General features: G+C 42.8%; 6 protein-coding genes and 1 long non-coding RNA gene across 16 annotated transcripts in view; 2 read left to right on the forward strand and 5 right to left on the reverse strand.

Annotated features, from left to right (window-relative positions):
* Positions 1 to 2,839: 2,839 nt before the first annotated feature.
* Positions 2,840 to 13,008, reverse strand: LOC110535939 (TBC1 domain family member 10A). The gene is made up of 9 exons (XM_021621335.2): positions 12,016 to 13,008; positions 10,121 to 10,220; positions 8,692 to 8,799; positions 8,510 to 8,616; positions 8,262 to 8,376; positions 7,961 to 8,026; positions 7,653 to 7,842; positions 6,727 to 6,881; positions 2,840 to 6,130 (listed from the first exon to the last, which is right to left on the reverse strand). Exons 1-9 carry the CDS (start codon positions 12,195 to 12,197, stop codon positions 5,489 to 5,491), a joined length of 1,665 nt encoding a protein of 554 aa, XP_021477010.1. The 5' UTR covers positions 12,198 to 13,008; the 3' UTR covers positions 2,840 to 5,488.
* Positions 13,009 to 13,504: 496 nt separating this feature from the next.
* Positions 13,505 to 27,965, reverse strand: LOC110535938 (splicing factor 3A subunit 1). 2 transcript variants are annotated; one of them, XM_021621333.2, is made up of 16 exons: positions 27,848 to 27,965; positions 27,651 to 27,745; positions 24,470 to 24,579; positions 24,150 to 24,357; positions 23,752 to 24,003; positions 20,789 to 20,863; positions 18,147 to 18,297; positions 17,826 to 18,025; positions 17,557 to 17,671; positions 17,120 to 17,427; positions 16,731 to 16,985; positions 14,825 to 15,032; positions 14,495 to 14,655; positions 14,213 to 14,314; positions 14,013 to 14,084; positions 13,505 to 13,924 (listed from the first exon to the last, which is right to left on the reverse strand). In XM_021621333.2, exons 2-16 carry the CDS (start codon positions 27,696 to 27,698, stop codon positions 13,823 to 13,825), a joined length of 2,367 nt encoding a protein of 788 aa, XP_021477008.2. In that variant the 5' UTR covers positions 27,699 to 27,745; positions 27,848 to 27,965; the 3' UTR covers positions 13,505 to 13,822. The 2 variants fall into 2 exon arrangements, with proteins under 2 accessions (XP_021477008.2, XP_021477007.2); XM_021621332.2 differs by having other exon boundaries at positions 23,752 to 24,009; positions 27,848 to 27,946.
* Positions 27,966 to 28,167: 202 nt separating this feature from the next.
* Positions 28,168 to 36,055, forward strand: LOC110535940. 6 transcript variants are annotated; one of them, XR_002475341.2, is made up of 8 exons: positions 28,168 to 28,304; positions 29,696 to 30,356; positions 30,490 to 30,567; positions 30,683 to 30,852; positions 31,020 to 31,196; positions 31,398 to 31,574; positions 32,756 to 32,834; positions 33,031 to 36,055. It is a non-coding gene; the product is annotated as an uncharacterized LOC110535940 (long non-coding RNA). The 6 variants fall into 6 exon arrangements; XR_002475340.2 differs by lacking the exon at positions 28,168 to 28,304 and adding an exon at positions 29,234 to 29,607; XR_002475342.2 differs by lacking the exon at positions 28,168 to 28,304 and having other exon boundaries at positions 29,623 to 30,356; positions 32,739 to 32,834.
* Positions 36,056 to 37,705: 1,650 nt separating this feature from the next.
* On the reverse strand, positions 37,706 to 44,871 carry LOC110535941 (cationic amino acid transporter 4). Of its 2 annotated transcripts, XM_036935767.1 has the most exons (6): positions 44,191 to 44,871; positions 42,047 to 43,114; positions 41,052 to 41,764; positions 40,234 to 40,342; positions 39,215 to 39,429; positions 37,706 to 39,083 (listed from the first exon to the last, which is right to left on the reverse strand). In XM_036935767.1, the coding sequence occupies exons 2-5, from the start codon at positions 43,026 to 43,028 to the stop codon at positions 39,218 to 39,220; spliced, it is 2,016 nt and encodes a 671-aa protein (XP_036791662.1). In that variant the 5' UTR covers positions 43,029 to 43,114; positions 44,191 to 44,871; the 3' UTR covers positions 37,706 to 39,083; positions 39,215 to 39,217. The 2 variants fall into 2 exon arrangements, with proteins under 2 accessions (XP_036791662.1, XP_021477011.1); XM_021621336.2 differs by having other exon boundaries at positions 38,907 to 39,429; positions 44,191 to 44,869.
* Positions 44,872 to 47,908: 3,037 nt separating this feature from the next.
* On the reverse strand, positions 47,909 to 50,791 carry dgcr6 (DiGeorge syndrome critical region gene 6). Its single transcript, NM_001160553.1, is given in 6 exon segments — positions 47,909 to 48,478; positions 49,247 to 49,387; positions 49,561 to 49,661; positions 49,798 to 49,958; positions 50,324 to 50,436; positions 50,677 to 50,791. Coding segments are annotated over 5 exon segments (594 nt in total). The 5' UTR covers positions 50,434 to 50,436; positions 50,677 to 50,791; the 3' UTR covers positions 47,909 to 48,397.
* A 191-nt stretch (positions 50,792 to 50,982) lies between these two features.
* On the forward strand, positions 50,983 to 113,968 carry LOC110535942 (rasGAP-activating-like protein 1). The gene is made up of 21 exons (XM_021621337.2): positions 50,983 to 51,711; positions 52,142 to 52,198; positions 68,617 to 68,730; positions 69,393 to 69,454; positions 77,070 to 77,199; positions 90,372 to 90,453; positions 90,577 to 90,717; positions 90,903 to 90,994; positions 98,901 to 99,018; positions 101,203 to 101,356; positions 103,961 to 104,025; positions 104,259 to 104,371; positions 105,713 to 105,905; positions 106,067 to 106,204; positions 107,048 to 107,192; positions 108,095 to 108,270; positions 109,329 to 109,466; positions 109,636 to 109,771; positions 109,984 to 110,104; positions 112,272 to 112,339; positions 112,491 to 113,968. Exons 1-21 carry the CDS (start codon positions 51,647 to 51,649, stop codon positions 112,637 to 112,639), a joined length of 2,457 nt encoding a protein of 818 aa, XP_021477012.1. The 5' UTR covers positions 50,983 to 51,646; the 3' UTR covers positions 112,640 to 113,968.
* A 4,839-nt stretch (positions 113,969 to 118,807) lies between these two features.
* Positions 118,808 to 144,179, reverse strand: part of LOC110535943 (E3 ubiquitin-protein ligase DTX1) — a 78,455-nt gene continuing 53,083 nt past the window's right edge. For all 3 annotated transcript variants that reach the window (XM_036935770.1, XM_036935769.1, XM_036935768.1), the window contains exons 4-10: positions 136,852 to 136,913; positions 136,527 to 136,688; positions 124,850 to 124,911; positions 124,559 to 124,717; positions 124,018 to 124,179; positions 121,998 to 122,087; positions 118,808 to 121,801 (exon numbers count right to left, since the gene is read on the reverse strand). In XM_036935770.1, the coding sequence (XP_036791665.1) occupies positions 121,577 to 121,801; positions 121,998 to 122,087; positions 124,018 to 124,179; positions 124,559 to 124,717; positions 124,850 to 124,911; positions 136,527 to 136,688; positions 136,852 to 136,913 (922 nt within the window). In that variant the 3' untranslated portion in view covers positions 118,808 to 121,576. The remainder of the gene's footprint in view (positions 121,802 to 121,997; positions 122,088 to 124,017; positions 124,180 to 124,558; positions 124,718 to 124,849; positions 124,912 to 136,526; positions 136,689 to 136,851; positions 136,914 to 144,179) is intronic.

Raw genomic sequence — 144,179 nt, forward strand, 5'->3', positions numbered from 1 at the left:
GAGGGGTCGTAGTGGAGGGGAGCTGTGTAAGAGGAAATGAAAAGCCTCAACACTGTGACAGCCTTTGCAGGGCACACAGGTGTGTATCATTCAGCCCCCGCACACACCCATCATCTCTTTCTGCTCAGTGTTCCGTGGGCTTAGCACCAAGGTGATTAGCAGACACTTACTACGCTTCACTTGTCTTTCCACCATTCACCCACACTTTATTGTAGCTTACAAGATGAACACCGTCTCTATTGTTCATCAGATAAGAGTCTACTGATTGGCAGGCTGAATTTAGTCCTCGGACTATTCAATCGCTGTATTTTATTTGTTTTTAGCCGCAGGGCGTATGTCAACTGGGGGTAACTGGAGTAAAGACCATGATGACATTAAGTATTTCAGTTCCCTTTAAAACGTGCCCTTGGGCATTCTTGCTTGTTATCATAAGTTACATTTACCACCTTGGAATTAAGTGTATACTTAGACCCCATATGAGGATAATATTAACATGGAAAAATGTAGAACAGCTGGCAAAATTACAGTCCCACATGTTTTCAAAAGCCTCTATATAAGGAGGCTGTATGGTGGCGTACTGGGGCCCGCAGGCTAAACTCAACACTGAAAACATTAACAGACATAATGATAACATGAATAAACGGCAGCCTGTTTGGAATGGTTAGGAATACACGAGCCAAAACATGGGGAATATTTACAAGGACACACGAGACAAGCAAAGTTTGTATGGAGGAAGGGATTTGTAAGTAAGTGCAGTGTTAGCACAGCATATACACAAAGACAAGCATTGCTTTGCACAACTTCCCCGTGCATATATAAATATAGACATTGTGTATTACCAATGTTACACAAGGTTGCTACAGGTAACTACATCTTCATAAGGAAGGGAAAACGTCAAAGTGTAGAGTTTCCCTTTGACAGTTGATGAGAACTCCACATGGAGAAACACTGGGATGATTCAATTATCAGGCCTGCCCCAGACCCCCTTCCTGAGTAGGGCTCCTCGCACAACACCTAATGTTTTCCATAGGTGTGATAAAGGACACTTATTTCACCGTGCCTTGAAAAGCTCCGTAGACAAATTCGTTACCTCTGCCTTTTAATTTGACCTGAGCCAACCTGTCATGTGCCATCAAACATGGGAATCGGATACCTCAGAAATACAGGCGGCTTTTGCTTTGCACTTTGCCGTGCCCCCTATTCCTTAACACAAAGAGCCACGGGAGCATTGAGTTCTAAGTAACCCACATCGCATGAATCAACCACTGTGACAGGGGTCCGTTAGGTCGAAGGATCAGGACCACAAGTCTCTCTTTTACTGCTCCTTCTCCCTATCTCTATTAGCGGAGGACAAGAAGGGAGGGATGGCTTTCTAAAGGCACATATTTCCGTTGAACAGATAAATCAGATCATTTCTGGAGAGTGGAGAAGAGCACAAAAAAGGCCTTCTTGATGTCCCCCTTTGAGATGTAAATGGGACGGTGGCACTGAAAGAAGGGCAGGTGTCCACTGCTGAGAGGGAGTGCGTAACGGTGGGTGCATGGATTCCTAAACCATTAACTGTTGACATACCTCTAGCCAGTTTAGAGACCACGAGAGCAAGAGGCAATACAGAATGTGACTAACAAATCATTGTACTCTTTACCATGGTTTCGCAAAGCCCCATGCAACCAGCTATTATCAAACTTGTGAAATTACGCACAATAAAGTGTATCCAGCATTTTACAGTATTTCAAAATGTTTGGTTCTCTGTACCAAATAAAACAATTCAATATAAGAAATTCAAATTCTGGTAATTGTTTAGTCATTTTTTAATCTTGACTTGCATTTGTTTATTTGACACAAGAAACAATAGAAATGGAAAGACCTAATTATTCATACTGACCTCAAGGGAAGAAATGACTTGTTGTTGCTTGGAGACACAGGTAGTCCACCTATTGTCTGACCAGAAATGGGTTTATTGGGGGCGTAGAGGTAGCAATTTGTGCTGAACAAGGGGAAGAGTTTAGGCATTCACTCCAATTATCTCACACCTCGAGGTGGGAATAAGAGATGTTTGACCATCAAATCAAATGAAGACAAACAAAACCGCGTGTATAATTAGTCAGGGTGGCAGAAGTACCTTGGGATGACCTCACCTCGAGTAGGTTACACATTGCAGAAATTAGGGTAAAAAACATACGTCAAATGTTTCCTTAATTGGTTGAAGTGTTTGAGCGTTCTTGGAAGACAAGTCTACAATGTGTACAAAACATCAGGAACACCGGCTCTTTCCATGACAGACTGACCAGGTGAAAGCTATGATCCCTCATTGTCACTTGTTAAATTCACTTAAATCAGTGTAGATGAAGGGGAGACCAGTTTAAAGAAGGATTTTTAAGCCAAGACAATTGAGACATGGATTGTGTATGCGCTATTCAGAGGGGGAATGGGCAAGACAAAAGATTGAACGGGGTATAGTAGTAGGTGCACCGGTTTGAGTGTGTCAAACTGCAACGTTGCTAGTTCTTACCAGGCATAATAGTTTCCTGTGTGTGTATCAAGAATGGTCCACCACCCAAAGGACATCCAACCAACCTGACAACTGTGGGAAGCATTGGCGTCAACATGGACCAGCATCCCTGTGGAATGCTTGACACCTTGTAGAGTTCATGCCCTGACGAATTGAGGCTGTTCTGGGTGTAGGAATGTGTTTCTGTTTTGTACACTGTGTATACGGTCTTCTACAGCTCTACTGCTCCCTCTGCTGCTATAAAGTAAACTCACCCCACAAACCTCATCAGGCTCACTCACCTATTCACTACTATACTAAATAACCAATTTCCAATTTGCAAAGTCATTAGTTGGTGAAGATCAAAGTGATTTTATTTGTAAAAACAACAATATGTAACCCCTTCTAGGAGAAATACAGAACATAGGATATATTTACTGATGGTTGACATTAATACCAGAGGTCTCTTCAGAAGAACAATTAAAACCAGCATTCTGCTGAGAAGATATTTCTAGGGAAGAAAGCATTGACTTTTGGTGTTTGCTTTTCAAACTGTGAAACTAGTGTCAAAATTGTCTAGCTAAAATGGATAAGTCTACCATGATATGGCAAATGATGGATTTTGATTATTGTTTGTTAAATAAAATATGTAGCATGGAAACAAATGAAAAAATAAATGTTCATTACAAAATAACGCCGTTTTTACAAATTAGTCTTATCTACACATTTGAAGCATCAAGTTCAACTAGAATACCTGCAGAATGGGAAGTATGTAATACAGGCCACTATGCACTTAGGTGGAGAAAGGCTTTGTTATTTGCTCTCCATTCAACTTGTATTGCTTTTTAGTGAGGTCTTAGAGGTGACTTGTATAAGAAAGTTGCAGGATTCAGTGGAAGGATGTGTAATAATACTTGATGTGCATTGAGTCATGCACATCTTAATCCCTAATGAATCATTTCCCATCGTGCTGTAAACAGAATATTTAAACTTGACACCTTCGATTGCAAACCTTAAGCTCCCTCTAAACTGAATTCATCAAAAAGGTTATGGTCACTGTCCAATTTGTTTGTTTCTTCCCCAAAGAAAAGGCAGGATCATAACAGGCCTCGCGACGTTCCCAAATTAATTACACTGATTTAAAAATGGAAAGGCTCCCATGTTATCCCAAAACATGAAGATTCCAAAAATGTCCCAAAAGTAAGGTCTCAATCACCATGTACAGAAACCCTCTTTGCCCGTCTGCATTGAGACAACTAAGTATCTATTAAAAGGAAGTGGATCACTGATGATTCTAATCACATCTTTGCGCCTTCTGGATCGGTCACTCAGTGTTGCAATGAGGTCATTCACGTCTTTCCAATACCACAGAGATACAGTAACTAGCCTGCCAGGTCCAGGACACCTAGCACAGCTGTGGCAAGGAGCAGAGGTCAACACTTCACAGCTAACTGGCATAGCACACACAGCACCCCCACCCCCCCACCCCCAAAGAAGTGTTAAAAATAGAAACATGCATTAATACATACACGATACAGAGAAGACTATGCATGTTAGCCACAAGACTAATTGGCTTTTAAGGAACCCAAGGGTAGGAATGTGTCATATTGTGAGGAATGTCCAGTCCTCTCTCCCTTTCACTTATCTTACACGAGTTAAACGCTACATAGGGACTGGAACAGCCTGGCACAGTGAGGATTTGTCTGGTCTCAGGACATCAGGCCCATTACCACCTGACTAGGAGAATAAACAGTCACAAGTCATGCTGGTCCGGAGGATTTATGCACACGTACGAGGCACACAGCATGTTTTACTTTCCAGTGAAACGTGACAACGAAGTTCCTTTGAAAGTATGGAAAGTACGGAATTGATAGGGAGTGTATGTCCTCGTATTGTAAATTTGAGACAAGATTTGTGCGTTCCTATTTAGGACGGGGAATGTAACAGATGGAAGCACATACCAAGGCTGCTCTCTGGTGGTGAAGAATGGAAGCGCTCTTTGCTTATCACCAAGGCTAACTGGGACTATAAACAATATTTCGCTCTCTTTCTTAAGCATTCCTATTTCTTACACACCACAGGTGACTTGGAGATTTGAATTAATATAAAAAATGTTTAAAAAAACATGCATTTTGCCCAAACAAAGGCAGGTTGAGTAAAACCCTAGAACCTGGTACACTATTGGGTGGTCTTTGACATGTTTAAAAAGGAATGCATCATGTATACAATAACTACACTACCAGTAAATGAGTAACATGTCTCCCTTTCACATCACTAATAGTCAGAGTAAAGAATAATGAAGAGGTAACATATGGATTAAAGTAGTAGAACACTTAGAAGTGACGCATTAGTGAATGCTGCTGACTGTGTGGTCTAGGCAACACGGTGTCTTAAAAGCAAGCAGGGAAGAAAATAAATCTATAGAAAAATATACAATTGTGGCACATGGTTGGGCAGCAGTGCCATTGGCCATGATACACCCAGTTGCAGGTTGATGAAGGAGCTGTGCTAGTGCCTGGTAAACAGACAGGGGGCTTGGTTGGCATGCAGAGGGCCTAAAGTGAGCGAGTGAATGGGAAGATCTCAATGTCATAATCCTTGTGTCCTCGCTCCTCATCTCTTCTCAAAACCCACTGGAGGAGAAAGTCAGAGGGGAGAGTCCTCTGGCTTTCTCATGAAATGGCTTTTGAGAAGGAGACGAGGAGAGAGGACGCAAGTAGTATGCCATTGAGATCGTCCCAATGACAACTGGAACATCCTCCGTAGAGCCATTCTGGAATCTCCCACAAGAGGTCAGGGGGCACATATGCCTGGCCTGGGGCAGAGCAAGGCTTTTTGTGTCTGGGTGACATCAGATTTAGACTCATTGTGGAAGTGAGTCATGTCCAGGATAACACAGGGATTGTTCCAGTTCCTCTTTTACTATTCACTCCTCCACCTTGTACCCATCATGCCCAGTTTCAGACATGCTGTTCCACCCTCAGCCCAAAGCAAAAGCTACAGGTATGTGTCCTGATCTGCCTCTATGCTACTCAGGCTCTGTGTGGACTTCTGGAGGGGCGACACTGTTAGAAGAGACTGGTCGTTAAGCGTTGGTTGGTGTGGCGGTGGAGAGTCTTCAGGTGTGTTTGGGAGGGGTGTGTCATTGACGAGGGGCTGCTGTACTGTTGAGTTTCTGAGAGTAGGCATAGGATCTCTCAGTGGAAGCTGGGGATCTCTCAGTGGAAGCTGGGGATCTCTCAGTGGAAGCTGGGGATCTCTCAGTGGAAGCTGGGGATCTCTCAGTGGAAGCTGGGGATCTCTCTGGGGGTCACCGGCTAAAGGATAAGGGTTGGGGATCTCCATGACAGTAGGGGCTTTCTTCATACTTCCTTTCTTCTTGCTCTTCTCCTCCTTGCTCTTCTCTCCCTTCTTCAGCTGAGGTGTAGGCTGAGGGGGAGGCAGGGGCGACTCTACAATGATGGTGGGGTTCTGACGCAGGTCCTGGCGACTGGGAGGCTCCGAGGCCATAATAGCCCTAGCACCGTGCATTCTGGGAGGGGACTTGCAGTGAAGCTCACCACGGTTCTTCCTCCAGCGCTTCAGCTGAACATGGTGCTCCCTTTCAACGTCCCGCTCTGACACAGGCACCTCCAGAACCTGAGGGAGGAGAAGAGAGGTTACTGCTGGTGGTTGACATTACAGGCACATAGTGTTACTAAATAGAAAATAGTTTTAGTCTGCCTTGTAGGAAATGTCATGCAAAAAGACCAGGGCTAATGGCCAAGAGGAGAGAAGGCTTTTCAGTGGGGATTCATTCCAGTCCTAATCTTAACCTTGTTAGTAAATGTCAAACTGCCTGAGGCTGAAGGAGCTTCTCACAGTGAGAATGGTCAGAGAAGCCATTGTCAAACTGAAGAGACACTCACACGAAGCCAGGGAAAGGGACTAGACACAGACTAGTCAGAACTGTGGTCAATGTGTCTCTCTCTGCATCACTTGAACTTCCACCCTGAACTCTACATTTCCACAGTACTATAGACTTCTGAACAGCCATTGTCCTCTACAGACAAACACAGATGACTATTCTCAATCTGGGTGAAATAGGGGTGTGACCTTTTCTTGGTCCTTTCTACTACCCCAGTCTGCTCAAAGACCATACTTATCCTGCGGTCATGCATCTCTAACTGTGTTTATTATTGGGTAAGTCCTGTGTCTCTCTACAGTCATTGATTCCCTGCTAGTGAAGTCCTTACCTCCCTGACTAGGAAGCCCTCCTGCATGTAGCGTGGCTCTATGGCCCTCAGCAGCTCCATGGTCTCATATTGGCCCTGACACGCCTTCAGCTTCTCACGGGTACCCAGCATGCATTTCAGCAGCACCAGGCCCACCCGGAAGATGATCTTCACACCTGGGGGAGGGGTCAGAGGTCACACGGTCACTAACTGGACATGAGGGATGATCGCAGATGTTAGAATCCACAATTACAAGCATCACAGGAACTTTATTGATTATCTAATTTGGGTGATCAACAAATAGGAAGAGTGGGATAAGTTGAGCCACCCTTGTTTCTGGGGAACCATTCACAAAATGTATAACTTGACCAAATATTTAGGGAGAGGTCATAATTTTATGGCATCTAAAGGAAGAAACCACATGGAAAAAGTGGTAGACAAGTTAGGTCCAAAAAACTGTTTTTTCACCAAATCAAATGTATCTAAACCAAAGTAGATTATTTTAAGACCTTGCTATACATCAGTTGGGCTCTCTAGAAGCTTCCATAGGAGGTCCTAAACCTTGGATGAAAGTGAATCCTTGTAGCCGTTTTGGGTAATATAGTCAAAATGTTAGCCTTGGGGTAGGTTCAGCCAATGGCCATGGGGTAAGTTGAGCCAATTGAAGTGTTCTCTTCCCAGGTGAAATGCAAGGCATTATGGCTGGGATATGAGGTAACAACAGGGCCTGGTCCATGTTAAAAGTTTTCTATAAAGGTGTTAAACGTGTTAAGATGCTTAAAATGATTAAAAGACCAAAAAGCGATTATGATTATGTTGAATTGTGTTTGGGAAATAAAGACTGACATGGCTTTAAAAGGGTAGTGGTAATATTTCATTCAGCACAGAAATGTGTAGACTGCAAGTAGACTGCAAGAGATGTTTGTGTTGAAGTTTCTGCAACAAACCGTCACAGAGGAACATGTCCCAGACGCGGAGCACAGAGGCCCAGGGCAGGGTGCGGGAGAAGGCACACATGAACCACTCTGTCATGTAGAGGATGGGCTCCATCTTGTGTTTCTCCAGGTGGCGGTAGACTAAAGGAGAGACGCGCCGAGTCAAGGCATACAGGATTTCTCCATCTAACTGAATGGCCTCCTGCAGGGACAGATGAGCATGTAGTCTCATACGGACAGGATAACAAAACATCTTGTGTGGTCTAGTTAACTCTATGTGCCTTTTCCTGTAGAGCATTTGTGAAGGGCACATGTCTTACCAGCCCAGCACTGTAGTATCCAGGAAGGTACTTCTCACAAATTTGGACCAGTCCCCAGAACGCATCCTGTGGGAAAACGTAGAGATGGTGGTGTGAGGAAATTGTGAACGGAACCTTCCCTTATAGAGGGAACCAAAACTAAAGCACACACTAGCAGGCAAGCCACAGGTGTAGCATACAAACAATTCCATTGTAAATTGGAAGCTAGTTCAAAGCACTATTCACTGAGCTACACCACAGGTCAGGCAGTCATTTTGAGAGAACCATAGTTCAAACATGAGCACAGAGGCACAGGGTTCACCTCAGCAGGCATGTGCATGAGCAGCACAGCAGCAATGGGGGCCTGGGCTTGACAGTAGCCCTCCTCTGGCCTGTACAGTGTGTAGGCCTTCAGAACACGGAACAGGTCCTGTTGCCTGTGTGGGTAAACAAACATACAAACCCATGAACAAGGCAATGAACACACAAGGACAAAGGTCAAACAAGACTAAAAGTCAAACATCAGTCACTGAGTGAGGGTCAATTATTCCATTGTTTGAGACAACTAACCCGTGGCCCCCCCGTGACACAAACATCTCATGGAAGGGGAACTGTCTGTGCAGGTCTTTCTCAATCACATCCAGCTCCTTCGGGTCTCCAGCCTGACTGTCCAGCTCCTGAAACAACACCAGGGAGTCAACCACACTCCCACACAGTAAAAAACACACAGAGCAAGAGAGAACATAACCAACCTCGAACTTCCCTCGGTTCTGTTCCCTCTTCACTTTTCCCCCTGACAGGTAAAGCCAAGCACGGCCTCGCAGTGAGGGAGGAATCCCTTTCTGACACCGCAGTCTCACCTGTTAAACAGAGACAGAAATGTATTCATCACCAACCAAGGAATGTGCCAGTGAAGATAAAGCTGCATTGCAATAGAGTTGTTATACTACACATTTATACTGTAGGCCAGTATTGTTGACTGAACAGGGTGGACCTCGTATTCAGGGAAAACAGAACAGGCCTTTGGAAATAGATGATCCAAGACAATATTGTACAGGTTCAGTGGAATAATGGCTTATTCACAGTACTACTCAGTCCATTTATTTTTACTGAGATCATAGGCCCCTCCTCCTCCTCCCCCCAGAAGAGTGTGAACATCCATGAGGATGTCATGGAACAACAAAGTAGAGAAGGGGAAACAGACACTATGACCTTCACTGACTGACCTCAATTAACCAGCACAGCAGTCAGAGGCAAAAAATGCCTACTGAATAAGTGTGTGTATATTTAAGTGTGTGCTTCAGTACGTTTCATGTGGTAATGCCCTTAACCATGCCCATACTTGAGATTGCAGTGAGAACAAGCTAGTCGCTGTCAAACCCGAAATCTCACCACCATCTTTGTAACACGGACGTGATGTTAGTACAACCACACCCAGAGTCTTGCTCTGTTACTTAGCCCAACATGGAGTCGGTGAGGGAGATGAAGGATCCTTGCTATCTGGGTTCCTTGGGACATCCATACTATATTAAAGTAAAATGTTTAGCTAAGGTTAGTGTTTATGTTAAGGACCCCCTAAGGATCCTGGGAAAGCACTAACCGGAGACAAAGGGACGGGTTGTGTCACTCCCTGCTGCTGACTCATGGAAAATTAGATGAGGCTGTAGTTGAATAGCTAACGCTAGACACACGGGTAGATCCGGCTAGGCAACTAGAGATGAAAAACTGGCCAAAGGCCAAAGACAAGCACAACTGCCATGAAGAAAACTATCATCAAAAGGTCAGCTTCTTCCAAACATTTTAAGTTTACAGAGGAACAAACAGGTCAATGTCTGAGTGACATACAGGTTAATCACTGGCTTGTCTTTGAATTATTAGGCACCGCAAAATGTTGTTGTCATCCAATACAACCCAAACCCCCAACATGCCTGCCCTGGATAGAGGATGAAGTAACAGTTGGGTTTACACATACAGGGCAGAGTGCCAACAAGATGAAAGCACTAACTAGGCCCCGGTTGGCTAATAACATAATAAGGAGTTGCCACATACTGTGAACAAACTTATTTAGGATCGTTTGAGGAATAATTAAGACCAGATGGTGAGAGACAGTGTCACAACAGTCTAGACATGGCAACAAATGAAGTCAGACCTATGAATTCCAACTCTCAGCAGGTCTCTGACCTTTTTGTGTCTCTTGACCATCCATTTGTCCCAGTTGCTGAGCATGTCCAGCCACTTGACCTCTCGCTGTCTCAAAACCTCTGGAGGGACGTCCTGAGCCCTGGGGGAGAGAGAAGAACCAGAAGGAAAATATTAGAATTTCCAAAACTATATCTTTAAAAAATTATATAATTTCTCAGAAATGTGAGTGTGTATTACAGCTAGTTGTATATAACCTGTGTCTAGAAGAACTATAATGCAAATGTACAGGTTTTGAAGCATTAAAGATAAGAGATTCAAGCAGGGGGAAAGGGAAAAACAGGTATGCTATCAGAGGCATTCGATTTTCCCTCTACGTACTTAAGCAGGGCGGGCCTGGTGCAGAACCAGTCAAGAGATGAGGTAATGCTATAATGTGGTAAGTTTGGCTCTAGCCAATAAACGGAACTGAGAATAGAACACTCACAATGCATGACAAAATATAGGCCTAACGTTTTCTTATAGGTTAGCCTGATGGCGCTCAACTAGTATGTAATCATGAGCACAACCTTGTAATCATGAGATGTTAGAAGTCTTCAAAGAGAGGCCTTTAAATTTGGACAATCCTCTCTCCTAGAAGTCTGCTGTAATTCTGTTCACTCCAATACCCAAAAGTGTGCAAAGGGCTATAAATATGTGTATCTTCCTTTGCAAGTTTGCCTACCACCCTACACAAATGAAAATAAAACCCTTTTGTCTTCCACTTCCTATACAACACTGAGCCAGAATAGGCACTCCAACAACAGGGCACCAGAGCTGTGGCACAAGGCCAGTCAACCTCACAGAAAACAGGAAGCTCCCAAGCAACTAACTAAGCTTGGCACGACTTTCACTCATTCCTCCACTCACAGTGTGCTACTTAGCAGGGCCAAGGGGCATGAGCACAAGAACAGAGCCTTCTCACAATCAGAGAAACTCATTTGTTACCTCTGCTCTGGCAAAACCAGAGAGGAAATGGGAAAAGTGCTCATGCTGCAGATAATGAAATACGTAATATTGTTTAGATATGAAGTTGTTTGGAAGGTGAAGGTAGCAGTAATCCAATGACTGAATCCAGTTGTGCTCCAACTCTATGCATCTTAAGGGAACTATTAACATTAGGAAAAGAGCGGAATCAAAGTCATAAAAAAAGATGTGCTGAACCAAGTGTAGAAGGAAGTACATGTGCTCAAGAAAACAAAACCTGGTGTCCCTCCAATCACAAAGGGGAGCGTTTGCGTCTCCATGCTGCCAGCAGTTATATGCCATCAGTGTCCATAAGGCATTGTCATTCAAAGAGACACAACAAAAGAGATGGGATGAACAGGAAAGGAGATTAAAATGATGAAGCCGGCCAGCGTCGCCCTTCACACCACTTAGGTTATTCTCGGTTTGCCTCCAGAGCATTCTGTTCTTATCTTATACAAGACCAAACATTGGACATATAAACAATCAGGGGCCTCCCCTGACCTTTAGAGCAGAGAAGTGGTTGTCAGGGAGGGCTCTGTTTACAGAGACGTTATGATGTTAGCAAATTTGTTCAGGTCTTAAAATAGTATTGTATTTAAATGACATAGCTAGCTAGTGAAATAAAACACATTTTAGAACAGTGAGTTTCTGCCAAGTCCACCTCAAATAGCCCATTTTTATATCAACTAGGTGACATGATCGGGAGGTTGATACTAGTGCCATGTATTTTTCATGGGTGGGGTTTGAGACGAGACAAACCTTTAAAAACACACATTTGATGTAGTTCAGTTCATGTACATCTGAAAGAACTGGCATTTGGTAAACATTTCACATATTCTCCACCAAAGTTGTGAGAGTTAGCCAACCAACTATAGGAGTGTACAAGCTTACAAATGGGGACACGCGAGCAGAACACCAAGGTTACTTACGATTCTTCTGAATACTGTTGCGCCCCTCCAATAAATCCATATTTATCCGTATGCCTGTCGTTGGTGAAGCCGTTGATCTCGGAGTCTGAGCCAAGGGAGCTCTCGTCGTCCATATGACTGCTGCTAATTGTCCTGATACTTCTAGAGTCGGCCGACTTGCGACCATTCTCTATTTTAGCCATGATAGCTCAAAAATAACCAAAGCGAACGTTATTTCGTTGGCACGGTCACAACCAACAGTATGAAACCAGACGAAAGTTTCCAAACAAACAAAACCATTGCCATGGCATGGAACACGTAGCTAGGCTAGCGTTAGTTAGCTAGTGTTAGCCGCTAGCAAACAGCCTGTCAGGACTAATCGACTTTAAAAAAAAAGTTAGTTAGCTACTGCAACTAGCTACTGCCGTTAACTAGCTAGTTACTTTATCTGGTTATTAACACAAACAAATACTTAACATGATCTCTGAGCGAGCCAAGCCGAGTAAATACCGCAAAATCCCCCGTATGTTGACTTTCCAGCCTTTCAAAGCTGACTAACGCGTTAGCCTAGCTAGCTTGTGATGTGTCAATGATGTATTCGTTCGCTAGTAAGTTAACGCATAAAGACGCATGCTACGTTTAAATAACTTCCATCGACTACATGTTAATCTAACGAGCACAATTCACCACAAATGTGACATTTGTGTTTGTTATGTCGGTAAAGCAAGCTAAACAACGTTTTAGTGTCATTCCTTCCTTCCTGGTCCATGGATTCCGTTTCCTCGCCTGGGGGGGAAGTTCGGCTGTCTCATTTAGTCTGTGTTCAGGGTGTTATTAGTCCAAAACAGTTGCAAAAGGTAGGTCCCTCCTCCCTGCTTCGTTTAAGAAATCCATTAGTCGATTGACGCGTCCCAAAAATCTGCCTTCTCGCGAAAACGTCTGTATTGTTAGAACGGTTTGACCTAAACTATTATGACCACTCTATGGTAAGGGCTCCCCTGTCACGGGACTCGTCTGAAGGTAAGCGGTAACATTATTATTATTTTTTTATCAAGGTAGTTGTGCGCCTACCCCAAAAATGGGGTTACATATGTGTAAAATAAAATATGCTAAAATTATTTCCTGAGCTTTCTTATCTCCTAGATATAGTACTGACACTTCAAAAACGTGTTATTTTTTGACTGTCTTTTTTTTGTCATTTATGGTGTTGTTCAATGCCTTTCTCTGGGCGATAGTAATAAAGGCCAAATTCGATATTTTATCAAATCATATATACATTACACACACCTAAAGAGGTCCTAAAATGCAATAGCAAATAGCTAAACGATCCATAGTATGACCATCTTAAAACAATTCCCCCAACAGCTTAAACTTACATCTATTGCCACATCAGCTGCCTCACTTTTGAACTTCTGCTGACTTTTAATATTTTGACTTAATACCCCACTTGCACAGCATGACAATATGCCCCATTCCATTCAACATACTGAACAAACTAAAATGACAATGGTGGCATTTTATTACTTTATTTGATGATTGACATGGGCTGTAAGCTCTGGACATGGGTAACAAATACACTGACCAAAACAGCAACATGAACAACTATCCCCTTAAACAATACAATTAACCTTTAGAAAATAATCAACGCTTAACATAAGAAACTGTAGCAAGTTATAGTTTTTATTTATGGTTTATTTATGCCTTAAGCATTCTTTAAAATTGCTATGACCAACAAAGGATATAAATCATTTAGAAAGATCTGCTCAGACAAATGTCCCAAACTGGCTGTGTGTATGGCAGAGAGAAACCTGTTGAGGGGATGTACACCTCACTTCTTTCTCCCACCTCTCTCCTTCAGTGCCAGGTGTATGACTGAACCGTTGTTTATGTTGTAGTAGGCCAGCGAGTTGGAATCTTTGATGAAAATTCCCTGTAATGGAAGAAGTAATAGATGTAAATGACTCGATCATGCCAGTTTACATTTACAATTATTCAAAAACAGGGACGACAATGCTTACCTCATACTGCAGCTTTTGCTTTCCGGCTGGCATTCCAGTGGCTTCATGGATTTTCACTTTAATAACAGACACCTGTGGTGAGAGAATGGGAAGATGAACTATTATAAATATTCCAGTAAATTTGACTTGGGGGTGCACTCCTGAGAATATATGAAGTATAGCTAAAAGAGTGTGGAATGGTGGGTGAACTAGTAACATACCTGATCTGTGAGTGGGATAGTGAAATTGAGCGCTTGTCCACTTAGCTTCCATTCAGTCTTGTCCTGCATGTTGGGAACTTGCACTGTGACGGACACTGAACCCTACAAAAAAAATATATACAGTAGAATAACTATATTTGTACAGGAAGCCTTACATGCCAATATACAGAATTACTAACAGCAAGCATAGGATGAATGACAGGGCATATCTAAATCCAGCTGTGGATCATTCACACTACTGCATTTTGCCAGTAGTCCTTGACATCTAATTGGCCAACAAACCTTGTATCTACGGAGGAACTCCTCCTCTGGCATGAGGTTGTCCTCTGTCTTCATCTTCTTGCTGGCAGGCTCATCATTATGGGGTGGAGGTGGCTGGGAAGGTGGCTGCGGGTCAGGGCGGGGGCGGGGGGGTTGCGGGACTGGAGGGGCAGGGACAAATGCTGGACAGGGAAGAATAAAATGAGCTCAATAATATGCTTAAAAAGACAACCTGAATTAAAATAGTAAATAATCATGAAAGTAATTTGTAGCAATGCATTTTTCTGAAGTCATCCATTGGATTTCAAAGTATTTAACACTGTGGGAATAGTGTGGCAATGGTTGTCTTACCAGTTGGGACCACCATGGGTGGTGGTCTGGGGGCCATCATGTGAGGTGGTTGGGGCATGGGCACCACGTTGATGCGGGGAGCATGCATCATGGGGGGCATGGGTGTTAGAACCTGCCCTGGGGCTAGGCGCATCTGCACAGGGGCCATGGGGGGCCGTGGAATCACAGGCACAGCTGACAGGAGAGTGGTGCGTACAGGGGGCAGCATCTACATGATTCACAGTGGAAAATAGTCAACCATATACAGTTGAAGTCGAAAGTTTACATACACCTCAGCAAAATACATTTAAACTCAGTTTCACACAATTCCTGACATTTAATCCTAGTAAAATGTCCCTGTTTTAGGTCAGTTAGGATCACCACTTAATTTTAAGAATGTGAAATGTCAGAATAACAGTAGTGATTTAATTCCGCTTTTATTTCTTTCATCACATTCCCAGTGGGTCAGAAGTTTACATACTCAATTAGTATTTGGTAGCATTGCCTTTAAATTGTTTAACTTGGGTCAAACGTTTCAGGTCGCCTTCCACAAGTCCATTCCTCCTGACAGAGCTGGTGTAACTGAGTCAGGTTTGTAGGCCTCCTTGCTCACACATGCTTTTTCAGTTCTGCCCACAGATTTTCTATAGGATTGAAGTCAGGGCTTTGTGATGGCCACTCCAATACCTCGACTTCGTTGTCCTTAAGCCATTTTGCCACAACTTTGGAAGTATGCTTGGGGACATTGTCCATTTGGAAGACCCATTTGCAACCAAGCTTTAAATTTCTGACTGATGTCTTGAGATGTTGCTTCAATATATCCACATAATTTTCCTTCCCTCATGATGCCATCTATTTTGTGAAGTGCACCAGTCCCTCCTGCACCCCCACAACATGATGCTGCCACCACCGTGCTTCACGGTTGGGATGGTGTTCTTCAGCTTGCAAGCATCCCCCTTTTTCCTCCAAACATAACGATGGCCATTATGACAAACAGTTCTGTTTTTGTTTCATCAGACCAGAGGACATTTCTCCAAAAAGTATGATCTTTGTCCTTATATGCAGTTGCAACCCGTAGTCCGGATTTTTTTAGTGGCAGTTTTGGAGCAGTGGCCTCTTCCTTGCTGAGCGGCCTTTCAGGTTATGTCAATAGAGGAGTCGTTTTACTGTGGATATAGATACTTTTGTACCGGTTTCCTCCAGCATCTTCACAAGGTCCTTTGCTGTTGTTCTGGGATTGATTTGCACTTCTAGCACCAAAGTACGTTCATCTCTAGGAGACAGAATGCGTCTCCTTCCTGAGCGGTATGATGGCTGCGTTGTCCCATGGTGTTTATACTTGCATACTATTGTTTGTACAGTTGAATGTGGTACCTTCAGGCGCTTGGGAATTGTTCCCAAGGATGAACCAGACTGTGGAGGTCTACCATTTTTTTTCTGAGGTCTTGGCTGATTTCTTTTGATTTTCCCATGATGTCAAGCAAAGAGGCACTGAGTTTGAAGGTAGGCCTTGAAATACATCCACAGGTACACCTCCAATTGACTCAGGCTAATTTACATAATTTATCAGAAGCTTCTAAAGCCATGACAATTTTCTGGAATTTTCCAAGCTTTTTAAAGGCACAGTCAACTTAGTGTATGTAAACTTCTGACCCACTGGAATTGTGATAGTGAATTATAAGTGAAATAATCTGTCTGCAAACAATTGTTGGAAAAATGTACTTGTCATGCACAAAGTAGATGTCCTAAACGACTTGCCAAAACTATAGCTGGTTAACAAGAAACAAGAAATTTGTGGAGTGTTTGAAAAACGAGTTTTAATGACTCCAACCTAAGTGTATGTAAACTTCCGACTTCAACTGTATATTGACATAACAACCTGACAGAAAGTGTTTTAGCACTTCTATTGAACAAGAAAGCAACTTACGGAAGGAGGGGCCCGTGCCATCGTGTTCATTGGAGGGCTGGGTTTGGGCAGAAGGGGGGCAGAGGAGATGAGGGGTGATTGATGATGATGATGGTAAAGCTCAGGCTTGCTTGGCCCAATCTTCTCTTTGCTTTCATCCTCCTGCACCAGTCCCTTGGCCTTGTGAATGGCCTCAATCTGCTCTTGTAGGGTGATGTTGGCCTGTGCTGCCTGCTGAGTACGCGCCATGCTGCCAGAGTGCCCATCCCAGGTCACCTAAGGAGGGAAGGTGCATTAAGACTTTGACCCCATAATGACAACGAAAATAAATAAGATTGAACCTAAACAGCAATTATACACTAATCACTCATAAACCACATGGCTATTTCCCTCTCTTCACTTGCACGCACCTTCTCCTCAGGCTTCTGGATCTCCTCTTCTCCAATCTTCTTACCGATGGCGGTCTCCTCCACACCAAAGATATCAGTACGCCTCTCAGCCAGCTGTTTTAGGCTGCTCTCAATGTCCATGCCAGGGGCGTAAACCTCATCCTCTATTTGCCTCTCTCTGATGCCGCGGTCCCTCTGCTCCAGCCAGCGGGGATCCAATAGTCCGATGCGCATGTGCTCCTGCATCTTACTGGCTTGGATCCTCTCACCGGTGATGGGAGAGATGAGGAACTCATCCAGAGTCTTGGCTGGAGGCTGGGGCTTGGAGGCTACAGGGCAAGAATACGGGATCAAATGTAAGGGCAAATTAAGAACAGGCATGTATTTTCCAGTCCTTTATGTCATGCATGATAATAAAACATTAGATATTTAGGTCCTGATGATGAAATCCCTCTCACCTTTGGGGTCGTAGTCCTTGCGGATAATGACCTGGTCTGGAGTAGGGGGCAGTGGGGGTGGCATGGGGTTGTCTGGGGGCAATGGTGCCTTGCCATCATCCTCTTCATCAGAACCCTGGGGAGAAGGAATCAAAGACTCTACATTGATTACACCATTTCCTAACAATGGTAATATTACATTCAGATTCAATCAGTAACTCTGAAGAAGTAATACGCTGTTAATGATATCCTGTTGTGTGTGTCTACTAAAACAGGGTGTGTTTACTAACCTCATCCATGTCTTGCAGCTGTGTGTCCTGATCAGGCTGTGTGGGACGCCCATCATCCCGATCCTCCTGCTCAACGTCATCCTCGTCCTCACTTTCAACCTCCATCTCCACCTCCTCACTCTCTCCAAACTTGTCATAACGCTCCTGGGTCAGGATGCGAGCTCCCAGCTCCTCAGGTGTGGTGGGTGGGGGAAAGTGGCCTGTTGGAAGTCACAACACCATCATTACAAAGCGATTGACACAGGGGGTGGATAACATTCTCTCAGGAACAGGAATTATCTATTCAAATAATCTTGTCTGGCTCTCAGTTAATTTCCCTACCTTGCTCATTAGGTTGGAAGTCCACGGTCTCCACCACTACAAAGTCATGCCAGTCAATTTGGGCGTAGGACACACGCTCTTTCTCCCGCTCCTCCTCCTCTTTCTTCCTTTCACGCTCCTGAAATTTCGCCCACTCAACGCGGTACCTCACCTGTTGGTAAAACCAGGAGATAAGCTGTTAAGACAATTAACATTTTTATGAGCCAATTGTGGGTAAACCCTACCAGACAAGGGCAGAAGTGTTATTTTGTAGTTTATTTGAAAATACCAACTTCTCAAATACTCAAGGTAGTCAAATATCGTTTGTATAGAGTTTCAGCTAAAAAGGCAACTATTTTCTTTGATAATCAAATACAGGTCTCAGAAAAACAAATAATATTGAAAAGTATTTTGAATACCTCTCAGAAAACCAAATCATATTTTAAGGTATTTGAATATGCAAGTTATTTGAAAACAAAAAATAAACGTTTTTTTTGGGCATGCTGTATTCATTTTGATAGACTCACGTTTACCGGACTGCCTTACTTTCACCCGAGTGAGACATAAGGTAATACAGCAACACTTGACAGCAAGTTCTTATACATGTGTAGTAACTCTGATTATTACAAAAGCAAAGTTGTGGTTACATAGGACATTGCTTTATAATGGAGTTATTACATGAGTGGAATAAGGAAGTCACTATTCATTGTGTACAGTACGTGTGACAGATCAATTGTTTTTCGTAAGGCTGTTGGTCGACCGAGATTATTTGTCACTGCTCGACTAAAACATACATACATACACCACAAGTTTGGACACACCTACTCATTCAAGGGTTTTTCTTTATTTGTACTATTTTCTAAATAGTTCAGCTTGGGGATTTGAACTTGCAACCTTCCAGTTACTAGTCCAACGCTCTAACCACTAGGCTACCCTGCCGCCACAATAATAGCGAAGACGTCAAAACTATGAAATAACACACATGGAATCATGAAGTAAGCAAAAAAAGTAAATAGTGTTAAATAAAAATATTTTATATTTGTGATTCTTCAAACTAGCCACCCTTTGCCTTGATGACAGCTTTGCACACTCTTGGCATTATCTCAACCAGCTTCACCTGGAATACTTTTCCAACAGTCTTGAAGGAATTCCCACATATGCTGAGCACTTGTTGGCTGCTTTTCCTTCACTCTGCGGTCCAACTCATCCAAAACCAATTGGGTTGAGGTTGGGTGATTGTGGAGGCCGGGTCATCTGATGCAGCACTCCATCACTCTCCTTCTTGGTCAAATAGCTCTTACACAACCTGGAGGTGTGTTGGGTCATTGTCCAGTTGAAAAACAAATGATAGTCCCCCTAAGCGCAAACCAGATGGGATGACGTATTGATGCAGAATGCTGTGGTAGCCATGCTGGATAAGTGTAGCTTGAATTCTAAATAAATCACTGACTGTTTCCAGCAAAGCACCCCCACACCACCTCCTCCATGCTTCACGGTGGGAACCACACATGTGGAGATCATCCATTCACCTACTCTGCGTCTCACGATGACATGGCGATTGGAACCAAAAATCGCAATCTCAGCTCATCACTGCTCTGTGAAGCAAAAGAAGTATGAATGCCTTGACTTCTGCAGAGGCCATTCTTGCCCTGACTTCTGCAGAGGCCATATCACTGTGAATGCTGCATGGCCAATGCAGACATTGGATTGACCATGTGCCCAGATGCACAATGCACTTCTCTCTCCAGAATGTGCTCTCTCCTGCCAATTTGTGAACATTCATTGTTTCATAACTTCATTGTGTGAATTATTTGCGTTTGATTGTTCATGTATATCAATTCCCTATTACATACAGTTGAAGTTTACATACACCATAGCCAAATACATTTAAACCCAGTTTTTCACAATTCCTGAGATTTAATCCTGTAAAAATTCCCGGTCTTAGGTCAGGGATGACCTATTTTAAGAATGTGAAATGTCAGAATAATAGCAGAGTGATTTATTTCAGCTTTTATTTTCTTTCATCCCATTCCGAGTGGGTCAGAAGTTTACATTCACTCAATTAGTATTTGGTAGCATTGCCTTTAAATTGCTTAACTTGGGTCAAACGTTTCAGGTGGCCTTCCACAAGATTCCCACAATAAGTTGGGTGAATTTTGGCCCATTCCTCCTGACAGAGCTGGTGTAACTGAGTTAGGTTTGTAGGCCTCCTAAACAATGAAAAATTGTTTTGTTGACTCCAAACTAAGTGTATGTAAACTTCCGACTTAAACTGTATAATTGGTTAGTTGGTTTGACTTAACGTTCACCTGGGGCAATGGACATTTACAGAATGTTCAGATAGAAACATATTGTTTAGATCAAATGTCAGATATATTGGAATAGTATAGAAGATTGTCTTTTCCATTTCTATGTTCAACATGCAGTTCCATTAATTGAAGGCAGACAATCCAATAGTTTCTGAATATTAGTCACTGCCTGAAATCAGTATTTAAATATTTTGAATAAGTAGTTGCTTTCTCAGATCTGTATTATATTAGTTTAAAAAAGTAATGGCAGTTACTTTCTGAGATCTGAATTCAAATGGTTTATTTTCACAAAGCATAGATAAAAACTATAGTTATCCAAGATCTGAACCCAACAGCAAAGCTTCAGGGGCTTACCTGGTCCAGCACCTCCCTGGGGTTCTCAGCCTCTCTTTTCAGCTTCATGAGCAGTCCCTTGGGAGGGATCAGAATCTAGGAAAAAAAGACCCAAGACAAACACAAGTGAGCATCACAACACAACCAGCCGAAGACATGGTCTACCACTAACAAGTCAAATAATTGAAATATAATATTTCAACAAAACACACTACATGACAAAGTATGTGGACACCTGCTGGTCGAACATCTCATTCCAAAATCATGGGCACTAATATGGAGTTGGTCCCCCTTTTGCTGCTATAACAGCCTCCACTCTTCTGGGAAAGCTTTCCACTAGGGCTGTGGACCAAAAACTTCAAAGACACCCTATCCCCTCAGCCCTCAAATTAAGTAGACACTTCTGATGACGTGTTATGACATCTGACGAGTATACACTTGCAGGGCAAGGGGAGAGGGAGGAAGGAATGCTTTTTAAATGGACCATCCTTAGCCGGAAGTTCAACCCGCGATGATTGTCTTTTCAGCCACCGGTAGCTTGTGGGTGCTTTACATATGCTATAGTCAATTAAGAGTGCATGTCTTCTTATATTAAATATATAATTATTAATATGCGCCTACTGTATGATAGCTAGCAAATTACTTAGCTAACTAATGTTAGCCTGCCTAGCTGGAACTTCTGAAGAAAGATGTTTTATTTCTACAATTTCCAAAAGAACCAAACAAAAACATATTTACGAGACGTTTGTGCCGTCATGTGCATTAGTAGCACAATTTCTAACTTATTTGCATTTGTTTTTACTTACACTTGTATGTTGACTTCTCCATTGATGTTTAAGTTTTCGTGGACATTTCTTAGCATTTTTTAGCGGATGTAAATTGAATTATGGGGAGTTTGAACATAATTGCACACTCGCAAAGCCGACTAAAAACGAGGGCTGAGGAGCTTACGTTGTAAACTTCCCTTGCTTGGCTAATCATTCGGGACCACCCTCCAAGATGGCAACGGGGATTCCCCCAAGGGAATGGACGAGGGTGTGTCTTAAAACCTGTTGAGTGTAGGGGGCAGTATTTTGATGTTTGGATGAGTTTCCAAAACTGTCAAAATATTGTCTGTGAGTATAACAGAACTGATATCGCAGGCGAAAACCTGAGGAAAATCCAACCCGGAAGTGCTGTTTTTCCTGAAATTTCTCTGTTCCATTGCATCGTTCTGCCCCTGAACAGGCAGTTAACCCACTGTTCCTAGGCTGTCATTGAACATAAGAATTAGTTCTTAACTGACTTGCCTAGTTAAATAAAGGTCAAATAAATAAAATAGTTTCAGGCTTTTATTTTGAAAAATGAGAGAGAACGATCACATCACGTCATTGTATGACTGGGTGCCAGCAGCGATTTGCATGCGCAACAGTTTGGAGCAGACATTTTCTCTCTCTCTCCTACTGAAGAAGGTACAGTCCGGTTGAAATATTATCGATTATGTATTGTAAAAACAACCTGAGGATTGATTATAAAAAACGTTTGACATGTTTCTACGAACTTTACAGATACTATTTGGAATTTTCGTCTGCCCGGTCGAACCGCTGGAGCCTGTGGATTTCTGAACAAAACGCGCCAACCAAATGGAGGTATTTTGTGTATATAAATAATCTTTATGGAACAAAAGGAACATTTGTGTAACTGGGAGTCTCGTGAGTGCAAACATCCGAAGATCAAAGGTAAGCGATTCATTTGATTGGTCACGAAAGTCAGAAAAGCAATCTACTTGGCTGCTAGCTGTTTGTAATGTTTTGTCTGCTGAGAGAGATGTTCTTACATAAACGCTTGGTATGCTTTCTGAAATCTGACACGCCAGGTGGATTAACAACAAGCTATGCTGTGTTTTGCTATATTGCACTTGTGATTTCATGAAAATTTTATATTTTTAGTAATTTAATTTTAATTTGGCGCTCTGCAATTCAGCGGATGTTGACGAAAATGATCCCACTAACAGGATGGGTGCATAAGTGCTTGGACCCCAGCCTAAATATTTGAACATTGCTGCGGGGACTTACTTCCATTCAGCCACAAGAGCACTAGTGAGGGCGGCACTGATGTACGCCAATTAGGTCTTGCTCCCAGTCGGCGTTTCAATTAATCACAAAGGTGTTTGATGGGGTTGAGGTCAGGGCTCTGAGCAGGACAGTCAAGTTGTTTGCTTTGTGCACGGACGGGGGCATTGTCATGCTGAAACAGGAAAAGTCCTTCCCCAAACTGTTGCCACAAAGTTGGAAGCACAGAATCGTCTAGAATGTCATTGTATGCTGTACCGTTAAGATTTCCCTTCACTGGAACTAAAGGGCCTAGCCGAATCATGAAAAACAGCCCCAGACCATTATTCATCACTCTAGAGAACGCGTTTCCACTGCTCCAAAGTACACTGGCAGCAAGCGTTACACTCCTCCAGCCGATGCTTGGTATTGTGCATGGCGATCTTAGGCTTGTGTAGGGCTGCTCAGCCATGGAAACCCATTTCATGAAGCTCCCAACGAACAGTTATTGTGCTGACGTTGCTTCCAGAGGCAGTTTGGAACTCAGTAGTGGGTGTTGCAAACGAGGACAGACAACTTTTACATGCTTCAGAAGTCCTGTTCTGTGAGCTTGTATGGCCTACCACTACGCGGCTGAGCCATTGTTGGTCCTCAACGTTTCCATTTCACAATAACAGCACTTACAGTTGAGCGGGGAGCTCTAGAAGGGCAGAAATTTGACGAACTGACTTGTTGGATAGGTGCCACATTAGAAGTCATTGAGCTCTTCAGTAAGGCCATTCTACTGCTATTGTTTGTCTATAGAGATTGCTTGGCTGTGTGCCTGATATTATACACCTGTCAGCAAAGAGTCTGGCTGAAATAGCCAAATCCATTAATTTGAAGGGGTGTCCACATACTTTATATAAAAAGTATGTGCCACAATCAATAATAATAATTAGTAAGAAGTTGTACCTTAGTGTACTGCTCCACCAGCTTGGTGAAGTAGTTGAAGAGGCTGTGTTGAGGTCGCAGGAAGTCAAACTGGTAATTTCGCTGTTCTTTCTGCATGAGCTGTGTGAGGAACTGGCGCCCGTTGCGAGCCACAAACTGGGCGGTCAGCTTGACAACATCCAGGTCGAATGCCGAGATTGAAGGAGGGTCCGCAATGAACTCAAACTCAGGCGGAGGTTCCTTTGGCACCACTGTCTCATGAATCACCTGGGCCTGCACCTACCGGTAAAGGAAACCATAACTTAGAATAGCTCTTTTAAGGCATCAATCACATCTTACACTTTACAGTGAACCATTGACACAATCAGTGATTTATAAATCGATAGACAAGGAACCACTCAATGTCTAGGAAGGCACACCTTTTGAGGAAGCTGCTGCGAGTTCAGCAGGGCCTGCTGCTGCATGACCTTTGGCACGGCCGCAGACGGCTCCTGGCCCTTGCCCTCCTTGAATTCATTGACCTTGTGGCGATAGTAAGCATGGTAGGGGTCATTAGGGTTCAGGAAGTTGAACTTTGGGTTGTTGATCTCATTCTGACGGATCCTTGCTTCGAACTCTGGTCCATTCCTGAGAATGAATGGAAGGAAAATAATGAATGATCATTGCAATATGACATCATATTCAAGACTTCATACAATTTAATAAAAAACATGACTGAGAATGAGACTGAAAAACCAACCTGGCAACAAAGCTGGCAGTCTTATCAACGATGTTTCGGACCTCAGGAGGTGGATAGATGATCCCAACTATGGGTTTCGTTGCTGGGGTTTCCCCTGTAGGCTCATCTGCCTGTTGAAACAATAGAAATTGAAGTCTCATCACGTGGAGGTGTTTGAGGCTACATTAATGACATTTAATTTACCCTACATCCTACCCCTTCTAAGTACTATGGTAGTAGATCTTCTGATGACTGGGTGGATTTTTCATCAATCCAAACCTTTCCGATAGGGCTGGGCGATATATAGAATTAATTAAAAATATATGTTTTTGCACGATATTCCAAATGCCTATATTGCAAGAATCTAGTTTTTAATTTATGTCCGTTTGTCTTTTTGGTATTGTCTCCTTCAGTCTTTCTGTGCACTTTTCCATTTACACCAGAAATCTGTATATAATGACGAGATGTTCATGTTTCTGCCCTAACAATGGGAGTTCTTGTCCTAACGGCGGGAAGGCTCATCCTCTCCGTCTACACACACCAAGTCCATTCCCCCTGCCACTCACAACAACAAAGAGATCACTTCTTCTCTGACAAGCAGTTTCAACTGAATATTAGTATTTGAGGTTTGGTCCAACAGAATGGGTCATTTGGACACAAACACATTGAGACATTATTTTACTGTAATAAACCTAACGATAACCTTTTTATGTCTCAAAACATAATTATATAAGGAATTGGCAACTTGTTCTCATTCTGAGAAATAAGGTATGCCACTTGATTTCAACATCTGAAAAAGTGAACAGGCTAGCATGCTGTTCAAACAGTTGGAGATGGACAGAAGGGTGTGTTCACAACAACTCAACCGTTTTACCTTGTTCGCTAGCAATAGATCCAAGTTGGCTAAACTTGAAATATAACAATTAGCTGGCTACTCACTAGCACGCGGGCTTCTGCTTGAGAGATTGAGACTTGAGCTAATTTGCCTGCTTAGTCATTATTAGTGTAATGTGCTTTATGCATGGTTCTGGTCAAATGTGTAACGAAAAGGGCATTTTCACATTGACTTGAAAACCAGATCAGTGATTATTGCAAAAAGGCAGGTTAAACTATTTTGATAAAATAATACAATTATTAGTGGGTCTTATGGTTGTGGAAGGCTTATATTTAGTTTAGTTATCATTTACAGACAGGACCAGACAGGACCGGAGTCTACGCAGACCGGTGCACGGGAGTCCTCTTACATTTGGAAACTTTACAGTCCTATTGATCAAACCACCATAAAAAGGTAGACTATATTTCCCTATATGCACATTAACAAGATCTTGTTATGCACATTAACAAGATCAACAACTAATGAGCTAAAATCTAGCGAAGGAACATTATATAAACCCTCAAACTTTTTCAGCTAGTTGGCCATCAAATTAGCACTGATAAACGATGGGGGATAGATAGCCTGCTCATCCTTCTGCAGCTTGCCTGACAATGCATGCGTTGTCCCAACCAAGCACCCAAGCTAACTAGCTAATGTTGGCTAGCTTGCTACTTCCAGTCGCAAATGAGAGAACACCTCACTGACCATTTTACTCAACCTAGCAGAGCTGGTTAGGCTGTTTACATGTTATATAGAGCGTGCTTGACTCATATATATATATATATATATATATATATATATATATTTTAAATGTGCCTTCTTTTACTGACACCGGTCATATTCAGCATGTCTTGCGTGTTGTAAATTCAGCAGTTATTCTGCGCTCTGGCACACTCACACAAGAGTGCTCTGAAATGCTAAATAGATAAGTCGTTCAGCATAGCTAGCTAGCAATTCACATTTCTTGCTAGCTAACCAAATGACACCTGAATCTCCAGCTGTAGCCACTGAAAAAACGATACGAGGTGGAAAAGTCACTCACCCACCTACTCCTAAAATGACATGACATCCTCCTAGCAGATAGTTAGTTAGCTATCGTTAGGCTCTGTGCTTTTAGCTTTCTACATAGATACGCTAGCATATTAGCTACATTATGAATGACCTGTGATCATTGCCCTTACTAGTTTGATTGTATTGACATTCCCAGCCTTTGTTACATTCGTCCGTTTTTGTACAAAATATTGAGAAACAGAAACAGTGCATACCGAATGGAGGCAGAAAACAATGTACCAGGTCAGCTGTGATTTACAACCTGATAGCAATATTTTTTGGACTACCAAGAAATGTATTGGCGAACTATATAGATTATGCATTGAACTGCATCCATCTATTCTACCAACAATGCCTTGGTGTACACCATGGACTGTTGGGTCAAATATAACCTATTCTTAAAACCTCTTATCTGTTGGTTTTGTAGCATAAACTGGGAATTTTATAATTTTTACTGATATTACAATTGCCTGTTTATTTCATATCTGCAAAGTAATTAAAACGCACACCAAAATAATGTTTTGACTTATCCTATACTCATAAGCGTGGACAAAGCATACATTTGAGGGGAAAAAAGCACTTGAAAAACCCTACCTCAAACAGACCGTTTAAAACATAGCTTGCTATTTCCTCGGGGGATGAGAGTTGGCCAATAATTAATGTAGAGTTGATGATCTCATATGTATATACTGTACTCGATACCATCTACTGCATCTTGCCTATGCCGTTCTGTACCATCACTCATTTATATATCTTTATGTACATATTCTTTATCGCTTTACACTTGTGTGTGTATAAGGTTGTAGTTTTGGAATTGTTAGGTTAGATTACTCCGTTATTACTGCATTGTCGGAACTAGAAGCACAAGCATTTCGCTACACTCGCATTAACATCTGCTAACCATGTGCATGTGACAAATACATTTGATTTGAATATTTGTAATGATTGCTAAACACCCACCACCCCATTATGCTGTTGGGTTACGCCCACACAGAAAAGTTGCCTTTTAACATACTTAAAAAAATAAACTATTTCCCTCATATTGTAATTTATTATAGGTCATATTTCACAGAAATGTGGAAAAACTGGACAGTTACTTTAAGTTAGGTAGCGCTAGCATTAGTAACTATACAAACAGAAACAGATAGCAACGTTGCTGGACATAGCTAGCTACTCTTTTTAGACAATACGCAACACGGTGGTAATGTTACCCCACATCTTCACAATTACAGGGAGGTAGTAAAAACGTTAAAGGGCGATTGGGGTAGCAAATCTTACCTTGCTGTTGGGCTCAAGCTGAACAAGTTGTACAGGCCCAGGCGGCATGGCTGCGTCAATTATTTGATTGGGTTATCTGTTAAAACGTAAAAAGTCTAACAAAAGCGTTATTTATCTTCACAATTGCACTACTTGTTGTCGTACTGTATGTCTAGAAACCTAATAAATTGCACAAAATATTTACAGATAGGACCTACGAGTGCGTTTTTCTGTCGTTGACCTGCCTGGAATGGAGGTCTTTTACTTCCGGAAACACATCTAAGCATTGTGGGATTTGCAGTTCTTCTAGCAGGTAGCTGTGGAAATTAAGTGACACCATCCAACCGACTAAGCTCTGCTCGCTCACAGCGGTTTCCTGAAGCAGGCACAACAAGTGGCTAGACACAACACATGAGAGAAAGAGTGCAAGCTACTAAATTTTGTCAAGATTACCCATCTTTTAGGACTGCGTGGAAAGTCTCCTGAACCAACTAATAGCTCTTCATGGTGCTATTCTGGATGTTTTCTCTCGGGCTGGCCCAGTTCGTTTCCACTCCTGGAAGTTCTCAGATAAGCTTTCATTCGATCTGGACCTGGTGCCACAATTTGAACATTACGACGTTGTTGATGGGGAGGTGGAATTCAATCAGCATTCACATTGTTTTGCTGAATTTGGTGATTTAAGTGATAATGCCCGAGAAGACGGGGTTTTGAGGATATATTGACACGGGTGTTGTTAGTAGAGGGCCAGCAAACCGTGCCAATATATCCTCCAAACACCGGCTTCGAGGGCATTACCACTTTTATACGGGTTACCAACATATTAAAATAATGAGTTACATATTTTCATTAAAAACGTTATTTAAAAAAAAAAAAATGTATTCATACAATTGCATCCTTACACAAGATATGCTACTACGATATGCTACTCAAACTGGCTGGTCGTTTGTTCAATCGGTTCGTTTGCCAGAGACGCGACCCAGTATTTTTGTTCTGTATCTATGGACGATACCCAGTCGTTCGTTCTAAATGTTCCATTGCCATACTAGCTGGCAACGTTATTATCCTTTGCCTTCTAGCTAGCCAACTACGGCTAATTCACAGTCATGTTAAAAATTGCATTCAGAATAACAGCAAAGTAGCTACATTTGCATTTGTTTACGCTGTTTTGAGGAGACATCCATAACAATGAGCTAATGAGGCGCGATTTCGTCTCATAGAAAATGTGCTTGTCAGGACACCGTTATTTAGAGCAACTGAAGCTGGAAAGACTGCAAACTAGCTGCACTTCGTTTCGTTTGACCTTTTTTCAATTTACATTTCTTTGTATATATATATATATATATCCATAAAAATGAAGCCCGCTGTTTCATGATTTCGACCGGCTGAGAAACGCTGCCTGCCTGCCTGCCTGTCTGTCTGTCTTCTCCCAACTCGTTCATTACTATGGGACGGCTGGAGATCGAATTTGAATATTGAAACAATTTGGCAAATGTCGGCGAGACAGACCGCAAGGTTTATACAAATCATACTGTTGAAAACTAAATGTTAGTCTAAAAGAAATGTGAGATAATGTCTAGATGCTTTTTATAGTGGAGATCAAGTTTATAAATTGCTTGGCTGGGCTGATGAGCCAGTGGATTGTGCAGTCAGATGGAACAGAGTAAATAGGCATTTTTAACTTTATAGATTAGCCAGTGGTAAATTGTGGAATAGACAGCATCTGAAATGCGGATTTAACCAATCTGCATTCAGGATTAGACCCACCCGTAGCTAGAGAATAGTTGGAAATTAACGATACATGACTGTAATCCATTTATTTTTCCTAGATTACTACTCCTGCTGCAAAGTTTCAGTGCATATGCAGAGCAGTTGAAGTTTGGACAGAAAGAAAACATGAAGCAAACAGCTCCATGTGTATCAATTGGCCTTGTAGTTGGACACTATTGGAATAACTTTATCCAGATTGGCAACCAGAGTGAGTTTTTAAAGCACTCCTGGTGTTTAGTTTTTTTTTCTTCCCATAAAATGTATATTTTATGACCATGTTGTTCCCTCTTATTCAGAGCATGAAGCAAGATATTCAAGAATTGATCAAAACTCCAAAGTGTGAGGAAAACACCACTTTCTCTTTAGCATCCTCACTCCTGACCACAAAAAGGGATATTTGTCCACAGTCTCCATCCGTAGTGTCTCAGCACTGTACTTCAAGAACAACAGCAAGCACTCCATTCCTCCACAGATAATAGCAAATGGCGGCCCCTCCTGTCCTACTCGCAGAACAGCAAGCATCATCCCCTCCTGCCTTTCCCCTATATCCACAGACACTCATAATGTAAGTTGCCAGACAGTAGAGTCCTCCCTTGTCCCCTGTGATGCCTGTGCTCAGGTCCAGTCCAGCCTGAGGGAGACTGGTGATGCTCTTGTGGAGCTGTGTCGGAGCGAGGGCCTTCCCACCTCTGCAGCGCCTCCTGGTGGCTGCGGATGACACTATGTAGCAGGGCCGTCTGACTGTAGGAGATGTGTCTCAGTGGTCCACAGAGCAGCACAGGGACATGGGTCAGGTGGGAAAGCATCTGCTGAAGGTGCAGTCCACAGTGCAGGGCTCAGCTGGGGGAGGGAACAGGAGGAACTAAAGCGTGAATGGGCAAAGGATCAAGCAAGCCTCTCCCAGGCATCCAGGAAGGAGACAGAGAGGAGACTGCAGGACGAACATGAGGAGCTGAGGTGAGGTACAGTAGCACTCAGAGGAAACCTCGCTGACAACAATATATTTGAAGGGGGACGAAATATTGTAACATTTCAATAGTAAATATGCTTTCATGTTATTCACAATATACTGTATATCTGTCCATTTTAGGCTCCATGTCCCTGGAGGATAGCAACTCCAAACTGAAGGCAGAGATTAGTTTGCAACAAGAAAGGTTACACAAACTCGGTAAGGACGTACACCCCCACCCCAAGTCTGATGTTTTAGGAGCAGAAGGAGACAGCCAAAGTTATCTAATTGTTGTGAACAGAAAATATGTGGAACCTTGTCCTTTCTTTGTCAGAGTGTGAGAGAGATAAGCTACATCAGGAAGTGAAGGCCTTGCAGGTAGAGGAAGAGGCACGGAATAAACAAGAGGAGAAGACACAAACACTGGAGGCTCAACTGTCCAGTACTCAGCTCTTACTTGACAAAGAGAACTCCAAGTACCAGAATGCATGTCACCAACAGGAGGTCAGTATAACAGCCATGAATGGGGTTGGATACTCATGGGGGCAGATGAGTCTTTAAAACCAGACCTGGGGCAGTACTAGTAAATGTGTTAAAGGCCACATCTAAAAACTCTTGATCCTGTTTTACGTGAGTTGTTACTGCACAGTCTCACTCTGTGTCTTCAACAGTCACTGCAGGCCAAGCAGATGTCTCTATTGGAGAGAGTGGATGCTCTGGACCAGGAGTGTGAGGAGCTTCAAGGACAATTGGGGGAGACTGAGGACACACAGACAGACCTACAGGATAGACTGACACACATCTCAGAGGAGAAGGACCAACTTAAAACCCAGCTCACCCAAGAACAGGTACATTACTACCAGACAGATGTGACTCAACACAATATTAAGCACAATGAAATGTTTCACGTCATAGTTAATTTTATAGTGCTGCTTGCATACGTTGGGCAGAGCCATACTTCAGCATAGCAGATACAGTATATAAATATGATCCTATTTCATTTTCAAAGAACAATAATGTGTATGTAACTAATGGCCTTGCCTCTGCAGTCCCTGAGGCCTTGTGTTCTGAGCTGCAGCAGGAGAAGCAGAGATTGGAGAGTCATGTGAGCAAGCTGAAAGACAGTTTGGATCAGCTGAGAGGAGAGGTGCAGGAGTTAGCACAGAGGGAGAGGCTGCTGGTGTCATTCCCAGAGCTCAACCCACTGCCTCAGGGACCGCCACAGAGTAGGATCACTTCCCTAAATAACTCAGAGCATTTTCTGTATGTTAACCACAATGTTGACATTACTTGTACAACCTGTATTGTTTGTATTGTATTGTTTGTTCATGTGGGTTTACTTACATATGGTTTCAAATATAAATACCAGTATTACAAGCATAGACCGAGTTACAACTCCAGTGCATTTGGAAAGTATTCAGTCCCCTTGACTTTTTCCACATTTTGTTACTTTACAGCCTTATTCTAAAAAGTATTAAACAAAAAAATGTCCTCAGCAATCTACACACAATACCCCATAATGACAAAGCGAAAACAGGTTTTTAGAAATTTTTGCAAATGTATTAAAAATAAGAAACTCGGAATTGAGCTCAGGGGCATCCTGTTTCCATTGATCATCCTTGAGATGTTTTTAAAACTTGAAGTCCACCTGTGGTAAATTCAATTGATTGGACATGATTTGGAAAGGCACACACCTTTCTATATAAGGTCCCACAGTTGACAGTGAATGTCAGAGCAAAAACCAAGCCATAAGGTCGAGGAATTGTCCGTAGAGCTCATAGAAAGGATTGTGTCGAGGCACAGACCTGGGGAAGGCTACTAAAAATATTCTGCAGCATTGAAGCTCCCCCAAAACACACTGGCCTCCATTATTCTTAAATTGTTTTTATCCCTTTCTCTCCCCAATTTCGTGGTATCCAATTTAGTAGTTAGTCTTGTCTCATCGCTGCAACTCCCGTAAGGCCTCGGGAGAGGCGAAGGTCGAGAGCCGTGCGTCCTCCGAGACACAACCCACCCAAACCGCACTGCTTCTTGACACAATCCTGGAATAATACTTCAAAACTGCTGCTGGAGAACTACAGACGTAGGATCTTAATTTGATCACTATTTTGTTGCCGGAAATGCAAACTTGTAGTGTATTCAAGGTTTAACTAGGCTTCTAATGTTTGTAATTTCCCATTTAAAATGTCAGACTTGATTTGCCCTATTGAAAAATGTATAACCCCCTACAAAAAATGTCCATTCATTATAATCCACATAATAATTCACATTTCCTGTTGCAAACTGGCTCAAATTAAGATCCTACATCTGTACTGCATGTTTTATTTATCGACTACACCTGAACAATGATAACGACAGCTGTAAAACACAAAACATATTATCACTTACAGACAACCTCTCTCAGCAGCTTTGGATTCTCCCAGTCTGCCTGACGCTCCCAGAGAGAGACAGCTAAATCCCACCCCCTACGTACAACACAGCCCTCTGTAAGTCAACACCACAGAACATATACATTTATGTATACTGCAGGTAATATAGCAGTCAACTGTTTTGCTTGACCAACCGTTTTTCTTGGGGACTACAAAAAATGGAATCTTACCTTAGCATGTATAGTGTTTTCATAAATGCATCATTTATGAATGTATTTATGACTCATCTTTTCTCTCATTTTGCCCATCCTAGACAGACCTCCAGTGCAGGAGTGTTGAAACATTGATTGCGGAGGAAGGGAGCAGACAAAGGGGATTCCATCCCTGTGGTGATGGGGCCTTGGGATCACATCTCTACCACCTTCTCTACAGCTCTGGTGCACCAGCGGACTCTACGGCTCTCCCCAGACACCAGCCAGAGCCTAAGCAAAGATACGCCAGGCGTCCCAAACATGCTCTGTTGGCAATCTCCAGAGGAAGAAATAAATCCAGCACTGGGTGATCAACCTAATGTTGACCATTTTTGGAGCATAGTAATGCCGAAAGAGGCTGAGGCAGAAAGAGGCTGTTAGAAGTATATGTCAGGCTTCTCCATCAGGAGACTGCAGTAAGGCATTGCATTGTAGCTCATACACAGTTGTTTGTGTATCAGCTGAGGCAGATGCAGAAAAGTTATAGAGTTCAGGATCTTGGCAACATTGAGCTGGCTTGAAGTTGCTATTTAACTGAAAATGAATTTGATTAATTCAAACTGTGGTATCATGTTTTTTCTTTCTTGAACTGTTGTGTTAATCACTTTGCTACTTTGGATTGCAAATGTGCATTTGTTGACTTCATGCATTTAGCAAAACAGTTTTATCTAGTTTAGAATGGTAAAGCAATAAGACTGAGCATAACGAGCCTATCAAAGCACATTCATTATTTAAGCTCATAAAGAATCTGGTCATGCACAAACACACACTAAAAATAAGTGTTACAATGATCAGTCTAGAAAAGGGAGTGGCTAGGTAAAAGACAAGCCATGGTGTGTGTCTGTGTGTTTAGCAAAGGCTCTACTATTGTGTCACCAACACAATGCCACGAATGCAGATGTGTCTAATGATTTACAGAGTACTCTGACGAGGGAGGGGTAAGTTCCTATGGCAACATTGATGATCAGAGCATGACATCTTGTGTGGGTTCCCTCCTGTCCTTACTGTCAGTCCAACCCTTCACCTATTGAGGAGTATACTTGATGGTAGACCAACCAATTCATTGTGAAGTATGCTTCCCATGGCATGTTGGGGTGCAATATTTTTGTCCTTTGTATTTCCTTGCACTAGAAATACCAAATTACTTTTCTGAAGGTGGGTAGTAGTCATGGCGATACCTGTGAAAAGCCCCATAGATCCAGACTGGATACTGACTACACCTGAAACTATGCAATTCAAGCCCATATTATTGTTCATGCCTGTTAAATGTTTCTGCATGAGTTCAGTGGTAGCACAATACTGGGTTTCATTTTCAGGGATATACCTAGATACTGAAGTATTTGCGGAATGCAGATGTACTAAAGAAATCAATAATTTCTTAGCCCACTAACTCACGAATCCTTCTCCTCAGAGACAAACTTGCTTGATCAAGTCTAACCTTGGACCTCAGAGTTCAGTCTTTCAGTTGAGCCAATTATACAGCTGTGTCATCCCTCAAGCATGTAATTGAGATGTGTCCTCCCCCGATAGACAATACATTCATTATCTATCGCATGCTTGTCTCATGATTGACAGACTGATTTAGCCTAATTGTTAAATTGTTGCATGGAGTATAAAAACAAAATATGTCAGACACAGTATTTATCTGAACATGTAAAATGGAGCATTGTATAATCAATTTAGTTATTTTAATAGTATGCTACCCTGTAAAAATAACATTCAGAATGCTGCTTCAAAACATTTATTTGTCACAAAATAACAACTTATTTTAGACTATACAACAAAAAGACATATGGATGTGAAAGTATAGAGTACATAGGTACAGTCAGACCTCATATCGCACTGTGCTTACTGATACACAAAAGACAAAGACCGTAACTCAGAGGTGAGGAAATGTTCAGCTTGCCAAAAGCACCAGTGTCAACACCTGCAACTTGCCCCCACAGGAAAAAGAGAGACACGGTGGAAGAAGGACATACAGTCATTTGCAGTTAGAAACTTAAACAATGTGCAAAGTTGTACAAAAATCCATTGAATATTTTTGGTATCCCCGCATCCAATAACATTAGATTATTTCAAAGGTTATATCTGTTGTTCAAATCAATTGAATGTTATATAGTCATTTACGATATAATATCCTATGAGTAAATACTGAGATTATAACAGGGAAAACTACTTGGATAGAGGAAAAAAAAATACCTGAACAACTGAATTTAGATTTCACGTAAGCTTTGGGAATCATTCCTTATTCATGAAAACATATTTAAGGCCATTGGTTACTTGTGTCATATATTTATATTTATATTATAATAACTAATAAATAGTGATAAATAAGAGACAAAACAACATATTTCTGAGTACAACACTAAGTTGAGCTACAGACACTTCTGAGGCTGGTAGCCAGTAGTCAGGGAATCATGCTCATTCTTCATCATTCTAAGGGCTGTGATATATAGAAACTGCTAATAACATTAAGGCAATGTTTTAGTAACATTATTAAAACACAGATAAAATGGTAGATGTTTTACCACAATCTCCAAACGTGACAACCATGCAAATCTACACCTAATAGGTAACAAAATAACCCCTTGTCAGGACTCGACTGAAAACTTCAGCCATTGGAATGCTATGATTATCACCTTAAGACATTGTTACATCTTAGACACAGACAGGAAAGGGAGTAACTGTTGGTGAGAGTGCTGTCTCTCCGAGACATTCAGTGTAATTCAGCACTGTGTGATCTCACATATGTGTTTTATCATCTAGGTCAAGCTATTAGGCAGCTGCAGGGACCGCTGCAAATCTGTCAGATTACAGAGGCCTCATGAGGATGAGGGATGTCCTATGGCTGGCATAACTCCCAATCTCTGTTTGCCAATATGCTTTTAAGCAGCAGCACCACCACCACCAAATACCCTGTTCTGGTACATCATGCACTGGGTTTGTACTTGCCTTACAAAAAGCATGTATTAAATCATATGCCCATAAAATTGTCAGAGACTCCAGTCACCCAAGTCTTAGACTGTTCCCTCTGCTACCTCACGACAAGCGGTACCAGAACGGCAAGTTTAGGTCCAAAAGGCCCCTTAACAGCTTCTACCCCCAAGCCATAAGACTGCTGAACAATTAATCAAATGGCCACTTAGAGTATTTACTGTGACACATGCCGCCCTCCCCATTGTCACTTTACCCCTGCCTACATGTACAAATTACCTTGACTAACCTGTAACCCCGCACATTGACTTGTACCGGTACCCCCGGTACATAGCCTCTGTATTGTTATTGTTACTTTTTATTTTATTTTTTACTTTAGTATTTTTAGTAAATATTTTGTTTACTCTTTCTTGAACTGCATTGTTGGTTAAGGACTTGTAAGTAAGCATTTCACTGTAACGTCTACACCTGTTGTATTCGGTGCATGTGACAAATAACATTTGATTTTAAATTTTTATTTAATATGTTTATAACTCTCGTTATCCCTCTTGTGTATGAGGAGAAATGAGAATAAAACAATAGCTAAAACAATCCATGTGCTTTTATATCAGCTGGTTGTATAATCTAACCTCATGCTAGCAGAGCGACGGGGAATGGGCCGCTGTCTAGTTATTGTGCATGGGAAAAAACCCTTCTCAGTAGAGATTAAGTTCATTGACAAAATGTGGGACACATAAGAGAGAGTGAGGTCATGGGATAGGAAGGAGTCTGTGGATTAGGTGAGAGGTTGAAAGGTCTTCTCACCCCCTAGTCACCATTAGAAGAATTGTCACTTGACCATCTCAAGTGAAGTCGGGTCACTATAATACGAAGTGAGGTACGAAAATATAGTGTGTGTGTGATATGCTGATTGGCCTAGTCACGGATAGGGGAAAGACACAGATTAATTAAGGAGAGTACCATCTGAGAGATGCCATCATCAGTGAAATGTATCACAGTTCGGAGAATACACAAAATAAATCAATATCTAAAAAAAACCCCAGAAAAGGTACGTTTAAGAAACTTTAGCAATGTTGTTGATTTGCATTTGGCTGAGCAGCCACCAGCGTGAGGGAGCTACAGAGGTGGTCACAGGGGTTGTAAGTAGAGCCACATGACCCACTGACAGAATCTAGTCTCTCCTCAGGCGAGAATAATGCTTGTGTGTGTGTGTGTGTGCGTCCCCACAAGAATAGTAAACAAACAACAATTTGACCAACTGGGGACATTTTGTTCATCCCCACAAGGTCAAATGCTATTTCTAGGGGGTTTAGAGCTAAGGTTAGAATTAGTTTTAGGAGCCAGGGTTAGTTTTAGGGTTAGGTTTTGGGGTTAGGGTGAAGGTTAAGGTTAGGGTAAGAGTTAGGGTTGGATAAAATAGGATTTTGAATGGGACTGAATTGTGTCCCCACAAGGTTAGTTATACAAGACTGTGTGTGTTTGTGTGTGAGAGATAGATCATTTTTCAGCCGATGATTGTCAAGCAAATAACTGCCCGTCTCACAGTAACTGACCATTAATTAACATAAACACATTTAACATCTCCTGGCTTCCACACAAGCCACTGATGCAGACCTTTGGAACAGCTCCATTTTAAAAAGTCTAATAAATCCATGTAATATAGCCTACACCTTCACAATGAATCCATTATTTATTTTAGACAGGTCTAAAGAAGCATGATATTAAGAAAATGTGGTTCAGAAGAACAGAATAGCATACTCTGAGTTGTCCTTATGTTAGGTTCTAACCTGGCTATGCCATATGGCTGGGGGCTACACTAGTTCATTTAGCAGACAAGATTTGCTTAGAATTCCGTGGCATTATTTTATAGTTTGAAGAATACAATTGAACAAAGTTGAATAAAATAGAAAGGATATTTTCTCCAAACTCACACTCGGTTATTCTGCGTTGAGCGGTTAACAAATAAATAGGTACTCCTATATGCTTAATTTAGAGTTATTAATGTAACTTTAGTTGTTCTACAAACGTTGGTCTATCTGTTTTGATTTTTAACACATTGTAAGGCTGCATGATGCGACTAATGATGACTTGAAAAAAGCTTGAAAGGCATGAGATCTGTTTTGTTTTTTGCGTAGGCTGTACACACTACATCAGTCCCTAATTCACAATTTGACAAGCACTTGATAATGCCTCGAATTTCCCGGCGGCATCCCCTTTGTGTGGCCATTAAGCACCCTAAAAATATCAAGCGTGGAATGCTGCACGCTCTGAAGCACCTCTCACTCACATGGCTCTCCAGCAGTGATCTGGTCTTTCTCACAGGCTACAAGTGAAGACAGACACATCGGGGACGCAACTGTGCACGTCCTTATACAATTCCGAGGTGCATATTGAAGATATTGGGAAAACTGTCCATTTACTTTTAAACAGACAAAAATAAGAGTAGGTCACTATCAAAAGTGACTGTAATTGCATTATGCATGTAATGCTTTTATTATAGGTGCATTTTTATGGTGAAAATTATCTTACTCAAACTTGAAACTTACACATTGCTTATGTATGCCCGTTAGGCTCTGCACCCCTTGTAAAGCGGATTAATGTGCTTAATTCTAAGAAGTTATTGGCCACTTTAGTTGTGATACAAAACATATGCGTATGGGCTAGGCTGCATGACGTGTGCGACTAGGATTTGAAAAAGTTAATTACATTTGCATCGATGTCAGACAAAGTGCTGAGTACCAGGCAGTTAGCAAGTTTGGTAGGCTACTAAACCATCAGCAGCATCAGAGCTTGGAGAAGCCTAATTACCGTGACTAAACGGTCACATGGAATTTGACTGTCTTCATGACTGTCTCGTGACCGCCGGTGTGGCAGTAATATGGTCGCCGCAACAGCCCTAATCATGATTCAATGTATGCCATAATCATAAGCACTTTCCATCTTCCAAAAACATTCAATTGTGAGTGCCAAAGGGACGTTAAAGTTGAGAGCAATACTAACAATAAAAAAACACGTGCTGGTTTATTGAAATAAATAATATAGTAAACAATGCTGGATAGCTATAAAAAGGTATGTTCCCATATTAACAGCTATAAATATGTTTCATAATGAGAGTGAGTCCCATCCTGTGATGTGTGTTTACTAATGCAGAGAAACAGAGCCTTGTGGGGTTACACACCAACTGTATGAGGCCAGTCACATGAGGGAGGGGTGAGAAGAGAAGAGAGTGAGGTAATGAAAGCAGTAAAAGTATATGAGCAGGAGCAGATAGACAATAATGGCCCACTTGAATAAGAATGGCTCCCTTCTTACACATCATCTCTTTGCCTGCTGCTCCTCAGCAGACCGGGATGGAGTGGTGTGGAGGGTGCTGGCGTCATGCTGTCCATTCGGCTGCACAGACTGGACTGTCTCTACCAGGCTGCCACTGGGGAGCACCACATACCTGGCTGCCATATCCTTGGGCTGCATCTCCCTCAGGCCCTCCTTACTGTGCCAGATCCCATAGCCAAAATACACAAGCAGACCTGGAGAGGTGCAACACATACTGTTAATTGAATTTGAATATTCTAAAAAGCAAATGGTATTTGTTACAGCATTGGGTAGCACTTTTGAATATTGTTTGACTACATAATCAGAATCACACAGACATGTTGTTATTGTTATCATACTGTATGTGCAACTCTGTTGAGAACATACAGCTATAGCAGGAATATGGCGGTGCTTAACAGTCACCACAGCCTATAGACACATCTTGGCCCATCCCATCTGTGTGTTATGGCCACAACTTTCACCAGGGAAATTATTACTTAGACATGGCTTAGCCCAAGCCTCTGTCATGTCCAATATTCCCTGTGAAGCCAGTTAAATCTCTGTAGGCAGACAGGTGTGTTTAAATGGTTTACATGGTCCAAAAGACCTCTGAGCCCATACAGCCACTCATGTTTCCTTGATGATCCATTTTTATGACAGCAATCTCTATAGCCAATTAACACCTTCTTACTGCAGCAGGTGTTGGCTAGAAAACTCACTGTCTCTTCAGGGGTTTACGCTCAAGAAACCTGCAGATGTTTTAATACAAACTTGTACCATGTACAAAACCCTGTAGGTATAAAACCCTGTTTCGTATCCTGCTATTTATCATCAATCAGTATTCAGTAACCATACTATTTGTTGATCATTTAGGTTAAAAAGGCACAGTATTTCAACCACTGAATGCAACCATTTCAGTTCTGCCTGACATGATGTTTGGCTTACAAGGCCTGTCAGTGCTACATAGCACATGGTCTTTACACAACACATATTTGTGCCATTAGCAGACGTAATCTTACCTGCAGCCACCCATACAGTAAAGCGGATCCAGGTCATGGGGCTGAGCTTCAGCATTAGGAACACATTCATGAGGATGCTTGCAGCGGGAATGAATGGGACCAAGGGTACCTAGAAATATTACAACAGCAAACAACCATACTGACATGCATTCAAATTTGTCAAATAGCCCTCCTCAATTTCATAAGTCTTAGTCACTGACAAAAAGGAAGCTGGAGAGCCAGAAAGACCACTAGTCTTTACTAAAAGATGAATAGAGCTTGGTTAACTTAATTTAATTCAGCAGAATGAATAGGTTGGTGCCAGGGGGAACATGGGTCCTGCTTGAGCTCACAGAAACGTCTGCCTCTCAAATATGAGTCACAGAAACAGCTTTTATTTTATATGAGGAGCAGACCGACCACACAGCAGAGAGTGAGTGTCTTCTGGCTGATAATGTGGCTCCCTGAGTCCCTGTCTACTGGGCTATAGGCAGTCTGGGCTCTAGTCAAACTGAGCAGAGTTTATCACACCTGAAGTGTAGCGACAGCTACAATTAGTCTGTGAGAGACTTAAAACTCATAAAGAGTAGTATCAGTTTATCATAGCTACATAAGAACTTAGGTAAATATAAAAGGCTGTTTGCTCAACTCCCCAGGCAGACAACATTATACAGATAATAACTCTAAGAAGAGGGTTTTGTTCTGCTTCCCTAACTTTATGGGTGGGCCCACACTATTCTATACAAGTGAAAGTCAACAAAGTTGTGAATGGCTTTACATTTAAACTTTGGGCATATGAGCAGACATATAATACAAAAGTGAGAATCTGTTTGGCTCACCTGGAAGGTTTTGGTGTTGACATGAGGTTCATGGGCATATATGATGACCAGGCAGAGAAGGAAGGTTGAGCCAAACACCACTATTAGCAGGGCGATGCTCCACGTAGGCAGCTGAAGCTGGTTACTCCCAAACACAAACACGGCACAAAGGGACACTGAGCTCACCATCACCGCCAGCACAGAAAAGGCCACCACTTCCCCTGGCTCAAAGTCCCCCAGCATCCTGCCCAGGTAAGGCTCCCAGCGGGCCTTCAACACCCCTGGGGCACTCCGTTCCCTGGTCTTCTGCATCTCCACCAGCTGCAGCTTGTCTGAGAAGGACTCATACTCCTTCAGCTCCCCACTGTCCTGAGCTATGATCTGAGACTCTGAGACTTCAGGCGAGGGCTCAGGGTTAGAGTTGGGGGAGGTAGTGGAGTTAGCCTTGGAACTGGTCTTCTCTTTCTCAGGCTGGAAGCGCAGCACGATGACACTGGCTGCCACAAAGGTGTAGGCCAGGAGGGTGCCGATGGACAGGAACTGGACCAGGGCCTCCAGGTCAAAGATGAGGGCCATGACAGCCATGAGGAGGCCAAACACCAAGATGGCATTAACAGGGACCTTGGTGACAGGGTTGACCTTGGCGAAGAAGGAGAAGAAGAGGCCATCTTCCGCCATAGCGTAAACAATCCGAGGGAGAGAGAAGAGGTTGCTGAGTAGCACTGTGTTCATGGCTGGAAAAGGGGATGGAGAGAGAGTCACATTATCAGCCCAAGATACCTACTGTATGAAGTAAAAATACATGTTATACACATTTGCCCTTCAATCATTTATATCATCAACTAACCAAAATAAACTTAATGACATGATACATTGGTGTAGCCTCGTAACTACCAGATTGACTACTGCTGCGCTATCATGAATCCGTGGTAGCAAACCATTAATGTAAGCTTGCGACATCAGGTGGCTTGCTAGGCTAACATTGGTGTGGTTACAGTCTTTCAAGAGACACTTACCACAGATGGACCCTACTGCCACAATGTAGCCAGCCCAGCTGTAGCCTCGGCGGAAGAAGGCGTCAGACAGGGCTGAGTTGGGGTCGAGCGAGTGCCAAGGCACCATGAGAGTGAGGACTGTGGAGACCAGGATATAGGCTGTGGCGGCCATGCCCAGGGAAATGGCTGTGGCCATGGGAATGGCTCGCTGGGGGTTCTTTGCCTCCTCGCTGGAGGCTGCAATCACATCGAAGCCAACAAATGCGTAAAAGCAGGTGGCTGTGCCCGCCATTACCCCATTAACACCAAATGGTGCAAAACCTCCTTCCTTCTGGCTCCAGTTGACTGGGTCGGCTAGCACGAAGCCAAACACCAAGATGAAGAGTATGACAACTAGACTAACGGCTGAGAAGATGTGGTTGAGCCAAGAGGAGACTCGCACTCCGAAGGTTATGAAGATAGTGGCAACAACTAAAATCCCGGCAGCCAGCAGGTCAGGGTAGTGGGCGATATAGGGAACATTCCACTTCATTATGTGGTTCTCTGTGTAGTTCTGGATGGTGTGGTTAAACATGGAGTCCAGGTAACCACTCCACGCCCGCGCCACTGCGGCTCCACCAATCATGTACTCCAACACTACGTTCCACCCAATGAGAAAGGCCCAGATCTCTCCACAAGAAACATAGGTGAACATGTAGGCCGAGCCCGTTCTGGGAACACGAGCTCCGAACTCTGCATAGCAGAGGGCAGCCATCAGGGAGGCGATGCCTGCTATGAGGAAGGAGAGGACCACGGCAGGTCCAGCGGTGTCCTTGGCAACAGTGCCAGTCAGGACATATAGGCCAGAGCCCACCATGCCACCAACACCCAGCAGGGCTAGGTCCACCATGGTCAGGCAACGCTTCATTGACGTCACCATCAAGTCATCATCCAGGGTCTTCAGTCGGTTCAGCCTCTGGCAGAAACGCACTGCAGGGACACAGCCACGCCCACAGGTCGCCATGGTTACAGGATCACACTCAGCAACTGGACAGGGTCTTATCAGTCAAGATGCTCAAACTGGATCCATTCTTCTCCTGTTCGACTAACCTGTGAGACAAAAACACACATGCATACCATCATGCAGGGACAAAGCAGCCATCATTGAATTTGCCCTGAAGCCTGTGACTTCAGAGCAGGTAGACAAAAGCAACTCAACTCATCCATCGATCACCTATCCACACTGCTGCCTGATGTCATATTGCTGATGCTGTGCTTTCCATGTCTGCCCTCATCAAAAGGTGGAAACAACATGTTCAGAATTGCAGACACATTTTTCGTATTTGCCTTATCTTAATAAATGTCTATTGGGTCTACCTGAGTAATGTAAAACCTATAAATAAAGCTATCAAGTATGCAATTTAACTAAATGTGATCGCTCTGTCTAAGAGTGATCAATAACTGTCCATACTAAAGAGTTCAAACATCTGCTCTGGGTGTTTGACACGTCTTCTATTCACTGGCAGTCCAATTGGCCTAATGATGATAGGCCTGTTGGCTATTATATTCAGCTTCCTGTAATGAGACTGACTAGAAGTAGCCTAACCATATTCATACACAGCTGTTTGGTTATGATTTAACGCTGCTGTACCAAAATCAAACATCAATTGACGTTTTATGTGATAGAATACATTTACAAATTGGACCATCGGTAGGCGGCTTTTCTGATGCACCGTTTCCGACAAAACTGCGCGCTGCGAGCATATGGCGAGTTGTGCCTCAATGCTAGAAATACATTACGTAACGCTTTTATTCCCTAGAAATAAACACCAACACAAAGTGAAGCGACCCATACATCTGTCCTCCATAATAACCGGGTGATTCGTGTGAAATAGAATGAATGGCTTTATGTGCGTCGTTTTCACAAAATCCACATTAATAATTTAAAAGAAAATGGAAACTCATGCAAATATTATTCATGACAAACGAAAAGCTATTTCAATAAAGCAATGGCTGACTATTCTATGACATTTTACGTTTTATATTGCTTTATTGTGGCACAAACAAGGTGGTTCAATAGGTAGCCTATGGCAAGAGCCAGGTGAGAAACACCATTGCTGCTATTCTGCATATATAGTGTAATATAAAACGCTCTATTATGGTAACAAATTAATTTATTGGTTTACCTTGAATGCTGAATATTGCTTATCAGTAGCCTATCTCGGGCCCGGTTGATATCCCTTGAAGCTCAACAGAAGGGAGGAAGGTGGAGAACCAGAGGATTGTGAGCTGACCGAGCTCTCTTCTTAAAGGCACAGTACTGGTCTATTGTACATCTGATGACGATAGGATCAGCCATCAGACAAGCGTCGCATACCCCTTCTCAGACATTGCATGCATCATCAGTTCCTTGCCATCGACTGTATCACCGAATGACAGATTGCTATAACATAATATGGTTAGCCGAAACTTAAAATACTTATCCACAAGTTATAAAATCTGGAATAAGTCAGTAATGCCTGGGAAATGTTTAAATGGATAGTTCAAAAAAATTCTAAAATTCCACAATGGTTTCCTTACCTTGTTAAAAGTAACCTGTTGTATGACAACAATCCATGCTTTTGGTTTAGTTTCCCTGTTACTGTTTTCACATGCTAACGTTTTAACATAATGACATAAATCCCATTCAAGTCATGGGACAGATATTAGCATTTTTCATGCACCATCTCCAAATCAACTGAAAGTATCTATAATTGATTGTGAAGCTCTACAAAGTCACTTATAGATGTTTGAACATGATGCTGAAAAATTCTAATATCGGTCCCATGACTTTAGCATGTGGAAACAGTGCCAGGGAAACTCAACCAAAGCTCTGCCTGGTATGGCAACTGCTTGGCCTCCGACCACAAGGCACTATAGAGGGTAGTGCGTATGGCCCAGTACATCACTGGGGTCAAGCTTCCTTCTATCCAGGACCTCTATACCAGGCGGTGTCAGAGGAAGGCCCTAAAAATTGTCAAAGACTCCAGCCACCCTAGTCATAGACTGTTCTCTCTGCTACCGCAAGGCAAGTGGTACCGGAACGCCAAGTCTAGGTCCAGGAGGCTTATAAACAGCTTCTACCCCCAAGCCATAAGACTCCTTCTACCCAGACTATTTGCACCCGCCATTTACACTGCTGCTACTCTATGTTATTATCTATGCATAGTCACTTTAATAACTCTACGTACATGTACATATTACCTAACTGCATTGTTGGTTAAGGGCTTGTAAGTAAGCATTTCACTGTAAGGTGAACCTGTTGTATTTGGCACATTTTTTTAATTTCATTGTCATACAGTGCCTTCAGAAAGTATTCACACCCTTTTACTTTTCCCACATTTTCCACATTGTGTTACAAAGTGGGATTAAAATGTATTTAATAGTCAACTATCTACACAAAATATTCTGTAATGTCAAAGTGAAAGAAAAATTAAAACTTATTTTTAATTAATTAAAAATAACACTAATAGATTTTGATTAGATAAGTATTCAACCCCCTGAGTCAATACATGTTAGAATCACCTTTGGCAGCGATTACTTTCTGGGTCTTTCTGAGTCTTGTACAATATTTGCCCTTATTCTTTTTTAAATTCTTCAAGCTCTGTGAAGTTGGTTGTTGATCATTACTAGACAGCCATAGATTTTCAAACTGATTTAAGTCAAAACTGTAACTAGGCCACTCAGGAAATTCAATGTCATCTTGGTAAGTAACTCCACTGTATATTTGGCTTTGCATATTAGGACTTTGCCTGTGCTTGAATCTATTCCATTTCTTCATCCCAAAAAAATCCCCTAGTCCTTGCCGATGATAAACATACCCATAACATGATGCAACCACCACCATGTTTGAAAATATGAAGATTGGTACTCAGTGATGTGCTGTGTTGGATTTTTCCCAAACACAATTCTTTATATTCAGGACAAAAAGTTAATTTCTTTGACAATTTTTATTGCAGTATTGCCTTATTGCAAACAGGATCCATGCTTTTGAATATTTTAATTCTGTACAAACTTCCTTATTTTCACTCTGTCATTTAGGTTAGTATTGTGGAGTAACTACAATTGTGGAGTAACTACAATCCTCAGTTTTCTCCTACCACAGCCATTTAACTCTGTCACTGGTTTAAAATCACCATTGAGGTGCCTCCTGAGTGGCACAGTGGTCTAAGGCACTGCATCGTGGTGCTTGAGGCGTCACTACAGACCCCAGGCTGTGTCACAACTGGCGTGACCGGGAGTCCCATAGTGCTGCGCACAATTGGCCCAGCGTCGTCCGGGTTAGGGGAGGGTTTGGCCGGGGGGGGGGGCTTTACTTGGCTCATCGTGCTCTAGCGACTCCTTGTGGTGGACCAGGTGCCTGCAGGCTGACTTCAGTTGTCAGTTGAACAGTGTTTCCTCCGACACATTGGTGCGGCTGCCTTCCGGCTTAAGCAGGCGGGTGTTAAGAAGCGCAGTTTGGGGGGTCATGTTTCACATGACTCAACCTTCGCCTCTCCCGAGCCCGTTTGCAGCGATGAAACAAGATCATAATTGGATATCACAAAATTGGGGAGAAAAGGGTGGTAAAAATACAATTGATAAAAACATTTAAATCACCATTGGCCTCATGGTGAAATCCCTGAGCAGTTTCCTTTATCTCCATCAACTGAATTTGGAAGGATGCCTGTATCTTTGTAGTGACTGGGTGTATTGACACACCATCCCAAGTGTAATTATTAACTTTACCATGCTCAAAGAAATATTCAATATCCGTTGTTTGGGATTGGAAAACCTCCCTGGTCTTTGTTGTTGAATCTGACATTTCTACTTTTCATTAATTTGTAAAAACATTTAACTTTGACATTATGGGGTATTGTGTGTAGATGACATTACAAGATACACTGGGTTGTTCTGAACAGAATGAGCCTGTCTATTGTGAAGAAAATTGGCCATGGAACACGCATCTGAATGCACTCATGAATCCATTCCATGCGCATCAAAATGATCTGCTTCTTTGAATTGCCTTGTGAAATCATAACACTAAGATTGGATTTTATAACTTAGTCATGTAGGCAATATAACAAGCTTTCAAATGATTCCCACCTGACTCAGATTGCAATTTATAATGGACTGTTTTTAGAATGTGTAAACCACAAGTTATTGTGTGATGGCTGGGATGCAGGGCTGTGTTCCAAACAAAACAAAACAAAAGTGCTTGCTCTAGTTCCTCAATTGCATCGCTAAGAGATTTTAAAAAAGCACCTTATGGTTGAAGATTATTATTTGAGTCATAAAAGTGCATTGAAATTACTTAGGAACTGTGAACATTTTGGAGATGTGTTGCCACAGTCACGGACCAGTTAGACCCTCACTCTAAACCTTGTCATATGTTGCACCTACCCCACATTTTCAATTAATATTCTTATGTTACTGAATGTATCCAAAGTATTTTAAGATTTCATTATGAACAAATAGAGTGAAAAGCACAGAAAATGTCAAATGCTCATTAAATTAACAGTGCAATGTTTGAATTCAGTTGTGTCAGGTGAACTATTGTGTCCTCACCTTAAGTCTAATAATTTACTCATAATCTCCAAACTCTTCTATTTTAATTGCCACCATGGTTATGCTTTCATATTGCTTCTGTAAGAAACATTTCAATTTAGCTCTATCCATATAGGCCAATTCCCACGAGTTTAAGTCTAAAGCTGTCAGAAGTATTCATCTACCATAGTAACTCATATATGCTACAGTATCAGAATGCAAATTATATTCAAGTCCTCTAAGTATGTATAGTACTAGTCAATTTGAATACCTTTTAACCAATGTAGGTAGACCCTATTGTCACTGACTAGACTAATAAAGAAACAGGAGTCACAATCAAAGTAAATGGACTATTTCATGAACACACATTTTACAGGGGCCAAAATCATGGTAAACATGTAATGTTGATAAACATGAATGAAAAATAATAATGTCATCACAAACATGATAACTTGGATGAATAATACAAATTATTTCCATTTTTTATCTGTGAGTGAGTGGCAACACAAATAGAAACGTATCTACAGCCTTCAGCGATTCTTCAAATTCCTGCACTCTCATCAGGGCCCCATTACCATCCAGAACCAGTGATTTCTACATAGAATCACAAAGCAATACAACTTCTTGGTTTCCATGTGCATTTAGGGGAACACACACAGCACCTGAAGACATGAACCTGAACGTGAATCCTGAGCCCCGCTCAAGTGCTCACTAACAAGAGGACAGGATGCTCTTTGAAGTGTCTATCCACTCTAGGAAATGCTCTTCAGTGTCCAGTGCTTTATTTAACACAATCAGACCCTGTCTGTGTGTGTGTGTGTGTCTGGCTCATGACAGAACTCCTGACTGGGACTCTTTCTGTTGAAGTTTAAGTATCAGTTCAAGCAGGTTAATCTGCATCGTCAGCTCCTGCAATGACAAGAATGGAACATGAAATCTCCCGAGGCATTACAGACCTACTACTCCACTGGACATGCAACTTTTGCCAGGTGTGAGCTGCTAGTGACGCACGCCGATTGCTGTCAATGAAGCCTGCTACACTGGCTACGTGAGCAGTGCAGTCCCGCAAAACCAAGAATGCGTTAAGCTGCGCACGCCCAAAATCATTTTTATGTCTCGGTGTGCATTATGAAGGAAGTTAGAGGTAGTTTTGCGAGTCAATGCTAACTAGCATTAGCGCAATAACTGGAAGTCTACAGGTACAGTAGGAGGTATAAAACGGTTTCATTGCCGCAGTATTCCTTTAAAGTGGCTGGCACTCTGCTTGCACTGACTGCCTCCAGGATATGATTCCAGTGAAGCAGCTAAAAACCCACAATTTGTCTACACCTGCAGCATACAGGTATGTTACAATGGTGGAACGAGAGAGCCTCTACCACCATCTACTGGAAATGTTTTTGCACTGCAATCGGTGTTTCACCCCCTGACCCCAATGGAAGTGTACTTAGCTTTCAACACTTCAAACGGCAGAACAAATAATTTTTTTAGAATTCAAGGCAATACATTTACCTAAATAAATAAACATTATAATGGAGACAAACTAAAATCTACCATATTATTTGATAGAACAGACATCTGGTTATGAGCTTATGTAGAAGCACACAATGACGTTGAACCATTATGTTTCATGCATCTGCCATATGCACAAGAATGTACATTTACAAAGTGTTGATTCACCTGGGGATTGGTGGTTATGTAAAACCCTGGGACTCCAGCCATCTCCAAGGTGTTTTGCTGGTCTATCACCTTTTGGTCCATCTCCACCACAATCTTCTCATCCATCATCCTTTGCTCCTCTCTCACTCGAATCTCCAGAGCCTGATAGAGACAATCATAACAATAATAACTCTGACATGATCAACATAATTTAACTCTGTGGCTGTGATATAGGATGATGGATGTTTCGATAACATGTGGAAAACTAATATAACAGCATATCAACAACAACAAAAAGACTAATAAAATGGCATGTTGCTTTGTCAATTCCATACCTCAGTTTCTCCTTGTTGATTGGTTTTCATAACTGCAAGGTTGTGGGACTTGCAAACCTGTAGGGCTTCTTTATGCTTACGAACCAAATCCTGCTTGAGTGCTGGGCATGAGGAAGAGAATAGAGACATTGTAAGGTCAAAGGACCTCAGATCCCTAGTATAATGGGCACACCAACTTATAAAAAAATAACCATTTGAGTGTAAGACAGAGAACATGTGAAACCTAGAGAGACACACCTCGATGCTCACAGTGTAGCTTTTGTCTCTGGTTGTACAGATTCCTCTCAGTCAGGTGCTGGATGTCCAGGAGTCCCTGTACTATATCATACACTGTTCCATCTATGAGTGCCTGAGCCAGGTCACTCAGTGTGGTGTAGGACAGGCGCTGCTGAAAGGAGCTGGACATGGGGGAGAAATAGTTCAACAGATTTGTTTCTGGAGGTCAAGTCTAGTTTCTGTAACACCTGGGGTGTATTCACTAGGAATCAAACAGACTGAAACAGGGATGGGACTACCTGAAATTCTGACATGCCTCTGACATCCAACAACTGTAGATATCTTATATGCACTCATGGTTATGTAACTCCTAGTTATGTGGAGAACCTCAATTGCTTTAACTTGATTCCTCGCATCCTCACCTTCTCAAATAATCAATTGGAAGGGACCATTCGATGGGGTTTTAGATAGACGCGAGGAAAGAAGATGCGAGGAATAAGGTAAATGCAATTTAAATTATCCCATAGTGCTAGGTTGGGCTGGTTACCTGGGCAAATCTTTGACAAGGGTTTGTAGTTCTGAAAGTAAGTAGTAATGTCTCTCTTGTTGTTTTGTAGAATCATTCTGCTCTTCGTATACCGCAGGATAACTCTCCATTTTCTAAAGTGAAGTCAAAGAACCATATCAATCACCAAAATCCATAATATTTACACCAGAAGGTCGATGTTTTTAGCTATCCCCGAGCTAGCTTTCGAGAAAAATCAAGGGAGCCCAAAGGATTTCCGAGTCATGAATAAGTCAGCAATCCATCATGCTAGCTAGTTAGCATCACTCTGAGCCAAAGCACAGGGTTATTATCATACCCTTTACCGTAAAATCGTAGATGAACCACATACTTACCAAGTTACCCAACTACAGTAATTTATTTTAGAAGTTCATCAAAACGTAGTATACACAATGTATCGTGCATTTCTGCTGTAGCCTAGCAAACAGTCAGGCAAGCGGCTGATGCTCTGTGGGAGGACCCTAACAAAAGGTTTGTTGTCTATAAGATGCCTGCTTGTAAATTAATCTTCTCATATGATTTTTATTTAATTTAATTTTTGTTATCAATCTTAGTATGTATTATATTAGGATAGAAAAGTTCATTTTAAATATGTAACTATAATTTGACACAAACAAACGCGAGTTAGGGGGCGCGAGAACTTGCAGAAGGTAAATTCGTCCGCTAGATGGCGTGCGCCGCGCAATGTCTGTCAATCGAGTAAGGTGCAGATGCAACAAGGCGAGCAGCTGAGCATCGCTAATGACTTGAGGATGCTTGTGTTCGCAACTGTAGTTGACAGTGTCATGTGTCTCTTTTCGGCAGGTAGTGCAGGTTAATGAGACGCCAATGAAGTCTAAAGATGTATAGTTTTTTAAAGTAGCTACTATGATCTACATTTTTTTCCATTAAAATAGGTGGCTACAAATCGTATCTGGAAATTCGAAAATACGCATAGGATGATTATTTTCTTCAAAGGACCGAAATTAGGAAAGTAAATGTCAGTCAGAAAATATAGATTTGTTTATTGGCACGATACTTTAGATATATAAAACATTTGGTTGTTTCCACCCAAACATTTAACAACATTGTTGTTTGTTTGTCTACACTGGTCTTACGCTTATTCGTTTGCAACGTGACTGTTAATTATATATCTAAACCTGTACAATGCAAACGATACAACATTGATTAACATGGGCTCGACGCGCCGTCACGCGCAAAAGGTGCCAGAAATGAAGAGAACACACTTGCTGATGAGGGGAGCACCGTAGTAAGGATCTTGGATGGGCAGATGAAAACAAGTGGCAAAACCACTCTCTGTCAGAAATGGCCAAAAACACATCCCTATATTTCCGTATTGTAGAGGGCAGGAGCCTACCAGCCAAAGACGTGTGAGTATTTCGTAATTGTAATCAGGCAGCAATTACTACTATTTGCTTATTTATAGGTGTCTCGTTGTGTGAAGTACACTTATAGGACGTACACTTGTTTGAAGTCAAGAATACCTTTGTTTTACAGATTAGTGTATGTTAAAAATGAGTATACTTGACAGGTGTTCTCTAAGAAATGTATATCAATACGTTCTTAAGCAAATAATAAGTGAAGACATATCTGTAGGTTTCCTCTCCCACTGGGAACACGCTGGTTGAATCAACGTTGTTTCCACGTAATGTCATACGTTGAACCAACGTGGAACATATGTTGAATTTACCTCTGTGCACAGTGGGCTTCTACCTTAATTCCATCTTAATTCCATCTTATTTAAATATATATTTAACTTTTTTTTTAAAATGTTTTAACTTTTTTTTGTTATCTCTGAAGCTCTGGGACCAGTGACCCATATTGCATTGTAAAAGTGGACAATGAAGTTGTGGCCAGGTGAGTCCATCAAGTCCTATGCGTTCTTGTTTTGTTTGCTACTTAATTTGACTATTTTATGATCATAAATGCTATTGATAAGTGGGCTATACTGCTACTTTAGAATTTCATGTGACAGCAAGTGGCATGCTGCTGCCAAGAACATGAAAACTGATGTACATAAGGGGACAACTGTAAATGCAAAAATATTTATCAGTTCAAATGAAACTATTGTATCCTGCATACACGTTGAATTCAAAACTGGATGAGAACAGAATGTATGATGAGGGAGTGGGTTGGGATGTGGTACAGTAGGATAGATGTGTGATTACTGATCAGGACTGTGGTGTTCTTAGCTTGAGCCCCCCCAAGCCCATGAGAACCTGATCCAGGGCTTGCCTTTAGGACACCAGCAGGTAACCATGGTTCAGGCAGTGCATTGCCCTGTTTTTGGCTGTGTCTCCACACAAGCAATGGTGTAAGTTTGTGTTTGATATTCGGGGGTCGGGGTCAGTGGTTTCCGGTGTCAGTTCACCCCTCTAGGGTGTCCGAGGTCCTCCTGGTGTTAAAAAAGTTTTGAAATGGTTATTTCTGGTTAATTCTGAAGGGGAAATACATTCAAAAATGTCCTGATCATTTGGTCAATATACCCCAATAACGACAAACTCAGAAAGTCACCGCCCACAACCCTTCTTTAACTACATTTAAACAGTTAAAACCCATTATTCTATTTGTGTACTCTTAACCACATGGTCTTCAATAACACATTTCTTCGACCCAATTAACATCAAAGGAGTCAAGGCAATCTGAGTCGAGAAACATCTTCCTTGGTTACACAACTCAAATTCTCACCTGATGACTTGTTCGTCCTCTCCTTGCCTCAACATGGGTGGTGCTCTCTCACTCACTCTCTGTATTGCCTGTCTTTGAACCTTCCCATAATCGTATAACCAAATACAACAAAAATGGCTGCACTTAGCAGTGATGGGGTTAGCTTATCAACACAAATTAGATTCTGCTTTTATTAGCAAAGCTATTAATTTATTGTCTGGCAATATGTATAGCTAGTTAGCTGACTATGTAGTACCAGTCTATTGAATTGTACAGTGTAGTTAGCTAGCTAGCTATACCTATTGCCAGACAGTAAATAAAGAATAGTGAATAAAAGCAGAATCTAATTAATGTTAATAAGCTAACATTTACTTACAGTCCTCTGCACTCCCCAAAAATCTTATGTCCTGCACTTTTCTCCTCTTTGGCATTGGCACCTCCATTAAAGTGGAACTGACAGCGTTTTAGCAACATGAAATCTTTTTAAAAATCTGTTCATATAAATCCCCAGGAAGAATGACAGCATTTTTTAATGTTCTGACAAGCGAGCACTTAGATATGGTCATTTTCATAAATTCATAGAATGTTTGGGAATGACATATGCTAAGGCATTTGTGAAAAATCTATAGCAATATACAGTGGGAAAACAGAAGAGCAATTGGACAATTTAATAGACACTGCAGTAAATAAAACTGAATACAAACATGTTTTGTCCTGGACTCTATGCAGACTAGTGCTTAATTTCTAATCAGAGCTACAGTAGGCCTATATGCAAATAAGCCATTTGCCACACGGGCCTGCCGTCATTTACTTTGAACTGGACTGTGTGTTTACAGGCAGTAGCAACAGCGAGACTTTAGATCATTAGAACGCATTCGCCAAAAGCCACAAAACACACCTGAATGGATTTCTGCAAATACGTATGTAAATACCACGGGAGTCCTCTTACATTTAGGAACTTCACAGTAATATTGTTCAAGCAACCATGAACAGGTAGGCTCTCTCTCCCTCAGTTGCCTATGCACATCAACAACAAGATCAACAACTAATGCTAGCCAGAGTGAGATGAGCTAAAATCTAACGAGGGAACCCAGACCCTCTCAAACTTTTTCAGCCAGTTGGCCGTCAAAATTGCACAGATAAACGATGGGGAATAGTAGCCTGCTCTTCCTTTTGCAGCTTGCCTACCAATGCATGCTTGTCCCAATCCACTTTTTGACAACTGAATGGGATCTTGCTTGCCTGCCTGCCAAATACATTTGATTGACAACTAAGAGATATGCTAACTGTGAATAAGTCAATATACATTTCTTGCTAGCTAACCAAATGATACATGCATCCCTAGTTGTAGCCACTGAAAAATTATATGAGGGGAAAAGTCGGTCACTCATGCCACTCCTCCAATGACATCCTCCCAGCAGCTAGCTAGCTAACGTTAGGCTCCGTGTTTTTAGCTAGCTACATAAATAGATATGCTAGCCTAGGGGTGTCAAACTCTATCGTATTGAAAAAATATTTGCGGGCCTGATGTAACGGATGTGAAACGGCTAGCTAGTTAGCGGTGGTGCGCGCTAAGTAGCGTTTCAATCGGTGACGTCACTTGCTCTGAGACCTTGAAGTAGTGGTTCCCCTTGCTCTGCAAGGGCCGCAGCTTTTGTGGAACGATGGGTAACGATGCTTTGTGGGTGACTTGTTGATGTGTGCAGAGGGTCCCTGGTTCGTGCCCGGGTATGGGCGAGGGGACGGTCTAAAGTTATACTGTTACACTGACATAGCCTATTTGTTTTTATTTAAAAAACTTGCAACTTGCAACCCAAAATGGCCATTGCTAAATTTTTGAAAGAAATATGCTCCTTTATAATGTCCACTTAGGTACATAGGATACTGTATATAGCATTTTAACATGTTAAAACAAAATAAGCGATACATAATATTTATCCAGTCTTTGCTGCTATGCTTGCATATGTACATAATATGCTGCGACCCTAATATACAAATATTTAATAATTCCAAATAACAAAAACGTAGCTATAGGTTGTTGTAACGTTTGAAAAACAAGTTTAAAAAAATGTTTTGCACTGCATGGATTACCGGTGCGGTTGAATGCAGCATTGTTGTATGGTGCACTCAAAATGTCTTGTTGTGTAGCCAGCCTAGGCTACTTCTCAAATGTTGCTGTAATATACCTACATGTTTCCCCTTTGTATTGTGTTTTGTTGCAGGTTTTGTTTTTTGGTATTCATTGTCAAGCTTTAAAAACTGAAGCCAGACTGCAACATTTTGTGTTAAGAAGCAGTGCGGCTTGGATGGGTTGTGTTTCGGAGGACGCATGGCTTTCGTCTCTCCTGAGCCCATACAGGAGTTGTAGCGATGAGACAAGATAGTAACTACTAACAATTGGATACCACGAAATTTGGGAGAAACGGGGGTAAAAATAATAATAATATGCATATCCTTGCTTCAGGGCTTGAGCTACAGGCAGTTAGATTTGGTATGTCATTTAGGTACTGCAGGGTACCTCGGACCCAACGAGCCTCCAAGAGACACCGGACAGTGTAGGCCGGACGACCATCAACAAGTCGAGGGGGCGGAGGGGCCGAATGGACTGGTCCTCACCAGCTTGAGACGGGAGACATGGAAGGATGGGAGACGGGAGACATGGAAAGACCCTCATAGACCAGGGAAACTGGAGACGATAGGTGACTGGGTTGATGCGACTCAGGATCTTGAATGGTCCTATGTAGAGCGGAGTGAGCTTCCGCGAGCCCACCTTTTTAAGGGAAGATCACGGGTGGACAGCCACACCCGAAGAGGCCTTCGGTGTCGGTTTGCCTGGGGTTGTTGTCAGGCAGAGGAGCGGAGCAAGGATCCAGGTGCTGCAACATCGTTGAATGAAAGCCAAGGCACCCCCGCTTCGGCCTCTTGTTCAGAAAACGGCGGGGGGCGAGAGTCCAGTGGACGAGTTCGGCGTTGTGTTGTTAGCATACTCCACCCAGACAAGGAACTTGCTCCTGTTGCTGGACTGGGTAGAGACGAAACAGTGGAGGAACTTCTCCAGCTCCTGTTGGCCCGCGCCGTTTGCCCATTCGACTGTGGGTGGAACCCAGAGGAGAGACTCACCAACTCCCCCAGCAGGGAGCAGAAGGCTTTACAATACTGTGCAGCGAACTGAGGCCCACGATCCAATACAATGTCCTGGGGAAGTCCTTATAGTCGAAAGACATGGTTAATCATGAGATCAGAGGTCTCCTTCGCTGAGGGCAACTTGGGTAAGGCAATGAAATGGGCTGCCTTGGAGAACCGATCAATGACCACCAGGATAGTGCTAAGCCCTTGGATGGAGGTAACACTGTGATAAAGTCTACGGACAGGTGGGACCAGGGCCAGCTGGGAATGGGCAGAGGTTGGCGCAACCCAGCTTGTCGCTGTCGTGAGGACTTGACCTGGATGTGCAGTTAATTGAGAGGAGTGTCCTCATTGTAGTACTTGGGAATGGGCTGATTGCGGAACGTAAAGTATTTTTAGTGGGTACCCTGCCGGGGTCAGGTTCCTGGGTCTCGGAATGTCGGACCGTGGTCTCAATACTCTATATCCCAGGGGCCACAACGCGGGAGCTGGGGATGATGGGCTCGGAGTCTCTCTCCCCGTTAGAGACATTGTGTTGGCGGGACAGGGCGTCTGCCGTCTGCTTTCTTGGATTCCAGTCGATAGGCTAGTGTGAAATCAAACCTGTTAAAAAACAGAGCCCACCTAGCCTGGCGAGCGTTCAATCTTTTGGCTTCTTGAATGGAGACCAAGTTCTTATAGTACGTCCAGATCACGAAGGATGAGGTGCCCCCTCCAACCAGTGTCTCCACCCCTCAAGGGCTCACTTAACTGCCAAGGGCTCCCGGTTGCCTACATCTTAGTTGTGTTCCGCTGGCGAGAACCGCTTGGAGAGAAAGGCGCATGGCTGCAGTTTCTTGTCCTCCTCGTTCCGCTGTGAAAGGACCACCCCTGCTCTGGTGTCTGAGGTGTCCACCTCTGCCACAAAGGGAAGAGTAGGATCAGGATGAACGAGGATGTGTTTGGAGGTGAAACGTCCCTTGAGCTCCATGAATGCCCTGTCAGCCTCAGGAGTCCAGCAACTTGCGGGTTAGACTTGCGGGTTAGAACCGTGAGAGTCGCTGCCACCACAACAAAGTTGCGTAAGAACTGGCAAACCCGAGGAACCACTGGATCGGCTTGAGGGAGGTGGGACGGGGCCAGTCGGTGACTGCCTCTACGGGATCCATTTGGATTCCTGCGGTAGAGATAATGTGACCCAGGAAGGACACTTGGGATACGTGGAACTCAAATTCTCTATCTTGACAATTGACTCTGCAGGAGGCATCTAAGGACTTGGCGGGTGTGCAGTATGTGTTCCGGAAGGGATTTGGAGAAGATCAGGATGTTGTAGAAGTAAACAAAGATGAACAGATTCAACATATCCCTAAGAGTGTCATTGACCAATACTTGAGAGACTGCTGGTGACTTTGATAATCTGAAGGGCATGACTAAATACTCAGTGACCACTAGGGGTGTTAAAGGCTAACTCCAAGCGGCGGGACATAAGGTGTAGGGAGTAACAATTCTTTATCGTAATCCGGTTCAGCCCTCTAATGGATGCAAGGATGCAGGCCTCCATCCTTCTTACCCATGAAGAAGAAGCCTGCACCAGCTTGAGATGTAGAGGGGTGAATGAAACATGCCTCCAGCGACTCCCAGATGTAATTGTCCATGACTGCTGCTTCAGGGATTGAGAGGGAGTACAGACGACCCCAGGGAGGTGTGGAGCCGGGTAGGAGTTCTATGACGCAGTCGTCCATCGAGGCCTTGAATCTGCAGAGGGATGGGACATTTCACTCAGGGGATTTGTAATTCTCTGGCAAAGTTCTGATCAATCAAATGAACTGTGTCCCCGGATTACACTAAGGCTTGAATCTGGTGCTGACGGTTGTCCCAGTGGAGGGTTGCAGGTAGTGACAGACGGTGACTGGGTAGCCGGTGGGTAACTTCACAGCTTGTCAGGGCCTCACCTTGTCCTGGCGAGCCCTGGCGTTTCCCATCAGCTCTGGGCATGTAGTACGGAGATGGGCGAGACCTCCGCAGTAGAGGAAGCAGCCTTCGCACATGCGCCTGTCACGCTCCTGTGGGCTCAGACGTGTGTCCCCCATCTGAATGGGCTCCTCAATGATACTCCTTGGTGGGTTACAACATTTTTGATCTGGGCGATCTCTTCTGGGTCCATGTTTGGGCAGAAGCTTGCTGTGACGTGGTGAGGTTGGACCCAGGTGCAGAAAAAAGAACAGACAAGGAATCGGTGGTTAAGGATAAACATAATACTTTACTAAGAAACGGTAGCCCCAGGATCACAGTACACTTGAAAAAACAACAAACTCTCAAACTCACTCAGGAAAGGAATACACATGGTAAACACAATCACAAAGACACAACGGTTGGAACCAACATTTCAAATCTGCACTCATCAGACCAATGGACAGATTTCCACCAGTCTAATGTCCATTGCTCATGTTTCTTGTCCCAAGCAAGTATTTTCTTCTTGTTGGTTTCTTTGCAGCAATTCAACCATGAAGGCCTGATTCACGCAGTCTCCTCTGAACAGTTGATGTTAAGATGTGTCTGTTACTTGAACTCTGTGAATCATTTATCTGGGCTGCAATCTGAGGTGCAGTTAACTCTAATGAAGTTATCCTGTGCAGCAGAGGTAACTCTGGGTCTTCCTTTCCTGTGGTGGTCCTCACGAGAGCCAGTTTCATCATAGCGATTGATGGTTTTTGTGGCTGCGCTTGAAGAAACTTCAAAAGTTCTTGACATTTTCCTGATTGACTGACCTTCATGTCTTAAAGTAATGATGGACTGTGGTTTCTCTTTGCTTATTTGAGCTATTCTTGCCATAATATGGACTTGGTATTTTACCAAATAGGGCTGTCTTCTGTAGACCACCCCTACCTTGTCACAACACAACTGATTGGCTCAAACGCATTGAGAAGGAAAGAAATTACACAAATAAATGTTTAACAAGGCACACCTGTTAATGGAAATGCATTCCAGGTGACTAATACATGAAGCTGGTTGAGAGAATGCAAAGAGTGTGCAAAGCTGTCATCAAAGCAAAGGGTGGTTACTTAAATGAATCTCAAATATAAAATATATTTTGATTTGTTTAGCACTTTTGTGGTTACTACATGATTCCATATGTGTTATTTCATAGTTGTGATGTCTTCACTATTATTCTACAATGTAGAAAATTGTAAAAAATAAAGAAAAACCCTTTGGAACAGTAGGTGTGTCCAAACTTTTGGCTGGTACTGTATACTGTACATATGACTAGAGGTCGACTGATTATGATTTTTCAACGCTGATAACGATTATTGGAGGCCCAAAAAAGCCGATACCAATTAATCAGCCGTTTTTTAAATGTTTTTATTTGTAATAATGACAATTACAACAATACTGAATTAACACTTATTTTAACTTAATATAATACATCAAAATCAATTGGTTTAAATAATGCAAAAACAAAGTGTTGGAGAAGAAAGTAATATGTGCCATGTAAAAATGTGTGCCATGTAAAATATGTGCCATGTAAAAAAGCTAACGTTTAAGTTCCATGCTCAGAACATGAGATCATATGAACGTTGGTGGTTCCTTTTAACATGAGACTTCAATATTCCAAGGTAAGAGGTTTTAGGTTGTAGTTAATATAGTATTTATAGGACTATTTCTCTCTATACCATTTGTATTTCATATACCTTTGACTATTGGATGTTCTTAGGTATTGGTCTTGATCAAGATGAGAAAGAAAGCGACCATCTAATTATCAGGAGGCAGCTTAGATCAAGAACAGCAAGGAAATGACTTCGTCAACAGTGGCCAGGAGTTGATATTGCTTACTTGACCAAGCGTTGAGGTATTGCCAGTGTAACAGTATAGCTTCCGTCCCCCTCCTCTCCCCTTCCTGGGCTCGAACCAGGAACACATCGGCAACAGCCACACTCGAAGCATCGTTACCCATCGCTCCACAAAAGCCGCGGCCCTTGCAGCGCAAGGGGAATAACTACTCCAAATCTAAACGCGAGTGACGTTTGAAACGGTATTAGTGCACACCCAGCTAACTAGCTTGCCATTTCACATTGGTTACACCAGCCATTAGACTGATAGGCTTGAAGTCATAAACATCGCTGTGCTTGCGAAGAGCTGCTGGCAAAACGCACGAAAGTGCTGTTTGAATGAATGATTACGGGTCTGCTGCTGCTCAGTCAGACTGCTCTATCAAATCAGATATAATTATAACATAATAACACACAGAAATACGAGCCTTTGGTCATTAATATGGTCGAATCCGGAAACTATCATTTCGAAAACAAAACGTTTATTATTTCAGTGAAATATGGAACCGTTCGGTATTTTATCTTAACAGGTGGCATCCCTAAGTCTAAATATTCTTGTTACATTGCACAACTTTCAATGTTATGTCATAATTACGTAAAATTCTGGCAAATTAGTTTGCAATGAGCCAGGCAGCCCATACTGTTGCATATACCATGACTCTACGTGCAATGAACACAAGAGAAATGACACAATTTCACCTGGTTAATATTGCCTGCTAAACTGGATTAGTAGTTATAACTAGTGATTATGATTGATTGTTTTTTATAAGATAAGTTTAATGCTAGCTAGCAATTTACCTTGGCTTCTACTGCATTCGCGTAACAGGCAGGCTACTCGTGTAGTGCAATGGTTAGAGCGTTGGACTAGTTAACTGTACTGTTGCAAGATTGGATCCCCTGAGCTGACAAGGTGAAAATCTGTCGTTCTGCCCCTGAACAAGGCAGTTAACCCACCATTCCTAGGCCGTCATTGAAAATAAGAATGTGTTCTTAACTGACTTGCCTAGTTAAATAAAGTATAAATTATTATTATTTTTAAATCGGTGTCCAAAAATACAGATTTCCGATTGTTATGAAAACTAAAAAACGAATTAATCGGCCATTCCGATTAATCGGTCGACCTCCAATTATGACATAACATTGAAGGTTGTGCAATGTAACAGGAATATTTAGACTTATGGATGCCACCCGTTAGATAAAATACGGAACGGTTCCGTATTTCACTGAAAGAATAAAAGTCTTGTTTTCGAGATGATAGTTTCCGGATTCGACCATATTAATGACCTTGGCTCGTATTTCTGTGTGTTATTATGTTATAATTAAGTCTATGATTTGATAGAGCAGTCTGAGCGATGGTAGGCACTAGCAGGCTCGTAGCATTCATTCAAACAGCACTTTTGTGCGTTTTGCCAGCAGCTCGTTGCTGTGCTTCAAGCATTGAGCTGTTTATGACTTCAAGCCTATCAACTCCCGAGATTAGGCTGGTGTAACCAATTTGAGATGTTCTAATATGGAATTGGTCTTTTACTAAATAGGGCTATCTTCTGTATACCACCCCTACACAACTGAATGGCTCAAATGCATTAAGAAGGAAATAAATTCCACAAATGAACTTTTAACAAAGCATGCCTGTTAATTGAAATTTATTCCAGTTGACTATCTCTGTTACGGTGCGTGAATGAGGACCCAAAAGCGAATTAACAAAACAGAGTTTCTTTAATGACGAAACACACGTAGGCTCAGATGGACAGGCAGATTCCGACAGGACAGGACAAGGTTAGCTGAACAGGCAGATTCCGACAGGACAGGACAAGGTTGCAGCAAACACGACGATAGTCTGGTTCAGGCATGAGTAACACAAACGAGAATCCGACAAAGACAGGAACAAAAACAGAGAGATATAGAGGACTAATCAGAGGGAAAAAGGGAACAGGTGGGAAAAGGGGTGACGAGGTAGTTAGGAGGAGACAAGGAACAGCTGGGGAAAAGAGGGGGAGAAAAGGTAACCTAATAACGACCAGCAGAGGGAGACAGGGTGAAGGGAAAGGACAGAAACAAGACACAACATGACAATACATGACAGTACCCCCCCACTCACCGAACGCCTCCTGGCGCACTCGAGGAGGAAGCCTGGCGGCAACGGAGGAAATCATCGATCAGCGCACGGTCCAGCACGTCCCGAGAGGGAACCCAACTCCTCTCCTCAGGACCGTACCCCTCCCAATCTACTAGGTACTGATGACCACGGCCCCGAGGACGCATGTCCAAAATCCTACGGACCCTGTAGATGGGTGCGCCCTCGACAAGGATGGGGGGGGGGGGGGGGAAGACGAGCGGGGGCGCGAAGAACGGGCTTGACACAGGAGACATGGAAGACCGGGTGGACGCGACGAAGATATCGCGGAAGAAGAAGTCGCACTGCGACAGGATTAATGATCCGAGAGATACGGAACGGACCAATGAACCGCGGGGTCAACTTGCGAGAAGCGGTCTTAAGGGGAAGGTTCTGAGTGGAGAGCCAAACTCTGACCGCGACAATATCTAGGACTCTTAGTTCTACGCTTATTAGCAGCTCTCACAGTCTGCGCCCTATAACGGCAAAGTGCAGACCTGACCCTCTTCCAGGTGCGCTCGCAACGTTGGACAAAAGCCTGAGCGGAGGGGACGCTGGACTCGGCGAACTGAGATGAGAACAGCGGAGGCTGGTACCCGAGGCTACTCTGAAAAGGAGATAGCCCGGTCGCAGACGAAGGAAGCGAGTTGTGGGCGTATTCTGCCCAGGGGAGCTGTTCTGACCAAGACGCAGGGTTGCGAAAAGAAAGACTGCGTAAGATGCGACCAATAGTCTGATTGGCCCGTTCTGCTTGACCGTTAGACTGGGGGTGAAAGCCGGAAGAGAGACTGACGGAAGCCCCAATCAAACGGCAAAACTCCCTCCAAAATTGAGACGTGAATTGCGGACCTCTGTCCGAAACGACGTCTGACGGAAGGCCATGAATTCTGAAAACATTCTCGATGATGATTTGTGCCGTCTCTTTAGCAGAAGGAAGCTTAGCAAGGGGAATAAAATGAGCCGCCTTAGAGAACCTGTCGACAACCGTAAGAATAACCGTCTTCCCCGCTGACGAAGGCAGTCCGGTGACAAAATCTAAGGCGATGTGAGACCACGGTCGAGAGGGAATGGGAAGCGGCCTGAGACGGCCGGCAGGAGGGGAGTTACCAGACTTAGTCTGCGCGCAGACCGAACAAGCAGCCACAAAGCGACGCGTGTCATGCTCCCGGGTGGGCCACCAAAAACGCTGGCGAATGGAAGCAAGCGTACCCCGAACGCCAGGATGGCCGGCTAACTTGGCAGAGTGAGCCCACTGAAGAACGGCCAGACGAGTAGGAACGGGAACGAAAAGAAGGTTCCTAGGACAAGCACGCGGCGACGGAGTTTGAGTGAGTGCTTGCTTTACCTGCCTCTCAATTCCCCAGACAGTCAACCCGACAACACGCCCCTCAGGGAGAATCCCCTCGGGGTCAGTGGAGGCTACTGAAGAACTGAAGAGACGAGATAAAGCATCAGGCTTGGTGTTCTTAGAGCCCGGACGATAAGAAATCACGAACTCGAAACGAGCGAAAAACAGCGCCCAGCGCGCCTGACGCGCATTAAGTCGTTTGGCAGAACGGATGTACTCAAGGTTCCTATGGTCAGTCCAAACGACAAAAGGAACGGTCGCCCCCTCCAACCACTGTCGCCATTCGCCTAGGGCTAAGCGGATGGCGAGCAGTTCGCGGTTTCCCACATCATAGTTACGTTCCGACGGCGACAGGCGATGAGAAAAATACGCGCAAGGGTGGACCTTGTCGTCAGAGAGGGAGCGCTGAGAAAGAATGGCTCCCACGCCCACCTCTGACGCGTCAACCTCGACAACGAACTGTCTAGTGACGTCAGGTGTAACAAGGATAGGTGCGGATGTAAAACGATTCTTGAGGAGATCAAAAGCTCCCTGGGCGGAAACGGACCACTTAAAGCACGTCTTGACAGAAGTAAGGGCTGTGAGAGGAGCTGCCACCTGACCGAAATTACGGATGAAACGACGATAGAAGTTCGCGAAGCCGAGAAAGCGCTGCAGCTCGACGCGTGACTTAGGGACGGGCCAATCAATGACAGCTTGGACCTTAGCGGGATCCATCTTAATGCCTTCAGCGGAAATAACAGAACCGAGAAATGTGACGGAGGAGGCGTGAAAAGAGCACTTCTCAGCCTTCACAAAAAGACAATTCTCTAAAAGGCGCTGGAGGACACGTCGAACGTGCTGAACATGAATCTGGAGTGACGGTGAAAAAATCAGGATATCGTCAAGGTAAACGAAAACAAAGATGTTCAGCATGTCTCTCAGGACATCATTGACTAATGCCTGAAAGACAGCTGGAGCGTTAGCGAGGCCGAAAGGAAGAACCCGGTATTCAAAGTGCCCTAACGGAGTGTTAAACGCCGTCTTCCACTCGTCCCCCTCCCTGATGCGCACGAGATGGTAAGCGTTACGAAGGTCCAACTTAGTGAAAAACCTGGCTCCCTGCAGGATCTCGAAGGCTGAAGACATAAGAGGAAGCGGATAACGATTCTTCACTGTTATGTCATTCAGCCCTCGATAATCTATGCAGGGGCGCAGGGACCCGTCCTTCTTCTTAACAAAAAAAACCCCCGCTCCGGCGGGAGAGGAGGAGGGGACTATGGTACCGGCGGCAAGAGCTACAGACAAATAATCTTCGAGAGCCTTACGTTCGGGAGCCGACAGAGAGTATAGTCTACCCCGGGGGGGAGTGGTTCCCGGAAGGAGATCAATACTACAATCATACGACCGGTGTGGAGGAAGAGAGGTGGCCCTGGACCGACTGAACACCGTGCGCAGATCGTGATATTCCTCCGGCACCCCTGTCAAATCACCAGGCTCCTCCTGTGAAGAAGAGACAGAGGAAACAGGAGGGATAGCAGACATTAAACATTTCACATGACAAGAGACGTTCCAGGAGAGGATAGAATTACTAGACCAATTAATGGAAGGATTATGACAAACTAGCCAGGGATGGCCCAAAACAACAGGTGTAAAAGGTGAACGAAAAATTAAAAAAGAAATGGTTTCGCTATGATTACCAGAAACAGTGAGGGTTAAAGGTAGCGTCTCACGCTGAATCCTGGGGAGAGGACTACCATCCAGGGCGAACAAGGCCGTGGACTCCCTTAACTGTCTGAGAGGAATGTCATGTTCCCGAGCCCAGGTCTCGTCCATAAAACAGCCCTCCGCCCCAGAGTCTATTAAGGCACTGCAGGAAGCTGACGAACCGGTCCAGCGTAGATGGACCGACAAGGTAGTGCAGGATCTTGAAGGAGAGACAGGAGTAGTAGCGCTCACCAGTAGCCCTCCGCTTACTGATGAGCTCTGGCTTTTACTGGACATGAAGTGACAAAATGACCAGCAGAACCGCAATAGAGACAGAGGCGGTTGGTGATTCTCCGTTCCCTCTCCTTAGTCGAGATGCGGATACCTCCCAGCTGCATAGGCTCAGCACCCGAGCCGGCAGAGGAAGATGGTAGTGATGCGGAGAGGGGGGCAACGGAGAACGCGAGCTCCTTTCCACGAGCTCGGTGACGAAGATCAACCCGTCGCTCAATGCGAATAGCGAGTTCAATCAAGGAATCCACGCTGGAAGGAACCTCCCGGGAGAGAATCTCATCCTTTACCTCTGCGCGGAGACCCTCCAGAAAACGAGCGAGCAAAGCCGGCTCGTTCCAGCCACTGGAGGCAGCAAGAGTGCGAAACTCAATAGAGTAGTCTGTTATGGATCGATTACCTTGACATAGGGAAGACAGGGCCCTGGAAGCCTCCTCCCCAAAAACAGATCGATCAAAAACCCGTATCATCTCCTCCTTAAAGTCCTGATACTGGTTAGTACACTCAGCCCTTGCCTCCCAGATTGCCGTGCCCCACTCACGAGCCCGTCCAGTAAGGAGAGATATGACGTAGGCGACACGAGCAGTGCTCCTGGAGTAAGTGTTGGGCTGGAGAGAAAACACAATATCACACTGGGTGAGGAACGAGCGGCATTCAGTGGGCTCCCTAGAGTAACACGGCGGGTTATTGATTCTGGGCTCCGGAGATTCGAAAGCCCTGGAAGTGGCCGGTGGATCGAGGCGGAGATGGTGAACCTGTTCTGTGAGGTTGGAGACTTGGGTGGCCAGGGTCTCAACGGCATGTCGAGCAGCAGACAATTCCTGCTCGTGTCTGCCTAGCATCGCTCCCTGGATCTCGACGGCTGAGTGGAGAGGATCCGAAGTCGCTGGGTCCATTCTTGGTCGGATTCTTCTGTTACGGTGCGTGAATGAGGACCCAAAAGCGAATTAACAAAACAGAGTTTCTTTAATGACGAAACACACGTAGGCTCAGATGGACAGGCAGATTCCGACAGGACAGGACAAGGTTAGCTGAACAGGCAGATTCCGACAGGACAGGACAAGGTTGCAGCAAACACGACGATAGTCTGGTTCAGGCATGAGTAACACAAACGAGAATCCGACAAAGACAGGAACAAAAACAGAGAGATATAGAGGACTAATCAGAGGGAAAAAGGGAACAGGTGGGAAAAGGGGTGACGAGGTAGTTAGGAGGAGACAAGGAACAGCTGGGGAAAAGAGGGGGAGAAAAGGTAACCTAATAACGACCAGCAGAGGGAGACAGGGTGAAGGGAAAGGACAGAAACAAGACACAACATGACAATACATGACAATCTCATGAAGCTGGTTGATAGAATGCCAAGAGTCCACAAAGCTGTCATCAAGGCAAAGGGTGGCTACTTTTTTGGTTACTACATGATTCCATATGTGTTATTTCATAGTTTTGATGTCTTTATTGTTATTCTACAAGGTAGAAAATAGTACAAATAAAGAAACCCTTGAATGAGTAGGTGTGCCCAAACCTTTGACTGGTACTGTATATAATTAGCCTAAATCTCAAAGTGTAGCCTAGGTGATATGTCCACACCGATGCTAACATGAGGGGGGAACCATAAAATGTAACCAAACTTTTAATTACATAAATATAGACTAAACGGCAGTCGTATTTGACAAATATAATGTAGTATAATTAAGGCTTGATTCTGTTGACATAATCGAGGCACAGTTTGTTCAGAGAAAATGGTCAAAAGAGCGGAGAGAAAGCCACATCACCCACTTTGCAATCTGAGTGGAGGAAGTCAGCATTTCAAAACAATTTAACCATTAACTTAATCGTTTAATAACCTGGAGGTTTTATGGCATTTTATGAGGCATGTCTTATTTTGTTTCATATTAGCCTAGCCAAATCAGACCATAGAAATGTTGAGGGAATCATTTTATAAACTCTTCCTTATGCCATTGATACCAGCATTTCTATAATGTATTGGTTTGCAAATCAACTTTCTTTCATTGCCCAGCAGCCAAAGACATAATCGTGGTTATATTAGCAACCCATGGTAGTTGTTGCATCTTTAGATCTCCCCTCTCTCTCAATTCCAAACAGATATTTTCATCTCTGTCACATGAAACCGCTCGCATGTGTGGTGTGCTTTTTAGAACAGTGTGTTCCAGCTAATTGCCATTTTGGAACATTCGCTTGTATCCTATACTGTGTGTGCGCATTGCTGCGCTTACCGAACAGCCGGCTGCCTCTGGGGACCTGCACAACAAAAAAAGCATATTTGGCAGCGGGGGATCCAATCATAAAATTAGGAACTGAGTCTGTGGTGCAAAGGCACATAGCCAGTAGCTGCCTTGGCGCTTTACAGTGGGGACATTTTTACCAATCCATCAAACTAATCATGGTGTGTTTCTAATATTGCAAGTTATGCGCCTGCACACAAGTCTACTCTGTGTATATACATTTCCAATATGTTTAATTTATTGTCATTTAAGGACTGTGTATGAGAACTGTTGGGTCGATTTGTCCTTATGTGTAACCACTAACGAGTTGGCTAATCAAGACTCCTGATACCTCTTTGTAAAATGAATGCAGACCAGATCTCAACGCACTGTTGCTACTTCTTGACAAACTGAAGTGTTTCAGGTTGATAAGATGCGTTTTGTTTTGTCTTTTAATTTTGTTGTTTGCTCTCCCATAATGAGATGAGTTGGAGGGTTGACTGACTGCAGAGATCTGCATCAGTCTCTGGCTGGCTCGTTGTCAGCATCATGGTGCTTTGACCCTGCTGTGGGCTAATGGTGTCTGGAAAAGCAGAGTCATTATAATAAAGGGATGCACATTACTGATGGAAATAGACCTTCCAGCTAACCATTGGCATAGAGGACATGATGCAGATGTCATTCCTCAATATCATGTCTAGACAGCAGGTTTGCAATCTCCAGTTTATGGTTTGAGCATCTGCAGTAGTTAATGTTTCATAATGAAAAGGTTGATTTAAGAATGATTGCGTGTAGACTTGTATTTTGTTACACTATACACCACCTTTTGAAGTTATTGCATCATCATTCTGTCACTGTGTTTCATTACTTTCAACACACAACCCTCATTCTTAATTGTCATCTTTCATTGTTACTGACATCCATGACGACAGGGTATATTGTTATAAATAAGAAATAAGGGTCATACAGTACGTTCTGAGGTTATTGTCACAATTATTTGCAACCTTTACTTGCAGGACAGCCACAGTGTGGAAGAATCTTAACCCTTTCTGGGGAGAAGAATACACCCTGCACCTCCCGACGGGGTTCCACTCGCTCTCCTTCTATGTCATGGATGAGGACACCATTGGGTAAGATGGTCTTCAACAGCTGTCAAAGATAATTCAGAGAATTGTTGTAGTGTGTCAACAAACTAGTTGATAATGGTGTATAAACAAGTTATAACCTGTAAAGGTATCATATTTTTGTAATGTAAGAGATGTTCATGATTGTATTTGCTTGTTTAGCAGAGGCTGTGATTTGAGAGTTTTGTTACCTAGACGGACTGGGTTAGGAGCCATGGATGTGTGTTTTGGAAAAACCTGCATGCTTTGAATAAACAAACACCAACACGCAGATGATACCACAGATTGAAAAATGAAAGACAACCTCAGTATTTTCCTTCCTGTCCTGATCAACGGTCTCGTCAGTTTATGAATATATTTTAGCTGTTATATCAGGGAACTCTATAGGATATTAAGTTATTTTTTGAGAAATATCTCGAAGTTCTCTTCAGATTGGCTATCTTAATTTGTCACAGATCATTTTCCTGTGTAGCAGGAAATGCAAATTGTGGTGTATTCAAGGTTTAAAGAGGCTTCTAAAGTTTGTAATTTCCACTTTAAAATTTCAGACGGATTGTTTTCCTGCTGTGAGAAGCAGGGTCAATTTTAGACAGCGTATCTGTATTTTCTATAATACGTTTTTATGAATATGGTATTGTGGTATTAAAATTCTCTATTTTTTGCCCTAGCCATGATGACGTCATTGGAAAGATATTGCTGAGCAAAGACGCCATCGGGGCCCAGGCTAAAGGTATACCTGATCACTATGCCACAATACTGTTGGTGTCTTTAAATTAAAGGGTGGCACCATCATGATGGGGAGAAACTACCAGCACAGAAACAATTCTAAATGCTTTTCATTGCTGCGGTTTATCTGTGGGTCTTCTTCTCTGCCTATGCCATGCTGAAGAGGGCAAGCCAAAAGAGGGTCACCAGAGAGGGGTTATTCCCACGACTCTGAGTAAGACTCTGCCATGTAGGTCACTGTAATTGAGGAGCTGGGCCTTTTTTAGGTCCTCTTGCTGGGAAATATTGCCAGTGTATTCTCACTCATCCATGGGTTAATTTAGAGATGTATTTCCTGACTTATGCTTATTTATTTGCTCACACGCTGTCCACCTCTTTTTTTTTCTTTTTTCTGATTTGTCTCTGAGCAACATGCTCTCATTTCATTGGACAGGCTACAGGCTGAGGGAACGACCTGTACATAGTTACATTTTTGCAGGATTGCTCTTTGAATCAGGGTTTACATCAATGCCAGGATCATTCATTGTACATTGCAGCTGTCCTTTATGTCTGAAATGCCACTGTAGTCTGTGAGAATCAGCCAAAGCTTTTCAAACTGTCAGCCTGCGGCTTTCTTCACCACAGTACACCTGGCTCTCCTACAGTGGCTTTTAACGTGGGAATTAGTTTGAATTTCTAGCAATACGGTATATCCTTCCACTGCTTTTTCTAATGCATGGCAACTAGGTATAAAACCCTGAAGAAGGAAAAAAAACACGCAAGTGTGTTGGTTAGAAATATATTGTTACTTTGAATGTGTTTTATCGCTACATAAAACTAAATGTGAAACCTTTTCTGTTAGTTAGTGTCTGATACCAGTCCTCTCCTGGGAACATTCTGCATTCAGTCCTGTGATTCACTGCAACATGTTGCCACTGAGTCAACAACTCCTTCACAGGATCTTGGGAATTCTCTCCTCTTTTGGCTGTGAAACTGAAGTTACTGCCCTCGCCACCTTGTATCTCAACCAGAAATGTCAGCAGCAGTGCCCATATTATTACACACAAAAGGATCCTCTTGTCTTTTGATATACTGTACCTTCAGAAAGCATTCACACCCGTTGACTTTTTAAACATTTTGTTGTGTTACAGCCTGAATTTAAACTGGATTAAATCGTTTTTTTTGTCACTGGCCTACACACAATACCCTATAATGTTCAAGTGGAATTATGTTTTATTAATTCTTACAAATGAATTAAAATGAAAAGCTGAAATGTCTTGTATTCAACCCCTTTTTTATGGTAAGCGTAAATATGTACAGAACAAAATATTTGCTTAACAAGTCAATAATAAGTTGCATGGACTCACTCTGTGTGCAATAATAGGGTTTATGATCTTTGAATGACTACAGTACCTCATCTCTGTACCCCACACATACATTTATCTGTAAGGTCCCTCAGCCGAGCAGTGAATTTCAAACACAGATTCAACCACAAAGACCAGGGAGGTTATCCAATGTCTCGCTGAAGAAGGGCACCTATTGGCAGATGGATGAAAATAAAAAAGCAGACATTGAATATCCCTTTGAGCATGATGAAGTTATTAATTACACTTTGGTTGGTATATCAATACACCCAGTCGCTACAAAGACGCAGGCATCCTTCCTAACTGAGTTGCCGGAGAGGAAGGAAACCGCTCAAGAATTTCACCATGAGGCCAATGGTGACTTTAAAACAGTTGCAGAGTTTAATGGCTGTGATGGAGGATGGATCAACAACATTGTAGTTAATACAATACTAACCTAATTGACAGAGTGAAAAGAAAGAAGCCTGTACAGAATAAAATGTTTCAAAACATGCATCCTGTTTGCAACAAGGCACTAAAGTAATATTGCAAAAAATGTGACAGTGTTATGTTTGGGGCAAATCCAATACAACACATTACTGAGTACTACTCTCCATATTTTCAAGCATAGTGGTGGCTACATCATGTTATGGGTATGCTTGTAATCGTTAAGGACTGGGGAGTTTTTCAGGATAAAAAATAAACCGAATGGAGCTAAGCACAGGCAAAATCCTAGAGGAAAATCTGGTTCAGTCTGCTTTCCACCAGACACTGGGAGACAAATTCACCTTTCAGCATGACAGTAACCTAAAACACAAGGCCAAATCTACACTGGAGTTGCTAACCAAGAAGACAGGGAATGGTCCTGAGTGACCGAGTTACAATTTTAAATGTTCTTGAAAATATATGGCAAGACCTGAAAATGGTTGTCTAGCAATGATCAACAACCAATTTGACAGCGCTTGAAGAATTTTGAAAAGAATAATGGGCAAATGTTGCATCCAGGTGTGGAAAGCTTTTTAGAGAAGGGTTCCCCAACGAATTTGGCCCGTTATTGTTGAATTTTCATTGTTGGACATAAAAATAAAACTGTACAAACACCAGGAAATCAGCTCCAAGTGATTTTAATTTGTTCCCAAAATTTTCCACGCATATTAGAGAGACGTTATCATATACAAATTTAAGCAAGATTTGAAATTATTATGTTTCAGTCAAATATTATATTTGTTTTTGGCTTCTTGCAGTCTACAAATTATTTGTAATTCTTGTTCTGGCCACCCGACCATTTGCTCAAGAAAAAAATTGGCCCTGTCTTAGAGACTTACCCAGAAAAACTTGCAGCTGTATCGCTGCCAAAGGTGCTTCCTCAAAGTCCTCAAAGTATTGACTTAACAGCTGCACCATTGAGAGCATCTTGACTGGCTGCATCACTGCTTGGTATGGCAACTATTTGGCATCCGACCGCAAGGTGCTACAGAGGGTAGTACATCAGTGAGGCCGAGCTCCCTGCCATCCAGGACCTCTATACCAGGCGGTGTCAGAGGAATGTCCTAAAAATTGTTAGACTCCAGCCACCCAAGTCATAGACTGTTCTCTCTGCTACCGCACGGCAAGCGGCATCGACTCACCAAGTCTGGGACTATCAGGACCCTGAACAGCTTCTATCCCCAAGCTATACGACTGCTAAAACGTTTGTTAAATAGTTAACCAATAGCTACCCAGAATATCTGCATTGACCATATTTGCACTCATCTCTTTTGACTCATCACGTACTCTGCTGTTACTGTTTATTATGTATCCCTTTACCTTGTCACTTTATCCTTACCTATATGTACATATCTACCTCGTGTATATGGCCAAGTTATCGTTACTCATTGTGTATTTATTCCTTGTTTCTATTTTTTCTCTCTGTATTGTTGGGAAGGGCCAGTAAGTCTGAACCAAGAGTTTCATATCAGACCATTTCTTACATGAATACAGTATGCCACTTTGAGTTGTCTTGCCTTCCAGGTCTCCTACTTGGTCATTTTGTAAATATATATGATTTTCTGTAACTACTACATGTGCCCATCTCATTGATATCAAATTATTAGAGATACACAGATTGTTTTTGCACCCACCATGTGGCATGTGCGTAATGGTCATGTGAGGTGAAATGGTCATGTGAGGTGAAATGGTCATGTGAGGTGAAACTTTGTTGGTTTGACCTGACGAATATCCGTTTCGGATGGAAACGTTGTCAATAAAGCGGTGAATTGGGCGCTTTAACCGTGTGCGGTCCTTCTTGTTCTTTACTAGGGCCAGTAAGTAAGCATTTCACTGCTGGTCTACACCTGTTGTGTATGAAGCAGGTGACAAATTACATTTGATTTGAATACTTATGTAAATGAGATCTGTATTTAATTTTCTTTTTTTTCCTCAATTTTTTTCTTTTTTTTTTCAAAATACATTTGCAAACATTTTTAAAAACATGTTTAAACTTTGTCATTATTGAGTATTGTGTTTAGATGGGTGAGAAAACAAATCTATTCAATCCATTTTGAATTCAGGCTGTAACACAACAGGGGTATGAATACTTTCTGAAGGCACTGTAAGTAGCAGACCGTGGCGGTCCATGCCATTTAAGATGAGGGAGGGTGATGCATTTTTTTATGAGCATGGCCTTATTTCTATTACAGCATATTGGATGACTGTCATTCATGTTCTGTTCACCCATTTCAATGTAATATCAATAGGTTTAGACTGCTACATTGTACTCAAATTTTCCCTATACCCATCATGAGGTTGCTACAACCTAGCCTACTAATGAAAGTTTACAACAGGTGCACAGGTCTGGAGAATTTTATTTTGTAATCAAGGTGACCGTGACATTCAAAATCACCTTGCAGACTCTTGCCTGCATCTAGCTGATCTAGGGTGTAACCATTAGTCGCAACAGTTGTAGACGAGAGTTTCTATTGGAGAAATTCAGGTATGTTTATCCCTGTTTCATTCCATTTGCCCTCTGTTTAAGATTTTTTGTCAACAGAATTGGCGGAATGAATACACACCCACCAACACAGTTCACTTTGATAGTAGACACATACAAACAGCATGATCACTTTGCTCATTGTATAATCCCTTCTCGCATCTATCCTGTCCTCCTACTGTACACCTTCATTGAAAAACTGTGTTTTAATAAATGATTTGGTGACGTGAATATATTCAGTACAGTTTTATCTAAAAAGGATAACTTTTTTAATGTTTCACTATTTTTATTTTTATGAAATTCACTGAGTGTGGTCCTCCCCTTCCTCCTTTGAGGATCCTCCACTGATAGCAGACATTTATCCAGGGTCTGACTTATGAGGATGTTTAAGGATTTACAAAATGTTCACAATGACAGAACCATGCAGGGCACTACCCATTAGAGACACTAGGCATTATTGATGTAGTACTGGGCTGGCTGTTCTACATTTCACTGATGGGTAGTGTTGTGTTCGAGACCACCTAAAGCGAAACGATTCAACACCAAGACTGAAGGAAATCGAATCAGAGTCAAGACCAAAACTGGGAGTGGGGTGAGTGGTCTGAGACCAAGTCAAGACCGAGACCAGACAAATGCGAATCTGTCACGAGAATTTTCAATCCCAATGATAATAACTGACAATCAATAGCTCTGACCAATCCCCGAGATCTGTAAGACCATGGGTTTAATAATAATTAGTCAAAGACTCAGCTTATGCAAAAAGAGAGTACAGTTTATTCAGAGAACGTTCTTAAGTCCATTATACAAAGACATCCATTTTATAGCTGCGCACATACTTCCACACAAACAGTAGGTATCCTACGCACATACTTCCACACAAACAGTAGGTATCCTACGCACATACTTCCACACAAACAGTAGGTATCCTACGCACATACTTCCACACAAACAGTAGGTATCCTACGCACATACTTCCACACAAACAGTAGGTATCCTACGCACATACTTCCACACAAACAGTAGGTATCCTACACACACACACTTCCACACAAACAGTAGGTATCCTACGCACATACTTCCACACAAACAGTAGGAGAGTTTTATCTCCATAGTTCTCACCACTGTGTATCACTGCCCAGCCGACAGTCCCATTCCCCCGAGATGAGGGAAACCTTGAGAAGTACTCCCTATGCTCTCATAGGTTCCTCAGAGGCCTAGCCAGGTCGGTTCAAACACAGTTTTAATTGTTCTTCTGTATTTTTCTAGGCACCCACATTCAAGTTCAAATCCTAAGCTACGCCTTGCTCAGACAGTCTGTTTTTCCACTATACAGATACATTGTTTAACCTAATTCCGACTAAAACTACACACATCATCAGGTTATCATTTTATGATTCTAATCAATTTCATACAGTTATAAGGTTTCAGAGTTGAATTATTTTATCATTATCTTTCAACATATACATTATTTTATCAGAATCCAATGTCAAATTGCCACCATAATAAGAGTTAAAAATGTCCAGTATTTCTGTGTTCATATTTCAGAACAACATCTGGATTCTTTAGACATTCAGAATGGTGAAAAAATACATGCCAAGGACAAATAGAGAGACACTTTACAAATGATCACTAACCCAAACAGGTCTATAATAGAAAAAAATACTATGTTATAACTTCCCCCGGTCTCCCCTAATAATAGTAGGCATGCAACTTTCAAACAATTTCCCTCATTCTTCCCTACCAGCGAATCAAAGAAATTCTGATGAGTGTGACAAGGTATTGAGGATATTTTTCAACTAAAGTAAAGGACAGCAATGCTATGAGTAAAGCAGGAAGCCCAGCTTTCAATGGGCGATAACATATCAACGTGTCATTTAAAAGAGTGTGCCTGACCAAGTGGTTTTATGCGCTGAGTGAATGGGAGCTGATCATTTAGAGTTTTTTTTACTCCTCTGGTCTTGGCTGGTATCTGGAAGAAAATATGAGTCCTCACTGTCCGAGACCGAGTCAAGACCGGATAAAAAAGGTATCTGACCCCGAGACAAGACAGGGACACTCAATATGTGGTCTTGAGTACTACAACACTGCTGATGGGCTTTATTAAACGATACATACGCTACATGACCAAAAGTTTGTGTACACCTGTTTGTCGAACATCTCATTCCAAAATCATGTGCATTAATATGAAGTTGGTCATCCCCTTTGCTGGTATAACAGTCTCCACTCTTCTGGAAAGGCTTTCCACTAGATGTTGGAACATTGCTGCTGGGACTTGCTTCCATTCAGTCACAAGAGCATTAGTGAGGTTGGGCACTGATGTTGGGCGATTAGTCCTGGCTCGCAGTTGGCGTTCCAATTCGTCCCAAAGGTGTTCTATGGGGTTGTAGTCAGGGCTCTGTGTAGGCCAGTCAAGTTGTTTGTTTTGTGCATGGGGGCATTGTCATGCAGAAACAGGAAAAGTCCTTCCCCAAACTGTTGCCACAAAGTTGTAAGCACAGAATCATCTAGAATGTCATTGTATGCTGTAGCGTTAAAACTTCCCTTCACTGGAACTAAGGGGCCTAGCCTGAAATATGAAAACAACCCCAGACCATTATTCCTCCTCCACCAAACTTTGGTTGGCATTATGCATTGGGGCAGTTATTGTTCTCCTGGCATCCACCAAACCCAGATTAATCTGTCAGACTGACAGATGGTGAAGCGTGATTCTTCACTCCAGAGAACGCGTGTACACTGCTCCAGAGTCCAATGGCGGCGAGCTTTACACCACTCCAGCCGACTCTTGGCATTGCGCATGGTGATCGCAGGCTTGTGTACAGCTGTTCGGCTATGGAAACCCATGAAGCACCCGACGAACAGTTATTGTGCTGACGTTGCTCCCAGGGGCAGTTTGGAACTCTGTAGTGAGTGTTGCAAACAAGGACAGGTGATTTTTACGCGCTATGCACTTCACCACTCTGAGGTCCCGTTCTTTGAGCTTGTGTCGCCTACCACTTCGTGGCTGAGCCGTTGTTGCCCCTAGATGTTTCCACTTCACAATAACAGCACTTACAGTTGAGCGGGGCAGCTCTAGCAGGGCAGAAATTTGACGAATTGACTTGTTGGAAAGGTGGCATCCTATGCCAGTGCCACGTTGAAAGTCACTGAGCTCTTCAGTAAGGCCATTCTACTGCCAAGGTTTGTCTATGGAGATTGCATGGCTGTGTTCTAGATTTTATACACCTGTCAGCAACGTGTGTGGCTGAAATAGCCGAATCCATTAATTTGAAGGGATGTCCACATACTTTTGTAATATTGTGTATGCGTTGTAAAATGTCCCCTTTGTCCAGGGTTGGATAACTGGCTGAATCTAACCCGGGTGGACCCAGATGAGGAAGTGCAGGGGGAGATCCACCTGGGACTGGAGCTTCTCAGAGATGCCAAGAGGATAGGACTGCGCTGCCATTTCATAGAGGCCAGGTAATACACCCACTTTATTGCCTAATTGATGCTACTGTAAGCCGTTATGGTCTCTTGTTCAAATATATAACTTCTTGTTGAAATATATAACTGCTTCTTCAATCTCAAAAGGTCATCAAAATGCTCATCCTCTGTGTGACAGATCATCATGCAATATTTCATGTTACCAGGAATATCACACTCCATTTCAGTGTTTTATAAAAGAGTCTCGAATGCATAATATGGAAATTGTGAGATTTTAATGTTGATTTGGCAGACGGATCTTAATTGTGACATTGAGGAGGATGTATGGAAAAATATTGTTTCCAATGTAGGGTGGTGTACCAGGGTTGCAAGGGTGAAATGTACACATAAGATTGTTTATAGGTACTATTGGACCCCTGTTAGATTAAATAAATGGGGTTTATTGCAAAATAATGTATGCTGGAATTGCAAGGGTAGGTAGGTAGCTTTCTGCATGCTATATGGGATTGTCCCATGGTGCTCCTTTTCTGGAAGAAGGTTCTTCAGAAGCTTGAAGAATGGGTGGGACAGCCTATTCCAGAGTCCCCACAGCTGTTCTTATTAGGAGATATATCTATTTTACCGGTGGTGTGAAGTACTTAAGTAAAAATACTTGAAAGGACTACTTAAGTCGTTTTTTTGCTACTTAAGTCGTTTATCTGTGCTTTACTTCACTATTTATATTTCTTACTACTTTTACTTCACTGCATTCCTAAAGAAATGTATGTACTTTTTATGCCATACATTTTCCCTGACACCCAAAAGTACTTCTTTCAATTTGAATGCTTAGCAGGACAGGAAAATGTTCCAATTCCCACACTTATCAAGAGAACATCCGTGGCCATCCCTGCTGCCTCTGATCTGACGGACTCACTAAACTAATGCTTTGTTTGTAAATGATGTCTAAGTGTTGGAGTGTTATCAACAACCGCTGAATAGCGCTACATTCAATAAATATTACTACAAATATTTATATCCATGAAATCACAAGTGCAATATAGGAAAACACAGCTTAGCCTTTTGTTAATCCACCTGTCGTGTCAGATTTTGAAATGATGCTTTACAGCGAAAGCAATCCAAGCGTTTGTGTAAGTTTATCGATCGCACGACAAAGCATTAAGTACACTTAGCATCAGGTAGCTTGGTCACGAATCTTCGGATGTTTTCACTCACGAGACTCCCAGTTACACAACAAATGTTCCTTTTTTTCCATAAAGATTATTTTTATATCCAAAATACCTCCGTTTGTTTGGCGCGTTATGTTCAGAAATCCACAGGAAAGAGTGGTCACGACTACACAGACGAAAATTCCAAATAGTTTCCATATTGTCCACAGAAACATGTCAAACACTTTTTATAATCAATCCTCAGGTTGTTTTTAAAATATATAATCGATAATATATCAACCGCAAATGGCTTTCACAGTAGGAGAGGGAAAAGCAATACCTATCCAAACTCTGTTGCGCGAGCAAAACTCATGTGACCACTTGACGCGATGTTATCGCTCTGGCTCATTTTTCAAAATAAAAGCCTGAAACTATGTCGGAAGACTGTTGACACCTTGAGGAAGCGATAGGAAAAGGAATCTGGTTCATATCCCTTTAAATCCAGCAAAGGGAGGCTATGGAACTTGGAGTTTTCAAAATAGAAGCCACTTCCTGTTTTGATTTTCCTCAGGGTTTTGCCTGCAATATCAGTTCTGTTATACTCAGGGACAATATTTTGACAGTTTTGGAAACTTTAGAGTGTTTTCTATCCAATACTAATAATAATATGCATATATTAGCAACTGAGATTGAGGAGCTGGCTGTTTACAATGGGCACCTTTTCATCCAAGCTACTCAATACTGCCCCTGCAGCCATAAAAAGTTAATATAAGGAATTTTTAATTACTTATACTTGTACGTTTACTTTTGATAGTTAAGTATATTTTAGCTATTACATTTACTTTTGATACTTAAGTATCAAACCAAATACTTTTAGACTTTTACTCAAGTAGAATTTTACTGGGTGACTTTCACTTTCATTTTCTATTAAGGTATCTTTACTTTTACTCAAGTAGGACAATTGGGTACTTTTTCCACCACTATATTTTAGCACCAGACGTTAGCAAAGAAAAGTTTGGTTTTGCCTCAGTGGGTTTTCTTAGTAGACTCATAACTGGAAGAGTGCAGATTGCCTGAAATCAACAGATTGGCTCAAATTTATGGTGGAGACTGCATCTCATGAATCAATGATAGCAAAATGACAGGAGAGGAAAGGGAAATTTAGTACGATGTGGGATCACTTTTTGAATTATTTAAGGGACATGCGTGTGAGAAGCGAGGGTGTAAGTTAGTACAAATAATTTATTTGATTATTATTGTAACTTTTTTATATTATTATTATTACTTGTTGTGACCGAAGCGCTTCCAAATATGGAGAGGCTGTCAAGAAACACTGGCATGTTTTATCATCGGACCCAGTTTTGCCAGCTGAATTTAAGAATCCACCACTTATTGTATATAAGAGAGGTCGAAACTTACGGGATAAATTGGTCCATGCCGACTGCCAGCCATGAAAGAAAATCAGCCAGGCATTTTTTCGCCTTCCTCCGAATGGTAGCTAAAAATGCAGAGGTTGCGCACCGTGCAGTAATATGAAGTGTGAATATTTCTGCCACCCACATATAGGTTCCAAATAAATGACATTATTACGTGCTCAAACCCACCCATGTTATCTACATTATTAAATGTCCACCTGGGCTGTGTTTTGTAGGTAAAACCTCTTGTTCTCTCAAACAGAATTCGTGAACATAAAAGTTAAATCAGGAGTAACAACAGGGATTATCCAGTCGCAGTACATTTTAATGAACAAAAACAGGACATTCTACTTTTAGGTTCTGTGGCATAGAGAAAGTTAAGATATCAGACAGGGGAGGTGATATAGATAATACTCTGAGCAAAATATAATGTTTTGGGATTTTCACCCTCCAGACATTATTTCCCAAAGGTCTTAATGATGAAATGCCTATGTATGTTATGTTGTAAATGTGAACATTAATTAATGCCCCCATTTCAAATTTCTCTGACGCTTATCTTGGGCTATTCCCAATGATTTATGAAAAGTTGCTTGATGGGTCGATGTCCTCATTGTGGTTTTACAGACGTGTTTAATACGTCTTATTTTGTAAAACACATGATTAAATATTTATGAAATGCGCATTGTTATATTGGGTAACACTCATTTTCCCTCGACTCCAACCCCATTCGATGCATGGAATGGATGAGGGTGGAGCTGTGTCTACATAAGGGTGCTAATTTTAAAACAACTCACAAAAGCTCTGAGGAAGGCCTTGAGACCTATAAGTAAAGCTTATTAAAGAGCAGTGATACTATAAAGAGCAGTGGGCGTGTTCCTTCTTTTTTCTCACCTTATTCAACTGTTACCATGCACATGCAAAAAAGATAGCTCAGATGTGCGAATGCCTTTTGAATTAAGATTATTTAAGTCAAAACTGTAACTCGGCCACTCAGGAACATTCACTGATTTCTTGGTAAGCAACTCCAGTGTAGATTTTGCCTTGTTTTAGCTTATTGTCTTGCTGAAAGGTGAATTAAACTCCCAGTGTCTGATGGAAACCAGACTGAACCAGGTATTCCTCTAGGATTTTGCCTGCGCTTAGCTCCTTAGCTCCATTCCGTTTATTTTTAGTCCTGAAAAACTCCCAAATCCTTAACGATTACAAGCATACCCATAACATGTTGCAGCCACTACTATGCTTGAAAGTAGTAGTAGTTGGATTTTCCCCAAACCCCCCCCACTTTGTATTCAGGAAAATAAATTAATGGCTTTGCCACATGCATGTTGCATGTTTTGGAATATTTGAATTCTGTACATGCTACCTTATTTTCACTCTGTCAATTAGGTTAGTATTGTGGAGTAACTACAATGTTGTTTATCCATCCTCAATTTTCTCCAATCGCAGCCATGTAAACTGTGTAACCATTGGCATCGTGAATACTTTCTTAAGGCACTGTATGTTATTGATGTCGCCTTTATTCTTAAAATAAATACAAGTCCCAGAGGAGATTGTGTTTACCCGCCTGTTGAAGTGCCAGCAGACACCAAGGCCACAGAGTTACAATAAGCAGATTTTGAGGAGTATACGCTCATTTAGAAAAAGGAATGTGCCACAGAGAAAGCCATTAAGAAATGAGAGGCAGAGAGGTCCCTGAGAGGGTTTCAATAACGTGATGGGGACTGAGCACTGTAAGCATGGCATCTGTCCAGCTTGGCTGTTTCTGCAGGGTTTGAGCAATCAGTGGCAATGTGCTCAAGACCCCCTGAAGGAGGGCTTCTAACTAGATCTGGCAAGCTCTCATTACTGCCTAACATTTGAGATTAGGGGTTTCAATTTAGTTATTTTCTACTAAATTAATACTAACAACATTTGTACACTGTAGTGATTGATGTCTGATAGATATCTCTGTAATTGATTGGTTATGCGTGTCATTGTCATAACCGGATGTGACTGACCTAGCGAACTATGCTAATAGAACTAACCTAGCAGTAAGGACTAGCAGATAGTTGCTCGGTGAACTGCATGTTAATTGCCTGATTTAAGAGTTTGTAACATAACTAAACCGGATAATTCACAGCCTGGCCTACATCATGACATGTGGTCAGAATTAAAGAACTCACACGTCGAAGATTAGTGGGGAAATGTCGAAATGTAACCTACCTACCTACCTAGCCGTTAGATTTTTCACAGCCGTCGCCGATCTGGCCAATGGCCGATCTGGAGACAACGTTTTTCCTGTTTTCGAGTAGCATCGAAACTGGATAAGGAGACCGGTGTGGTGCAGGTGAATTCACTAGTTTATGCAATGGGGAAAGATGCAGAGATTTTCTACAATGCATTCTCCTTTGATTACTTTAATGATGAGTTCAACAATGATGTGGTGATCGAAAAACTGAATGAACATCTTGTGCCACGGCGCAACGTGATTCACGAACGAGCATGTTTCCATAAACGGATTAAAATAAAAAGGGGAGAGAGACAATGGAATCTTTTGTAAGGAATCTGTATGAGCTAGCTGAACACTGCAAGTTTGGAACTACAAAGGATGAACAAATAAGGGACAGGATTGTGATTGACCTTATGGACAGTGATCTTTCACAAAAGCTACAGCTGGTGGCAGACTTGACACTGGAGAAGGCGATACAAATCACATGCCAGTCTGAGCAGATAAAGAAGCAGCACGGACATGCGAGTGGGAGCTGAGAACTACGTTGATGAGAGGCAAACCACAGCATAGGACAAACAGTTTAAGCAAAGAAATAGTCAATCAAAACAGGGGAATTTCTCACGTTGTAACCACAGCCATGATTACAGTGAAAATTTTCCAGCACTCAACGAAAGATGCAGGAAGTGTAACAAAATGGGGCATTTTGAGATTGCATGCAAAACAAAAATGGTCAAAGAAGTTACAGCTGAGGATGTAGAGGAAATGCAAGGGGCATTCTTTTTAGGATCAGTTACTAAGTAGTCTGAAGATCAGTGGCATGTTGAGCTCCCAGTAAATGGCACACCTGTAAAGTTCAAGATTAACACCGGTGCTGATATTAGAGCGATGTCTCAGAGCACTTACCAGAGAATGCAACAGCGCTCCCGGCTGGTTAACATTGTAACTGATGTTCGCAGCCCAGGTGGCAGGTTTGACTGTATGGGAAATTTTTTAGCCATGAGTGAAAGAAAAGGAGAAAAGTACAAATTCTGGATCTTTGTGATTCAAGGACCATATGCTAATAACCAAGTTAGCAGAACCGTTGCTTGCAAGAAGAGTTTGTTCCTCAGAGCAGATGAGATCAGCACAGATGTGTTTGGAGAGATAGGGCCACTGAACTGTGAACCAGTCAAGATTGAATTTAGGCCCGATGCAGTCTCCTATTCTCTGACTTCGCCACGCGGAATTCCTTTTCCACTCCCTTTCAAAAGCGGAGGATGAACTCAACAGAATGGAAAGAAATGGCATCAGAGGGAGTAACCGAGTTTACAGACTGGTGTGTTCCCATGGTGCTGGTGATGAAGAAAAATGGCAGTGTGAGAACATGCGTAGACTTAAAACGACTCAACGAAGCTGTGACGCGGGAGAGGTTCATCTTACTCACCTTGGAGGATATAGTACCCAAGCTATCCAGGGCGAGAGTCTTCTCCACACTCGATGCGTCTAGCGGTTTTTGTCAGATACCGTTTGAACCCAGCTGCAACCCATCAAAGAGTCAGGACTAAAGCTGAACAATAACAAGTGCCACTTTGGGAAGTCGGAGATCCAGTACTTCTGTCATGTGATCGGAGCGGATGGGATAAAGCCGGATGACAGCAAAGTGAAAGACGTCTCCGAGATGCCCAGTCCAACAAACATCATTGAGCCGGGCCTGTCATCAGTGCTACACCCCATCACTGAGCTATTGAAAAGAGTGATGTGGGGAGACCCACAGGAGCAGGTATTGGCATACAACAATGCCGGCAAACCAACTGTAGTCAGTGCAGACGCAAGTAGCTATGGCCTCGGAGCTACACTCCTATAGGAACAAGAGGAAGGTGAGCTCCATCCAGAGACTGAGAGAAGGTACGTGCAAATTAAAAAAGAGTGCCTTACAGGTGTATGTGCATGCAAATGATTTGCCCACTACCTGCAGGGGATGGACAGCTTTGTTTTACATACAGACCATAAGCCACTCGTTCCATTGATCAACATGTACGACCTGGACAAAGCACCACTCAGCTGTCAGCAACTGCTCATGCGCCTCATGCGTGTCAATGGGAAAGCAGTGTTCCCTGGGAAGCAGTTAGTGGTGGCTGACACACTGTCAAGAAACCCACTGAATGAAAACACGTCAGACAGAAGAAGAAGTCAAAGCATATGTGGAGGCTGTGGAGGAGAACAGACCAGTGTCTGCACACAGGTCCGATGACATCAGAGAGGCGACATGCAACGATGCACACCTCCAAATGGTCATGGGCTACATCCACAAAAGGCTGGCCTCAGAGAATGGTGCAGCTATCCTACACTCTACAGGGATTCCACACAGCGAGAGCGCATCTATCGGAGCGGGACGGACTTGTGCTATATCAAGACAGGATTGTCATCCCAGCTTCACAGAGGGAAACAGATCTACAACAGATACACAAAGGTCACATGGGGCTGACAAAGTGCAGAGAAAGAGCCAAGATGTCGGTGTGATGGTCGGGCATCAGTGCCCACATCGCGAGAAAAGTGATGTAATGCAGGTTCTGTACAGAGAACATACAAACTCAAAAGAGAGAACCACTTGTCATCACACCTTTACCTAAGGGTCCGTGGCAGAAGATCACAGCCAACTTGTGTGAGCTATAGGGCAAGAAATACCTCATAGTGGTGGACTACTATTCTAGGGACATAGAAATAGCTCACCTGCCCACTACCACTAGCCAGCAGGTCATCAACCGCCTCAATGGTATGTTTGTACCTACAGAGCTCGTTAGTGACAATGCTACTCAGTTTGTTCAAGGAGTTCAAGGAGTTCAGAAAGAAGTATGATTTTGCTCATACCACCTCCGGTCTCCATTACCCGCAGGCAACTAGAGCTGCGGAGAGAGCTGTACAGACAGCTAAGCAAATTCTTAAACAACCACACATGACTCTAATGTGCTACCGAGCCACGCCCATCAGCGCAACAGGAGCAAGCCCAGCACAACTCATGACTGGACGTCAGATCTGGACGACGGTCCCCGTGATTGATGAGAAACTCCAACCAAAACGCATCAGCCACAACGGTGTTAAACAGAAGGACCAGAAAGCTAAACAAGTTTACCAGTTATTCTATTACAGGAGGCATTCAGTGCGCCCCCTACCGGAATTACACCCTGGACAGAGTGTAAGAGTCAAGCTGGACGGAGAGAAAGGATGGAAAATACCAGCAGTTGTCATCAGCAAATCTCCAGAGCCGAGATCCTACGTTGTGGAAACTGAACACGGCACCATCGCTCAGAGAAACATGCAACACCTTCAGGCTTTTCCAGAGTCACCTACTCCAGAGAGACAGCAGCAGAACAACAAAAGAGTCACCCAGTCTACAAGTGAGGGCCAGCCAGCTCCCTCACTCAGTCCACCACCTCAGCCAGCCTCACCACCACTGGCGAGAATGACCTCGAGAGGTAAAACTACCACTGAGGTTAATAGACACCTGAGAAAAAACATAAGAAAGAAAGAGGTATAGGAACAGCAACTGTTTTGGGGCAGAATAATCCTTATGTTGCTGTGGACAAAGGGCTGTCTACCCCTATGTCCTAGTTGACACAGTTATGTGTATTGTCGATGTTAGAGAAAAACAAAACGTATGTTAATATGTTACAAAAAAATATATACTGAATGTTATTGAAAAACAAATATTTGTATTTGTATTGAAACGGTCCACAGGGTGAATATTTGTAATAGGTCGAGAGGATGTTATAGTTTTGATTCCTCTCAGAAAAGCCGATATGTAGTAATGTCTGATAGGTATGACTGACCTAGCGAACTACGGTAATAGGACTAACCTAGCAATGAGGACTAGCAGATAGTAGCTCGGTGGACTGCATGTTAATTGACTGATTTAAGAGTTATTAAACATAACAAAACCGGATAATTCATGCCTGGTCTCCATCATGACATACACCAACTTCTGGGCAAAGGGTGAGAACCAAGAATAATGAGGATACCGTTCCAGAGACTTGAGATTATGGGATGAAACAACTTTGTTTTCTCTCATGGAAGCAGAGCACCACATGGGAAACATCCCACTAGCACAAACTGGTTGAATTAACGTTGTCTCAACTAAATGTGTTTACCTGTTGTGATGTGGAATCATGGAGCAAATTGGATTTGAAAAGACATCAACTGATTTGAGGGTGACATTTCAAACCACAGGATTATGTCATCATTGTAACCGATTTTCAACATAAACCAATCTTTTAAAAAAATGTCATGACAGGCCTGATGGAAATGTTGGGTAACTTTCAAAATGTTGACAAAACAAAATACGCTACACTTGTTGGGATCTTTTTGTGTCTGTAAAATGAATTATGCAAGAAATGTCGGTGGAAACACTTATGCGCAAATATTTATATAATAACCATCAAGTCACGCGATGACATGTTGCGTGGTCCTCCCACTACAACTCGTCAGGAAAGCATTCAGTTTATTAGGCTAACGATGAAATAAGTTATGATGAACTTCACAGGGTGGTGAAAGGTGATGAACTTGATGCTCCTTTCCAATCAATTCTACATGTATTTGCGATTCGATACTATGATGTTATTGCAATTCGATGTTCCAAGCATATTGCTCACAATAGAGAGACAGAGAGAGTCATGAGAAAATGACTTTTGATTAGTCATGAGAATAAAAGTGCTGAAAACAAATTGGCTTACTATTTAAAAAGCAGATGGAGAACAAGCTATGAAGGAAAAATACTGGCGTTTTGGTGGAAGTACAGGTTTTTCCCCCTCATCACTATTGTTTACTACCAATGTGCTGACATAATACATAACATTAATAGACATGAACAGCAATACATCAATTAAAACAACTACAAAAGGCACATACAGGGCATTCGGAAAGTATTCAGACCCCTTGACTTTTTACACATTTTGTTACGTTACAGCCTTATTCTAAAATTGATTAAATCGTTTTTTTCCCCCTCATCAATCTACACACAATAGCCCATAATGACAAAGCAAAAACAGGCTTTTAGAAATGTTGGTACCTTTATGGCAGTGATTACAGCCTCGAGCCTTCTTGGGTATGACGCTACAAGCTTGGCACACCTGTATTTGGGGAGTTTCTCCCATTCCTCTCTGCAGATCCTCTCAAGCTCTGTCAGGTTGAATGGGGAGCGTTGCTGCACAACTATTTTCATGTCTCTCTGGAGATGTTTCAAATCCGGGCTCTAGTTGGGCAACTCAAGGACATTCAGGGACTTGTCCCGAAGCCACTCCTGCGTTGTCTTGGCTGTTTGCTTAGGGTTTTTGTCCTGTTGGAAGGTGAACCTTTGCCCCAGTCTGAGGTCATGAGCGCTCTGGAGCAGGTTTTCATCAAGGATCTCTCTGTACTTTGCTCCGTTCATCTTGAGTGCTGCAGAGTGCTGCAGAGATGATTGTCCTTCTGGAAGGTTCTCCCATCTCCACAGAGGAACTCTAGAGCTCTGTCAGAGTGACAATTGGGTTATTGGTCACCTCCCTGACCAAGGCCCTTCTACCCCATTTGCTCAGTTTTGCCAGGCGGCCAGCTCTAGGAAGCGTCTTGGTTATTCCAACCTTCTTCCATTTAAGAATGATGGAAGCCACTGTGTTCTTATGCTGCAGAATTTTTTTGGTACCCTTTCCCAGATCTGTGGCTCTACACAATCTTGTCTTAGAGCTCTACGGACAATTCCTTTGACCTCATGGCTTAGTTTTTGGTCTGACATGCACTGTCAACTGTGGGACCTTTATATAGACAGGTATGTGCCTTTCCAAATTATGTCCAATCAATTGAATTTACCACAGGTGGACTCCAATCAGGTTGTAGAAACATCTCAAGGATGATCAATGGAAACAGGATGGCCCTGAGCTCATAGCAAAGGGTCTGAATACTTATGTAAATAAGTATTTAGGTATTTATTTATTTGCAAACATTTGTAAAAGCCTGTTTTCGCTTTGTCATTATGGGATATTTTCTGTAGATTGCTGAGGAATTAAAAAATAAAAAATAAACATTTTAGAATAAGGCTGTAATGTAACAATGTGGAAAAAGTCAAGGGGTCTGAATACTTTCTGAAGGCACTGTATTTTGGATTCTCAATCTCAACCTAATATCAAAGTTAAAGAATAGGACTAAATTAAATCAAATCAAACATTAAATGGATGCAGTCTATCACGGTGCCATCCGTTTTGTCACCAAAGCCCCATATACTACCCACCATTGCGACCTGTATGCTCTCGTTGGCTGGTCCTCGCTACATATTCGTCGCCAAACCCACTGGCTCCAGGTCATCTGTAAGTCTTTGCTAGGTAAAGTTCCGCCTTATCTCAGCTCACTGGTCACCATAGCAATACCCACCTGTAGCACGCACTCCAGCATGTATATTTCACTGGTCATCCCCAAAGCCAACACCTGTTTTGGCCTCCTTTCCTTACAGTTCTCTGCTGCCAATGATTGGAACAAATTGCAAAAATCACTGAAGTTGGAGACTTATATCTCTCTCACTAACTTTAAGCGTCAGCTGTCTGATCAGCTTACCGATCGCTGCAGCTGTACACAGCCCATCTGTAAATAGCCCATCCAACCAACTACCTACCTCATCCCCATATTTGTTTTTGTTTTTCTGATCTTTTGCACACCAGTATTTCTACTTGCACATCCTCATCTGCACATCTATCACTCCAGTGTAATTTGCTAAATTGTAATTACAGTACTTCGCCACTATAGCCTATTTATTGCCTTACCTCCTTAATTCATTTGCACTGTATACAGATTTTTCTATTGTGTTATTTATCCCATGTGTAACTCTGTTGTTTTTGTCGCTTTGCTTTATCTTGGCATGGTCACAGTTGTAAATAAGAACTTGTTCTCAACTGGCCTACCTGGTTAAATAAAGATGAAAAAAAACAAAAACACTTTAAATAAAGTTTTATTGAATTTAGTCCTATTCTTTAACTTTAATTATTGGTTGAGATGGAGATGTGAATCCAACATAAAACTGATTCATTTGTAGACAAAATGGAATTTGTTGACATCCAAACACATTTCAGTACCACATTTGCAATTGTATAAATAGCCCATCATCTTGTCGACAAATTCATAAATTAAATGTTGGATTCACGTCTCAAACTAAACCAAAAGTAAAAGAAAAAAAGAATAGGATCAAGCCAGTGGCTCAGATGAAACTATCCAAGAATTAGATATCATTTAAATGTTGATAGTCTCAGTGGAGATCACAATTTCTGTAATAATCAGCATTGATCACTTGCACCATGTAATCTCAACTACAATCCAAGTCATTTGGTTGTGCTATTAGATGAAGCCCAATGATAACACATGAAGTTGTTGTATAAACACAAAATATCTGACATTGTATTCCTATTTGAACTTTGTTGTGGTTTTAAATGGTTGAAAGCGCATTGATAACACATTTAGATGACAACTAAACAAAACATCTGACCTTATTTTTCCATTGGATTTTGGCTTTGCTTTTATATTGGTTGAAAGCATAGTGATAACACATTGGGAATTCAACAAACTTCTGGCTGTCTTTTTGAGTGGGTGATTAATGGTTCAAACCTCATTGATCGACGTCTCAACCAAATATTGCCAAAATGTCCACGTTGAAATGACTTGATGTGCCCAGTGGGATTGTATCAAACAGCAGAGTTAAGAAAGTCTGGTGCTCCTTTGCCTTTGTGTCCTGTAGACAGCAATGGGCTCCTAATGAGAACATAGTTTTAATGGATTATGTGCCCTGGCCCCTGAATGTGGTAAATATGCTTTCTGTTGTGGTCCAAGTATTTTTGCTGCTATGATGACGGTGACATAGCTAACTATCTTACATGCCCATTCACATCTCTTACACATGAGAATGTATTCAACAAAATGTATCCAGTATAGCTTTGTCTCTGTTTGTCAAACAGTGCTTATCTCTGTAGAGACTGATATACCATGGTGGTTTGTGCTCTCACTTATCTGAGTGTGAATGCACCTCGTCTTAGCACTGGGAGCAGTGAGAGACAGGTTTGATCATGAAAACTGGGTGTATAAACAGGTCACTAACTGGCTCTCTGTGAAAGAGTCTGTCTCTAGCCGACCTCTATGGTGAAGTCACTGTCTCAGTGCTGCTCACTCTTCACCACTGTCGCTCAGCAGCTTGCCTTCTGCTCATGGATGCAGTTCAGTCTGAGTCATACTCTCACTACACTTACTGTCTCACAACACAGGCCCATCTAACAGGCTTCTATGCTGTTCAAAGTTCTCTCATCTTTAGATTTAGCAGAGTAATGTCAAATCTAGAGGAATGATCTGCACATATCATCTCACTCATTGAATCATTCCAGCACCATGTATAGGGACAGGTAAAGGGGCTGCGGGGTTGCTCATACATTAATGTGTTTCTGTTCGTTGACCTCTTAGAGACCTGGCGCCAAGAGACATCTCTGGAACCTCTGACCCCTTTGCCAGAATCCTCTTCAATAACCACAGTGCAGAAACATCGGTGAGGAGGGAGATGAGCCAGATAACATGTTCATGTCTGAATTATCACCAACTTTAGTGGAAACAAAGACTGATTTGAGCATGTGAAATAGTAAATGAAGGGGTTTTCTGGTGTGTGTGTTAGATCATTAAGAAGACTCGTTATCCACACTGGAGTGAGACCCTGGAGCTGGAACTGGAGACCTGGGAGCTGACTGAGGGAGGGAATGTCACAGTGGAAGTCTGGGACTGGGACATGGTGGGCAAGAATGACTTCCTGGGAAAGGTGAAGAGGTTATGTTCCTAATGTCTATGGGTTACTTATGTTATTATGTGAGGACACATTACACTTATTTCTACTATGTGTAATCATTCATATTTTTACAAATGCCAATATGTATTGTTGGTGCTAGAGTGCTGTTTCAGTTTAGTGTATGGTATGATGTTTCGGTTATTTGTTTTCCTGTTCAGGTGGAAATCCCTTTTGCTTGCCTGCACAAAACACCTGTGTTGCAGGGTTGGTTTCGTCTGCTGCCCCTGGGAAACCATGAGGATGATGCAGGGTAAGGGGTGTGTGTATGTGTTTTCTTTGTTTTTGGACTAGAAGTCCTCACAAGGATAGTAAAACAAGGAACATTCAGACAAGTGGGGACATTTTGCCAGTCCCTGCAAGGAAAAAGGCTATTTTAGGCTTAGGTGTTAGATTTAAGGTTAGGGTTATAATTGGGGTTCAGTTTAGGTTTGGGGTTAGGAATTCATTTTATGGTTTGGGGTTAAGGTTAGGTTCTCCATGGCCAATGTGAGTAAGACATTTAAGCGTGTTGACCCTTGCAAGGCTGCCGGCCCAGATGGTATCCCTAGCCACGTCCTCAGAGCATGCGCAGACCAGCCTGCTGGAGTGTTTACGGACATATTAAATCTCTCCCTATCCCAGTCTGCAGTCCCCACTTTCTTCAAGATGTCCACCATTGTTCCTGCACCCAAGAAAGCAAAGGTAACTGAACGAAATGACTATCGCCCCCCATAGCACTCATTTCTGTCATCATGAAGTGCTTTGATAAGGTAGATGTGATATGATCCTTAACTAGCCTACCTGTCACTACTTACCTGTATCGAAATGTTCTTTAAAGCTGTATCCAAATAATTTCTAAAAATGTGTTTTCGCTTTGTCATTATGGGGTATTTTTTGTAAACTCAGCAAAAAAGGAAACTCTCACTGTCAACTACGTTTATTTTCAGCAAACTTAACATGTGTAAATATTTGTGTGAACATACAAGATTCAAGACAAACTGAACAAGTTCCACAGACATGTGACTAACAGAAATGGAATAATGTGTCCACTACGAGGACAATCAGTTGTCCGTCCTGTCTCCCTGTAGCGCTGTCTTCGGCATCTCACAGTACGGACATTGCAATTTATTGCCCAGGCCACATCTGCAGTCCTCATGCCTCCTTGCAGCATGCCGAAGACATGTTCACGCAGATGAGCAGGGACCCTGGGCATTTTTCTTTTGGTGTTTTTCAGAGTCAGTAGAAAGGCCTCTTTAGTGTCCTAAGTTTTCATAACTGTGACCTTAATTGCCGACCGTCTGTAAGCTGTTAGTGTCTTAATGACCGTTCCACAGGTGCAATTTCATTGTTTATGGTTCATTGAACACGCATGGGAAACAGTGTTTAAACCCTTTACAATGAAGATCTGTGAAAATATTTAGATTTTTATAAATTATATTTTTATTTTTTTGCTGAGTTTAGTTTGTGAGCTAAGCAGGCTACTGCCTGGGAAGGTCTCGCACTCAGAAGTACGAGATGGGGTGGGGGCGGGGGTAGGTTGACCTCAGGTCTCAACACTGGAGCCTGAATTAGGGGGAATCTATCAAATAGCGCACCTCTAACTTTGTACAGTACTAATGCAATTTAGTAAAATCACACTAATCACAAAATTAGTAAAATCACACTAATCACACTAAATCACACTACGAAAGGCTACCAAATAAACCACTATTCATTAATAATACTGTGAATATATACAGTTGAAGTCGGAAGTTTACATACACCTTAGTCAACTAGATTTAAACTTTTTCACAATTCCTGAAATTTAATTATAGTAAAAAGTCCCTGTTTTAGGTGAGTTAGGATCACCACTTTATTTTAAAAATGTGAAATGTCAGAATAATAGTAGAGAGAATGATTGATTTATTTAAGCTTTTATTTCTTTCATCACGTTCCCAGAGGGTCAGAAGTTTACATACATATTTGGTACCATTGCCTTTAAATGGTTTAACTTTGGTCAAACGTTTCGGGTAGCCCTCCACAAGCTTCCCACAATAAGTTCCTACATTCCTTCTGACAGAGCTGGTGTAACTGAGTCTGGTTTGTAGGCCTCCTTGCTCGCACAAGCTTTTTCAGTTTTGCCCACAAATTTTCCATATGATTGAGGTCAGGGCTTTGTGATGGCCACTCCAATACCTTGACTTTGTTGTCCTTAAGCAATTTTGCCACAACTTTGGAAGCATGCTTGGGGTCATTGTCCATTTGGAAGTCCCGTTTGCGACCAAGCTTTAACTTCCTGACTGATGTCTTGATGTTGCTTCAATATCTCCACATAATTTTGCATCTATTATTTGAAGTGCACCAATCCCTCGTGCAGCAAAGCACCCCCACAACATGATGCTGCCACCCCCGTGCTTCACAGTTGGGATGATGTTCTTCGGCTTGCAAGCCTCCCCCTTTTTCCTCCAAACATAACGATGGTCATTATCGCCAAACAGTTCTGTTTTTGTTTCATCAGAACAGAGGACATTTCTCCAAAAGGTACGATCTTTGTCCTCATGTGCAGTTGCAAACCGTAGTCTGGCTTTTTTATGGTGGTTTTGGAGCAGTGGCTTATTCCTTGCTGAACGGCCTTCAGGTTATGTCAATATAGGACTAATTTTACTGTGGATAGATATTTTTGTACCGGTTTCCGCCAGCATCTTCACAAGGCCCTTTGCTGTTGTTCTTTGATTGATTTGCACACCAAAGTACGTTCATCTCTAGGAGACAGAACGCGTCTCCTTCCTGAGCGGTATAACGGCTGCGTTGTACTATGGTGTTTACATTTGCATACTATTGTTTGTACAGATGAACGTGGTACCTTCAGGCATTTGGAAATTACTCCCAAGGATGAACCAGACTTGTGGAGGTCCACAATTTTTTTTTCTGAGGCCTTGGCTGATTTCTTTAGATTTTCCCATGATGTCAAGCAAAGAGGCACTGATTTTGAAGGTAGGCCTTGACATACATCCACAGGTACACCTCCAATTGTCTCAAATGATGTAATTAGCCTATCAGAAGCTTCTAAAGCCATTGCATAATTTTCTGACATTTTCCAAGCTGTTTAAAGGCACAGTCAACTTAGTGTATGTAAACTTCTGACCCACTGGAATTGGGAATCAGTGAATTATAAGTGAAATAATCTGTCTGTAAACAATTGTTAATCGACTTGCCAAAACTATAGTTTGTTAACAAGAAATTTGTGGAGTGGTTGTTAAACAAGTTTTAATGACTCCAATCTAAGTGTATGTAAACTTCGACTTCAACTGTAGTTTCACAGACATATTGTTGCATTTTTTCTGATTTGTGCGAAATCGTTAAGAATAATATAAAACAGTCCAAATTTGTGGATCGCTCTCAGATTTTTTCTTACTCTTCCAGTGACTGTAGCTGAAGCATAGATGATCTTTTGTAATGATGGGGCGGAAGTCGGAAGCAGGTGAAACGTTTTAATAAAACAAAATCAAGAACACGACACTAACATAAGGCAGTACGCCGATACACAATAACAATACCAACAAGGAAGGGAACGTGCCCACTCACCCTGCCAGTCCTGACAGTGACTCCTCAGGAACCTCCCTAGCTCCTGATTCATCCTCTCCACCTGCCCGTTAGACTGTGGCCGCTACCCGGATGTGAGGCTAACCTTGACCTCGAGCTTTTCCAATTCAGGATGTGAATTGGGGGCCACGGTCTGAGATGTCCTCCGGAAGGTCATAATGCCGGAAGACCTGCTGGAAAAGTGCCTCAGTGACCTGGAGAGCAGTGGGAAGACGAGGAAGAGGGATTAGGCGACATGACTTGGAGAATATATCCACTACCACTAGAATGAAGATCAGTAACTCAGTAAGTCAATCGATAGATGGGACCAAGGTCTCTGAGGCACGGGAAGCGGCAGGAGCTTCCCTGCTGGAGCATTCTGGGTGGACTTGGTTTGAGCACACTGAACAGGAGTTGACATACCGCGTAACATCCTGCACCAAGGTGGGCCACCAGTATTCCTCAGTGATGGAATGGATGATGTGAGAAATACCTGGATGTCCAGCGATGACAGCTGTGTGCCCAGGTCAGCAAACCATCCCTTATCCCTATGGGAACGTAGATGTGTGCGCCCAGGTCAGCAACCGATCCCTTATCCCTGTGGAAACGTAGATGTGTGTGCCCAGGTCAGCAACCGATCCCTTATCCCTGTGGGCACGTAGATGTGTGTGCCCAGGTCAGCAACCGATCCCTTATCCCTGTGGGTACGTAGATGTGTGTGCCCAGGTCAGCAACCGATCCCTTATCCCTGTGGGAACGTAGATGTGTGTGCCCAGGTCAGCAACCGGTCCCTTATCCCTGTGGGAACGTAGATGTGTGTGCCCAGGTCAGCAGCCGATCCCTTATCCCTGTGGGAACGTAGATGTGTGTGCCCAGGTCGGCAACCGGTCCCTTATCCCTGTGGGAACGTAGATGTGTGTGCCCAGGTCAGCAACCGGTCCCTTATCCCTGTGGGAACGTAGATGTGTGTGCCCAGGTCAGCAACCGATCCCTTATCCCTGTGGGAACGTAGATGTGTGTGCCCAGGTCAGCAACCGATCCCTTATCCCTGTGGGAACATAGATGCACGCGTGAGGACAATTCTGGGGTGCGGGCTCACTCTCTAGAGCCTGGCAGCCAGTGTCTCCTTGGCTCCCTCCAGCCAGTGTCTCCACTCCTCTAATGCCAACTTCACCGCCAAGAGCTACCGATCACCAAGAGCTCCCGATCGCCGACGTCGTAATTCCTCTCTGCGGGGGACAGTTTCTTGGAGAAGAAAATACAAGGATGCAATTTTAGTGTGTCCCCCTGTCTTTGTGACAAAACTGCTCCGACACCCACCTCCGATGCGTCTACCTCAACCACAAAGGGTAGCGTGGGATCTGGGTGTTTTAGCAAGGGGGCGGAGGTGAAACACCCCTTGAGGAGATGAAAGGCGTCGTCGGCTGCTGGAGACCAAACCAACCTACGAGGCCCACCCTTGAGGAGGGAGGTGAGAGGAGCGGCGACGCTGAAGTTCCTGATGAAGCGACTGTAAAAGTTGGAAAACACCAAAAACCGTTGTAACCCCTTGATGGTGGTTGGGACTGGCCATGACTTTCCAGCATCTACCTTCTTGTCCACCATCCTCACTCCCTGCGGGCTGATTTGGTAGCCCAAGAAGGAGACAGCCCTCTGGTGGAATTGGCACTTCTCCGCCTTCACGAACAGGTTGCCAGCCAAGAGGCGTTCCAGGACTGCTCGAAACGTGAGTGATGTGATCTTCCAGGTTGGTCGAGAAGATCAGGATGTCATCGATGTACACAATCACCTGACGTCCGCATGTCCCTGAACACCTCGTTGACGAATGCCTGGAACACTGACGGAGCATTGGCTAAGCCAAAGGGAATAACCAAGATTTCGTAGTGACCAGACATCGTGCTGAACACCGTCTTCCACTCATCCCCCTCCCGGATGCGAATGAGATTGTAGTCACTCCGCAGGTCCAGTTTGGTGAAGAACCGGGCCCAGCGGAGCTGCTCGATGGCTGACTGCACCAGCGGGAGAGGGTCCCGATACTTCGCGGTGATGTCATTGAGTCCACGGTAATCGATACAAGGGCGTAATCCTCCCTCCTTCTTGGCCACGAAGAAGAAACCAGCCGACGCAGGGGACTTGGACCTGCGGATGACACCCTGTTGGAGCACCTCTTGAATGTAGTCCTCCATGGCCTGGGTCTCAGCCACTGACAGAGGGTAGATGCGTCTGCGCGGAGGGAAAGCACCGGAAAACAGGTCAATGGCAAAGTCCCAGGGGCGATGAGGAGGTAGACAGGTAGCGCAGGTCTTGGAGAATACCTCCCTTAGATCCTGATATTCCTCCGGGATGTTTGGGCTGGAGGGCAACCACAGGACTCTCAAACGACGTGGAACCACAGGGGACAGGAAAGCAGGTCATCCGGCATTCAGGTGACCAGTCGGTGATTCTCATCCTCGACCATGAGATGATAGGGTTATGGCGCTGAAGCCAAGGTAGACAGAGGATATTCTTGTGAACTGGTGCAATGGTGATGAAGGGATGTTTTCCTGGTGATCGGGCTCCATGGTGAGGGTGAGTGGTTGGGTGATGTGTGTGATGGTTCCAGATCCTAGAGGCTGACAGTCGAGACCTTGAACTGGAAAAGGAGAGGAAGCAAGGGTCTGATCCATAAAGTTCCCTGCGGCGCTGGAATCCACTCAATCTGTAGACACAGGGCATGAGGGACAGTCAGCCAGAGTGATGGGTACTAAAAATAGTCTAACAGGAAGAGCAGTAGATGGAATACTCACTCCAGGTCTGGGGGATGTAACATCACGTGACCATCCCTCTGCTCTAATGGATCCCAGATTCTGAAGTAATGGACACCGCTGGCGCTTGTGCCCTCCCTGGGCACAGTACAGACAGAGCCCCAGCTGTATCCGTCTGCCTCGTTTTGCAGCGGGAAGACGTGTAACCCCTACCTCCATGGGTTCAGGCTCTGATCCCGAACACTCGCCGAAGGAGGGAGATAAGTGATGGAGATGCCAAAGCTCCTGGAGGAGGTTATCCAGACGATGGCCATCGCAATGAGTGTGTCTAGGGTGAGGTTGTCATCTCGGCAGGCCAGTTCAGTCTGGACCTCCTCGTGCAGACCTCTTCTAAATAATGTGCTGAGCGCTGACTCATTCTATCCACTGGAAGCTGCTACTGTCCGGAAGGTAAGTGCAGTAGCCCTCAGATTCCTCTGCTGGAGCTGACGCAGACACTCACCTCCCGCTCTGCCCGCCATGGGATGATCAAAAATACATTTAAAACAGAGCCATGAACCCCTCATAAGACTCGAGCTCCTCCTCTCTTCCCAGACGGCCGTAGCCCATTCCAATGCCCGCCCAGTCAGCAGAGAAATATCCGTGGCAACCTTAGACCTCTCGGTGGTGGGAGCTCCCATCTGAAGTGAGAAATAGAGGGAGCACTGAAGGAGGAAGCCACGGCATTTGGATGGTGTCCCTTCATATTTCTCCTGGAGGGATAAACAGGCATCGCTGACCTGAGTGGTTTGCTGGATGGGCTGGTGTGCTGACTCGTTGGCTAGACTGGCTCTAGAATATCCTCCACTGTTGAGACGTTGTAGACTGTGGACAATATAAAGCCACTGTAAATGTGCAATTTTGTCACACAACACAATGCCACAGATGTCTCAAGTTTTGAGGGAGTGCGCAATTGGCATGCTGACTGAAGGAATGTCCAACAGAGCTGTTGCCAGATAATTTTATGTTAATTTTCTCTGCCATTTTAAAAGAATTTGGCAGTACGTCCAACCAACCTCAACTGCAGACCACTTGTAATCGCGCCAGCCCAGGACCTACCCATCCAGCTTCCTCTTTTGTGGGAAAAAACTCAATTCTGATTGGCTGGGAGACTGGCTCCCCAGTTGCTGTGCCTAATAAATGTATTTCAATTGACTGATTTCTCTTAATGAACTGAAAGTCTGTAAAATCTTTGACGTTGTATGTTGTGTTTATATTTGTTCAGTATATTTAGCTAAAATAATGAATTGCTGAAATAAAATGGACAATTGAAAAACGGACCCCCATTTTCTCAGGTGTTTATTACCGTCAGGTGAATGTCAGCCTAATAAGTATAAGGCAAAGGTTTGAAGACAGCCGGCGGATCACTGTTTAAATATCTTATTCCCTCACCGAGTTTCATCAAGGGACAAGGGTATACAGCTAGGGCTCTGCAGGCATCTGTTCTCTGTGATAACAGTAGAACAAGGGTGACTGTGATAGCAAGGCACACACACACACACACACACACACAGAGAGAGTCATTACGGAATGAGTCACAGATTTAGGGGGTTATTTGTTCCGGAAGAAATGACAAGGTACTATCAGAAGGGAGGTCTGTCACTCCCAAGATGGCAGGGTAGAGGAAACTGGAAAGGCCATTATAGGGTGGTTGTCACACATCATACCCCGCATGGCAATCCACCAAACCTATCCCCGGTGTGGGCACATTCCCTTTTTAATACTCAGCACTGCTTGTGCTATGTTTGTGCTAAGCAAACTTCCCGTGAGTATTGTTTAAGTGTTGTGACTGTAATGTCTCTGAGGCCTCCCTCTCTCTCTCTCTGTCCACAGAGGTAAGCTGGGTGCGCTGCGTCTTAAGGTGCGTCTGGTGGAGGACCGTATCCTGCCCTCCATGTACTACCAGCCTCTCATTGACCTGCTGGTGGAGTCTGTCATCTCTCCTGCTGAGGTCAGCATCACACTACTGTCACAAACACAACACATTGTTATTAACTCATTCTACAGGATATTTTTCAGTGGAGGCTCTTCAGAGGAGGAAGAGGTGTACCATTCACCTCAGTGAATTTCATACAAATAAAATTGTTAAAACATTTAAAAACTATACTAAATACATTCACCAAATAATGTTTTAAAACACACTGTTTTGCAATGAAGGTAGCCTCAACAGCCATCTGTAGGGTATCACCATGGTGTAGCCGGAGGTCAGCTAGCTTCCGTCCTCCTCTGTGTACATTGACTTCAATACAACACCTAGGAGGCTTATGGTTCTCAACCCCTTCCATAGACTTACACAGTAATTATGACAACTTCCAGAGGATGTTCTCCAACCTATCAGAGCTCCTGCAGCATGAACTGACATGTTGTCCACCCAATCAAATGATCAGAGAATTAATCTAGTACTGAAAGCTACAGCCAGCTAGCACTGCAGTGCATAAAATGTGGTGAGTTGACAATAGTTTTGAACAAATGAATTTCTTCAAAAATAAAGGAGAAGCAGTTTCACTTACTTAGCTAGCAAATGCAGCTAGCTAGTTTAGCATACTCATACAACCTGCTCAAATAGAGGGATGTTAGCTAGCTTGCTATGGCTATCCAACACAATACTGGAACTCTTCCAAGTCAAGGTAAGCTTTTGGTTTTACTACTTTATTGCCGCCGGTGTAACTGCTACATTTTTAACTGACTATACACTATAGTTACTGCATGATTGTAGCAGGTTTACTAACTTCTTAGTTTTATTAGCTATGTTGACTATGACGTTACTTTAGCTAATATGGGGACAACGATGTAGGTTGTGTGTAGCAGTTATGATATGGTTTGGCTTGGAAAGGTTTTTTCATCTGATGTGTTGTGCATTGAAGTCCACAAACGAAGGGAAAAGGTAAGAGGTAGAGAGCACATAGAATTATTATTATTTACCCATTTTTCTCCCCAATTTCGTGGTAATTTCGTGGTTGTTACAGTCTTGTCCCAACTCCCTTACGGACACGGGAGAGGCGAAGGTCGAGAGCTGTGCGTCCTCCAAAACACAACCCACACTGCTTCTTGACACAATGCCCGCTTAACCTGGAAGCCAGCCACACCAATGTGTCGGAGGAAACAGCGTACACCTGGCGACCGTGTCAGCGTGCATTGTGCCCAGCCCGCCACAGGAGACGCTAGTGCGCGACGGGACAAGAACATCCCTGCCGGCCAAACCCTCCCCTAACCCGGACAACGCTGGGCCAATTGTGTGCCGCCCCATGGGTCTCCCAGTCACGGCCGGCTACGACAGAGCCAGGATCTCAGGATCTCTAGTGGCACAGCTAGCTCTGCGATGCAGTGCCTTAGACCACTGCGCCACTCGGGAGTCCTCACAGAGCACATAGATACGAGAAGGAATACAACGTGGCTGCTCTGAATGTGAGCTGTGTTTATGTGTGATCAGGGGTGTATTCATTCCACCAATTCTGTTGAAAAAATGTTTCTTAAAATGAAGCGAAACTGGGATTAACATACCTGAATGTGTCCAATAGAAACTCTTGTTTGCAACTGTTGGACTAATGATTACACCCTAGATCAGCTAGATGCAGGTAAGAGTGTGCAAGGCTGTATTGAATGTGTCACTGTCTGTCCATGTGTCACTGTCTGTCACCTCAACATTTTCTCTGGACCTGTGTCACCTATGTTGCGATCTTTCATTCATAGGCTAGGTTGTAACAGCCTTATGATGGGTATAGGCAAAATTTGAGTGTCATTTAGTAGCCTAAACCTATAGAGGTTACATTGAACTGGGTGAATGGAATATGAATGACAGTCGTCCAACATACTGTAATAGAAATAAGGCCATGCTCCTAAAAATGTTTGTCCCCCATCTTAAAGGGCACTGACCGCCACTGATATTGTTATGATTTATTCAGCTACTAATGAATTCCATTTTCATGCCATATGGAGATGCCATGATGCGTGATTCCTTTCTATGAAAATACATTTCCTTCTTTAGATTTATTCGAATATGCCATATGCTTCCACAACAGGGTTATATAAAGAGCATAATGTGCTCCATGGCTGACAGACACAAAGTCAGCTTCCTCTCATATATGAACACCTGGCTAATACACCCTGACTATCTCCAACCTATGACCCCTCCCAGGTGGAGGACAGCAGCCCTCTGACCATGCTGGAGGAGGTGACCACGGTTGAGAGCCGGCAGGATGTGGCCATGACCTTGGTCAAGATCTACCTGGGCCAGGGCCTGGTGGTGCCCTTTCTGGACTACCTCAGCACCCGTGAGGTCAACCACACTTGTAAGAGACACGGGCTGGCTTGGGAATTTAACATTGGATAGGAAAGTCATATTTGTGAGCTTTAAAAAAAAACATGGTTATATGACCACTGAATCTCTTGGATGTAGGGAAACAAATCCCTGTGAAGCTGTGAACAACCAGGGAGTGTGTAGGTTAAGATAGTGTACAGTGTGGGAAGGAGCTTTGAGTGTACAGTACAAGTCAAAAGTTTGAACGCTCATTCAAGGGTTTTTCTTTATTTGTACTATTTTCTACATCGTAAAATAACAGTGTAGACATCAAAACTATGAAATAACATATATGGAATCATGTAGTAACCCATTTTTTAAAATTTACAAATCAAAATATATTTTATATTTGAGATTCTTCAAAGTAGCCACCCTTTGCCTTGATTACACACTTTTGGCATGCTCTCAAACATCTTCACCTGGTATGCTTTTCCAACAGTCTTGAAGGAGTTCCCACATATGCTGAGCACTTGTTGGCTGCTTTTCCTTCACTCTGCGGTCCAACTCATCCCAAACCATCTCAATTGGTTTGAGGTCAGGTGATTGTGGAGGCCAGGTCATCTGATGCAGCACTCCATCACTCTCCTTCTTGGTCAAATTGCCCTAACACAGCCTGGAGGTGTGTTGTGTCATTGTCCTGTTGAAAACAAATTATAGTTCCATTAAGCGCAAACCAGATGGGATGCTGTGGTAGCCATGCTGGTTAAGTGTGCCTTGAATTCTAAATAAATCACAGACAATATCACCAACAAAACATCCCCACACCATCACATCTCTTCCTCTATGCTTCATGGTGGGAACCACGCATGCGGAGATCATCCGTTCACCTACTCTGCATCTCACAAAGACACGGCGGTTGGAACCAAAAATCTAAAATTTGGACTCATCAATCAAAGGACAGATTTCCACCGGTCTAATGTCCATTGCTCGAGTTTCTTGGCCCAAGTAAGTCTCTTCTTATTATTGGTGTCCTTTAGTAGTGGTTTCTATGCAGCAATTCGACCATGAAGGCCTGATTCACGCAGTCTCCTCTGAACAGTTGATGTTGAGATGTGTCTGTTACTTGAACTCTGTGAAGCATTTATTTGGGCTGCAATCTGAGGTGCAGGTAACTTTAATGAACTTGTCCTCTGCAGCAGAGGTAACTCTGGGTCTTCCTTTCCTGTGGTGTTCCTCATGAGATCCAGTTTCATCATAGCGCTTGATGGGTTTTGCAACTGCACTTGAAGAAACCTTTACCAGATTAATGTTAAAGTAATGGACTGTTGTTTCTCTTTCCTTATTTGAGCTGTTCTTGATGTAATATGGACTTGGTATTTTACCAAATAGGGCTATCTTCTGTATACCACCCCTAACTTGTCACAACACAACTGATTGGCTCAAATGCATTAAGAAGGAAAGAAATTCCACAAATGTACTTTTAACAAGGCACACCTGTTAATTGAAATGCATTCCAGGTGACTACCTCATGAAGCTGGTTGAGAGAATTCCAAGTGTGCAAAGCTGTCATCAAGGCAAAGGGTGGCTACTTCGAAGAATCTCAAATATAAAATATATTTTGATTTGTTTAACACTTTTTTTGGTTACTACATGATTCCATATGTGTTATTTCATAATTTTGATGTCTTCACTATTATTCTACAATTTAGAAAATAGTAAAAAAAATAAAGAAAAACCCTTGAATGAGTAGGTGTGTCAACTTTTGACTGGTACTGTATGTGTGCTAGGCAGATTGAATAAGAGCCCAGCTGCTCACCTGCTCTTGTTCCTGCGTATCCCACAGAGGCTCTAAGCGTTGTTGGTATTTAACACTGATTTGACGCTCTTTCTCTAATCGTAGCAGCAGCCACGGTCGGGCTGTGTGGGCGGGCGGTGCACGCCTGCCAGCACTATATTTATCAGACCTCCGACAATTATCCACCCTTAAGTCGTTTCACAAGTTCTGCGTGTTCATTAATTATATTTCTGTCTCCACCCGCGTCCCCAGGCTAAGTCATAAGGAGTTTTGTTGTGCTCTGCGTGTTTTCTTCTCTTTCTGTTCGTGTGCCTTGCGATTACAAACAAAATGCCTAAGTTTCCATAGCAACTCCACACGATCTGAAAGGGAGATCAAAATAGATGTTGGGGAGCAGCAAGACATTAAATCAGGGCACAAAGACAAATGAGAAAAAAACTACCTTAGAAGTTGTGTGGTGGACCCAAACTTCTAACTATCCTTTATGTCGTGAAAGTGCAGGCAGCTCCTCCCTATCCCCTCTCACAAATGACCTTTAGGTATACAACTAAAACACTTTGCCTGGTAACAGGTCATATCACCATGACTACTTCAATGTTCCTCCCTCCAAGGATAAAGGTAACTGTGTAGCAAAGAGGGCCAAAGACAGTCATGTTTGAATACTGAAATTAGAGTAGCGCTAGTATTTGGGTGACCCTCGTAGACCAAGATCAATATCTGGTTCATGACTCCTCTTAGCCCCATATACAGTGGTTTAGAAATATGATGTCCCTGAAGTGAATAGCCTGTCCTATGTTATAAAGATATGTTACATTTTTTGTTATTTAAATTCCTCTTCCTTTTCATTTATCCTTCTGACAGCGGATCCAAACACCTTGTTCCGGTCCAACTCTCTAGCTTCCAAAGCCATGGAGCAGTTCATGAAGGTGAGTGGAACTCCAGTATATTCTCATCATGTTGTCTAGGCATGCTCAATCCAACATGTTAGCTGGATTCACTCTTGGCAGTCACACTATGCTCACACCTGTCCCACAGTATATACATGCCAAAGACTTCAATCTAAGAACCACTGTTATTCTGAATAACTGGTGTTAGCCGGATAAATATAAAATAGCATTGAATGTATGCTTTGTAAATGTGAGGTATTGTGAACTGGCAGGCTGTGGGGATGCTGTACCTTCATGAGGTCCTGAAGCCCATCATTAACCGCATCTTTGAGGAGAAGAAGTACATTGAGTTGGACCCGTGTAAAATTGACCTGAACAGAACCAGGTAAAGAGGAAATACTGGTGTAGAAATACAGATGTAAAAAATGGTTTATGAGATGTAATAGTTTCCTGGATAACAGCACACAACATATTCACAGTTGACTAGAGACAACAACATCAAGATATGAAAAAGGAATGTAAAAATGGGGGAAGGTTGTTGCCTGGCAACCAGAGAGAACCCCCTAAGATAGGCCCAGTCGGTATTAGATAGAACATCGCGACCCTGCCCGCCTGTGGTGAAAAAAAAACCTGTGGTTACCTAGGTTACCCCATTGGCTCACAGCAAAACCTTGATCTTTTCCAAACGCAATTTTCTTGTTGCCTGATTTTAGTCAATTACAAAACAACATTTAAGAAAAGTACAACATGTGTAAAGATGACTTTTCAATATTGCCTGCTCCCTAGCGTTCTCACTACTTAGAAAAATGTAATATTGTAGGGCTTCCCTCATCCCCCTTTTCATGACGATGCTAGCAGCTGCTTAAGTGAGTGAGTGCTAGCTAGCAAATGGAACATTAAGCTAGCCAAGACCAACAACACAAACAAACAAACTATACAGCTCCAAGTAGTAAGTGAAGTTACAAATGGACTGTATTAAACAAGTTAAATGTCTTACCTGTGATGAAATGTTTTACGTTTAGCCTTCTTGGACACTGCATCCCCATATTTCCCACTCTCCCACACTGAACAGCCTGAAGCCAGAGGGCTGAAGCCAGAGGGTTCCTCTCGCAGGCTCTATTTCCCTACGTGGGAATATTACGAATCGTAGGTTAGGATTTTTGACCTGGTTGCGTGTACATTGAACGACACAGCAGCTTTTCAGCATGTTTTGTTATTTCTGTATAACAAAAATCGATGACGAAGTTGCCTGTTTTACAATGGGGGTCAATAGGAAAGAATGTTGGTTTCCCCAATTTGTGGGCATGGTCGAGGGGAATTCCTTATTATTATGTGAATACCGCCTGGGACTATGCCTATCTCTAATACCCACCCATCTCCAGTATCTATCATCGCTACAGCCAAGACCAGACCTGATATTTACACAGACTGATCCTAAATATCCTCAGACTTCACCTGCTATGTACTGTAACACTATGCTATCTGTCCACAAATGTGCTCATGTCTCTACATACATCACAACACTGAGGTATCTATTGATTCATGGAATGTCTTGATATTGTATTGATTTGCCCTGTGCACAGACTTCCTAATTAGTGACAATGCTTTTTGTACAAAGCAAAGATCACAGTAACGATCCGACAGACCCTTGCGTTTCAGAGCATCATTGATTGGGCAGTATACATTTCGTTTCAATGTAACACTGACCCTCTCTTTCTCTCTGGAGGCGTATCTCATTTAAAGGTGCGGCGTCTGAGGCTGAGGTGAGGGAGAGCAGTGTGGAGATGCTGCAGGGCTATCTGTCCAGCGTCGTAGAGTCCATCGTGGGGTCAGTTGCCCAGTGCCCTCCCGTGATGAGGGTGGCCTTTAAACAGCTGCACAAGAGGGTGGAGGAGCAGTTCCCTGAGCCAGAGAACGAGGTCAGTCTCACCAATAGGTCAATGGTCAAATGCACCTACAAAGGTCACCGAGATGAAGGTGTGTTTTCAGTGCTGGATAGAGAATAGACACTGGGGCGGTGTCAGTGTTTTTCTTTATTCATATCTCTTGTACTCCTTCCCTACTCACCTTCTCCCCACAGGATGTGAAGTATCTGGCCATTAGTGGATTCTTCTTTCTGCGTTTCTTTGCCCCTGCTATCCTCACACCCAAGCTATTTCACTTGAGGGACCAGCATGCAGATACACGCACCAGCAGGACACTGTTACTGCTTGCCAAGGTACTGTGCCCTTGCACGCACACACACTAACACACATGCATGCACACACATTCCTAAACAGTGCCACACAGTAAAACCAGCCTGATCACTAGAAATAGACTTCGATTTCTGACATCTGAGAACGTCGATATACACAGAAAAAGAAAAACGATTGGTCAGCGCTGGGCGCGAACATGTGATGCTCAGACCACTGTGCCACTGTAATTCACAATGCTCTAGCAAGCCATGACAATGGTTGATAATGCTTGACGGTTACAGCAAGTCGTTTTGCTTTTAAGCCATCCCCAAACCATTCCCATGACCTTAACCCCTCAGCATTAATGCCTTAACTGTCAACAATTGAATTGATTCTGTTTTAATCCTGTAACCACGCTGAATTAACCCTGTACCCATGCAGAATTAATGCGTCAACAATAGAAGTTCATCCATAATACGTTGAATTTCGAAGGAAAACTATGAGACCGTGTTGGTAAAACAGTTGTAGAGGATAGAGTTGCTGTCCGTGGTGCTGAAGTCCTGTTGCTATGCGTCCTCTACAGAACATTTTCTATTTTTACCTCTGTGTGCGGCCAGGCTGTGGTTCAAAGCAGAGCTTCTGAGAGGGGTGGAGAGGGGCTTTCTCTGCTCCCTTAGTCAGGTGTGTGTGTGTGTGTGTGTGTGTGTGTGTGTGTGTGTGTGTGTGAGAGAGATACTCTGTTACTTAAAGCACAAGCAGCACCGGATCATACTGTGCTTTTCATTTAATGCCAGGTTTGATAATGATACTCCTTGTCCATTTGATTGATGGTTTTAGTTACATGAGATAGTGATGGGTGAACATGGCTGTTTCTCTGTGTGCTCCAGGCAGTGCAGAGTGTGGGGAATCTGGGTTTGCAGCTGGGCCACGGCAAGGAGCTGTGGATGGAGCCCCTGCATCCCATAATCCTTTGCAGCGTGGCCTCTGTTAAAGACTTCCTGGACAAGCTCATCGACATAGACCAAGATAGTGGTAAGAAGCACCAGCAAGACACTGTTTATTCAGTAATGCATAGGGTCAGGAGTTTTTTGTCACTACGTCACCTGACTAGTGGAACTCTGGACTCTAGTAGTAATGCATCAGTAGCCTGATGAAGAGCAAGCAGGTTACCGTAGAGATAAGGTAGAGCCACTGGAGGGGAACATCAGAACTTGGCTGGGCTCCTGTCCTGGCAGGCTAACCCACCAGGTGCCGGTGTGGCAAGGCCGTTTATTACTGATATCAATCGTAAGAATAGACCCACTGGTGAAATATTAATGGGCAGCTGGGAGCTGATACTGGGGTAACAAGGGAGCGGGTGTGCTGGGCGTTGGACTGTGCAGCCCTCGCCACCCCTACACACCACACAGATTAGATAGCATGCCCCTTTTATTCCGTGGTTACGTGTCAGCGACTCTGTTGTTGTGATCCGTCTTGTCCCTCTGAAATATCACGTTCCAATCTCCATGTCATCTCAGCCACTGGGCTCTCCCTCAAAGGCCACTTTGACATTTAATGCACACACTGGACAACGGCTCATAATAATGGCCAGAACGGAGCAAATGGAATGGCATCAAATACCTGGAAACCATGTGTTTGATGTAATTGATACCATTCCGCTCCAGTCATTACCACGAGCCTGTTCTCCCCAATTAAGGTGCCACCAACCTCCTGTGGTGCTGTACTGTATTTCAACAATATGTATAACATTACTGCTGCAGCTCCACCTTGTGTCCACATTGATAACAGTATCATTTTTGTTTGCGTGCTCTCCCGTATCAGCTGTCTTATTTCACTCTCTTCCTTTCTCCCATCCTACCTCATCGTCCTTCCACTTATTGTCACTGTTTTTCCTACTCCCTCTCTCTACCCCACCATCCTCTATCTCTCTGCAGTGTCTGAGGTGCCCCAGAGGGCTGTGTTCCTGCCCTCAGTGACAGTGAAGGAGGGCTATCTCCAGAAGCACAAGGCCGAGGGCCCCCAGCTCCTGTCCCGCTTTGCCTTCAAGAAGCGATACTTCTGGCTGAGCAGTGAGACCCTGTCGTACGCCAAGACTCTGGACCTCTGGCAGGTCTGATCCCAACATACACTGTACAGAAACCTATCCATGACCAGCTTTGATAACAGCTCTGATGGTAATTCCTCCACTCTGTTACGTCAGAGAAAGCCGGACAAGAAAACTTTAAGGATCAAAGTCCTCTGAAAGTGACTCATTCATTATAACAAGGTAACAATGTTTCCTCTGGTGATGAATTGGCTCCTGCACCCTTCAAAGGGTGTTTGATCGTCATTCTGCCTCATAAAAAAAACATTTTAATCATCCCTCTGCCTTATTTATTTGTGTTTGGCTCTGTATGGGAACATCGTTAGTGTGGAGGCCATTGTCATGTGATGCCCAGCCTTTTGATAATGAACTTCTCTCATTTGCTTAGCCAGCACAGGACAAGAGTGGGGATGAGAGAGAGAGAGAAAAAGAGAGAGAGGAGGGGGTAGGAGGAAGAAGAGGGACAAAAAGAGAGGGGGGGGGGGGGGGGGGGGGGGGGAGAAACAGAGATCGATAGAGAGAGAGAGAGAGAGATGTGGGGAAGAGAGTCAGGCCAGTAAAAGGCTGTTCTCTTTGAGCGGGCTCCTTCCTTTGTGTGGCTCGAATAAAGGCTAGGTTAATTGAAGGCTGTAGATATTCATAACAACATTGCAAATCAGACTGTGGACAATACCCCCTCTCCGCCTCGCCCCTCCCACCGTGCTCTAGCCTGAGTGAGGCAGGCTCCCCATGGAAGCAACTGATTTACACATTAAAGCAGCCATTCTGCCGGGTTTCTTCCGTCCTGCTCTCTCTCACTTTCTCCCCCTTTTTCCTCCTCTCCACCACTCTTTTCTCTTCTCAGTCCTCTTTCTTTGCACATCTTGAATTGCATAATAATAAAATGTAGGGGAAGGATAAAAGCGGATACATACTGTACAGACACTTGAAGCCGGGCCTTTACTCTCCCGAGGAGAAGCTGATACACATCAAATGAATCATTTAGCTATTTGCCTGTATTCATAAGATTACCTACAGAGTAATACAGGAGTGCCACATGGACCTGTGTTTGGTTGCTCATACTGTGTTATGTGCGTATCCTGCAGGTGCGTTCCTCCATCCCCATCCAGTGTGTGTGTGTCGTGGAGAGAGTGGATGAGAATGCCTTCCAACAGCAGCATGTGATGCAGGTCGTCGCCCAGGACAACGATGGACAGATCCACACCATCTATATCCAGTGCAAGGTACTGACAGACCCCCAGTCACTGACCACACTATTGCAATTGACCCTGGACTGGGTTGACTATGTGGTACTTTCTTTGCATCACTGTGATGTTTGAGTGCAGCCTCCCCACTACAAAATGGTGGGCGTTATCAGAGACAGTATAAAAGGTAGAGTCTGTCTGTCTGCAGAATGTGAATGAGTTGAACCAGTGGCTGTCAGCCATCAGGAAGGCCAGTATCTACAACGAGCGCATGCTGCCCTCCTTCCACCCGGGGGCGTACCGCAGTGGGAAGTGGACATGCTGCCTACAGGCCAACCGCGCTAGTAATTATAACATTGACCATAATGGAAGCTTTGTTCAAGTGCCACACACTTAACATGTTAGTGCTTTTTTTAACTCTTCATAATGATCTTTTTACCTGCCGTTTATGTGCACTGCTCTTACACCAGCCCATAGCTGTTTGCTCCCTCAGATTAAGTAACTCACAGACAAAAAGGAATGTGAATACACTGTATGGCCCCTCTCTCTTGTTCAGCTTTAGGTTGCAGTCGCACTCACTCTGCAGTGACTCTGGGTGACTGGAGTGACCCACTGGATCCAGACGCAGAGACTCAGACCATCTACAAACAGCTTCTTCAGGGAAGAGACAAACTCAGGTCAGTGGCATACACTTTGATATTATGACATTTAGAGGCTTTGATAAACCTCCTCCAACAGACAGTGTGCAGGATAATTTCCTTGTCACAAGGGGTCTACATTGCAACACTAGGACTACTCTCTACTCATATTCATTAGAAATAGCCTGTAACCCAGGAATACATAAATGTGGATTGATATGCTCAGCCTCTCTCACACTTGGTCACTACCATGGCAGGGAAAAACCATGGTACTGGTGCAAATACTATGGTATTTTCCTGCCACGCTAGTGACCAAATAACATAATAGTACCATGGTATTTTTTTCATTGTACTACCCTTGCAGGAAAATACCATGGTATTTGCATCAGTACCATGGTATTTTCCTGCCAAAGTTGTTTCCAAAAAAACATGATAGTACCATGGTATTGAAATGTAAAGTACCGTGGTAGTACAATGACAAAAATAACATGGTTTTGTACTAGCAGCATGTAGTGAAACATGAAAGCATGGTAGTACAATGACAAAAATAACATGTTTTTTTACTAGCAGCATGTAGTGAAACATGAAAGCATGGTAGTACAATGACAAAAATACCATGGTTTTGTACTAGCAGCATGTAGTGAAACATGAAAGCATGGTAGTACAATGACAAAAATACCATGGTTTTGTACTAGCAGCATGTAGTGAAACATGAAAGCATGGTAGTACAATGACAAAAATAACATGGTTTTGTACTAGCAGCATGTAGTGAAACATGAAATCATGGTAGTTGTTTACAATGTATTATCATGATCGTCTGTGTCCCACCATTTTTCGAGGAAAGTGACATTGACTTCTTGCTCTGCAATGGCAAAGTGTACCCTCTTAAATCCCTTTAGCTCATAGTGAAAAACCACAACACACATTTTTTTAAATGTTATTTAACCTTTATTTAACTAGGCAAGTTAGTTAAGAACAAATTCTTATTTACAATGACGGCCTACTCTGGCCGAACCCAGACAACGCTGGTCCAAATGTGCGCCGCCCTATGGGACTCCCAATCGCGGCCGGATGTGATACAGCCTGGATGATACAGACATATGGTCTAGTAGAGTAGTGTACCCTCTTAAAACTTGGGACCTGGATAGGGTATCGTGAGGAGAATAGAGTCTGACACCTTGAAGATAAGGTTTAAAATAATTAGCTAGTTTATCTGGCGCTCTTCAATACAGTTTTCAGTTGTCTCTCTCTCATTCAACTGACTCATTCAACTACTCTAAATACAATTATAAATAGCCAACATACTAAAAAACTATATAAAAAACATACTAAAAAACTACAAAAGGTATAGATTATCATCTTACTTCATAAATACATTTGCATCATGTCATTCTCAACATACCACTAACAACAGCAAGTTACTGTTCGTTAGAGTCCTCTGTCGCCCTGACCACGACAGGCTAGCTTGACTGGCGCTAATGTTAGCCGATGTCAGCTTCTATGCTAAAGGACTTTTATAGATTAATTAAACTCCAGTTAACTTGGTCTTTCATATCCTGTGCTTTATGACTCGCTCACCGTGAAGATAAATCATTTATCTGGTGCTTCTCTCTTTAGTGTTCAATTGTCTCTCTCATGAAACTGACTCGCTGACTATGGTACAGCAGATAGTGTAGCGGTTAAGAGCGTTGGGCCAGTAACCGAAAGGTTGCTGGTTTGAATCTCAAAGCAGACTAGGTGAAAAATTGGTCGATGTGCCCTTGAGCAAGGTATTGCTCCTGTAAGTCGCTCTGGATAAGAGCGTCTGCAAAAATGTCAAATGTAAGCAGGCTAGAGCCAATGTAGAGTGAGAGCGCGTTTATTAATTAATGCATTGTGCCATGGTAACTCACAATTAATAAAGATGGTGCCATAGGATTTTTGGAACCATTTATCATAATTGTGCATTACCATGGTTAATGTATAATACAGGTTAAAACCATGTTTTTTCTATGATCCACGTCTATACCATGGTATAAGGGAAAGTACCATAGTAGTACCATGGTATCAATGAAAGTAAGACCAGCCTCTCTCACAACTCTCAGCCTCTCTCACAAACTCTGTTACACACTATCTAAACATTGATAAACATGTTGATCAGTGCGTTAATGCGAGTGTGCCATGCTGTGCACTGTGCTGTGCTGTGCCCTGTGCTGTGTGGTTACAGGAAGCAGTATTTGGAGGCTGAGACAACCCCAGAGGAAGAGAAGAGACTGAACTCTGGGCTGCTGACTGGTGAGACTCTGTCAAAACAGTGCCTTTTTAATATGCAGTTGAAGTAGTTGTAACACCTTAGCCCTCAGAGGTTGGTTCACTAGACCCTTGTACTATAATTTAATACTATAATTTAAAGCATTCTCCTGCTTTAAATCTAACTCTCCCCCAGATGGAGCAGACAGTAGTGGACAGCTCCTGAAGCACAAGCAGGCTGCAGCGGCTCGGCTGCTGGGGGTGGTTCTGGATCTGGAGCAGGCCCATGCCACCTTCCAGCAGAGGGAAAGAGAGGAGGGAGGCAGCCTCATCCTGACCCCCTAGATGTGGCCTTCCCAGCAGCATGAGCCCGGGCCTGAGGGGGAGAGCAGCTTCCTGCATCAGTCACAACTGTGTAGGAAAGCTAAGTGATCGCAGAAGGAAGGCAGTGTCTCCCTTCTCCCTGTCATATTGTCTGTTACATGTGATATCAAGAGGAACTTTCTTCTCATCCAGATTACTTCTTCAAAAGACAGAATGTAGAGGATGCCAAGCCCACTCTGCTACGTTCTTTTCCATGGACGTTTGACATCATACACAGGTTTTCAGCTGTGGCAAAGGGGCAATCTAGTGACATAACTGATTGCTACAGGCCTTGCATGCAGATTGACTGCCACATATTAACTTCTGCTACTCTCACAAAGCTTGGGCTCTTGTCGATTGAGCAGGACACAAACTGTTATGTGGATCAGAGCTGAAGGAGGGATTGGACATAGTGTCCAATATAGTGTCATTCGGTGGTACTGCGTTATTGCATGGCTATAATGTAATGCATGCCCTGCATCCAGCGTTTGTGAAATGTGAAGAAAATGCTTTTATATTCAATATTGTCATACCTTGAAGGAGGACGATTATGCAATCTACTCTAGTTTTAGCTGAATTTACCTGAATGTATGCTATTTTGATATTGCTTTTGTGGATGTTTTTTACTCTCTAATTGTATATATTTCAATTGAGAACCGCCACAATGTAGCAGTGAGATGTGGTGTTCATTTCACTGAGGACATGGCGCTGTGAGATGCCTAAGTAAATGTTATTAATACAACGGCACACGCGCCATAATTGCCTGAACAGTCACGTGTTTGCTATTAGGATATTGTTTTCACTGTTGCCATGGACACCTGAGATGAATATTTAGTGAAGCTTGTGTTTGGTACTGTTGCTCTGTGCATGTATGTGGAGTAACTCAAACACAAAGCTGTGCCTTTGATATAATACATATTTGACATGTACAGTATAGGGTTCACAGTTGATTAGTTAATTGGTTAACGTGTCTTTGTAGCAGTACTACTGACAATCTTATCCAGTCAATCCAGTGATGTGTTTCCACTTCTTCTCAGGTGTTGTATTTTAAGACAGCTGATTTTGAGTGAAGTGTCATACAGTAACTGCAGTGGTGGAAAGTACTTAAGTAACAACACTTTAAAGTACTACTTAATTTGTTTTTTTGAGGTATCTGTACTTTACTTTACAATTTATATTTTTGTCTACTTTTAGTTTCACTTCACTACATTTCTTAAGAAAATTATGTACTTTTTACTCCATACATTTTCTTTGACACCCAAAAGTACTCGTTACATTTTGAATGCTTAGCAGGACAGGAAAATAGTCAAATTCACACACTTATCAGCCGAACATCCCTGGTCATCCCTAGTGCCTCTGATCTGGCGGACTCACTAAACTCACATGCTTGGTTTGTAAATGATGTCTGAGTGTTGGGAGTGTGCCCCTGGCTTTCTGAACAATTTTTAAAAAACAATCAAATGGAGCCATCTGGTTTGCTTAATATAAGGAATTAGAAATTATTTATACATTTACTTTTGATACTTAAGTATATTTTAAACCAAATACTTTTTGACTTTTACTCAAGTAGAATTTTACTGGGTGACTTTTACTTGAGTCATTTTCTATTAAGGTGTCTTTACCTTTTGTCAAGTATGACAGTTGGGTACTTTTTCCACCACTGAGTAGCTGTCATGCGTTTAATGAAAATTGGACATATTATGTAGATCATTTCTGTTCTACTTCAGTTGGGCTCTCTGTGGAGAGCTTATGATGTTGACTCTTAACAGTATGACCATATCCTGTCTTAGCCATTTCAGCATTGATGTACACTACAAGACATTTCATATGCTGTACCTTATATTTTGTATACATTTATGTTTTTCCTCCACAGTTTTGACCAAATTCAGGTTGCTTGTTTCGAGCTAAGCTCAGAGAGATGAGGAGTCAGACTCCAAGTGTGTGAGTTGAGTTGCGTGGAATGGTGTGTGCCATTTGAAATGCTTTTCTGTGGAGATGTGGGAGATGTTTCAGATGTCAAACTGTGTGTTGTCTTAATTAGTCACAAGGAATAATATTTTATTTCGATCAGACTTGTCGATCAAGAGAGAAAAAGCCAAACTTATTAGAATTTTACAATTTCACTTATACAAATGATCTTGAACTGTTATCCAGATAGATGTTTGACCTGTTATAGTAATCTGTTTTGTAAATTGTATTCTCTACATTCCAAATTGTATCTACTATGGCTTATTTTAGACCACTGTTGTATTTTACAGAAATTCACCAAGCATGCCCTCAATTTCAAATCTGGACAAATATTGAATGTTGCTCATTGACTTGGTATTTGCTGAAAGAGAGCTGCAATTTTGAAAATGAGCTTCAATTTGAGTGCTTACACAAAGTTACTGCATGTACAAAGTGGGTGGTTACAGATGAGTGGTAACATCAGCTATATTACTGTGAACTGTATTGGAAATATTCAGTAAAATGGAATGTTACCACTTCTACTGTTTAGTTTGAATCTGTGTTTTATGCACACAATGGACAACCTTTTCAACTTATCAGTCAAGTGTTTTTTGTAACAGGTGTTGGAGGGTCTGGGGGACACCTCCAGCTCTTTCAGTAGGTCCCAATTCCCACTAGGGTTAACTGCAGCCCCTGATTGTGTGGTCACAAAGGATCCGTCTTGTGTTACTTATCAAGATAAGGGAGGGTTACTTCAGTGTATTTACTGAATCCCAATTCAGGTCATATCACAAAACCCACCACAGTGATACTTTTCCCAGCTGATTCTTACTCTAAGCTCTGTGAACACAGACATCAAATCTCCCAGGATTTAGACCAGGTAAATCATGCGAAATATGAGTCATTGAAAGTGGCCCGAGAAGTACAAAGTCAGTTTCCCTTCATATTAGATTAATATTTAAGAATATGAGTAAAATGTGTTCGCAGCACATCCCCTTCCTAACCTTATTAAAATGCTAATGAGAGGCACCTGCTATGGGGCAGCAGAGGCTCCCTCGTTAACACCCTCATTACATTAGTGACGGAGGTGAGTGATGAGATGAGGGGAGCTCGGCTGGGACAGGCGAGTCTGGGATGTCAGCCCCGGGCCACGACAGACGCTCTAAGCTGAGGTGTCACGGCTATGCTTGTGAGAGGGGCGATGAGCCCCATGACAGACACCACAGGCTGTCCGCAGGACCAGCAGGGAGACCTCCCATGACAACCCCACAAGCTGTTCCTCCAGACCTGGAAGGGAGGGGGGAGGATTGGGGTATTTGCTTTAGTATGCGCCACAGTGCCTGCAGACCCAGCCTCCATTTCTTTCACACAGCACCAACATTCAGCAGCCAGTGACAGAAAATGGCCATAATGCAACATTTACTGCCGGTAAAAACTGTTACCCCCACACTCCACAGCTCGAGCGAAGCTCGTTTATATCTGCATAACGAGGAGAGGGGAACGAAAAAGCCAGAGGAAGAGGAGGACGTGGTGGCAACGAAAGACAGTAAAGAACGAGAGAAGGTCAAACAAACTACCCTGTTGAGGGCACATTTATTTTTCACATGAAACACACAAACATGCAACAAAATCATCACAATCCAATAAAGACGGATAGATTAAGAAGCCCTTTAATGTTTTGTCTCTAATCTTGCCTTTATTTCTATTTCATTTTATTATACATTTCAAATCTCAATTTCTCTTTGTGTGTTGTGTTTTCTTTTTTAAATCGCAATATGTAGTATGTTGCTTCTGATGAGAAATGAAATTTGAATGTTGAACCATAGCCACATGGCTCTCTGACATTTTGTCAGTAAAAAATGGGCACTTAAAATGCAGACGATTACCTCATACATATGGTTACCTTTTCTGTGCAACCTGAAGAGAGAGCAGAGCAGCAAAGCGCTCGCTCATTCTCATCTCTCTCCATCAAAGCCTCTTTAGAGGTAAAAACAGACAAGCAGTGGAGTACGGAGCGGTCCACCGTGCCACTCCACAGGACACAGCTGGATGACATCTCTAATGACTCAACTGTCACAAAATATTTTCTTTGTCAGCAGACTTGCTTAGGTCTTGAGTAACATGCACTTCTATGGTCTATTTTTTTTTTTGTCTCAACCCCCAAACGTCTACCGTTACAATCTTTTTGGAACTTAAACCAAACATTTTCACACACACATGCAATACGCTCACACACGCAGAACCCTCTATCTCACACCTACACAGATTCCCACCAAATTGTTGCAGGCCAATCTGTGTAGACATAAGCACAGTATGCTGTGGAGGTTATCAATATGATTGTGAGATAAACTCCCAATGAGAAAGTATCCCTGTTAATGTGTCCTTAAAGTCAGCTTCACTCCATTTCCCACACCTAATCAATATATGCTATGGAAAATCGTATGGAATGTATATGAATTACTAATAGTAATATAACAACGTTACACAGTATGAATGCTCAATTGAAGATATTCAATCTTTTAAAAAATACATCAAAAATATGTGTTCTCCTATCTGGAGCATTTGAGCAATAACCTTGGATAGCAAATGGACACACCGTACAAAATGTTGAACATCCATTCTCCTGTACCCAAAACCTCCTGATACCTTCTGCTACACATGACATGAGGTACAAATTGCTCGCATATATAATTGCATAAACTCTATTCCTCTGTCCAAAACCAGACAATAAAATGTCTGCTCACATTAAAATTCCCCAGTGTACAGACTCCACTGAAAGCATACTGACCTTATGTACAACACCTGAAAAGCGGAGGAGGCCTAGACCATGAAATTACAGTTACATACTTAAGCATTTGGAGACTGGAAATGTAAGTCTAGAAATATGAACTGATACAGTACATCAGTTAAAGGAAAATAGGGTTGGCCAAGCAAAAACATTTCATCTGTGCAACTTAATGAGTCTCACTTTAAATGGGAAATTCCCTGATAAGACTGGAAGCATTTCTTTCCTGTTTTTCCCTATTTAGGAGAGCGACAAAAAGACATCAAAACTTGCACGAGGATAAAGAAGAAATGAACAGGCAAAATGACTTGTTTTTCACTCACCAGTTTGGGGTACTGACAGTATCGTCCTCTTGGTTCTATTAGGTTATATACATGGTAAATGACACAATTAGAATTCTCATTCTATGGTCAATGACCCATCTGGGGGATAGGGTCGACTACATGCTGCTAAACTCCCCCCGACCAATAATAAAGAGGAACTGCTGTACTTACTGAATCCCTCAGCGATTCCAATACAGAATCTACATTGACGACAGCAGCAAATTCTAAGACTACTGCTAATATAAGATGCTCATAACATGGCAGACATATTTCAACAGTCCCTGACATACTGGCAGATCACATATGCCAGATTTGACATACAGGGCTTTGGGAAAGTATTCAGACCCCTTGACTTTTCTCACATTCTGTTACGTTACAGCCTTATTCTAAATTGGATCAAAGAAAGAAAAATCCTCAGCACCACATAATGACAAAGTGAAAACAGGTTTTTAGACATTTCTGAAAATATATATATATTTTTAAATACCTTATTTACATAAGTATTCAGAACCTTTGCTATGAGACTTGAAATTGAGATCTGGTGCATCCTGTTTCCATTGATCATCCTTGAGATGTTTCTACAACTTGATTGGAGTCCACCTGTGGTAAATTCAATTGATTGGACATGATTTAGAAAGGCACACACCCGTCTATATAAGGTCCCACAGTTGTTAGTGCATGTCAGAGCAAAAACCAAGCCATGAGGTCGAAGTAATTGTCCGTAGAGCTCCAAGACAGGATTGTGTCGAGGCACAGATCTGGGGAAGGGTACCAAAACATTTCTGCAGCATTGAAGGTCCCCAAGAACACAGTGGCCACCTTCCAACAGGACAACAACCATAAGCACACAGCCAAGACAACACAGGAGTGGCTTCGGGACAAATCTCTGAATGTCCTTGAGTGGCCCAGCCAACGCCCGGACTTGAACCTGATCAAACATCTCTGGAGGGACCTGAAAATAGCAGCAACCCCCCCCCCCCCCCCCCAAATACAGTTGTCTCAAGCTTGTAGCGTCATACCCAAGAAGACTTGATGCTGTAATCGCTGCCAAAGGTGGTTCAACAAAGTACTGAGTAAAGGGTCTGAATACTTATGTAAATGTAATATTTCCTTTTTCTTTATTTTTAATGACTTAGCAAAAACTGTTTTTGCTTTGTCATTATGGGGTATTGTGTTAAGAGAAAGGAAGGAAATGTTTGTTTGCATCAATTTTGGAAAAAGGCTGTAACGTAACAAAGTGGAAAAAGTCAAGGGGTCCGAATACTTCCTGAAGGCAGTGTATTCATTTTAATATGTGCCTGTGTGTATAGTGATGTGGACGGGTAAATGTGAGTGTATATTTTCATAAATAGAAGAGTATAAAAATAAATTAAACTTACACCATATGACTCAAATTGAGCATACATGTACATTTAAAGGTAGATCACATCTGCAAATGTATAGATATATATATATATATATACGTATATTTTTGAAGCAATACAAGACAAGTTTATAAACATAAACATAAAAAACAGCTGAATTTGAATACATTTCAAGACATCTTCCTAAAATGAAAGGATCAATGAAAGAAAAGTGCTGCCTCAAAGTGCTACGGAAGACTATGATTCAGTCCAAGATATTCAAAAGCATTTCAAGGATCAAAACCCGTGACGTGGGTGGGACACCATAAAACCCTCAACATGAATCTCTTCTAGATTATACCAACATCCCCACTCATTCAAATTGGTCAGATCCAACTGGAGGAGAGAATTATTCAGCTTAAAAGTTCACTTTTCTTTTTGGAAAATAAACTCAAATCTTCAAGAACTCTTTAGCTTATGAGCAAATAATCTGTGGGAAGGGAGAGAGGAGGGAGCAAAGGGAGTGGAAATTCCCAATGCAACATCAGCTTCACATACTGTACTTTATAGAACAACATTCTGAGTGATCCTACTGTAAAATGGGCTCCTCTAGCTGCTGAGGGAAGGGGAAACGCAGCTGCTGCCCGTACATCAGTATCAGACCTAAGAGCCTTCAGAGGAATCAGACAGTATGGGGTAGGTGTTGTCTGCAGCAGAGGCTTATCATGCAACCAGCCCAACAGGAGGAACACCAGAGGCTCGTACATCACAGTGTGTGTGTGTGTGTGTGTGTGTGTGTGTGTGTGTGTGTGTGTGTGTGTGTGTGTGTGTGTGTGTGTGTGTGTGTGTGTGTGTGGGAGGGGGGGGGGGCGCTCTGCCTACTCTACTCTATGATGGATCAGAGGAGAGAGTCATTCTTTGAAGAGTACATCGCTCTCTGCGAAGCATGTTCTGCTCCTCTGTTCAAGGACTGAGGCGTTCCAGATTGCGCCATGGAAATGTATAAGTCATTTCCGATTTAGTTTACCATGAATGCAGTCTCTGCTGAAGCGGGAACATTGTCTTTAAATTTCAATCACGCTGTAATGCTGAACTACCGCAATACGGATTAAATAAAGCCCTTAGAAAGCCAGAGAGTGTATTAACACCACAGCACACACACACACACACACTAACACACATTCAAACACGCAAGTAGGCAAGCACATGTGTTGCGAGCGTGATAGATCATTCCAACGCCTCCTCTAAAACAGGCTTATTCACAGAGGTCAACGTCACCAGTGTTTCAACAAAACGAATGATGTTAACCTTGGAGTGGAGCGAGACTTGCTCGACTGCCTCAGATCTTAACTTACAGAAGCATACATTTTTTTAACAATCATCTAACTGATCGGTAAGATGCTTGTGTATGGATCTACATCAGGTTAACTTCCAAAGGCCTCCCCAGGTTGGCACCCCTGTTAGAATATACATCTACTGTGAGACAGCTGAATCTTCAGATCAACTGACTGTCTCTCTGTCAGAAGGTGCATGTGAACCTTCAACAGGCTCAAAGGCCAGTGGAGCCAAGCCTTTGTGAAACGGCCCCGTGTAGCCAATCAGAGATGCCCTCTCTCCTTCCTGAGAATCGCATCACCGTGACTGTCCACTCAGATCTACAGACAGTTTTGTTGCAGAAAATCACAGAAGGCCTCACTTTCAAAAGACTCTCACTATCAACCTCATCAGCATATCACAACAAGCTGAACTGTGTAGATTTGGTGTGAATTGGACTGGGAAAGCAATCACGCTTTTACAATTCAGCATATAAAAATTATCCTGAAGATTTCCACACAAATACCAACTACAACTTGAGAAATCACTTCCCTACTCATTAAAAAATACACATCTGATAAAACTAGAACAAACCGGGACAGACATCTGAAGCCTTCAGAGCCCGAGCCAACTGTCTCTGCAAAAATTCCAGGTGTGCAGTCAACATTAAAATGCAATATCAAATTCTGGGCCACATGGTTTGGTGGTGAGTATAAACAGACATCTCTTTCAATGCTACGATGTCACAGTCTTAAATCTTCTTCAGTACAAAAGAGGAAGTTCAAAATCCAGTCTCAGAGGAATCAATGAACAGTTGATGTGCATCAATGTCTAAACCCCACAACCACCAATACACATTGAGATCAGTTTTCATTCAAATCCTGTCTTCACGTTCCTTTACCCTATCAGGTTGAAATTTTGCCAAACATACACCTGCTCAAGGCATTGACAAAGAGACAGTAGTCAGAAAAGTATTACAGTTATGTTTAGGTAAATGCAAATAACAGTATAACACAATCGTGATGTTATCATGTCATTTGCTATATTTCCTCCGCTCTCATGGCCACATACAGAATCTGAGGGTCTTTAGGTCTGTTTTGGGTGTGGGAGTAAAATATAGTTATCTTGGCTGCATGTTGCCTCTTCATGCAGAGGCCCACTCTATGTCAGAGATGGGTGGTGGTCCTCAGTGGCCTCTCTTCCCCCCTCAGTCCTTCAGGTTGTCTTCTACGACCCCCTGGGCTGACAGCTCTGTCAGGACGTTGTCCAGGTAGTTGGGGTCTGGGTAGCCGTGCCCTGTCAGGTTGGAGCCAAACTCTGTCTTGTGGTGGATCTCGTTCCACACCACCGTGTCTGACTCGCCGGTGGTGCTGGACGTGTCGATGGTGAAGATGAGGCGGCGGTCCCACGCCATGATCAGAAGCTTCAGGACCTGGGGACGGACGGACGGACGGACAGACAGACAGACAGACAGACAGACAGACAGACAGACAGACAGACAGAGACATACAGAGGATGAGAGCCTTGTAGGTACAGCAGCAGCTTACAATGCAGTCACCATCTCTGCATAATGTATTTTGGAAAACATGTCCTTCCCATATACACACAGACAGTCATGTAAGTCTTACCTTCCTGCCCTTGTCATTGTCTGGGAGGTAGCAGTGCCGTGGGAAGCCTCTAGCGCTGAACTTCTTCCCTGGGTTGGGATGCTCTGTGGCCTGGTGAAAAGGACAAAAACAAAAACAACCCCTCTCTTTCTCTTAACATTCAGTCAGAGGGAAATGTCAAATGTGCCCCTGGGATGAACTTTTATACTAATGGTCATACTAGTTTATTTGACTCTATCAAATCATTAATTTTGGGGGGCACTGCCAAAACCTTTTTTACTTATCATTAAGAAACATATTATTTATACCAGTTGTATAGCAAACAAGTAACTGCCATGCTCTGTGATGCAGGTGATATGTGTTGACATGACACACCATAGTCATTGTACTCCACTCTACATCATAATGCACTGTATCATTACTATTTCATGACTTTCTTCCACAGAGTACAGCTGTCAGTGAAGATGTGTTTCAAGGTGGAAGGGAGGAGGGTCAGTGGTGTGATGGGGCACTGTGAGTGGGCTGTGGTGTGATGGGTGTTGGGGAATAATCAGAATTAGTTGGTAACATAGTTAAGATGTTTTATATTCATCATATGTTTGTAAGTTACTTCTCATCAGAATGTTTTTGTATAATACTGTGGCGAGGTTTGCAGTCATCTGGTCTCTGTCAAGACTAAGTTACGTGGGCCGGAGAGAGGGGAGAGGTCAAGCGTGTATCTCTTGGCTCCACAATGTCTGTGTGCCAGTAAATGTGTCTCTGTGATCTTGTCAAGATAGGATGGATTTGATATATGCCTGTTGATATGGAGGATTGGTTTATGAGTTTGAGAAAATAACATAGTTTAGGAGACAAAGCTGAACGATAAATTATGCCTATGCTGTCTGGCTATGTGTGTCTTTGCTATAAAGGATCTCAGTTGCAATGTGTAAGGGACTCTCGGAGAATTCATTGATAGACACTGAATTCATCTGAGAGTCACAGGGTTGTGACGGAGCTCATATAATTAAAGATGGACTTTGTGATAACTAACTCTGACTTGTGTGTGGTTTGCTCTCATGATTTGGTAAGTACAGGAAATTTCCACGACATGGGGCACTGTGAGTGGGCTGTGGTGTGATGGGGCACTGTGAGTGGGCTGTGGTGTGATGGGGCACTGTGAGTGGGCTGTGGTGTGATGAGGCACTGTGAGTGGGCTGTGGTGTGTTTGGGGCACTGTGAGTGGGCTGTGGTGTGTTTGGGGCACTGGGAGTGGGCTGTGGTGTGTTGGGGCACTGTGAGTGGGCTGTGGTGTGATGGGGCACTGTGAGTGGGCTGTGGTGTGATGGGGCACTGTGAGTGGGCTGTGGTGTGATGGGGCACTGTGAGTGGGCTGTGGTGTGATGGGGCACTGTGAGTGGGCTGTGGTGTGTTTGGGGCACTGTGAGTGGGCTGTGGTGTGATGGGGCACTGTGAGTGGGCTGTGGCGTGATGGGGCACTGTGAGTGGACTGTGGTGTGATGGGGCACTGTGAGTGGGCTGTGGTGTGATGGGGCACTGTGAGTGGGCTGTGGTGTGATGGGGCACTGTGAGTGGGCTGTGGTGTGATGGGGCACTGTGAGTGGGCTGTGGTGTGATGGGGCACTGTGAGTGGGCTGTGGTGTGATGTGCTGCTGCAGTGTGGAGGGCAGAGGACAGACTGAGGCTAAGTCTGCTCTTCTGAAAATAAAGGTCATTGACTCTACTAAAGCTCCACTCTGCAGTCAGGATGAAATATGCAGCCATCTTCCCTCCTCTCGACCGCCCCCGCCCACTGCAAAGAGAGGAGGTGAATCGTTCTCTCTCTCTTTACAAAGATGCAGTCACGCGGCTTTGGGACACTTCAACCCCCTCAGCAACACTAAGCACGTAGTCAAATACCCTCTGAAGCATCCTCATGTCAGACACAGCAGTCTTATACCAACGTAGATGGAAGAAAATAGACCTAGGAAGGAGAGCCAGTGGATGAGTGGACGTGGGAGTGTGGCGGATATAAGGGTGGCACGTCGTGAGTCGTGCTTACCTGTATGCCAGCAGGAATGTCATAGACGATGCGGATGGTCTTGGCCTCCAGGTAGCCGGGCAGGCAGTGGGGGATGACATGGTAGTCCATCTTCCCAGGGGGCTGTGTGCCTGTCTTCTCCCCATAGATAGCCTTACAGGTGGGGCACTGCAGACTGCCATCCTGGACAGGGACACATTAAATGTTCAATATTCATAACTAATCTAATCAAACAAATGGAATCTAATCTAGAGTGACTTCATGAACATCGAGCCCCCTTCTGTACTAAATTGACTTTTAATAAAACAAGTAATTTTAATTTTGTTTCATGGTTATGCATTAAAATGAGCATGAACTGTGTTTGGCAGACTAAGGCCTGTTCTGAATTAGTTTGATCTCAATTTAATCTCATCTAATCGAATGATATCAAAGAATAACACCACATCAAATGGGGTGTGTAATTTCACCCACTATTATACAATATCATATTACGATATGGTTGATACCATATCAATATCATATTGATACCATAACAAGCGCTGGCGCGAATGCCCTTTCTCACCTTGTTGCCATTGTTGTACATGGCCACCAGGCACAGCAGATGGTAAATGTGCCCACACTTGCCAAGCTTGCCCACCATTTCTGGCTTTATGCCCTTGTGCTGCAGGACACCCTCGTAGCCCGATGACGTCACCAGCCTCTCCATGCAGATGGTGCAGTCCTGGGAAGGGAAAGTGAGTGGGCACCAGTTACTGTATCTGACTGCAGGGTTGGGATGCATAGCAATGATACACTGTACAGTATATTGATTTCAAACCGTATTAAAGTGTGTGTCACCCAGGACTCTCCTTACCTCATCAGGGGCAACCTTCACTTTCTCCGTGTATCTCCGCACCACATCCTCTGGGGTTTTCCCTAGCAACAAAACACAACATTGAAAGGATATGGTTAAAAGGAAAACATGACTAGATAGATCTGCATAAGGAGAAATGCATGCTGTCTATTTGAGCACTAGGTAAACCGAGGGACTGGTCTGGCTCTTAAGTACCACAGCCCTAGTTTATTATGATGAGACAGACCAGTTCAATAAGAGAGTATGAATAATACTGGGTGTGATGTTGAAGAGGAGATCACCTTCAAAATGACATAGAACAATGAGCCATCACCCACACACTAAACTAATCCCAGTGTGAAACCAAGCTAGTATGGCTGACAGAGCTCACCCACAGCTTACACCTCTAACACGCTTACAGGCGGGCACTCTTCCCCCAACACTTTTGTTTGCTCATTTGGGGAACAGAGAGAGGGAGAGAGAGAAAGGAGGAAGGGAGGAAGAGAGGGAAAGAGACAGAGAAGCGAGAGAGATGCACTTTCTAACCTCCTGTCCAATGTATGACCATATTAGAGACACATATTTCCCTCAGATTACACAGATCCACAAAGAATTTGAAAACAAACCCAATTTTGATAAACTCCCATATCTACTGGGTGAAATTCCACAGTGTGCCATCACAGCAGCAAGATTTGTGAACTGTTGCCACAAGAAAAGGGCAACCAGTGAAGAACAAACACCATTGTAAATACAACCCATATTTATGCTTATTTATTTTCCCTTGTGTATCCTTAACCATTTGTACATCGTTACAACACTGTATATATACGTAATATGACATTTGGAATGTCTTTATTGTTTTGAAACTTCTGTATGTGTAATGTTTACTGTTAATTTGTATTGTTTATTTCACTTTTGTATATTATCTACCTCACTTGCTTTGGCAATGTTAACACATGTTTCCCATGCCAATAAAGCCCCTTGAATTGAGATGAGAGAACGTGATGGAGAGAGAGAGATATATATATAGAGAGGGAGAGATATATAGAGAGATATAGAGAGAGAGATATAGTGAGATATAGTGAGATATATATACAGTGCCTTGCGAAAGTATTCGGCCCCCTTGAACTTTGCAAACTTTTGCCACATTTCAGGCTTCAAACATAAAGATATAAAACTGTATTTTTTTGGGAAGAATCAACAACAAGTGGGACACAATCATGAAGTGGAACGACATTTATTGGATATTTCAAACTTTTTAACAAATCAAAAACAGCGTGCAAAATTATTCAGCCCCTTTACTTTCAGTGCAGCAAACTCTCTCCAGATGTTCAGTGAGGATCTCTGAATGATCCAATGTTGACCTAAATGACTAATGATGATAAATACAATCCACCTGTGTGTAATCAAGTCTCCGTATAAATGCACCTGCACTGTGATAGTCTCAGAGGTCCGTTAAAAGCGCAAAGAGCATCATGAAGAACAAGGAACACACCAGGCAAGTCCGAGATACTGTTGTGAAGAAGTTTAAAGCCGGATTTGGATACAAAAAGATTTCCCAAGCTTTAAACACCCCAAGGAGCACTGTGCAAGCGATAATATTGAAATGGAAGGAGTATCAGACCACTGCAAATCTACCAAGACCTGGCCGTCCCTCTAAACTTTCAGCTCATACAAGGAGAAGACTGATCAGAGATGCAGCCAAGAGGCCCATGATCACTCTGGATGAACTGCAGAGATCTACAGCTGAGGTGGGAGACTCTATATTGCACAAATCTGGCCTTTATGGAAGAGTGGCAAGAAGAAATCCATTTCTTAAAGATATCCATAAAAAGTGTCGTTTAAAGTTTGCCACAAGCCACCTGGGAGACACACCAAACATGTGGAAGAAGGTGCTCTGGTCAGATGAAACCAAAATTGAACTTTTTGGAAACAATGCAAAACGTTATGTTTGGCGTAAAAGCAACACAGCTGAACACACCATCCCCACTGTCAAACATGGTGGTGGCAGCATCATGGTTTGGGCCTGCTTTTCTTCAGCAGGGACAGGGAAGATGGTTAAAATTGATGGGAAGATGGATGGAGCCAAATACAGGACCATTCTGGAAGAAAACCTGATGGAGTCTGCAAAAGACCTGAGACTGGGACGGAGATTTGTCTTCCAACAAGACAATGATCCAAAACATAAAGCAAAATCTACAATGGAATGGTTCAAAAATAAACATATCCAGGTGTTAGAATGGCCAAGTCAAAGTCCAGACCTGAATCCAATCGAGAATCTGTAGAAAGAACTGAAAACTGCTGTTCACAAATGCTCTCCATCCAACCTCACTGAGCTTGAGCTGTTTTGCAAGGAGGAATGGGAAAAAATGTCAGTCTCTCGATGTGCAAAACTGATAGAGACATACCCCAAGCGACTTACAGCTGTAATCGCAGCAAAAGGTGGCGCTACAAAGTATTAACTTAAGGGGGCTGAATAATTTTGCACGCTCAATTTTTCAGTTTTTGATTTGTTAAAAAAGTTTGAAATATCCAATAAATGTCGTTCCACTTCATGATTGTGTCCCACTTGTTGTTGATTCTTCACAAAAAAATACAGTTTTATATCTTTATGTTTGAAGCCTGAAATGTGGCAAAAGGTCGCAAAGTTCAAGGGGGCCGAATACTTTCGCAAGGCACTGTATATATAGAGAGAGAGATATAGAGGGAGAGATATATATATATAGAGAGATATAGAGGGAAAGATATATATAGAGAGATATGGAGGGAGAGATATAGATGGAGAGATATAGAGGGAGAGATATAGATGGAGAGATATGGAGGGAGAGATATAGAGAGCGATAGAGGGAGAGATATAGATGGAGAGATATAGAGGGAGAGATATGGAGGGAGAGATATAGAGAGCGATAGAGGGAGAGATATGGAGGGAGAGATATAGAGAGCGATAGAGGGAGAGATATGGAGGGAGAGATATAGAGGGAGAGATATAGAGAGAGCGATAGAGGGAGAGATATAGAGAGCGATAGAGGGAGAGATATGGAGGGAGAGATATAGAGAGCGATAGAGGGAGAGATATAGATGGAGAGATATAGAGGGAGAGATATAGAGAGAGCGATAGAGGGAGAGATATAGTGAGAGCGATAGAGGGAGAGATATAGATGGAGAGATATAGATGGAGAGATATAGAGGGAGAGATATAGAGAGAGCGATAGAGGGAGAGATATAGAGAGAGCGATAGAGGGAGAGATATAGAGAGAGCGATAGAGGGAGAGATATAGAGGGAGAGATATAGAGAGAGCGATAGAGGGAGAGATATATAGAGAGAGATATAGAGAGAGCGATAGAGGGAGAGATATAGAGGGAGAGATATAGAGAGAGCGATAGAGGGAGAGATATGGGGAAGGACTGCATTATGCATTTTCCGGCATTGCCTTTTTGATGGTTTCATTTGCTAGATCAAAGGCCTCTCTGGCCTCCTTTACAGCGGAAGCCGGAACAGGATATCCCTAAATCTCTTTCCCTCGCTGCCTCGCTCCATGGGGGCTATGCTGCATCAATGCAGGCACAATTGGCTGCAACCCATCTATCAATCCGTGGTGTCCTCCCGTCCCAATGCCCCCGCCTGGGTCTGCAGCCCGGGGTTGGAGGGGAGAGATGGCGGAGGCATCTGGGTGGAACAGAGTGATTCAGGGCTGAAAAACCCACATCATGCACTGACCAATTAGGACAGGCAGTCCCCTGGGGACGCCTATGGTTTCCACGTCATCAAATTGACATTGGCCTGGTGCCATTTTAGCTAAAGCGACCACATATCACCACTGGATTGTCATCAACCCCTCTCTCTACAATAGCTTCATCTTAATTATGCTTGTGGAAATAGCTCTGTTAATTTCAATGTGGTGGGAAGCCAATGAAATGTGGTGAATGTGACCGTGAGCCCTCCCTTCCCCTTCGCCAGGGTCATCGGGAGTGCATTGTTCAATATACTGAGAGGGTCATTAGCTACCTGCTTCTACATCTGCATTGCTTGCTGTTTGGGGGTTTTAGGCTGGGTTTCTGTATAGCCCTTTGTGACATCTGCTGATGTAAAAAGGGCTTTATAAATACATCTGATTGAGACTCCAAGATGGCGCCGCTGTGAGAGGGAGTGTTTTCGCGCTCTTCAAAGCAATATTGAGGGTTAGGTGGTTAACAGTCAAATATTGGCTATTAATACTGAAAGAAACTAACTCTAACTTTTTTTATGGACATGGGATAAGTTTAGAGTTAGTTTTTGTCAAGTTGAATCGGAAGAACACGACAGAAAGACAAAAGTAGACGAAATACCCAAGTCTCACAGAAGACGGCTGACATGCTAGCTAGCCACCACGAGGACCAGAGCAGCGTGGACACACAAGAAGCCGCGATCTCAAGCAAGAGAAAGAACAAAACTGACCAGGATGAAATCCTTGCAACCTCTTTACCTCAGACCCCAAGTAAAAATCCACTGGTGAAAAAAGTAAAAGAAGACATTTCCATGTCGGAACCTTTCTCTGCAATCCAGTCCCTGTCTACTAAACAAGACGCCACGCTCTCCAACGCGTCCATCATAGAGCGGGCTACAGACGAAACATCAAAGAAGATCGATAATCTGTCAGAAACTGTCAATCAAAAACACAACATTGTGAGCGAGAACAAGGAAAAGATAACGCTCCTAGAGAATGAGCTGAAGAAAATGCCATCCAAAAATAATGAGCTGTGTGAGAATGTAGCTGAACTTCAAAGGTACTCTCGCAGGTGGAATCTGAAAATCCAAGGTGTAAAAGCGGTAGAGGGAGAGGATATTAGAGAAGTAGTCATTAATATCCTGGGAAAAGTGGCACCATGCATCAAAGACAAGCTAAGAGACGTGATTGATATGATACATCGACTTGGGAAACGAAGATCTGATGGACCCCCTCGCAATATCATCTTGCGCTTAACTATGCGCCATTACAGGGACATCATATGGAAAATGGCCAAGGGGAACAAGTTTCTGGACGAGAAGAAACTCCGCATCAAAGAAGCTCTGATACCGCAGGATCAGGCTGCCAGTGAGAAACTGTGGCAATTTATACAGAAGGCGCGACAAGAAGGAAAGAAGGCGGGGTTCAAGGGCCCATACGCGTTTATCGAAGGAAGAATGATTACTTGGTAACTCTGTTGACATTAAGCAAATTGGAACTGTGAGTACTACCAGTACAGTTCATGTACTGCCAATTATACATGTACCGTTCGAACTACAACTGATGAACACTTGCCAAAGAAAAGGAAGTAAATAGATGTGTTATTCTGTTAACCACCGCTACCTCATCTGAGTGTAGTTTTCCGTCGAGTCATCCTCTCAAGGTTCACTGTTTGTTTTATTGTTCACATTAATACTTGTTATCTAATTTGTGTTCTTTATTTTTTAATGCAGGAGTTCGTATTTCAATTCACTAAATATCGTTAGTCTGAATGCTAGGGGTTTGAGAAATCCTACAAAAAGGAAAGCTTTATTTTTATACTGTAAACGCAGTAATGCCGATTTTGTCCTTCTTCAGGAAACTCATTCGGGTGAAAGTGATTTGAAATTTTGGAAAGCACAATGGGGAGATATGGCCTATTTCAGTCATGGATCAAATCATTCTTTTGACACTTATTCACAAGTTTAAAGGTGACATTCTAGAATCCACATCTTCACAAGACGGCAGATGGGTCATAGTAACTGTTAAACTTGACAATGCTATTTTCATCATCTGTAATGTATACTGACATAACTCACATGCTCCTAATAAGACCCTTTTTACCCAATTTACCAGGAAAGTACAGGATTTAAACAACAAATACTCTGAGGCTTTTCTAATTATTTCAGGGGATTTTAATGAAACACCTGATACATCTGCTGATTGTTTTCCTCCTAGAACGAGTCAAAACCCTCAAAACAGTAACATTACATTATGCAAGGATCTCTGTGTTGAGGATGCCTGGCGTTATTTCAATCCAGATGCTAAGGGTTATACCTGGACCAACAAAACTATGTCATGTAAATCTAGAATAGATTTATTCCTAATTTCCCCTTTTTTTGTTACAATTTGTTATAGATGTAGATCATCAGTTGGCTCCATTTTCTGATCATCACTTGATTTCTCTGAATTTACAAGCTACTAAAAAATCAAAAGGTACTCGAGGATATTGGAAATTAAACAACAGACTTCTTAAAGATACTGCTCTCATTGAAAACATCAAATCATTAGCTAAAGATAATTTTGCAAGAAAAGACTTGGGTCATGGAAGTAGATGGGAATTTTTCAAATATAAAGTCAGAGTGGTAGCCATTAAACGCGCCAAAGAGCTGATGCAATTAAATAACAATAGAGAAAAGGAGATGATGAGCAAGCTTGACAGTTTTCTAAAGAAAGATAATCTATCTGAAGAAGAGGAGTCTGTGTTCAGGTCTTTACAACTAGAATTAGAACAGACTTATACGGATCTGGCAAAGGGCGCCTTTGGGGAAAAAAACACTAGTTACTTTTTTGCACTTGAAAAGAGAAACTACAAAATAAAATCTATTACTGCACTCAAAATTAACAATGTTTTATGCAAAGATCCCATTACAATATCATCATTTATCAATTCCTTTTATGAAAACCTTTACAGCTCGCAATTTCAGGAAGATGGTTGTGAAAGCTACATTTGCCACATTCAGAATTATGTCCCTGTAATTGAGGATGATTTCATCTCAGTTTGCGATTCACCTGTGTCAATTGGAGAAATTAGAGAGGCTTTGAATTCAATGAAAAAAGAGAAATCACCTGGCCCTGATGGCCTGACAGTTGAATTCTATAGACAGTTTTGGGAGTTACTAGAAGACCCGATTTTCAATATGTTTCAAGATTGCATTAAAAAAGGGGAAATGGTCTCCACTATGAAACAGGGCCTTATTTCACTGATTCCGAAGCCTGATAAAGACCCTTCTCTCATTGACAATTGGAGACCAATTACTTTATTAAATGTTGATTACAAATGGATTGCTCTGGTTTATGCCAAAAGATTAAAGAAAGGAATAGATACCATTATAAATGAGACTCTAACAGGATTTATGAAGGGCCGTCACATAAGCTCTAACATTTGTTTAGTCTTGGACCTTATAGATTATTCAGATGCAATTGACTCAGATGCGGTTGTCCCATTTCTGGACTTCTGTAAAGCCTTTGACACAATTAAACATTCATTTCTCTTTAGGTCTCTTAAACTTTTTGGATTTGGTGAACATTTTATTAAAGTATTTGCATGTTTTACAAAGATATAAATAGTTCTGTTCTACTAAACCTTAATACTTCCAAAAGGTTTAGTATCAACAGAAGTGTACAACAAACAGGGATGCCCAATTTCGCCATTTTTATTCATTTTGGTTGTGGAACTTCTATCTCTAGATTTTCTGAATGATACAAATGTGTATGGCTTAACCATTTTTAACAAAGAAATCTAAATTTCCCAACTGGCTGATGATACTACTCTTTTCTTAAGAGACAAAGACCAGGTCTCACATGCCCTTAATGCTATAACTGCATTTTCTATTGCATCAGGATTAATGCTGAATGTTTCTAAATGTGAAATCTTATGTTTATTTGACTCTGATGATAAAAAAATAGAAAATATTCCTGTAAAGACTGTTAAATATTTAGGAATACATCTGTCAAAAAAACACTTAGTCAGACAACATTTGAATTTCTCTCCTAAAATTAAGAAAACCAAAAATATAGTTAATAATTGGCTACAAAGAGATCTTCCTATACTTGGGAGAGTACTTCTGTCCAAGGCAGAAGGACTGTCTCATTTTGTGTACCCCTCATTATCGTTATGTGTAAATCCAGATTACTTGTAAAGAGATCAATAAAACCTTTCTTGACTTCATCTGGAAAAATAAGTCTCACAAACTAAAAAAAATCTGTCCTTTCTAACCAAAGAGTTGAAGGTGGTCTAGAAGTGTTGGATTTTGTTGACATAAATAACACTTTCAAGATAAACTGGCTGAAAAATGTTTTGCTCGATACTGATTCAATATGGTATTTCATTCCAAATAATGTGTTTAATAAATTGGGAGGTCTTCAATTTTTACTGAAATGTAATTATATTCCTGAAAGATTTCCTGCTAAATTGGCTAGGTTTCACCAACAAGCTTTAATGGCCTGGAAAATGTGTTTCATACACAATTTTTCCCCACATAAAGCTCTTTTGTGTAAAAAGAAAAGGAATAATTCAGACATAACTGTAAGGAATAAGTCTGTTCTACCCCAGCTGGCATGAGAGGAATATTGACTTTGTCCTTGATATTTTCGACAACAAGGGTAATGTTCTCACAAATGAACAATTTATAACATTGAAAGAGTTTCCAATACCTTTCAGAGAGTTTATTTCTGTGATCAAAGCCGTTCCCAGTGGTCTAACTACACTAATGAAAACTCATCTTAGCTTTGGTAATGATTACAACATTTATCCAGAACTCAGATTAGAAGGAGTGGGCTTACTTGAGAAATCTTGTTGTAATAAATATATAAAACAAATTCTTCATTCACAAAACCAACTTACACCGAGAGGAAAGTTTTTCTGGAACATGCTTATTCCTGACATTGTCTGGAAAAATGCATGGTTAAGGCCTTACAAATACTGTATACCAAACAAAGTTAAGGAAGTGCACTTCAACATTTTGCATAAGATATATCCATGTAATTCTATGATGTCCATACAGTGCCTTGCGAAAGTATTCGGCCCCCTTGAACTTTGCGACCTTTTGCCACATTTCAGGCTTCAAACATAAAGATATAAAACTGTATTTTTTTGTGAAGAATCAACAACAAGTGGGACACAATCATGAAGTGGAACGACATTTATTGGATATTTCAAACTTTTTTAACAAATCAAAAACTGAAAAATTGGGCGTGCAAAATTATTCAGCCCCCTTAAGTTAATACTTTGTAGCGCCACCTTTTGCTGCGATTACAGCTGTAAGTCGCTTGGGGTATGTCTCTATCAGTTTTGCACATCGAGAGACTGACATTTTTTCCCATTCCTCCTTGCAAAACAGCTCGAGCTCAGTGAGGTTGGATGGAGAGCATTTGTGAACCATTCCATTGTAGATTTTGCTTTATGTTTTGGATCATTGTCTTGTTGGAAGACAAATCTCCGTCCCAGTCTCAGGTCTTTTGCAGACTCCATCAGGTTTTCTTCCAGAATGGTCCTGTATTTGGCTCCATCCATCTTCCCATCAATTTTAACCATCTTCCCTGTCCCTGCTGAAGAAAAGCAGGCCCAAACCATGATGCTGCCACCACCATGTTTGACAGTGGGGATGGTGTGTTCAGTGTGATGAGCTGTGTTGCTTTTACGCCAAACATAACGTTTTGCATTGTTGCCAAAAAGTTCAATTTTGGTTTCATCTGACCAGAGCACCTTCTTCCACATGTTTGGTGTGTCTCCCAGGTGGCTTGTGGCAAACTTTAAATTACACTTTTTATGGATATCTTTAAGAAATGGCTTTCTTCTTGCCACTCTTCCATAAAGGCCAGATTTGTGCAATATACGACTGATTGTTGTCCTATGGACAGAGTCTCCCACCTCAGCTGTAGATCTCTGCAGTTCATCCAGAGTGATCATGGGCCCCTTGGCTGCATCTCTGATCAGTCTTCTCCTTGTATGAGCTGAAAGTTTAGAGGGACGGCCAGGTCTTGGTAGATTTGCAGTGGTCTGATACTCCTTCCATTTCAATATTATAGCTTGCACAGTGCTCCTTGGGATGTTTAAAGCTTGGGAAATATTTTTGTATCCAAATACGGCTTTAAACTTCTTCACAACAGTATCTCGGACCTGCCTGGTGTTTTCCTTGTTCTTCATGATGCTCTCTGCGCTTTTATCGGACCTCTGAGACTATCACAGTGCAGGTGCATTTATACGGAGACTTGATTACACACAGGTGGATTGTATTTATCATCATTAGTCATTTAGGTCAACATTGGATCATTCAGAGATCCTCACTGAACTTCTGGAGAGAGTTTGCTGCACTGAAAGTAAAGGGGCTGAATAATTTTGCACGCCCAATTTTTCAGTTTTTGATTTGTTAAAAAAGTTTGAAATATCCAATAAATGTCGTTCCACTTCATGATTGTGTCCCACTTGTTGTTGATTCTTCTCAAAAAAATACAGTTTTATATCTTTATGTTTGAAGCCTGAAATGTGGCAAAAGGTCGCAAAGTTCAAGGGGGCCGAATACTTTCGCAAGGCACTGTATTTGTGGCTATTGATGATATCTGCGTTTTCTGTGAAAAAGGTGAGAATCTGTCTCAATTGTTCTTTGAATGTAAATTTGTGTCAGAATTTTGGGAAAACCTTGCAAAGTACTTATTTACCATTAGGAACACTGCCTATATTTTTGACATGAAAGATATAATATGTTACTATTGCAATGATAACAAAACCACTGAAATGATTGTTAATGTTTTTATTCTTGTTGCCAAATTCCAAAATTCTATACCAAAATTACACATTTTTCTGATTGAATTTAATTATCTTATTAAAACACTAACCATAGTGAATAACAAAAAGAATAACATCTTCATGAATCATTATAATAAGATATTTTCAGAGTGAATATAATTGCACTTAAATAGTTTCTTTTTTGTATTTTATTGATATTTTTTGTATGTTTGAGTATTGTTAATACCTGTGTTTGGTTTGCTAGACATGTTTGATGTAGCAATGTAAGTAGATTTTTGTATTATTTTTTAAAATACATTTGATTGATTGACCTGCCCTCCATCGAGGACCTGCACGACTCCAGGACAAGGAAGCGTGTAGGAAAGATCATCGCAGACCCCACCCACCTCGGACACCCCATCCTTCAAAGAATCCCCTCTGGCAAATGGTTCAAGTCAATCATGACCAAAACCAGCTGCCTCGTGAACAGTTTCTTATCTGGTACTGTGGCCCTCACTAACTGGCCCTCAGGCTCATAGGGATTAAAACTTTGCATTGAGCCGAGCACTGCACCTTGCCTTCAATGATGTAAAATAATAATAACTGCACTATACTGCATTTGCACTATGTACACCTCTCCATATATAGATATATCCCCTCTGTAAATTGTATGTCATCACTGTAAATCATTGTATACTCCAGAGTTGTATGTTTACCCTATTTATACTGTATATCCTGTATGTTGACTTTGTGTCTCTATCTGTTTGTACATTGTCTATTGGTGGCAGAACCTAGTCACTAAGTCAAATACCAGGTATGTTTAAATGTTCTTAGCGAATAAAGATATTCTGATTATCCAGAGGAGAGATTTACTTTACATCTTAATGTCTCAATAGAATTCCTCTCACACTCCATGACAGCCCCACCCCTCCAGTGTCCATGGGAACCCTCCCTGTCATACATACAGATGTAGGATCTTAACTTGAGCCAGTTTTCTACAGCAGGAAAATAATCCTGCAGCAACAGGAAATGTGAAAGGATTTGAATTAATGGGCATTTTTTGTAGGGGTTGATACATTTTTCTTAAGGGAGAATCAACTCTGAAATTTCAAAGTGGAAATTACAAACTTCAGAAGCCTTTTTAAACCTAAATTACACCACAATTGGCATAATATGAAAGTTATCCTGCAACAGGGTGATCAAATTAAGATCCTACACCTGTACTTACCTTTCCTGAGGTGCTTCTTCTTGGTCTTGCGGCGGATGCCATTGACCCCGGGCACAGGCTTCATGTCACTCTTGTTTATGGGCGGCGGGTGCAGGATGGGTTTAGGGGCCCGGGTCAGACACACAGGCAGGCCAGCAGCACACATCAGGATACCTGTCATACCTGGCACACACACACATACATACATACAGGAAAGAAAAGAGCCATGTTGGTTTAGTATTATGACTAAGAATGGAATGCGAAAACTAAAGCACTCGTGTAGATGCAGCCTACGGGAATAAAAAATAAAATGTATTGCAAAAGAGAAGAAAAATAGAACCATTACCTGCAATTGCTGGGTGAACTGGTCCAGAGCCAGTCAAGTTCTTAACAGGGAGGGCCGGGACCCTGCAGAGAGAAAAACGTCCAATATGAAATCGTCCGGTTTTCAGAAAACTAAACATAATGACACTACAGGTCACTGTTATAAAGTACTGTACTTTCTCAGTCAGAATGGCCACACTTACACAGATGTAGAATATGTCGCCATTGTGCGAAAGAGTCCATGGTCAAGTCACGTGTCCTAGCTAGCAACTACACCACAAACACAGACAAGACAGCCTGACTCATCAACAGTCACTGCTGTCCCAGAGCATGATTCAGAATGACACTTAGAGAGCACACACACTCTCACACACTCTCTCACACACTCTCTCTCACACACACACACACACACACACACACACACACACACACACACACACACACACACACACACACACACACACACACACACACACACACACACACACACACACACACAGAGAGAGAGAGAGAGAGAGAGAGAGAGAGAGAGAGAGAGAGGACAACCACAGTTGTTTACTCGCAAAGACATCTAAAATAGGAGTGATAGAGAGCTGTGAACAAAGCATGTGGGTCAAGATGAGCTTGTGTGAGTGTGTGTTGGTAAGTCCCTTTTAAGAAACCACAGCCTCAGCTTCAGTCTGGTAATGGAGTGCCCTCCCACACAGGGCAGACCAGACTGCAGGGAAAGGTCACCTGTCAGAGCTAGGATTAGAGCTTTAGGGTTAGAGACCGCAGGCTGAGCTTCTTTTGCTGCTGCTTCTGCTACTCTATGTGCAGAGAAAAGAACAACTGGTCTGCGGTGATGGAGAGGACCAAATAGAAGAAAAGGAAGCCATTTTGATGTCAACAACCAAAACAGTTTAGCGCTTACGCAATGATCATTGCTTTGATGATTGAATTATTATCCTGTATTAACTTACACAGTATTTCAGTACATGCAAGAAGCACGTCACTGAATTAGAGTAGAATAATAAAACTGCCTTACTTCCCCAAAGGTATTATGTAACGTTAATACCATTGATCTAAGAGATCCCTTCCCCCAATAGCAGCTCTGACTAGATGTGCTCCACATGAACCCGTCCCTCCCACCAGCCTCTCTCTCTCTCTCTCCATCTCTGTCTCTCTCTTCCATGTACAGACAGTGTCCAGGACCCTTAGCCCAGTATCTCTTCAGCACCTCCCTCACAAATCCCTAACGAAAGGCCGCTTTGATGTGAGCAGACCCTGTGTTCCTGTGCCAGGGGAGCCCTTCAATGAGCTTTACAGAATTAACAAAGGCCCACGTGTCCTGGACACTCTGGGTCTGATCTGCCTTATCTCCACTCACTCTCAGGGGAACTAGCATAGCGATATGCAGGCTGGGCTACATAGAGGAGTAGAGATATGAAGCTGTGGCCAGGACAAGGTCAGCTAGCTGGGTAATGGCCTATACTATAGCATGATGCATGTCAGACAGCTGTGTGCATGTGTGGCCCATTTATGCTCAGGAAGGCCGAAAAAAACGTATGTATTGTGTTGGAGAAAGGCCAAGAGCCAATAAGATTATTGTGCTGGCATGTCTGCAGTGCGCGCAAATCAGCTCAAGCAGACAATCAGGCATTTTCAACGAAAACAAATTAGGCATTGCCCACGGGGAGAATTCCTCCCTATATTTAAACATGCACTTACAGTATCTCAAATCAAGAGCGCCTGCCTCTTGAAACACATGTATAATTCAGGAATTTCATGGAGAGTGTTTGTGATTAAACAATACATTTTCACCAGGAGAGAGCAACATATAAAAGAGCCCTTGGCACTCACACACACATGCATACACACACGCGAGTGCACCTTGAGACAGTGTAAGTGTTACAGGATTTGTAAGCATAATGTTTTAACACCATGAGATCATTCAACCATATAAACTCTTGTTGCACAAAGACACACAACAGCATTTCTTGCCACATTTCATTTCTAAATATGGGAAGCTAGTAACTCCAACTTGAAGCTTTTAATTAACAAGACCCTCGAGTTATTCTTAGTAACACCTGGTCCACACTTGCAAACATGAAAAAAATGTAAACTTTTTCTGCGTCTTAAAATCTGCATCAGCCAAATAAAATAGAAAAATGTGATAGAATATTTCTTGTTATCTGCTCCCATGGGATAACCTGGCACAGTTAGCCCTATGATAACAAAACCAGCTGGCCATGATTATTCCAAAATGAAATTCTTCATCAGCCAACCAAAGATCTTCGACTTTATATCCACCAACCGATGGCCCCCCGAGTGGCACAGCAGCCTAAGTCACTGCATTGCAGTGCTACATCGCACGTTGCACTACAGACCCGAGTTCAATCCTGAGCTGTATCACAACTGGCCATGGTTGGGAGTCCCAAATGGCGGTGCACAATAGGCCCAGTGTTGTCCGGGTTATGGGAGGGTTTGGCTGGGGGAGCTTTACAAGTTGTTGTCAATAAGAGTTTGTTCTTAACTGACTTGCCTTGCCAAGTAAAATCTTTAAAATAGGTCAACTTGGACACCAGAAGGATATTTTCAACCAAAAAATGTAAGGTTTACTATTGTTCTGCTTGCTCTGTAACAAGTTTAGTTTGAGAAATGAATGACGCATCCTTGACAAGGCTACTAGCTACTAACGTTAGACAAAATTCAAAAAGTTGAAGTCGGAAGTTTCCATACACTTAGGTTGGAGTCATTAAAACTCGCTTTTCAACCACTCCACAAATTTCTTGTTAACAAACTATAGTTTTGGCAAGTCGGTTAGGACATCTACTTTGTGCATGACACAAGTCATTTTTCCAACAACTGTTTACAGACAGATTATTTCACTTTTAATTCACTGTATCACAATTCCAGTGGGTCAGAAGTTTACATACACTAAGTTGACTGTGCCTTTAAACAGAAACGGTTAAATATGGTGGTGGTAATGTGATGGTCTGGGGATGCTTTGCTGCCTCAGGACCTGGACAACTTGCCATCATTCATTCTGTTATGTATCAGAGAATTCTACAGGAGAATGTCAAGCCATCCGCCTGTGAGCTGAAGCTGAAGTGCAGCTGGGTCATGCAGCAAGACAATGATCCAAAACACACAATCAAGTCTCCATCAGAATGGCTGAAAAGCAACAAATGCAACGTTTTGGAATGGCCTAGTCAAAGTCCAGACCTAAACCCGATTGATATGTTTTGACAGGACCTGAAACAAGCAGTTCATGCTTGAAAACCTACAAATGTTGCTGAGTTAAAGAGTGGAAGAGTGGGCCAAAATTCCTCCACAGTGATGTTAGAGACTGATCAACAATCACATGAAACGTTTGCTTGCAGTCATTGCAGTTAAAGGTGGCACAACCAATTATTGAATGTAAGGGAGCAATTACTTTTTCACAAAGGGGAATTGAGTGTTGCAGAAAAATGAAACAAGTATCACATTTTTGTGTTATTTGTTCACTCTGGATCCTTTTTTTTTTATATTAGGTTTTGGTTGAAGATCTGACAACATTCAGGGTGTAATAGGGTTATAGTATCCCTCTTCTTCTCTGCTCTGCTCTTTATCATTCAACTGTTTCAGGGAAGGGACCGTCAGTGACCTGGTCCTTCCTGCAGCTGGGGCTAGGGCTGGGATTCATGCGATGGGCCACTGCTGACCTACATCCCCCCTCTGCTCCTCTCCCTGTGTGGGCAGGGACATGGTCACGAGTTCACAGCTGGATGCCATGCTGCACACAGAAAAGCCTCGCAGTCACTCCTAAGATCTACTGATCATTTAGCTGTATTTTCATCTATTATTAAAACTGGTGTTCAGATTTGATCAGGAGGTAGTACCTTACAAACGTATAGTACACTAAAACAATACCACAGGAGTCTTCTGGTATTTCACTTTCAAGTAAATTCCATGAGTGAATACAGACCCAGTAACCTCTTTTTCTCTTTCACTCCATCAACCCTTATCACTCTCTTCATCCTCTGTTCCCTTTTCACAGTCCCGTCTACCCTTCCTCTCCTCCATCCCTCTCTTCTCCTCTATTCATTCTCCTCCCCTCTCTCCAAGACTGACTCTCCAGCCTGACTTGAGCAGGAATTAATTAGGCTGAGAGCAATGTGATTTCCTCCGGATACAGAGACCAAATTAGGCCCAGTTACAGAAGTGCTGACGGAGCCCTTATATCTCATCGTCTGTTTATCATGCACCAGGAAGACAGGGAGGGGGAGGAGGAGAGGAGAAAACTCAAAAAGTGCTTAATCGCATATTGATGTGCTGGAGGACTGGGAGAGGAAGGCAGACCCTGCCCCTGGTTATGCCCAGGGGAAGAGAACAACATCAGTAATGCACTTTACAAAGCACTCTCAAAACAGACAAATAAGCAATAATGACACAGAGCATCTCTTACATAGCATCGGTTTGGTCTGGATGGGCCTTCATGATTTATTCAGTTATTTCTCCTTTAATTCAATCTAATGGAAACAGGGCTAAGACAGGGCTGAGACAGGGCTGAGACAGGGCTTAGACAGGGCTGAGACAGGGCTGAGACAGGGCTGAGACAGGGCTGAGACAGGGCTGAGACAGGGATGAGACAGGGCTGAGACAGGGCTGAGACAGGGCTGAGACAGGGCTTAGACAGGGCTGAGACAGGACTGAGACAGGGCTGAGACAGGGCTTAGACAGGGCTGAGACAGGGCTTAGACAGGGCCGAGACAGGGCTGAGACAGGGCTTAGACAGGGCTTAGACAGGGCTTAGACAGGGCTGAGACAGGGCTGAGACAGGGCTGAGACAGGGCTTAGACAGGGCTGAGACAGGGCTTAGACAGGGCTGAGACAGGGCTGAGACAGGGCTTAGACAGGGCTGAGACAGGGCTTAGACAGGGCTGAGACAGGGCTTAGACAGGGCTGAGACAGGGCTTAGACAGGGCTGAGACAGGACTGAGACAGGGCTGAGACAGGGCTTAGACAGGGCTGAGACAGGGCTGAGACAGGGCTTAGACAGGGCTGAGACAGGGCTGAGACAGGGCTTAGACAGGGCTGAGACAGGGCTTAGACAGGGCTGAGACAGGGCTTAGACAGGGCTGAGACAGGGCTTAGACAGGGCTGAGACAGGGCTGAGACAGGACTGAGACAGGACTGAGACAGGGCTAGGGGGTCTAGTGGAGAGCAGAGAAGGGCAGGTAACACACACGGCTGTGTAATCCCTGCTTCATCCACTGGCTTCCCCTCTTTAGAGAGCTAGCTCTGCTCTCCAGTCTGAGCAGAGGACAACGTTGGTAATAATCACTTAACACAAGGAGACATGAGCACCAAAACAAGCCTTACTCACTCAGCCAAGGGCAGAGAGAACTGCTGGGCAATTGCAGAGTAAAGTACTATTCACAGCCTCATTATCAAACAAGCTAGTAGTGCAAGTAGAAAGGATCTCTCTTACCATGTATCCCCCTCAGCCATCTTTAGCACACACAGATAAAGTAAAACTAACATTTCCTGTCTGACAGCACAAAACCTTAGATTGTGTTTCTCTGTGCTCTAATGCGGAAGTGAATTGAGGAAGTTGAGATGAGGAAGTGACTTCCTGATGTTGAAATTACAAAACAAAACAAATCACCTGCAAACTGCCTCTCTGTCCTTTACTATAACTGTAAAACTCCCTGAAAAACTCAATGTCCAGATATATGGCAAGCTTTGAGTTTAACATTTGGTATGATCACAGAGGAAACGTTCATAAGAGGAGTGCTCTGTACACTCCAGATAGGCAAAGAATCAAAGGCCTTGTTGGAACACAAACATCTATTAAATTCCACTTTCTTCCTACTTTGGATGAATGTGTTCGTAGTTCTGATACACGTTCTGACATTTGTGATTCAGGTACAGAAGATCAAAAGTAAAGGCCAGCTGGAAAGTGAATAGCAGATGAAAACCGTGGAAACTCAATATGAAAAGCAAATGTGACATGCCTACCCAGACCAGTAGGTGATGCTCTTTACTAGCCATAGAAGACAAGCACAAAATTATTCCTCTGCAAATCTGGACCTGTAATGTAGGTGGCACCATGTGTTCTTTTTAAAGGATGGGCCCCTATCTCTTGAAGACCCTAGGATCCATGTGTAAAGGGGTGGTCAGCCAGCCACTGGGATGACAACCCAACTTGGGATGGGGGAGAGGTTTTAGCAGGTGGAATATTAGAGGACAATTAGAGGTTTACTTAGTCACCGCTGCAGTATTCTTAACAGTGCAAATATCATGGTACAGCTATATAAACATTCAATTATCATGGTACTTCTTAATGGTAAGTTTTCAAACATATATTATGGTAAGTATAATCGAAACTTGTATCTCATTATGGTAGGTGGTGAAATAAGTATAGCTAGTTATAAATGTAATGGTTTAACAGATAATAAGAAAAGACGATCAGCCCTCAAAAGACGATCCGTCCTCAACTGGCAGCTTCATTAAATAGTATCCGCAAAACACCAGTCTCAACATCAACAGTGAAGAGGCGACTCCGGGATGCTGGCCTTCTAGGCAGAGTTGGAAAGAAAAAGCCACATCTCCGACTGGCCAATAAAAATAAAAGATTAAGATGGGAAAAAGAACACAGACACTGGACAGAGGAACTTTGCCTAGAAGGCCAGTAACCCGGAGTCGTCTCTTCACTGTTGACGTTGAGACTGGTGTTTTGCGGGCAAAACGAAGCTGCCAGTTGAGGACTTGTGAGGCATCTGTTTCTCAAACTAGACACTCTAATGTACTTGTCCTCTTGCTCAGTTGTGCACCGGGGCCTGCCACTCCTCTTTCTAGTGACCCCAAACTGTTGAACAGTATCATCACCCCTTTAGACAAAGTTTAATGGGAAAGGGACTGGGGGGGACTAAATATATTTCTCCCGTAGGCAAAGAAACTTGAAAGGGGTGATGATATTAATTAACAATAATTTTGAACCAAGTGTGCAAACTGTTCGATTGGACCATAAACAGATTTGGCTCAATCTATTTGGTCCAAATAATGATGCAGTGCCTTGCGAAAGTATTCGGCCCCCTTGAACTTTACGACCTTTTGCCACATTTCAGGCTTCAAACATAAAGATTTAACACTGTATTTTTTTTGTGAAGAATCAACAACAAGTGGGACACAATCATGAAGTGGAACGACATTTATTGGATATTTCAAACTTTTTTAACAAATCAAAAACTGAAAAATTGGGCGTGCAAAATTATTCAGCCCCCTTAAGTTAATACTTTGTAGCGCCACCTTTTGCTGTGATTACAGCTGTAAGTCGCTTGGGGTATGTCTCAATCAGTTTTGCACATCGAGAGACTGAATTTT

This window comes from Oncorhynchus mykiss, chromosome 11 (genome assembly GCF_013265735.2).
Source record: "Oncorhynchus mykiss isolate Arlee chromosome 11, USDA_OmykA_1.1, whole genome shotgun sequence".
In the NCBI taxonomy this organism is placed as follows: Eukaryota; Metazoa; Chordata; class Actinopteri; order Salmoniformes; family Salmonidae; genus Oncorhynchus; species Oncorhynchus mykiss.

Bases quoted from the DNA above. Each gene is read 5' to 3' on its own strand.
- LOC110535938 (XM_021621332.2), bottom strand. From the start codon at position 27,698: ATGCCGCCTGGGCCTGTACAACTTGTTCAGCTTGAGCCCAACAGCAAG. The intron at 24,358-24,469 runs GTTGGTTTTTCA...ATTCATTCTCAG, and splicing joins ACTGCCAGCTTTGTTGCCAG to GAATGGACCAGAGTTCGAAG. The intron at 17,428-17,556 runs GTGAGAGGGATT...CTTGCCCTGTAG, and splicing joins CAAGGACTACGACCCCAAAG to CCTCCAAGCCCCAGCCTCCA.
- LOC110535942 (XM_021621337.2), top strand. From the start codon at position 51,647: ATGGCCAAAAACACATCCCTATATTTCCGTATTGTAGAGGGCAGGAGC. The intron at 90,995-98,900 runs GTAAGGGGTGTG...CTCTGTCCACAG, and splicing joins AACCATGAGGATGATGCAGG to AGGTAAGCTGGGTGCGCTGC. The intron at 109,467-109,635 runs GTACTGACAGAC...GTCTGTCTGCAG, and splicing joins CCATCTATATCCAGTGCAAG to AATGTGAATGAGTTGAACCA.
- LOC110535939 (XM_021621335.2), bottom strand. From the start codon at position 12,197: ATGGCTAAAATAGAGAATGGTCGCAAGTCGGCCGACTCTAGAAGTATC. The intron at 8,800-10,120 runs GTCAGAGACCTG...TCTGTTTAACAG, and splicing joins TGGTCAAGAGACACAAAAAG to GTGAGACTGCGGTGTCAGAA. The intron at 7,843-7,960 runs GTAAGACATGTG...CTGTCCCTGCAG, and splicing joins GATACTACAGTGCTGGGCTG to GAGGCCATTCAGTTAGATGG.
- LOC110535941 (XM_036935767.1), bottom strand. From the start codon at position 43,028: ATGGCGACCTGTGGGCGTGGCTGTGTCCCTGCAGTGCGTTTCTGCCAG. The intron at 41,765-42,046 runs GTAAGTGTCTCT...CCCCTTTTCCAG, and splicing joins GGCAGTAGGGTCCATCTGTG to CCATGAACACAGTGCTACTC. The intron at 40,343-41,051 runs GTGAGCCAAACA...TAATATTTCTAG, and splicing joins TCAACACCAAAACCTTCCAG to GTACCCTTGGTCCCATTCAT.